The sequence below is a fragment of the Eptatretus burgeri genome, chromosome 14 (genome assembly GCF_056783735.1).
Source record: "Eptatretus burgeri isolate ZD-2024b chromosome 14, Ebu_testis_v1, whole genome shotgun sequence".
In the NCBI taxonomy this organism is placed as follows: Eukaryota; Metazoa; Chordata; class Myxini; order Myxiniformes; family Myxinidae; genus Eptatretus; species Eptatretus burgeri.
In genome coordinates, this window is record NC_140974.1 from 37,335,625 (window position 1) to 37,479,803 (window position 144,179).

The window sequence follows — 144,179 nt, forward strand, 5'->3', positions numbered from 1 at the left end:
CAACGTTTGGCAGCCATAGTGGATTGAAGGAAAAATATTAATTAATGTTTACTCTGGAACAACTGCATCAATCAACGTGAAACATCACCTTTATGGTGGAACAGTCATGCGGAATGAGGGTTTGAAATTTCAACGGGATCGGGCCCAGGGTTTGGCAGCCATGTTGGTTTTAAGAAAAATATTAAATAATGTTTTCTCTGGAACTGCTTAACCAAGCGAAGCGAAAATTTGCACTTATCGTCTCCGATCATGTTTGCACATGTGGTGAAAATTATGACGTCACAAGTCACATCGTTTGGCCGCCATCTTGGATTGAAGGATAAATATTAATTAATGTTTACTCTGGAACCGCTGCTTCTATATATATGAAACTCCACATTTGTAATTCAGCCGACATGCGAAACAAAAGTTTAAAATTTCAACCTGATCGGTCACGCGGTTTGGCAGCCAGAATTATTTAATTATTTGAATCTGTTCGCCAGTAATAAGGAAATTGAACGCTTTGTGCTGCCCGGTTCGTAGCTCTTCAGTCCCACGCCATATCGAAGCAGGCCTCTGTTTGTATCACTCTTCAATAATGTTTTTCTCTGGAACCACTTTCCCGATGAATGCGAAACTTTGCGACTGTCATCTGCACAAAGTCCCATGTTGTATCAAAGGCGGACGGACTGGGTACCCGGTCATCACTGCCAGCAGTTATAAAGTGGCAGTTCTAGTTAATTATAAAATCGGAAACGACACACGGACAAGCAGTTAATGGACGACTTATTGTGGGCCGTTCAAAAAGTTATGGGAACGAGGACGATCCAAGGATCACGTTGTTATTCGTCAATCCAGGAAGGTTCACATCATCAGGAGGAAGAAAATAATCCAAACTAAAATGACATTGGAAAACACCCTTGGTATGGATTGTCACTTGTTCCGGGAACATTATGAACGCGCGAAGAGACCAACCGCCAAAAAACAACAACAGGACGACCTCTCAAATGGTCCACCATCTTCTGTGGACATCACCACGGCACATCTTGTCTCTACGATACTACAACAACAACAGGACGACCTCTCAAATGGTCCACCATCTTCTGTGGACATCACCGCGGCACACCTTGTCTCTACGATACTACAACAACAACAGGACGACCTCTCAAATGGTCCACCATCTTCTGTGGACATCACCGCGGCACACCTTGTCTCTACGATAATCCAACAACAACAGGACGACCTCTCAAATGGTCCACCATCTTCTGTGGACATCACCGCGGCACACCTTGTCTCTACGATACTACAACAACAGGACAACCTCTCAAATGGTCCACCATCTTCTGTGGACATCACCGCGGCACACCTTGTCTCTACGATACTACAACAACAACAGGACGACCTTTCAAATGGTCCACCATCTTCTGTGGACATCACCGCGGTACACCTTATCTCTACGATACTACAACAACAACAGGACAACCTCTCAAATGGTCCACCATCTTCTGTGGACATCACCGCGGCACACCTTGTCTCTATGATAGTCCAACAACAACAGGACGACCTCTCAAATGGTCCACCATCTTCTGTGGACATCACCGCGGCACACCTTGTCTCTACGATACTACAACAACAACAACAACAACAGGACGACCTTTCAAATGGTCCACCATCTTCTGTGGACATCACCGCGGCACACCTTGTCTCTACGATACTACAACAACAACAACAACAACAGGACGACCTCTCAAATGGTCCACCATCTTCTGTGGACATCACCGCGGCACACCTTGTCTCTACGATACTACAACAACAGGACGACCTCTCAAATGGTCCACCATCTTCTGTGGACATCACCGCGGCACACCTTGTCTCTACGATACTACAACAACAACAACAACAACAACAGGACGACCTTTCAAATGGTCCACCATCTTCTGTGGACATCACCGCCACACACCTCGTCTCTACGATACTCCAACAGGACGACCTCTCAAATGGTCCATCATCTTCTGTGGACATCACCGCCACACACCTTGTCTCTACGATACAACAACAACAACAACAGGACGACCTCTCAAATGGTCCACTATCTTCTGTGGACATCACCGCCACACACCTCATCTCTACGATACTCCAACAACAGGACGACCTCTCAAATGGTCCATCATCTTCTGTGGACATCACCGCCGCACACCTTGTCTCTACGATACTACAACAACAACAGGACGACCTCTCAAATGGTCCACCATCTTCTGTGGACATCACCGCCACACACCTCGTCTCTACGATACTCCAACAACAGGACGACCTCTCAAATGGTCCATCATCTTCTGTGGACATCACCGCCGCACACCTTGTATCTACAATACTACTACAACAACAACAACAACAACAACAACAACAACAACAGGACGACCTCTCAAATGGTCCATCATCTTCTGTGGACATTACCGCCACACACCTCATCTCTACGATACTCCAACAACAGGACGACCTCTCAAATGGTCCATCATCTTCTGTGGACATCACCGCCGCACACCTTGTCTCTACGATACTACAACAACAACAACAGGCCGACCTCTCAAATGGTCCACCATCTTCTGTGGACATCACCGCCACACACCTCGTCTCTACGATACTCCAACAACAGGACGACCTCTCAAATGGTCCATCATCTTCTGTGGACATCACCGCCGCACACCTTGTCTCTACGATACTACTACTACTACAACAACAACAACAGGACGACCTCTCAAATGGTCCACTATCTTCTGTGGACATCACCGCCACACACCTCGTCTCTACGATACTCCAACAACAGGACGACCTCTCAAATGGTCCATCATCTTCTGTGGACATCACCGCCGCACACCTTGTCTCTACGATACTCCAACAACAACAGGATGACCTCTCAAATGGTCCACCATCTTCTGTGGACATCACCGCCGCACACCTTTTCTCTACGATACTACAACAACAACAACAGGATGACCTCTCAAATGGTCCACCATCTTCTGTGGACATCACCGCCGCACACGTTGTCTCTACAATACTCCAACAACAACTACAACAACAACATTAACATTTAAAATGTACATTTCACAAATCTCGAGAAAGGACACAGAAAGGTCGAATAACATCTTCAAATAGTGAGAGAAGCGTCTGATGGAGAAACTTCCCTGCAAGTCAAAGTGGTTTCATTAATGTAACAAAAGCATCCAATTCACTGTCAGTAGCTTGTACAACTACAACTACAACCAAAACACACACCTGTACAACTACAACCCAAACACACACACACACCCCGTACAACTACAACACACACCCGTACAACTACAACACACATGCTGCACACACCAGTACAACTACAACCCACACACACCTGTACAACTACAACCCACACACAGCTGTACAACTACAACCCAAACACATATACGCACCCATACAACTACAACTACAACCCAATCACACGCTGTACACAGCTCATACAACTACAACCCAATCACACGCTGTACACAGCTCTTACAACTACAACCCAATCACACGCTGTACACAGCCCATACAACTACAACCCAATCACACGCTGTACACAGCCCATACAACTACAACCCAAACACACGCCGTACACAGCTCATACAACTACAACCCAAACACACGCCGTACACAGCTCATACAACTACAACCCAAACACACGCTGTACACAGCTCATACAACTACAACCCAATCACACGCTGTACACAGCTCGTACAACTACAACCCAATCACACGCTGTACACAGCTCATACAACTACAACCCAAACACACGCTGTACACAGCTCATACAACTACAACCCAAACACACGCTGTACACAGCTCATAGAACTACAACCCAATCACACGCTGTACACAGCCCATACAACTACAACCCAAACACACGCCGTACACAGCTCATACAACTACAACCCAAACACACGCTGTACACAGCTCATAAAACTACAACCCAATCACACGCTGTACACAGCTCGTACAACTACAACCCAATCACACGCTGTACACAGCTCATACAACTACAACCCAAACACACGCTGTACACAGCTCATACAACTACAACCCAAACACACGCTGTACACAGCTCATAGAACTACAATCCAATTACACGCTGTACACAGCTCGTACAACTTCAATACATGCGCGTGCACGCACACGCACACACACACACACACACACACACACACAAACACACACACACACACACACACACACCTCATAAACTACACCCCAATCGCATGCCTTATACAGCTCGTACAACTACACCCCAAACACACCCTGCACACAGCTCGTACAGGTCAGGTCAGGTATGGGAGCATGTGCCAGAACAGTGCGTCACTGCGTCCACTTTCCGCCAGTACTCCAGGGGCCTTCGTCTGACCTTCCCCCAGGCAGATGCCAGGCCCATCCCCATCTTCTTGAGATGCTGGTCAACCTGCTGCAACCATGAGGCACGTGGTCAGCCCACTGGCCTCCTCCACTCACGACACTCCCTCGCTGAGAGAATCTGGTGAGCAGGATCAGATCAGAAAACGAGCCACATGTCCATACAGCCGCAACTGACGCTCACGGACCATGCAGGTAACAAATCTCATCCGAGTCTCTCTCAGCAACCGCTCGTTGGACACAAAATCTGACCAGCAGTAGCCAAGGATTCTCCGAAGAGACCGGGTACCAAAGGAATTAAGTCTCCATCTCAGATCCTTAGTCAGAGTCCAAGTCTCGCATCCATAGAGCAAGACTGGAAGCACCAAGGACCTGAAGACTCGGACTTTCGTCCTCCCGCACAGGTACCGGCAGCGCCACACCCCATGATCCAGTGAATCCATGACTCCCCAGGCCTGACACAGACGTCTATTGACCTCTGGCTCACAGCCAGCAGAGACATGAATATCACTGCCAAGGTAAGTGAATCTCTCCACGACCTCAACATCCTCACCACAAACAGACAGGACAGCAGCATCCAAGATGTCACTGAAAGCCTGGATCTTAGTTTTGACCCAAGAAACCCGTAATCCCAGCGGCTCCGACTCCTCATTCAACACCTCGAGGGCCCCCAAAAGGATATCTAAAGTCTCCGCAAAGATGACTGCATCATCTGCGAAATTAAGGTCCGAGATCTTGACATTCCCAAACGATGCACCGCAGCTTGATCTCTCCGACATCCTCCCGAAAATCCAGTCCATACAAGTGCTGAAAAGTGTGGGGGCCAGTACACACCCCTGACGAACTCCAGTAACAACTGGAAATAAGTCAGAGATGGTACCACCACATCTCACAGCACTCTCAGTACCAGAGTGGAGTTCAGACATCAGATCGATCAGTTTTGGTGGCACCCCACGAAGACCAAGAATCCTCCAGAGGACATCCCGATTCACTGAATCGAATGCTTTACAGAGATCAACATGGGCTGCAAGCAGCCCCTGCCGAAACTCTCGTCTGCGTTCAGTGAGGATACGAAGTGCAAGGATACGGTCAATCGTTGACCTCTTTGGTGTAAAGCCTGACTGCTCTGGACGCTGGTGCTCAAGCAGATGGTGGCGAACCCTATCAAGAATTATCCGAGCAAAGACCTTGCCCGGCACTGAGAGCAGCGTCACCCCTCGGTAGTTGTTGCAGTCTTGGCGATCACCCTTCCCTTTCCAGAGAGGAACAACAAGGCCCCTCTTCCAGTCAGTTGGGATGATGCCTGTGTTCCAGGCAGAGCACAAAACTGCATGCAACGACACGAGTGCAGCATTTCCACCAGCCTCGAGAAGTTCAGCATGGATGCCACAGATCCCTGGAGCTTTACCGTTTCACCTGGTTCACCGCAGCCCGTGTTTCCACAAGCGAAAGTGGACCACAAGTGATTGGAGGGTCAGCAACAGGGATTGTAACACCATTGACGTCCAACTCGACAGCTGGTGGATCAGCCTGGTACAACCGCTCAAAGTAACCGGCCCAGCGAGCCTTCACTTCAGACTCCTCTGTTAAGAGCCTACCACTCTCTGCTCCAACTGCAGTGCTCCGAGGGATGGGCTTGGATGAACGCAATGCGCGAATTCCCCTGTAAGCGGGACGAGAATCACCTGTCCACAGGTGATGCTCTACCCTCTCACAGATTCCTCGCACATAGGCCTCCTTGTCCACCCTCAGTGCACGTACAGTTTTACACCTCAGCTGCCTGAACAGGTCAGCTCTGCCATTCAGCCTGGCCCTGTGACTCTGATCAATGGTATCCAGTGTCCCTTGAGAGACAAAATTCTTCTTTGCCCCGCGGTGAGTTCCAAGACATCCACCGGCAACATCAAGGACGGTGGTATTGAAGGTAATCCATAACTCTTCAGGACCCCCCAAAGCACCCAGACCCCCCAAGTGTCCACTCAGCCTGTTCGCAAACTCCTCAGCTACTCTCTCATCCCTGAGCTTGCCAACATCCAGCCTCGGCTGGGATGGTACCATTCTCCAGGATTTAAGGTGCAGTTTTAGAGTTGCAACAACAAGCCGGTGGTCAGTATTGAGGAACTGAGCACTCCGGTAGACCCTGCAGTTCTGGATCATCCTCCAGCGACCGTCAATGAGGACATGGTCAATCTCCTTTGCCACACCGCCAGCCTTGGAATATCAAGTCCAGCGATGAGCTTGTGGGCGCTGAAACCATGAACCAGCCACCCTCAGTCCATGACTTCTTGCAAAGTCAAGGAACTTAGTGCTATTCTGGTTCATAGTTCCTGACCCATGGGGACGAACACACGTCTCATAACCATCCCTATCAGTTCCAGTCGATGCATTGAAATCCCCCAAGACTAGAAGTGTATCTCGTCTGGGGCACTGATCAACCACAGACTCGAGTGTGGCGTAGCATGCATCCTTCACGGTGAGATCACTCGCCTCAGTCGGAGCATAAACAGAGACCAGGGAAATGACACCTAAGGAGTGACGAATCCTTAATCTCATAATACGCTCGTTGACCGGTGTTACCTCAATTATCATTGGGGTCAGCTTATTGGACACAGCTACAGCAACTCCTTGGGTATGGTAACCATCAGAGCGACCAGACCAATAGTAGGTGTAACCACCCACCATTATCTCGCCGCAATCCGGTCTCCGAACCTCAGAGAGAGCTGCAATCCCGATGTCCAAACGCTTGAGCTCAGATGATAACAGAGACAGGTGATCATCCTCTCTTAGAGATAGGACATTCCAGGCACCCACCCGAAGGGACCGCCTCAGGTTAACCCAAGGAGACCGCCGTCTGGTGGACGACACCTGAGCACCACTCCGACACACTCTCCCGCAATCTGACCCAGGGATGTTACCCCGTGGTTTCCCTCCTATCATCAAAGATTGGGGGTCCCGAAGGCTTTGCCCCAATCCCGTCATCCGGTGAGCTGCCCTGCGAAAGGAGGCTGCACAGGAGGTACTCCCACGGAGTGGGTTTTCAGATTTTTTTGCGTTTTTGTGTTTTGCGGAATGAAGGGTTTTACGGTGGCCGGAGTGCAAATCCTGCCACCAACCTCCTAATAAAAAGTAACCAAACTGCAGGAGGACGTCTGCAGGCACAGTTGGGCACTAGATATGGATGGCCGTTGGCTCACAAGGAGCTCCTCCGCCCTTTGACTCTACAACCCTTTGACTCTACGTACACAGTTCATAAAACTCCACCCCAATCATACGCTGAACACAGCTCGTACAACTACAACCCACTCACATGCTGTACACAGCTCGTACAACGACAACCCACTCACACGCTGTACACAGCAAGTACAACTTCACCCCACTCACACGCTGTACACAGCAAGTACAACTACACCCCACTCACACGCTGTACACAGCCTGTACAACTACACCCCACTCACACGCTGTACACAGCTCATGAAACTTCACCCCAATCACACGCTGCACACAGCTCATAAAACTACAACCCAAACACACGCTGTACACATCTCATACAACTACAACCCAAACACACGCTGTACACAGCAAGTACAACTACAACCCACTCACATGCTGTACACAGCAAGTACAACTACACCCCACTCACACGCTGTACACAGCTTGTACAACTACACCCCAATCACACGCTGTACACAGCTCATAAAACTACAACCCAAACAAACACACGCTGTACACATCTCATACAACTACAACCCAAACACACGCTGTACACATCTCATAAAACTACAACCCACTCACATGCTGTACACAGCTTGTACAACTACACCCCAATCACACGCTGTACACAGCTCATAAAACTACAACCCAAACACACGCTGCACACAGTTTGTACAACTACACCCCAATCACACGCTGTACACAGCTCATAAAACTACAACCCAAACACACGCTGTACACAGCTCATACAACTACACCCCAATCACACGCTGTACACAGCTCATAAAACTACAACCCAAACACACGCTGTACACAGCTTGTACAACTACAACCCAATCACACGCTGTACACAGCTCATAAAACTACAACCCAAACACACGCTGTACACATCTCATAAAACTACAACCCACTCGCATGCTGTACACAGCTTGTACAACTACACCCCAATCACACGCTGTACACAGCTTGTACAACTACACCCCAATCACACGCTGTACACAGCTCATACAACTACACCCCAATCACACGCTGTACACAGCTTGTACAACTACACCCCAATCACACGCTGTACACAGCTCATAAAACTACAACCCAAACACACGCTGTACACAGCTTGTACAACTACACCCCAATCACACGCTGTACACAGCTCATACAACTACACCCCAATCACACGCTGTACACAGCTCATAAAACTACAACCCAAACACACGCTGTACACATCTCGTACAACTACACCCCAATCACACGCTGTACACAGCTCATAAAACTACAACCCAAACACACGCTGTACACAGCTTGTACAACTACACCCCAATCACACGCTGTACACAGCTCATAAAACTACAACCCAAACACACGCTGTACACATCTCATACAACTACAACCCAAACACACGCTGTACACATCTCATACAACTACAACCCAAACACACGCTGTACACATCTCATACAACTACAACCCAAACACACGCTGTACACATCTCATACAACTACAACCCAAACACACGCTGTACACAGCTCATAAAACTACAACCCACTCGCATGCTGTACACAGCTTGTACAACTACACCCCAATCACACGCTGTACACAGCTTGTACAACTACACCCCAATCACACGCTGTACACAGCTCATAAAACTACAACCCAAACACACGCTGTACACAGCTTGTACAACTACACCCCAATCACACGCTGTACACAGCTCATACAACTACACCCCAATCACACGCTGTACACAGCTCATACAACTACAACCCACTCACCTGCTGTACACAGCTCGTACAACTACACCCCTCACACAGCTCGTACAACACCCCACTCACACGCTGTAAACAGCTCATAAAACTACAACCCACTCACATGCTGCACACAGCTCATAAAACTTCACCTCAATCATACGCTGTACACAGCTCGTACAACTACACCCCACTCACACACTGTACACAGCTCGTACAACTACACCCCACTCACACGCTGTACACAGCTCGTACAACTACACCCCACTCACACACTGTACACAGCTCGTACAACAACACCCCACTCACATGCTGTACACAGCTCGTACAACTACACCCCACTCACACGCTGTACACAGCTCATAAAACTACAACCCACTCACATGCTGTACACAGCTCGTACAACTACACCCCACTCACATGCTGTAAACAGCTCATAAAACTACAATCCACTCACATGCTGTACACAGCTCATAAAACTACAACCCACTCACATGCTGTACACAGCTCGTACAACTACACCCCTCACACAGCTGGTACAACACCCCACTCACACGCTGTAAACAGCTCATAAAACTACAACCCACTCACACGCTGTACACAGCTCGTACAACTACACCCCACTCACACACTGTACACAGCTCGTACAACAACACCCCACTCACATGCTGTACACAGCTCGTACAACTACACCCCACTCACACGCTGTACACAGCTCGTACAACTACACCCCACTCACACGCTGTACACAGCTCATAAAACTTCACCTCAATCATACGCTGTACACAGCTCGTACAACAACACCCCACTCACACGCTGTACACAGCTCGTACAACTACACCCCACTCACACGCTGTACACAGCTCGTACAACAACACCCCACTCACACGCTGTACACAGCTCGTACAACTACACCCCACTCACATCCTGTACATAGCTCGTACAACTACACCCCACTCAAATGCTGTACACAGCTCGTACAACTACACCCCACTCACATGCTGTACACAGTTCATAAAACTACAACCCACTCACATGCTGTACACAGCTCATAAAACTACAACCCACTCACATCCTGTACATAGCTCGTACAACTACACCCTACTCACATCCTGTACATAACTCGTACAACTACACCCCACTCAAATGCTGTACACAGTTCATAAAACTACACCCCACTCACATCCTGTACATAGCTCGTACAACTACACCCCACTCACATGCTGTACACAGTTCATAAAACTACAACCCACTCACATGCTGTACACAGCTCATAAAACTACAACCCACTCACATGTTGTACACAGTTCATAAAACTACAACCCACTCACATGCTGTACACAGTTCATAAAACTACAACCCACTCACATGTTGTACACAGCTCATAAAACTACAACCCACTCACATGTTGTACACAGTTCATAAAACTACAACCCACTCACATGCTGTACACAGCTCATAAAACTACAACCCACTCACATGCTGTACACAGCTCATAAAACTACACCCCACTCACATGCTGTACACAGCTCATAAAACTACACCCCTCACAAGAACGCTGTCCATAGCTCATACAAATACAACCCACACACCTTTTACACAGCTCGTACAAATACAACCCACACACCTTGTATACAGCTCGTGCAACTACAACTCACTCATCCCCTGTACACAGCAAGACCAAACTACTCGCATGCTGCACACAGCTCGTACAACTTCAACACACACACACACACACACACACACACACACACACACACACACACACACACACCGTAGCTTGTACAACTTCAATCCACACACACACACACACACACACACACACACACACACACACACACACACACACACACACACACACACACACACACACACGCTGTGCACAGCTTGTGCAACTGCAAATCCTTCACTCACTATCTGTCTGTAGCCTGTACAACTCCATCTTGCTTGCTTGCTCTAACTCATGCAATTACAACCCACTTATTCGCTGTCCAATGCTCATACAACCACAACTTCCTTGATAGCTGTCCATCGCTTGTACAACTTCCTTCCGTGCTGTCCATAGCTTGTACAACTCCCTTGCTAACAGCTCCAATGACAACTTGCTCACTGTCCTAGCTCATGCAACTACACATCCCTGCTCTACTAAACTGCAAGGGAAACCGACATCTGCAGGAAAAGGCCATGGGGGACATCGTGAAACTCACACCGTTCACCCTTCACACACAGAACAGACATCTCTCCCTGCCGCCGGCGCCGCCAACACCCCACATCTTCCCAAGACCAGCTTTTGGGGGTCATGTTGAGGACTGATTTTTGCCGTGAGCTGGACCCATTTTCACAGCTTCAGGAAAACACGGTTTAACACGCAAAACAAATTTGGAGAGAAAAGGTTGCGAATTCATTCATTTTGTATGCAGCCTGTGGCTGTGGGTTGCATCATTGCTGGGAGCACATTGTGTCGCTGATGCAGTGGCCCTGTAGATTAGAGCAGGATTTTGTATTTTGTTTAGGGTGCCGGTGATGGCTCACCTACTCTTCGCAAAGGACACCCCGGCCATCTTTAACGTTCACCAATTAATGCCGGCACACAGGATGCCCGGTTTAACATTCACCTGAGGGATGGTGAACTCACTGATGTACCTGTAAAACAACAGGGTGACAGTTTGTAGCTGGGTCGAGCTTCGGACCCAGGCTCGGCAGCACAGAGGCGAGTTTGCATACCTCTAAAGTCTTGGCCCTAAGGTATCCTGCCAGCAAAATGCTGTGAAAGAAAGAATCTCAAATAATACATTGCCCCTTTTAAATGTTGACAAAAGCTTCATGGAAGACCTTGCACATGTATAACATGATTGAAATGATCATTAGTAGATATCAATGTACTTTCACTCGGATGACCATTGGTAGACAATGGGCAAACAATATCTGGGATTTGAACCTGTGAATGCAGCATCCTGTGGCAAGGGCTCGGATAAGAGTGCTAAACAGGCCAACATTTCTAATAGCCCCTGGAGCGCCGCATGATGCATCCTGTCCAAGTCAACGTTCTCATCGGCTGGAGAAAATTGGTCGATGGAAAATGGCCTGAATGTGTTGTTGCCATTTATCCTCACAAAAACTGGAAAATGAACAAAAATCGTTTAATATCACAAGTTTTAATCATGTGGTAACCCCAAGGCAGAACAAGTCGATCTCAGATCTTTAGATAGTTCTTGCGTCAAGGCCAAAGACCTGCAAAGGAGGTCACGAAGTACAAAAGGCTCTGAATCTTGCACGGGGTAGAACCTGCGGCTCTGAAACTGAACACCGTGGTGTTATTACCAAAGTTATGATCGGGCTAGAAAAAAGAAAAGGAAAAAAAAAAAGCCAAACGACATTAACTTAAAGCCATCGACATGAAAGCCATCCTTATTAGGGGGTCTGAAAGTGTCTTTCTCCAGAGATAAAAGTTGCCAGAATATGTATCCGGTGAAGTTTTTTTGTTTTCAAGCCATCAAAATCTTTGCAGAGTTAATAGATTCGCTTGTGAACAACAGCAACAAAGAACGATGAAAACCTGCATATGTGCTAACTCGTGCCGTCACGAGCATTTTTAAGAAAGAAAAAAAAAAAAACAGGAAAGCTTTGCTTCCTCCTGAGTTTTGGTTGGAAAGAACTGCATTGTTTGGATGGACATGTCCCATCAAATGTGGTCCGGTGAGAATCCAGGCTTCCCGATCTACAGCACCCGGACGATGGTGGTATGAAGCACCGCGACTGACTCGTCCTCCCTCATGGTGCGGTGTCAGCGCGTGGGATGCTGGGAGCGAGGACGGCTCCCCAGCGAGCGGCGGAGGCTCGGCTCAAGACGGACATAATGCTCGTTGAAGTCGAGTCGGAAGCTGAGGAAGCGGAGGCTTTCGTCGGTGCTGGACGCCAGCATTACCAAGAACTTCTGCACAATGGCCTGGGATGGGAGAGTGGGGAGGGCACGGTTGTTCCTCAATCACTGGGACCAGTGCAGCGTTAATCATCTGCCATTTTCAATTATCGGACAGTGCATGGACGACGATGGATCAAGGCCTACTTCCTTGTTATGTGCCAGAAGCTGAGGAGGATGAGAATGCCGGTGAGGGTGAGGGGCGATTGCAATTCGTACCTGAAATGCCTGTTTGAGGACGCGGAGTTTAGAACGGTTCTTTGGAACAAAGTTCTTCTGAAAATCCTGAACTTTTTCCATTTCTTGACGTTCTTCCTCAGCAGTGACACCCCACTCACCCTGCACAAAGAGAGTGAAGAAAACATTTAAATACGTGGCTGCAACCACTCTGACCCAAGTCAACCAAGTTATCACTGAAGTTCCTTACATTCAGCACCATGAGGTTGTGGAAGAGTGCATGCAAGGTCCACTAACCAATTAACCGCACCCCATCCCCCAACCCCACAGCTCGGAGTAAAATTCATAAGGTACACATATGCAGAAATATGGGTGCAACAACCAAGTCACAGGTTGTTTAAAATATATACACTGTAAATTTTTCAAAGCCAATGAGGATTACATTAAATCCCACCATCTTAGCATTTCGGCGGGGAAGCAAATAAAAAACAATTAACTTTTTGGACTTACTTTGACACACATTGTGGAATCCGCTACAGCACGCAAGGCTCTTGGTAAATGGGCGGCCTAACAAAATCTGGGACTGGAATCCGGTCGAGCTAGTTGTGGGGTCCAAGCCAAGCGTAAAAAAAGGCTTTCAGCGAGGCAGCCGAGGTGTGGGGAGAGGGGAGAGGCAAAGAGGGGCAGAGAGGTAGGCAGCAAGTAAGGGCAAAAAAAAAAGACTGAAAATTAAAGAGGGAGGGAGACTGTGGGGGGGGAGGTGAAGGGAACAAAGACAATGCTGGCATTGCATTTGGTCACTCCATAGGAAGGTTTTGGAGGACATGGAGAAGTCACAGAGAGTCAGAGACAAGGGGACATGCTAATGCAGAGACCGACAGAGTGATGTTGCCGCAGCATTTGCGCTGACCCGTCGCCGGCACGCTTCGCTGCACACACACGCACGGGCAGCTCCGCTTTACTGAAAGCCACACACACGCAAGTCGGCCACCACCACGCAAACACGGGGCACCCACGGCGAGGAAGCAAAACGTTATCACAAAGGAGGAAGCCAAGATACCTTACCCTGGACATCCTCTTCCAGTGAAGTGGCATCGTGACTTCCCAATTACCAACTACACAACCGCACTGTTTGCAGTTACTATCGCGGATAACAAAACATTCACCGAGAATGTTCCCGAGTGAAAGAGCGTGGGGCGAAACAAAACAAAGAAGACAAAACAAGAACCATTCGCTTAGCTCTCAATGATGTTTTCACAATGGAAGAGCAGGTCCTCAAAGTGGCCAAAAATAATTTTTAAAAATGTTCTGTGTGCATCAATAATGTTCAAAAAAGGGAAAACATTTAATTAATGACGTGGTGGCACCGACATACTGAGCAGCTTAATGAAATATCAGACTGCAGAAATTCTGATTGGAAAGAAAGAATAGCTTACAATTATATAATGAACAGATTAATGAGCAAGGAACAGAACAAAGTACAAAAAAGGGACCAGGGACACGTGAGGACGTGATGCTACCGTCAGCATCGGGGACACAGCATTCCAGGACTGCTTATGCGCATTGCACCTGCACGCAGGTAGATGTTACTGGTGCCTCATGCATCACATGAACTCTCCCTCGTTTGCCATCCATTCAGAAAAATGCCTCATCATGGGAATCCGTGTTAACAGAGCCTTCACTCCTTTAAAATTTACAAGATTAGGCTCAGATATAACCAGGCTGTAGGTGAAAACAACAAAACAACAACAACGAGGGAACTACAAAAGTTGCAAGAACTCAAAAGCAGAACTCGGTGTTAACGTTTTTAGGTTTTTTTTTAAAATACGAACTGATGGTTTGTCAAGTTAATTTGTCTAACTTTACGAACAGTGGTTCGGATCCAAGTTGCAAATAGCATGAGCGCCCGAGCCATCTCTCACCTCCTACACCAATGGCCTTTCCGACCCATCTTTAAAACACTATCTGAGCCTTCAGTGATCGCAGAAGCGTTTAATGCGCCAGTCTGGGGCCACTCACAATGCGTTGCCAACCACTCGTGCATGTTTGATGCGCAGACTCTAAGGTTTGGTCTCATTGGGGACCTTTAATTCACAAAAAGGCCACGAGCGGTTCTAAGCATCCAAATGGCTGGAGAGACTTATTATCCACACTCAAATCCAAACCACAGCCACAGTACTACTTCAAATAGAATTATATTTAAAAAGTCACCGCTTCAACGATGCAATTGAAAAATTACCGTTTGGTAAAAACAAAATTATCTGATCAGAAACAAAACTCAATGTGCTCAGATTAGTTCCGCTTTATTGGTGTTTCTACCTGAGTACTTGGCTCATGATGCTGCACAATATTTATCCCAAGTGGATTTGTCTGTCATCTCTCAACATCAATGTAATGCTTGTTATTGTAGTCTGGGATAGTTCTTCGTTTAGTTCAGAGGAAAAAAAATTTTTAAATAAATAAATAAAGGTTTTCCCAAAAGAAAAAGTTAACTTGCAACTCACGCGTTTCCATAGAAAGAACATGCAGGCATTGAAGCCGATTATAGTTCAAAACACAGCAATACGAGCCAATAGACATTCAAACAATTGCCATCAAAAACAAAAATAAACATATCCACACACACCGACAATACAATGACATCACCAAAACCAGGTGACGAAGTGAAACATTCATAAACATTTAAAAGGTGATAAAAGAAAGCAAAGTAAACATTGCTCTTTACGAAAGACCAAGGCGATAAAAATAGAGATCACCAAACAGGATGTGTGTTCATATGGAGGCGTGGGATGGAGCGGCATCGTCACCTGCTGGTCAGTATGGACTAGGGCTTTGGATTCGCGGCACACCTGAGGAGTTGAACAGGGCGCCGGTCACGCACCTGTCTCAACAAGGAACGTTTGCGCGGCGCAAACACGGTGTGCCGAGAAGGAGCGCCGGGGTTACGGACGAATGGACAAGCCCAAAGGTGACAGGCGTTAGTGATGCGAAGGTTACGGCGGAACAGAGAAAGAGGTTCAAAAATTAAACTAAAGAAATAAATAAAAAGGTTTTTGCAGTGGCTTCGCATGGTTGGGATAAGCAGGGCGATGATGCACGGAGTCGAGAAGACGCTGGCCAAAAAAAGGTAACCCCCCTTGTCGGGAAACAGTCATCCATACTGGGATATTGTTCTTTTTAACATCAGGCAAGTGTCAACACATAACTCCAGACATTTGTTTTTTGCATCGAGTCTTTTCCGTCGACAAATCAGCAACATCATGCCCTCCATTGTGACAGTCACAAAACCTTCGTTGAAAAACAAATTAATTCAAACAGAATTTCAAACATTCGCTTATTTTTGAAAATGCTATCAGAACGATCTTTCATCACCATGGAAATCCTCACGAAAATGAAGGTGCCTGAGTGTGTGTGTGTGTGTGTGTGTGTGTGTGTGTGTGTGTGTGTGTGTGTGTGTGTGTGTGTGTGTGTGTGTGTGTGTGTGTGTGTGTGTGTGTGTGTGTGTGTGTGTGTGTGTGTCATTTGTTGCTATGGTAACAAAAACCACCACGATCAGGAACAAACAATTCAAGCGCACTCAAAAACGGGTGAAATAACACCAAAATGTTTAACAAAATGTAACAGTGCATACCGGTCACTGACCAACCGATCGTTAAATGGCCATCGACGTGACGTCCAGTCGCAGGAAACTCGGTGCGGATCATAGGGGCACTGCATCGAGATCAAAATAACCCGAAGACTGCACAACAAATGCGTCACCCTCATCGCTAAGGAATTAATTGGCAACATCATCGAAATTGAACATCACCCACTTAATAATTAATTAAAATAATAAATAAAAGCAAATCCATTAACCTATTTTGGATCACAGGAAAAAAAAAAATCAAACACCCCACGCCCAGTGGTGGTTCCGAGCAAGCACCAACAACACGTGATTAATGGATGAGCGGGGCGACGAGATTGGCATCTCCGTCAGAACGTAAGAGTGAGGCGACTGGAGATAGGCTTTGCAAATTTGTCCAAGTAATGAATGATAATACATTATACACCGGACTGTAAAATGCTCCAAAAAAAAATAAAACCCCGCGTTCAACATCCCTGCAATTGGGTCGAGTGAGAAGAGCAATTACACGCACACGTGTGCACCGCACACGTGAGTGGTGTCGTAATGACAGAATAAGCAAGTGGAATTCAACAAATTCGAAGTTCCCTCAGTTGGTCGAGATGTTTTCAGAAATGATTAAAACAAACCTTACAACAGCAGTACAATTACCGGATGCAACAAATTGCTTAAAATAAACAAATAACGAATTCGGTTCAAATCCTCAGCCGAGATTCGGGACAATGTCCACCATTCCTCGGCAGACGAGTCTCCAAACGTTTGGAGACTCGTTTAACTTGTGAAGGGCCAAAAGTGCATGATCACTCGCCTCTGAGCCGTCTTCACTGGGTTTGAATCCCGATCCAGCTACAAACCGTCATCCCGGTGTTTCGCAAGCGGGGAATTGCATCAATGTGTGCACCATCCCTCAAATGGACATCAAGCCAGGTTGTTCAGATCCCGCATGTCCTTTGCCAAAATTAGGTGAGCTATCGCTGGGCACCCTGAACAAATTTCAAATTTCTGCTCACTCGGTTGAGTATCCTGCGTCAAGAATGGCGACCCATCCAGGATTTTAACCCAAGCCAAGAAACTGCTTCGATAGCCACTCAATGGAGGGCATGGATGACGATGACAACGACGATGAATGAAACACGACGGATATTTCTGGTATGCAGACAGTGGATCGAAAGTTATAGTACTGAATGAAAAGTAACTTTAGGAGATATTAATTTAATTCGCTTAAGATCGGCTCTGTCATTGAAACAAACAAGGTAATGACAACACAGGCATTAATCAGCCATTTTTGTGACACCAATGACTTTCTCACAACTTGTCACCTGATGGTGTTGAGTCCAACAAAGGCGATTATGCAAATGACAAGTGAGGCTTAGCCAGTGGGCACATGCTTTAATGAATGAAAAAAAAAAAAAAAAAAAGATTGAATGATCGGTTCGATGTTTCATTGGATTACACACTCCACAGCGATGGAAAATACCAAAATTCATTGATGTTGCCATCTCAATGAGGAACGCAGACCTCATGATTGCGATACTTTGTTTGAAAGATGATGGATTTGTCGTATTTTAAATGGCAGTGCATAGAGTTAACACGGAGAGGAGCTGGTGTAGCTGGGAGTTTTGTCCCAAAACTTAAGAAATGGATACACACAGTACTACGTTGAGACGGATAGAAACACATGGGACGGACGCCAGGACAAATCTTCAGCAAGCTCGCTTTCATCTCCAGTTTCATCTGCTCGAGGTGGTGCAGTCATTATGGCCTCAACGGCAAGACAAGCCTTCTCACTCGACTCGACTTGAGGTACCGGGACATGATCGATAGAGATGAAAGGAGATTCGACACCTGCCAGTGATAGCCTTCTCGTACTGCGACTTCGATTTTAGAGAATGTAAATGTTGTCTTTCTTCACCGTTCGAGACTGTGCATCAAATTTGTTTTGGAGTAACAGTTAATAACAAAAAATTACAGAAAACAATATAGTTGAGAGAATCGACGTCGTAACAAGCATCCTCAAGTGTCCTGCCAAGCTGGCATGTGACATGTGCCACCTAGTGGTTGACCGCCGAGGTCAACCTAAGAAATTGTACTTCATAATGTTTTTTTCTTTTTCACAAAATAAATGGCTGCAGAAACTTTCTTCCTTGAAGATTAGACCATTCAAATAAAGCAAGATCAGCACTGTCGTTCCTCAAAAGGTGAGTAACTTGTGTGGAGGTAGAATTGATGAGTTGAACATCATTGCATGACCTTGACGTTGTGCTTGTTCAGGATCTTCCCGAACAAATCCTTCGAGAACCAACAATGTCGAATTTGCTGCCGTTTGAAGGGCCAATCGGCATCACTTGACAAAATGGTGTCTCGTATTACGCACGTAACTCAAACACCTGGACAAGACACAGTCAAGTAAATAACACAATCAACACAAACCGTTTTTGATGCAAAAAGTAAACAATAATGCCCAGAGATAAAACTTCGCCATGATGTTTGCCGCAAAGTAACATAATCAGACTTTGCATTAAGGATACAAAATGGCCTCGCCATCACTAACCCAGTGTACCCAACGAAGAACGAGCCCTGTCTACACAAAGAAGAATGAACCCAGTGTCCACAACAAAAAAAAAAACTAACCCAGTGCACACAAAAAAGAACTAACACAATGTACACAATGAAGAAAGAACCCAGTGTACACAATGAAGAACTAACCCAGTGTCCACAAAGAAGAACGAACCCAGTGTCCACAACAAAAAACTAACCCAATGTACACAATGAAGAACTAACCCAGTGTACACAACGAAGAACTAACCCAGTGTCCACAACGAAGAACTAACCCAGTGTCCACAACGAAGAACTAACCCAGTGTCCACAACAAAAAACTAACCCAATGTACACAAAGAAGAACAAACCCAGTGTCCACAACAAAAAACTAACCCAATGTACACAATGAAGAACTAACCCAGTGTACACAACGAAGAACTAACCCAGTGTCCACAACGAAGAACTAACCCAGTGTCCACAACGAAGAACTAACCCAGTGTCCACAACGAAGAGCTAACCCAGTGTCCACAATGAAGAACTAACCCAGTGTCCACAACGAAGAACTTACCCAGTGTACACAATGAAGAACTAACCCAGTGTACACAACGAAGAACTAACCCAGTGTCCACAATGAAGAACTAACCCAGTGTACACAATGAAGAACTAACCCAGTGTACACAACGAAGAACTAACCCAGTGTCCACAATGAAGAACTAAACCAGTGTCCACAACGAAGAACTAACCCAGTGTCCACAACGAAGAACTTACCCAGTGTACACAACGAAGAACTAACCCAGTATACACAATGAAGACTAACCCAATGTACACAATGAAGAACTAACCCAATGTACACAATGAAGAACAAACCCAGTGTCCACAACGAAAAACTAACCCAATGTACACAATGAAGAACTAACCCAATGTACACAATGAAGAACTAACCCAATGTACACAATGAAGAACTAACCCAGTGTCCACAACAAAAAACTAACCCAATGTACACAAAGAAGAACAAACCCAGTGTCCACAACGAAAAACTAACCCAATGTACACAATGAAGAACGAACCCAATGTACACAACGAAGAACTAACCCAGTGTACACAATGAAGAACTAACCCAGTGTCTACAACGAAGAACTAACCCAGTGTACACAACGAAGAACTAACCCAGTGTCCACAACGAAGAACTAACCCAGTGTCCACAACGAAGAACTAACCCAGTGTCCACAACAAAAAACTAACCCAATGTACACAAAGAAGAACAAACCCAGTGTCCACAACAAAAAACTAACCCAATGTACACAATGAAGAACTAACCCAGTGTACACAACGAAGAACTAACCCAGTGTCCACAACGAAGAACTAACCCAGTGTCCACAACGAAGAACTAACCCAGTGTCCACAACGAAGAGCTAACCCAGTGTCCACAATGAAGAACTAACCCAGTGTCCACAACGAAGAACTTACCCAGTGTACACAATGAAGAACTAACCCAGTGTACACAACGAAGAACTAACCCAGTGTCCACAATGAAGAACTAACCCAGTGTCCACAATGAAGAACTAAACCAGTGTCCACAACGAAGAACTAACCCAGTGTCCACAACGAAGAACTTACCCAGTGTACACAACGAAGAACTAACCCAGTATACACAATGAAGACTAACCCAATGTACACAATGAAGAACTAACCCAATGTACACAATGAAGAACAAACCCAGTGTCCACAACGAAAAACTAACCCAATGTACACAATGAAGAACTAACCCAATGTACACAATGAAGAACTAACCCAATGTACACAATGAAGAACTAACCCAGTGTCCACAACAAAAAACTAACCCAATGTACACAAAGAAGAACAAACCCAGTGTCCACAACGAAAAACTAACCCAATGTACACAATGAAGAACGAACCCAATGTACACAACGAAGAACTAACCCAGTGTACACAATGAAGAACTAACCCAGTGTCTACAACGAAGAACTAACCCAGTGTCCACAACGAATAACTAACCCAGTGTCCACAATGAAGAACTAACCCAGTGTCCACAACGAAGAACTAACCCAGTGTCCACAACGAAGAACTAACCCAGTGTCCACAACGAAGAACTAACCCAGTGTCCACAATGAAGAACTAACCCAGTGTCCACAACGAAGAACTAACCCAATGTACACAATGAAGAACTAACCCAGTGTCCACAACGAAGAACTAACCCAGTGTCCACAACAAAAAAACTAACCCAATGTACACAATGAAGAACGAACCCAATGTACACAATGAAGAACTAACCCAATGTACACAATGAAGAACTCACCCAGTGTCCACAACAAAAAACTAACCCAGTGTCCACAACGAAGAACTAACCCAGTATACACAATGAAGACTAACCCAATGTACACAATGAAGAACAAACCCAGTGTCCACAACGAAAAACTAACCCAATGTACACAATGAAGAACTAACCCAATGTACACAATGAAGAACTAACCCAATGTACACAATGAAGAACTAACCCAGTGTCCACAACAAAAAACTAACCCAATGTACACAAAGAAGAACAAACCCAGTGTCCACAACGAAAAACTAACCCAATGTACACAATGAAGAACGAACCCAATGTACACAACGAAGAACTAACCCAGTGTACACAACGAAGAACTAACCCAGTGTCCACAATGAAGAACTAACCCAATGTACACAATGAAGAACTAACCCAGTGTACACAATGAAGAACTAACCCAATGTACACAATGAAGAACTAACCCAGTGTACACAACGAAGAACTAACCCAGTGTACACAATGAAGAACTAACCCAGTGTACACAACGAAGAACTAACCCAGTGTCCACAATGAAGAACTAACCCAGTGTACACAATGAAGAACTAACCCAGTGTCCACAATGAAGAACTCACCCAGTGTCCACAACGAAGAACTAACCCAGTGTCCACAATGAAGAACTTACCCAGTGTACACAATGAAGAACTCACCCAGTGTCCACAACGAAGAACTAACCCAGTGTACACAACGAAGAACTAACCCAGTGTCCACAATGAAGAACTAACCCAGTGTCCACAACGAAGAACTAACCCAGTGTCCACAACGAAGAACTAACCCAGTGTCCACAACGAATAACTAACCCAGTGTCCACAATGAAGAACTAACCCAGTGTCCACAACGAAGAACTAACCCAGTGTCCACAACGAAGAACTAACCCAGTGTCCACAACGAAGAACTAACCCAGTGTCCACAATGAAGAACTAACCCAGTGTCCACAACGAAGAACTAACCCTGTGTACACAATGAAGAACTAACCCAGTGTCCACAACGAAGAACTAACCCAGTGTCCACAACGAAGAACTAACCCAATGTACACAATGAAGAACTAACCCAGTGTCCACAACGAAGAACTAACCCAGTGTCCACAACAAAAAACTAACCCAATGTACACAATGAAGAACGAACCCAGTGTCCACAACAAAAAACTAACCCAGTGTCCACAACGAAGAACTAACCCAGTATACACAATGAAGAACTAACCCAATGTACACAATGAAGAACTAACCCAATGTACACAATGAAGAACAAACCCAGTGTCCACAACGAAAAACTAACCCAATGTACACAATGAAGAACTAACCCAATGTACACAATGAAGAACTAACCCAATGTACACAATGAAGAACTAACCCAGTGTCCACAACAAAAAACTAACCCAATGTACACAAAGAAGAACAAACCCAGTGTCCACAACGAAAAACTAACCCAATGTACACAATGAAGAACGAACCCAATGTACACAATGAAGAACTAACCCAGTGTACACAACGAAGAACTAACCCAGTGTCCACAATGAAGAACTAACCCAGTGTACACAATGAAGAACTAACCCAGTGTACACAACGAAGAACTAACCCAGTGTCCACAATGAAGAACTCACCCAGTGTCCACAACGAAGAACTAACCCAGTGTCCACAACGAAGAACTAACCCAGTGTCCACAACGAAGAACTAACCCAGTGTCCACAACAAAGAACTATCCCAGTGTACACAACGAAGAACTAACCCAGTGTCCACAACAAAGAACTATCCCAGTGTACACAACGAAGAACTAACCCAGTGTCCACAACGAAGAACTAACCCAGTGTCCACAACGAATAACTAACCCAGTGTCCACAACGAATAACTAACCCAGTGTCCACAATGAAGAACTAACCCAGTGTCCACAACGAAGAACTAACCCAGTGTCCACAATGAAGAACTAACCCAGTGTCCACAACGAAGAACTAACCCAGTGTCCACAACGAAGAACTAACTCTGTGTACACAACGAAGAACTAACCCAGTGTCCACAATGAAGAACTTACCCAGTGTACACAATGAAGAACTAACCCAGTGTCCACAACGAAGAACTCACCCAGTGTACACAACGAAGAACTAACCCAGTGTACACAACGAAGAACTAACCCAGTGTCCACAACGAAGAACTAACCCAGTGTACACAATGAAGAACTAACCCAGTGTCCACAACGAAGAACTAACCCAGTGTCCACAATGAAGAACTTACCCAGTGTACACAATGAAGAACTAACCCAGTGTACACAATGAAGAACTAACCCAGTGTCCACAATGAAGAACTTACCCAATGTACACAACGAAGAACTAACCCAGTGTCCACAACGAAGAACTAACCCAGTGTCCACAACGAAGAACTAACCCAGTGTCCACAACGAAGAACTAACCCAGTGTACACAATGAAGAACTAACCCAGTGTACACAATGAAGAACTCACCCAGTGTACACAACGAAGAACTAACCCAGTGTACACAATGAAGAACTCACCCAGTGTACACAACGAAGAACTAACCCAGTCTCCACAATGAAGAACTCACCCAGTGTACACAACGAAGAACTAACCCAATGTACACAATGAAGAACTAACCCAGTGTACACAATGAAGAACTTACCCAGTGTACACAACGAAGAACTAACCCAGTGTCCACAATGAAGAACTTACCCAGTGTACACAATGAAGAACTAACCCAGTGTCCACAAGGAAGAACTAACCCAGTGTCCACAACGAAGAACTAACCCAGTGTCCACAACGAAGAACTAACCCAGTGTACACAATGAAGAACTAACCCAGTGTACACAATGAAGAACTCACCCAGTGTACACAACGAAGAACTAACCCAGTCTCCACAATGAAGAACTCACCCAGTGTACACAACGAAGAACTAACCCAGTGTACACAATGAAGAACTAACCCAGTGTACACAACGAAGAACTAACCCAGTGTCCACAATGAAGAACTCACCCAGTGTACACAACGAAGAACTAACCCAGTGTACACAATGAAGAACTAACCCAGTGTCCACAATGAAGAACTAACCCAGTGTCCACAATGAAGAACTAAACCAGTGTCCACAACGAAGAACTAACCCAGTGTCCACAACGAAGAACTTACCCAGTGTACACAACGAAGAACTAACCCAGTATACACAATGAAGACTAACCCAATGTACACAATGAAGAACTAACCCAATGTACACAATGAAGAACAAACCCAGTGTCCACAACGAAAAACTAACCCAATGTACACAATGAAGAACTAACCCAATGTACACAATGAAGAACTAACCCAATGTACACAATGAAGAACTAACCCAGTGTCCACAACAAAAAACTAACCCAATGTACACAAAGAAGAACAAACCCAGTGTCCACAACGAAAAACTAACCCAATGTACACAATGAAGAACGAACCCAATGTACACAACGAAGAACTAACCCAGTGTACACAATGAAGAACTAACCCAGTGTCCACAACGAAGAACTAACCCAGTGTCCACAACGAATAACTAACCCAGTGTCCACAATGAAGAACTAACCCAGTGTCCACAACGAAGAACTAACCCAGTGTCCACAACGAAGAACTAACCCAGTGTCCACAATGAAGAACTAACCCAGTGTCCACAACGAAGAACTAACCCAATGTACACAATGAAGAACTAACCCAGTGTCCACAACGAAGAACTAACCCAGTGTCCACAACAAAAAAACTAACCCAATGTACACAATGAAGAACGAACCCAATGTACACAATGAAGAACTAACCCAATGTACACAATGAAGAACGAACCCAGTGTCCACAACAAAAAACTAACCCAGTGTCCACAACGAAGAACTAACCCAATGTACACAATGAAGAACTAACCCAATGTACACAATGAAGAACAAACCCAGTGTCCACAACGAAAAACTAACCCAATGTACACAATGAAGAACTAACCCAATGTACACAATGAAGAACTAACCCAAGGTACACAATGAAGAACTAACCCAGTGTCCACAACAAAAAACTAACCCAATGTACACAAAGAAGAACAAACCCAGTGTCCACAACGAAAAACTAACCCAATGTACACAATGAAGAACGAACCCAATGTACACAATGAAGAACTAACCCAGTGTACACAACAAAGAACTAACCCAGTGTCCACAATGAAGAACTAACCCAATGTACACAATGAAGAACTAACCCAGTGTACACAATGAAGAACTAACCCAATGTACACAATGAAGAACTAACCCAGTGTACACAACGAAGAACTAACCCAATGTACACAATGAAGAACTAACCCAATGTACACAATGAAGAACTAACCCAGTGTCCACAATGAAGAACTAACCCAATGTACACAATGAAGAACTAACCCAGTGTACACAATGAAGAACTAACCCAGTGTACACAATGAAGAACTAACCCAGTGTACACAATGAAGAACTAACCCAGTGTACACAACGAAGAACTAACCCAGTGTCCACAACGAAGAACTAACCCAGTGTCCACAATGAAGAACTAACCCAGTGTCCACAACGAAGAACTAACCCAGTGTCCACAACGAAGAACTAACCCAGTGTCCACAACGAAGAACTAACCCAGTGTACACAATGAAGAACTAACCCAGTGTACACAACGAAGAACTAACCCAGTCTCCACAATGAAGAACTCACCCAGTGTACACAACGAAGAACTAACCCAATGTACACAATGAAGAACTTACCCAGTGTACACAACGAAGAACTAACCCAGTCTCCACAATGAAGAACTAACCCAGTGTACACAACAAAGAACTAACCCAGTGTCCACAATGAAGAACTAACCCAATGTACACAATGAAGAACTAACCCAGTGTACACAATGAAGAACTAACCCAGTGTACACAATGAAGAACTAACCCAGTGTCCACAATGAAGAACTAACCCAGTGTACACAATGAAGAACTAACCCAGTGTACACAATGAAGAACTAACCCAGTGTCCACAATGAAGAACTAACCCAGTGTACACAATGAAGAACTAACCCAGTGTCCACAATGAAGAACTAACCCAATGTTCACAATGAAGAACTAACCCAATGTACACAATGAAGAACTAACCCAGTGTACACAATGAAGAACTAACCCAGTGTACACAATGAAGAACTAACCCAATGTACACAATGAAGAACTAACCCAGTGTACACAACGAAGAACTAACCCAGTGTACACAACGAAGAACTAACCCAGTGTACACAACGAAGAACTAACCCAGTGTACACAACGAAGAACTAACCCAGTGTACACAACGAAGAACTAACCCAGTGTACACAACGAAGAACTAACCCAGTGTCCACAACGAAGAACTAACCCAGTGTCCACAACGAAGAACTAACCCAGTGTCCACAACGAAGAACTAACCCAGTGTCCACAACGAAGAACTAACCCAGTGTCCACAATGAAGAACTAACCCAATGTACACAATGAAGAACTAACCCAGTGTACACAACGAAGAACTAACCCAGTGTACACAACGAATAACTAACCCAATGTACACAATGAAGAATGAACCCAGTGTCCACAACGAAGAACTAACCCAGTGTCCACAACGAAGAACTAATCCAGTGTCCACAACGAAGAACTAACCCAATGTACACAATGAAGAACTAACCCAGTGTCCACAATGAAGAACTAACCCAATGTACACAATGAAGAACTAACCCAATGTACACAATGAAGAACTAACCCAGTGTACACAATGAAGAACTAACCCAGTGTCCACAACAAAGAACTAACCCAGTGTACACAACGAATAACTAACCCAATGTACACAACGAATAACTAACCCAATGTACACAATGAAGAACTAACCCAGTGTACACAATGAAGAACTTACCCAGTGTACACAACGAAGAACTAACCCAGTGTCCACAATGAAGAACTTACCCAGTGTACACAATGAAGAACTAACCCAGTGTACACAATGAAGAACTAACCCAGTGTCCACAATGAAGAACTAACCCAATGTACACAATGAAGAACTAACCCAGTGTACACAATGAAGAACTAACCCAATGTACACAATGAAGAACTAACCCAGTGTACACAACGAAGAACTAACCCAGTGTCCACAACGAAGAACTAACCCAGTGTACACAACGAAGAACTAACCCAGTGTACACAACGAAGAACTAACCCAGTGTACACAACGAAGAACTAACCCAGTGTACACAACGAAGAACTAACCCAGTGTCCACAACGAAGAACTAACCCAGTGTCCACAACGAAGAACTAACCCAGTGTCCACAATGAAGAACTAACCCAATGTACACAATGAAGAACTAACCCAGTGTACACAATGAAGAACTAACCCAGTGTACACAACGAATAACTAACCCAATGTACACAACGAATAACTAACCCAATGTACACAATGAAGAATGAACCCAGTGTCCACAACGAAGAACTAACCCAGTGTCCACAACGAAGAACTAATCCAGTGTCCACAACGAAGAACTAACCCAGTGTCCACAATGAAGAACTAACCCAATGTACACAATGAAGAACTAACCCAATGTACACAATGAAGAACTAACCCAGTGTACACAATGAAGAACTAACCCAATGTACACAATGAAGAACTAACCCAGTGTACACAACGAAGAACTAACCCAATGTACACAATGAAGAACTAACCCAGTGTACACAATGAAGAACTAACCCAATGTACACAATGAAGAACTAACCCAGTGTACACAACGAAGAACTAACCCAGTGTCCACAACGAAGAACTAACCCAGTGTACACAACGAAGAACTAACCCAGTGTACACAACGAAGAACTAACCCAGTGTACACAACGAAGAACTAACCCAGTGTACACAACGAAGAACTAACCCAGTGTACACAACGAAGAACTAACCCAGTGTCCACAACGAAGAACTAACCCAGTGTCCACAACGAAGAACTAACCCAGTGTCCACAACGAAGAACTAACCCAGTGTCCACAATGAAGAACTAACCCAATGTACACAATGAAGAACTAACCCAGTGTACACAACGAAGAACTAACCCAGTGTACACAACGAATAACTAACCCAATGTACACAACGAATAACTAACCCAATGTACACAATGAAGAATGAACCCAGTGTCCACAACGAAGAACTAACCCAGTGTCCACAACGAAGAACTAATCCAGTGTCCACAACGAAGAACTAACCCAGTGTCCACAATGAAGAACTAACCCAATGTACACAATGAAGAACTAACCCAATGTACACAATGAAGAACTAACCCAGTGTACACAATGAAGAACTAACCCAGTGTCCACAACAAAGAACTAACCCAGTGTACACAATGAAGAACTAACCCAGTGTACACAACGAATAACTAACCCAATGTACACAACGAATAACTAACCCAATGTACACAATGAAGAATGAACCCAGTGTCCACAACGAAGAACTAACCCAGTGTCCACAACAAAGAACTAACCCAGTGTACACAATGAAGAACTAACCCAGTGTACACAACGAATAACTAACCCAATGTACACAACGAATAACTAACCCAATGTACACAATGAAGAATGAACCCAGTGTCCACAACGAAGAACTAACCCAGTGTCCACAACAAAGAACTAACCCAGTGTACACAATGAAGAACTAACCCAGTGTCCACAATTAAGTCCGTTGGGAGGGTAATTGTGCAATTGGTTCGTCCTTCAAATGTAAAGGGATCTTGGGGACCCGACACAGGATGAAGTCTTGCCGAATCGACCCATTTCCAGACTTCGTGAGCAGATTTTTCAGGTGGTCACCAAAGCCGAACTCGAAACGTTAATTGAAGGATACATTTTCACTTCTTACGTTGACCTGAAGCTGGCCCTGACGCAGCGGACATATGGCCATGAAGGATGACCTTACACACCCAAATAGGGACGGGGTAATTATTCGAGGTGCAACAGACCTCAAATGGGATACTTCGGAAAGGAGGAATACAAATCTTGAGAAGGCAAAGTCTCTTTCCCGCTTTCCTCTGTTTGAATGAAAGGAGGAGCCTTCATGGATATGACAAATCACAACAAAGTCTATAAAATTGGCTTTTGCCTTCTTAATTTCCAGAAAGATATTGTCAGAGGAATACCGTACTTGAATGGGTATCAGAAGGCAAAGATTGTCAGGACGGAAAATATTGGGATCGTGGGTGAAGTTGCCCAGAAGGGGAGAAAGGGGGGGGGGGAGTCCCCCTTGGTTCAAATGAGATTTGCGAGGAACAATACATTCCGAGTGTCCATCAAACGCCCCGTTTATTCAACATCGAATGTGTATAGCGCTCAGGTCACGACGATGAGAGCACGTGCACAGTACAGAACCAAAGTACATAGACAAACCGGAGTAATCACATTGTAGGACAAGAACGTGCTGCATACACATCACAAAAGTAAAGAGGTTCACACCGTTTTACACCGAACAAGAGCGCTTTGGCCTCAAGCCTTTTTGACTCGTTGCTATTACGGTTGTCCGATTCCCTTTGCTTCTCTCTGTGCATTGTTGACGCAGTCACCAAACTTGCTGAAAATACAACCAATCCGAATGATAGGTGGTGCCTTAGTGTGGCCAAGATCCGAGCTGTGGGAGAGGGACCAAACAGCAGAGACGAGCATACTCTCGTGATCATTTGGCTCAGTACTCATATGTGCCGATCAATTCATCCTGTTGAGCACCATACCTTGCCCCCCCCCAATCCCTCCACCCACAATTCCTTCAGCAGCACTCTTCACACCTTGAAAAGTACACAATGGGGAATGTATAGGTATTTGTGGGTCATGAGCCCAGAGAGGAAGTGAATTGACTGACGGAAGCGGCTTAGTTTTTGGGGGTGGGGGGGAAGGGCGGTGGAGCATAACAGAGGAAGTGTCCCACAATACGTTTGACGAGCAGATGATAAAACACACAAAAAGAAAATAACAGAAAGGTAAAACAATTACAAATACCCACAGTTCACACATTCGCTTGAATGTAAAATGACAACATCACATTACAAACAAGAAAAAGAACAATCAGAGATTGCAGGCACTCACTAGGACTTCTTCTGCATGGTGTATTTTGTGTGGCATTTGTGTGCTGGTGTCATGTCAGGTCAGGTCAGGTCAGGTCAGGTGTGGGAGCATGCGCCGGAGCAGTGCATCGCTGCATTCACTTTCCACTGGTACTCCAGGGCCTCCATCGGGCCCATCCCCCCTGGCAGATGCCTGGCCCATCCCCCATCTCCTTGAAATGCTGATCAACCTGCTGCAACCATGAGGAACGTGATCGACCCATTGGCCTCCTCCACTCACGAGGCTCCCTCACTGATAGAATCTGGTGAGCAGAATCAGCATCAGGAAAACGAGCCTCAGGAAAACCCTCAGGACCCAGGAAAGCATCAGGAAAACGAGCCACATGTCCACACAGCTGCAGCTGAAGCTCACGGACTATGCAGGTAACAAATCTCATTTGAAATTTGAAATCTCATTTGAAAACAGCAACTGCTCGTTGGACACAAAGTCCGACCAGTGATAGCCAAGGATTCTCCAAAGAGACCTAGTACCAAAGGAATTAAGTCTCCATTTCAGATCCCTAGTCAGAGTCCAAGTCTCACATCCATAGAGCAAGACTGGAAGCACGAAGGACCTGAAGACTCGGACTTTCATCCTCCCGCACAGGTACCGGCAGCGCTACACCCCATGATCCACTGAATCCATGCCTCCCCAGGCCTGGCCCAGACATCTGTTGGGCTCTGGTTCAAGCCAGCAAAGACATGAATATCACTGCTAAAGGGGCTGTCACACCTTGACGTTTTAGCCAGCGTATGGCAAGGTCTCAAAATGTATGTAAAACGCTGGCGTACGCTGAACTATCGATGGTTTTTTTAAGTTTTGGGCGTATAATAACGTGTTGGACGTATGCATAACGTATTAGTAACGTACACAGAACGTTTTAATCACATATAGATAACTTATACCAACGAATGCTGAGCGTGTTGTCGGCCTTCACAACCTATGCCCAACGATAGTCTAACTTATGCATAGCGCGGCAGCGTATCTCCGACAATCACATGGCGTAGGCTATTCATAGGCTGTGGCTCGACGATTCAAATCATAACCGAACTAGACATCGAAGTGTGAAGCAGCTGTCACACCTTGATGTTTTAGCCAGCGTATGCCGACGTATAAAAAATTTGCCGAACCAAGCTGGCACATGTCGAATAAGTTATGGGTAAGTTTTGTACATGTTAAGAGCACGCTGGCATACGTCGAAGTACGCTGGCATACGTCGTTTTCTGGCAGACGTCATCATATGCAGAGTACGTAGAGAAATTTTCAGCATGTTGAAAATTTCTTGACGTACTCGACATATGACACAAGTTCCGCATACGCTGGCATAAGTTGTAGGCACGCTACGCGATCGTTGACACACGTTACTTGTAAGTTACTCATAAGTCGAAACACGTCAAGGTAATGGTTAGCGTCAGTGTTCCAGACTCCCTGGTTTTTGTTTTTTTTTTTCTTCGGTATGACGGTGATGTTGACACTTCGATTTCTAGTGTGGTTATGATTTAAATCGTTGAGCGGCAGCCTACTCATTATATTATATTATATTATAACCGCACTAGAAATCGAAGTGTCAACATCACCATCATACCGAAGAAAAAAAAAAACAAAACTAGGGAGTCTGGAACACTGACGCTAACCATTACCTTGACATGTTTCGACTTGTGAGTAACTTACAAGTAACGTGTGTCGACGCGTGTCAACGATCGCGTAACGTGCCAACAACACGTTACTCATAGGTTAGAAATAAGTTTCGGGTACGCTAAACATTACCTCGACGTGTTTCAACTTATGAGTAACTTACAAGTAACGTGTCGACGATCACGTAACGTGCCTACAACTTATGGCCAGCGTTATGCGGAACGTGTGAGTCATACGCTTGCATACGTCGAAAAATTTCAAGCATGGAAAATTTGTCTAACACCACGGCGTACAATGACGTATGCCAGCGTACCACGAAAAAAAAGCCAGCGTACTACGACGTATGCCAGCGTGCTCTTAACGTATACAAACTTACCCATAACGTATTCGACGTGTGCCAGCGTTTTAGCCAAATTTTGCATACGTCAGGCATACGCTGGCTAAATCGTCAAGGTGTGACAGGTAAGTGAATCTCTCCGTGACCTCAACATCCTCACCACAAACAGGTACAGACAAGATAGCAGAATCCAAGATGTTATTGAAAGCCTGGATCTCAGTTTTGACCCACGAAACCCGTAATCTCAACTGCTCAGACTCCTCCCTCATTCAGCAGCTCGAGGGCCCCCAAAAAGATATCCAAAATCTCTGCAAAGATAATGGCATCATCTGCAAAATCAAGGTCCGAGATCTTGACATTCGCAAACGATGCACCACAGCTTGATCTCTCCGACATCCTCCCTGGAATCCAGTCCATTCAAGCGCTGAAAAGTGTGGGGGCCAGTACACACCCCGAACGAACTCCAGTAACAAATGGAAATAAGTCGGAGATGGTACCACCACAATTCACAGCATGCTCAGTACCAAAGTATAGTTCAGACATCAGATTGACCAGTTTTGGTGGCACCCCAGGAAGACCAAGAATTCTCCAGAGGACATCCCGATTCACTGAATCGAATGCTTTGTATAGATCAACATATGCTGCAAGCAGCCCCTGCCAAAACTCTCATCTGCATTCGGTGAGGACCCGAAGTGGAAGGATACGGTCAATCGTTGACCTCTTTGGTGTAGAGCCTGGTTTCTCTGGGTGCTGGTGCTCAAGCAGATGGTGGCGAACCCTATCAAGACTTACCAAGCTTGGGGAACATTTGTGTGAAGTTTACTCTCGATTTGTCCAGCTGTTCTGAGAAGAACATTTTTATAGGTTTTAGGGTAAAACCAATATGGCTGCGAAACCATGTGACCTATGATGTCATATGTGTGAACCTTTTGTTCCTCATAAATAGGCGGTCATACGTGTAAAGTTTTGCCTCGATCTGTTCAGCCACTTTAGATAAGAAGATTTTTGAATGTTTTTTTCTTTTTTTTTTAAAAACAATATGGCTGCCGAATCACATGCAGGATGACATCATCAAAAAAATTTTCTGTGGACCATTTTATCTCGAGATGACCCTCAACGATGTTCATACTGATCAGATGTAGTGTTCTAACATATGCAATTACGATGTCATAACGAAGGCACCTATGACATCATTTTTAAAATAAAAAAACAAAATCACACTTTTTCCCCATGAGGAGTACTTGCCGTTTGCCAAGTTTCAATTTTTTCCTTCGTGCTATTTCAGACACGCAGAGGTCCAAAGGTTTTCCGTTTTTCCCAACATGGCTGCCACATCACGAGACCTATGACGTCATAATTATGCTTCAAACATTTTGCATGAGTAGTCGCATCCATGGTGAATATTTTGTTTCAATCCAACAAGCGGTGGCGGAGAAAATCACAAAAGTTCTGTACAGACAAACAAACAAACAAACAAATGAAAAAAAAAAATCACTCAGAGTGACACTTGGCGAAACGGAACGGCACTCAGTAGAGCACATGCCTTCACCAGGGTGAACTGTGAACAGATTAAATTTTGTATCCCACTGATAAGTCAGATCTGAATCCGGACCTCAACCAAAATCGAATCGGCTTGTTCTTATCACCTAACCAACTCTTCCACCTCGCTTTCTCACAAGTTGTCCACAACTTTTAGACATATCATGCTACACATAGTTTTTGCCCCCATCTCTCAATGGGTGAAGAATCACTTGAAAAATTCTCGAATCTGGATCCGGAATCGGATCTTCACCAAAACTCAAACAATTAGTCCTTTTCACACACCCAACATGTCCACCAATTTCATCCGAATCCGTCCATAACATTTTTTGAGATATCATGCAATACGTTTTTTTAGCCCCATCTCTCGATGGTGAAGAATCAGTTAAAAATTAAATAATTCTCGTATCGAGATCCGGATTCGGATCTTCACCAAAATTAAGCGTTGCTGTCCTTGGCCGGTCACCCACACACCAAACATTTCAGAACCATTCCTTGAAAACTGGAGCCAAAAATCATGTGAGACAGACAGACAGACAGAGACGCTACAGACCAACATCCTTGGCAAAAAAACAAAAAATTTCGCCAAGAAACAAACCAGAAAAACGGACCCAAATGCAATTCCCTCTCTCCTTCGGGGAGGGTAACGAAACAATAATAATTCACGATAACTTTAGCTGCTCCAAATCTAATAGTCAATTTCAAAAAAGGGGATTTTAATCGGTTTATCAATAAATTACGGATACATCTCAAGAGCCTTGTCTTGTAGTCTCTCGAGATATTTAATAAATGGTCCTGATGGCGGATGACGACACACTTTCTCATTTGTTCTTTTCAAGTTTATAATTTAGTGAACGAGCTTCCGCTTAAACCCCGCTTGGCTTGCTTAATTTCACTGTCTTTCCAAACTCAGAGCGAGTACGAATCACTGTCTTTCCAAACAGCTCGGCAAAAAGAGCATGTGTGCGTGCACAGTACACGTACACAAGCACGTACACGCTGCAAGAGCCTCACGAGCAGGTGAGGCTAAACAGATGAATTTTGATGGGATAAGCAACAACAAAGACCCAACAACTTCGATGTGAGGGATCTCCGAGTCGCTCCAGGAGATTAATCGGCCATCTCCATGCCATGGGCTTGATTGAGCAGAACTCACCAGGGCTAATCAACAACAACACCAAAGGCCAGACTTACACCATTGTTTATCACTTTTTTTTTTTTCCAAACAAAAGGTAAAATTGCTTCTTTTCTCCCCCCCCCCGCCCCCCAACCCCCCCTTTTAACGTCAACAATAGACAGCAGTGTGCTGTTCAGTAGGTGTACATAAACAACTGGCTTTTACAGAGAACGTCAACTTAGGTCATGACAAGTCAACAACAAATTGTTGCACGAGATAAACCCAACACGCATGTAACTCGCATGACAGAATCCACAATTACTTTGGTATGAACAAAACAAACAAAAAAAAAAAACCACAAAGAACACGTTTTTCTTTTTCTTAAATTTAAATTTTGAGCAAAAACAACAACACCAACAACCATCAAATTGCAAAACACCACAGTCCGATCAAAACAGCTTGAAAATTTACATCGGAACGAAAGAAACATGTTCAACTTGATTGGATCCATAAATGGACCGACACAAGATCACTTGGCCCAAAAATGACAAGTCGCTCAGATTTACCTGTTCCGGGCGCAGTTCGACGAGCCGATGGTATTCTAATCTACGGTGCAGCTCGGAGAGTGCCGTTTGATGCAAGGCCTTCTGGGTACCTTGAAATGCAACGATCTGGTCAAAGATCGTGCGCAGTTGAGTGAGCATAGCCTGAGAACACGGATCAAACAACCAACTTGCCTTTGAATCACAGGGCCGTTTCTCGTCACAGTGAGGCTAACTTTTGTGATGCTCAAGGTGCAGGTGCAATACCAAGATCAATTACATCACACATCGAGATGATATCTGCAATCATAATGCTTCGGACTTCTAATGCCACAAAAGCAAATTGCCCGCATTGTTCAATCCAGCAACGGTGGTTTTGTTTGTACGAGACTTCAGCCATCCTGAAGCATCCTATTCAAAAGTGGGACATTGTGATAACACCCACCCATGACTCTTTCTCAAGCAGACATCGTGAAATAACTGCATCCAAAAAATCATGGTGTGCTGCCAAGATGTGGTCCAGGTCACCAGCTTGGTGCACGGCATGTAGCAGGCTCGCCCATGAGCACTCCAGCACCTGCACGTACCGGAAAGCATGCGGCAAATACATTTTCACTCTCATCAGACTTCCACCGATACAAGTAAAAACTTCAAAATCTAAATCGCCGATTCACTTTTCGGAGACAAAAAGAGAAATAGGTCCAAATACAGACCGTACCTCAAAGGTAATATAATACTGCATCTGATGTACAAAGTGGATCATTTCAGCAGCAAGGATGTTACACTGATGGAGAACGCCGAAGAGCTCTAAAAACAAAACAAGAAAACAATTAAACTGCAACTTTGATCCAAGGTATCACTAATATAAAGATATGGTCACTAAACCATTTTTTTATGAGCTTCTACGGCTTATTTATGTACATCACATGTAGAGAAGGATATTATGAGATATCAGTACACTTTCACATGGAATTACAAGGACATTAAGAGATGAAGGAAAATGAACATGGTAATGGCATTCGAACTTGGCATCATTACATGATCATACCAAACATCCGTCCATCCATCGGGACCATACTCTGTGCAGAGCGTTGGTGCTGCCAAAGCAGTCTCCTTGGCTATTGGGTACAATCCTGGACGGGTCGCCACTCCGACAGTATACCAGCATGTAAGTACTCATTTTACCGACCTCGGAAGGATGACAGGCCGAGCTAACCCCACCTGGTATTAATTCAACAGCTGAGCGGGATTTGAACTCGGGACCCTCGGATCCCAAGCCTACCGCCCTAACCATTAAGCCAACACCAGGCATATACCAAACATGCCAAAGCAATTCTTGATCAGAGAGGATTTCCATTGATGGAACCTGCAACAAAGTAAAAACCTCAAACATGGTACACATGCGGCACTGGTAAAAAGGTATCAAGAGTACCTGCTCCAGGACTTCTTTAAAGTGGCAACTCATCACTCCCAAAATCTCATCACTGCATTAATTTTGTGATCACCTATCCTCTACTGTTCCCTGTTAATCTACGTGTGGAAAGTCGACCCACTCCATGGTCATCTCACTGCTTGTATGCAAACCTTCTTTTATCGCCGAGATCTTCCAAGACCGACAGAGTTGATTACTTGGTAGTTATGAGGTCATTTAGGAAATGTCTGGTTCTGGTTTCCTACCATGATGGGATCCGATTTATTTGAGAAAATTGCGATTCTGGTGCATAATTGCCAACAGGAGGTCCTGCATGTCAAAAGCATATCATTCTTGGATGGGGATGTAAAACTGGCATTCTGATCGAAAACAGACATAAAATGTCGTAGCCCCTGTGGTTTTCGTCGATTTTCAGTATGGAGTTGAAGGGCTAGCCATAATTTAATTACAACTAAAATGGTCACCATTTTTGATCAAACCGCGAAATACAATTATGTGCTTATGTATACCATCATATGCTGTCTTTGTGCCAAATTTGAACAAAATGGGTCCGTACATGACCGAGATATGGCTGTGAACGGACGGACGGACGAGACCCAATCCAATCCATAAGCCCCCGTTTTGGATGAAGTCCAACGAGGGCCAGAAAATATACATTTAAAGATGTGGTCATCAAAACAAAATCCACAATATCTTTTGGAAATCGGAAGCAATGTATATAGGTACGTACTCCAATTTATTCTTAAGCTTTGGGTTAGCACATTTGCATGCATGCAATCGGAAGGGATACCAAGGATGTGGATACGCCACAGTCGTGATGGAACAAATGACCTTCGCCTCAATTAGGTAATGCAAAGTGCCTCATCGTAATTAAACATATTATAAAAATTCATTCTCAAGAGTTTAATGCAGATCAATCTGTATTTCCCCGTACCCAAGGATTAAATCAGTATTCCTAGACCCCAAAGGTCAAGACAAGACAATTCCCAACACAGGACGAGAAGGAAAATTAGCACGAGTCACAGTAAACCTTCAGGGATTTACACCTGCAAGGGAATGGCTGGGTGGTGGAGTGGTTAAAGTCTTGTCGTTATACCCTCGCCCAGTTGGGTTCGATTCCAATGGCTGATCTGGCGGGAAAATTCCACACCGTGCAATTGAGTGGCGACCTGATCACGATTGGTTCTTAACCACAGAAACGTTCACAACTCGTCGTTAGCACCCTGATGCTGTCAATGGTATGGGCCTCTACCACCACCAACACAACCACCACTACACCTGCAAGGTGTGAGCTATTGTCAGTCAACTTGACATGTTGGGATGAAAGGTTTCTTTGATGTGGGCCTCACGGGCGAATATGCAACTTGACACAGACGCGTCCAACCAGCTTCCATCAGTCACAGCTCATTGGTCACAACATTAGCAGGTGGCAGCCAATCAGCCGTAATAACACAAGGTGTGCACACTGCACGTGAACAGGTTACCATTTGCCTTGAAGGTAAGTATTTAAAATGGTATGAAAGTCTTTCCCAGAATGAAAAAAAAGAATTGCTTAAGCAACCACACGATAATAAATATAAATAATAGTCCGTGAACACAGCCTCTGACTCACAAACTTGCTCAGGTTGAAGCATTAATCATATATCACTTGTTGGTAACTGGTCAATCGATGATAAATGGCAAGTTAAACGGAATACTAAACTTGGTATTTTCAATGACAATGCACCGGCCAAGAAATGTCACAAAAAAATATCAACACCTTTTGAGATTACTATTTTCCTGGAACATGTGCAAAACAAGCTTGGAGGTTACGTTTTCAACACTGTCCGTCTGTCTGTGTGTTTGTTTGTTTGTGAGCAGGATATCTCAAAAAAGTTGTGGACGGATTCAGACGAAATCCGGCGGACAGGTTTGGGTGTCGATTCGATTTAAAGGACGAATTGATTCGATCTTGGGCCAAAAACGAAACATAGCATATTCCAAAAAGGTTGTGCATGAGTTGATAGGTGACGAGAACAAGCAAATTCGATTTTGGTTCAGCTTCGGATGCAGATGTGGCCTATAAGTGGGATACAAAATGTAAACTGTTCAGCCTGGCGGGGGGATGCGTGCTACCGAGTGGCATTCTAGTCGAAGCTGCACAAGTGACGCGAACAAGTTATCAACATCCAAGCACGGAAATATATTTATCTTTCTTTGCAGGTGGTGATGTTGGCATATGAAAGGCTCTTCGGTCCTGTGATGATCTCCAAATGGCCCGTGCACAAAGAAGATGATGATAATAAGAGAGGCGTTCAAAAAGTTCTCCGAATGAGCTGTTCCTCAACATTCGAGCACCACGGTTTTATTCCTGTTATAGACTTAAATTTATGTTTGTTACATGCCAGTGGTTTCATCAGTTCCAAGTCGCTGGCTGTTCCAGAGTAGCATCGAGAGGTTTGCTGCATCAAACTATTATGGATCTTGCTTTAAGTGAGCATCGAGGTGTACGGTAATCACATTTTCATGCAAAGAATGTGCCAGCTCAAATGAAATCCAGGAAAGGATGGTGGTCATGTATATTCCGCAGTAGCCAAATGGGCGGCTGACTTCAAGCGTGTACACGAGTCCCTTGAAGGTGACCCCGGGTCAGGACGGCCAGAATGTGCGACTGCCCCCACAAACTTGCTCAGGTTGAAGCATTAATCATGGATGATCTCTACGTTAAGATCACCGAAATGTCCACAGAACATGGAATTCCTCAATACTTAGTCATGTCCACATTGCTCAACACTTCGGAAAGGCAGTGTTTTCCCTTCCACAGACACTTTGGTGTGTCTAAGGTCTCAGCAAGGTAAGTCTCCCAAAACCTGAGCACACACGATTGACAACATAAAGCTGGCACCATGTCGCAAGCTTCTCATACTGATAAACACAGACATGGCCGACTTTATCGCTTGTTGGTAACTGGTGAGGCAGTGTGGCTCCACTACTGGGATCCCCAACTCAAATTGTAATCCACGCAATGGAAGCACAAGGGATCACCACCACCAAAGAAACTCCACACCAAACCCTCAGCCGGCAACATCATGGTCTCAATTTTTTCGATGTCAAGGGATTCCTGCTGGTTCAAAATGCTTCACAAAATAACAACCACACGAGACTATTAGGCCAGTATCATACAATAACTGTAACAGGCTGTCAAGGATAAATGCCGAGAGATGTTGGCCAAAGGTGTGATTACTCCATCACGCCTCATGCCGGTGCACAAGGTGTATATCACCCGTGAATGTATCACCCTCATCCAGCTCCAGAGAATGCCCCGAGCAACCATTATCAATTCCAACACTTGAAGTTCCACCTGTGAGTCTATTGATGAGGAAAAACTGACTGAAGCAACAGAGGCAAAGCTGAAGGAGCAATCTGAAAACGACTTGTTACCTCTGCCATCAAAGGTGGACGGAAGTTATGTTTTCACCACTGTCTGTCTGTCTGTCTGTCTGTCTGTGAGCAGGATATCTCAAGTTGTGGACCAATTCGGCCAAAACTCGGTGGACAGCTTGGGTGCATGACAATGAAGAATTGATTTGATTTCCGTGAAGATCTGGATCCGGATCAGAGAATTTTTTTTAAGTGATTCTTCACCATTGAGAGATAGGACCAAAACGAGAAACAGTGCAGCACGATAACTCAAAACGTTGTGGACGAGTTATGAGAAAAGTAGGTGGATGAGTTGGTTAGGCGACAAGAACATGCCGATTAGATTTTGGTTCAGGTCTGGATCCAGATCCAGCCTATCGGTGAGATACAAAACGTAAACTGTTCAGCCTGGGGAAGCTATGTGCTCGACTGAATGCCGTTCTTGTATTTATGTGGGCAAAGACAGTTTGAAAGGCAAATGGAGCGAGTGTAATCAAGTCGAGGGACATTATATTGAGAAATTAAAAGAAAACGTCACTGTGTCTTGGACGAATGCGTGTATCCAAATCCAAAAATGTTTTGAATTGTTGAGCAAAACCTTCCTTACTGACAAGACTGTATCAGATTGGTCAAAATAAATAAGCAGTCATAACATTCCCTCTCTGGTTGTAATTTGCACTTTTTAACCCTCAGATCAAAATAATGTCACAAGTGGAAATTGTCAAATTAATTCTGTGACAGTAAAATACGTGCATAATTAAATATATAGCATGACGTAATATCCTTCTGACATATTTAGAATGCTCATCAAAATATGTATGTTTGTTTATGCTCCACTGTCTGATGGGGGTAAGGGATGCAGGTGTGGTACTGATGAAGGTGTAACTGATGCTCAACCTGTCAATTCTTCCTGTAAAAGGCATGCTGTATTGTGCAGCTAACATAAAGTGAATGCATTGTGCAAGAAATAAATTCAACAATTCTTTAACCATGTTTAATTACCTCCACCACCGAAAGGTGGACAGAGGCTATGTATCCACCCCCGTTTGCCTGCCTGTCTGTCTGTCTGTCTGTCTGTCTGCGAGCAGGATATCTCAAAAGGTCGTGGACGGATTCGGACAAAACTTGGTAGACAAGTTGGATGTGTGACAAGGACGGATTTATTAGATGTTGGTGAAGATTTGGATCTCGATACTATAATTTTTTAAAATGATTCTTCACTATTGAAAGATAGAGCTAACACTACATGCAGCACGATATCTCAAAAAGTTATGGACGGGTGATGACAATACTTGGAGAATGAGTTGGGTAGGTGACAAAAACAAGCCAATTAGATTCTGGTTCATGTCCGGATCAAGATCTGGCCCGTCAGTGGGATACAAAACGTAAGCTGTTCAGTCTGGCAGAGGTATGCGCTCTAATGAGTGCCATTCTAGTTCAACAGCTACATTCATGTTACAGTACTTGGAAAAAAAAATTTAATGTAGTGATTTTGGAACTCTTACTGTAACAAGCTTTCGATCCGTTTTGCTTCCGGCCACAAAAGCTAACACTTTTCCAACATGCAACCACTGACGGTGAGCATAACAGGATCCCCAAAATAGAATAACGTGACAAAATTTGCTGGGATAAGATAACGAATAAAACCATGAAATCCCATGTGCCATTGTGTGAGTTGCAGACCGGGCAGGGAGTGTAGCAGGCGCCCGTTGCACATCTGGTTCGTCCAGATGTCTGTGAGCGCGTGTTCTGTTCGCTTGGCATGCCACAGGAAGTGAAATGCACGCCGGTACAGCTTCATGCTCTCCTCCGTGAACACCTGGGGACAAGAGTGGAAGTGGAAGCTATGAAGGAAAGATTTACTGGGTTCCTTCAATTTCCAGGTCATGCATGGGTCAGAGATATCTGAGACACCAGCCAGGTCTTCACGGTTGCCCGAGATTACCTGAAAAGCTACCAGTGACAATGAAAGGAAATGCAAGTTAATCCTTTATTGACAATCAAAGCCACAATGAGCAAATACGAAGTGCAAGCAAAGTTTCCAGGGCTTTGCAAAAGTATGGATAAGTAACATTATCCTCTTCTGTACAAAATCTGTCATCCAGGTAAAACCACCCTCTCCACCCAAGAAAATAAAGTTTCCAATTTCAAAGTGGAAAATGCTTAGGTCGTGAGGAATTACTTTGGAAAAATTAATCTTGAGAAATAAAATTCACTTAACACGCCTCTCTATCCCGAGTTAACTCTTCCATTTTAATCTACATGTGTCGACACGAGTTTTCACATGTATATATTTTATAATTATAATCCACACCAGTTATCCCCACACTTTTGGAAAAAAAAAAAAAAACGGGGAGATATTGTAATCGCTCCCTCCGTCTGTCTGTCAAGCTATCTCCTGGTTGTGCAGGAATTCTGATCACCAATGCATAATTAGGTCTTTGTATTCCTCGTCGAGCACGAGAGGAGGAGGAGGAGGAGGAGGAGGAGGAGGAGGAGGAGGAGGAGGAGGAGATTGGGGCCATAAGCTGTGCAGAGCGTCGGTGCTGCCTAAGCAGTCTCCTTGGCTATTGGGCACAATCCTGGACAGGTCGCCGCTCCGGCACAGGATACCAGCATGCTGGTACTCATTCAGAAAATGTATGACAAGACAGAGAAAATAACAATGCAGAGCTTCTCTGGGATATATAGATTACAGTGGATCTGAGAACCAGTGTGAACTCATTGACACACTGCACTATTACGATAGCATCTCCCCAGACATATCCAAATTTAAGGAATAAAATCTATTTACTGTTAAATTAGAGAAAAATGTTATGCTTCAATGAGAAAACTTTGGAGAACTATGTCTGAGGCTGCCCAGGCGAGATATTCGAGCCCATTGGCCTTGCAGCTTAGGTCGGACCACAGACTTAATCAGCCAGCTCAAAATATGACTGAGACCGCCCGGGTTAGCTCGTCGAGTACGAGAGAAATACTGAGAATGTTATCGAGAAACATCTTTCTGCAGCTGCAGATGCTGCACAGTATATGTGCATTCCTCACTTGGTATGGTTACATTAAATGTCTTTGTTCCATTTTCATTATAAAAATAAAAAAATAGAAATGGCCAGGATTTATAAGTTCTGTTATGAACAATCGATATTATAGTTGCACATGGAATCTCTGTCTTTCTATGTGTCTGTCTGTCTCTCTTCTCACACAAACACACACACACACACACCAATTACAATAGTCTCCCTTCGAGTGAAGCCAATTTGGGTTGATGAACTTTGGGAATAATGCTTTATATCGAGTGGCCTGCAAATGTATTCACCCTCTACCAATAATGCCACATTTAAATGAATTATGTGGAAACAATTTTTCCAAATAAACTTTTTTATTCATAACTGAAGAGATCAAACTAAAAAACTTATAGTTAAAGGTGGTTACATGTCAGGAATACCTGCAAAAATACATGTACAAATCAGAATTCACTGGTTGTAAAATGACTGTAATGAGTCTTTTTGGGTAGGTCTCCACCAGCTTTGCACAGTGAGATGGTGAAATCTATGCCCATTCTTCACGTGAAAATTGCTCTAGTTCTGCCAAGTTTGATGGGGATCATCGATGAACTGCATTCTTCAAGTCTCGCCATAAATATTCAATTGGGTTCAAGTCAGGACTGACTAGGTCACTCAAGAACATTTATTTTCTTCGTTTCCAGCCACTCCAGTGTGGCTTTGGCTTTGTGCTTCGGATCATTGTCCTGCTGAAATGTGAATCTCATACTCGGTTTCAAATTCATGGCTGGCTCATGCAGGTTTTCATCAAGGATTCTCCTGTATTTTGCACCACCCATTGTCCCTCCTCTCCTGATAAGCTTGCCAGTCCCTGCTGATGAAAAGCAGCCCCGCAACATGATGCTGCAGTCAACATGCTTGACAGTAGGGATGGTGTTCACTGGGTGGTGTGCAACGTTTGGCTTGCGCCAAATGTAAAACTTTGAATTTAGACGAAAAAGTTCAATTTTTGTCTTGTTTGACCATAAAACTTTTCCTCATCATTAAGATGCTTTTTCACAAACTCCATATGAACTTTTAGATGCATCTTTTTGAGTAATGGCTTCTTTCTTGCCACCTGTCCATAGAGGCCAGCTTTGTGAAGGGAATGGGATATTGTTGACTGATGAATTCTGACCCCATCTCAGACATTGAGCCTTACAGATCTTTCAGTTATTGTTGGATGTACAGTGACATCCCAAACCAGTTTCCTGTTTGCCCAGCGACCGAGTTTGAATGGGCGACCTGATCTGGGTTGAGTCTGGGTGGTATCATAAGTCTTCCACTTGTTAATGATGGATTTCAGACTCGAAGAGATAATGAGTGACTGAAATCTTCTTATAACCCTCTCCTAAACGGAGCTTCTCCACCACTTTATGTCTGACTTCTTTGGAAAGCTCTTTGATCTTCATGTTTGCCTTGTTGGTTGATCAAGTGAGTTGCACCATAAACTCTTTCAATAACTGGTGGAACTTAATTAAGTTAAATCACTGATTACATGCAGGTGAAACCGATTACACTTATTTTGTAACATTTCAAACAAATAATTTGCTCCTGAAGTGATTTACGGTTAATTAGACAAAGAGGTTGAATACTTATGCAACTGAGAATCATCGGATTTTGTCTGTTAATCCACCGTATTCACAATTTATCAGCATTTTTAAAAGTTTTATCACTTTGGAATCGTTTGTGAGGACTCCATATATTAAGTTTTATTTGAAAGCATTATGAAATAAGCTCAGGTGCATCAAAATGTGAAAACTTTCGAGGGAGGTGAATACTTTTGCAGGCCACTGTAGTTAACAGAAAATAGAGATCAATCCACAAGTTACATGCTAGAATAAATTTGAATGTTCATCATCTCCTATTGTTCACTGTTTTTCATTCTGATGCCAAAAGTTAGATTAGCAAAAGAGCATTAACCCAGTGGGGAAACATTCATAATTTCTTATCTAACTTGCATTTAAAAAAAAGAAACAGTCACCTTCGAGGGATTACAAAAGCAATTCGTTGCATGCACCGATACGACACATACCGTCGCAATTGGTCCATTCACGTGGTACTCCAATGAAAAGACATCCCAGCCGGTATCCCCCTCAGATACCTTCAAATGGAAAATGAAACGGATTGTTTAAGGAAAATAAAAATTAGAAAATGAAATTAGACTTAACTGCTGATCTTCACAATCCCAACGGCTCACATTTTAGATAGGCTAACATTGAGGGTAGGTCTTGGACATTTGAATCAGCTCATGTGTTGGTGGCAGCGGATGGTCAGGGGTTGGAGGTGCAGTAGTAGATTGGAAAAAAAAACAGAATTAAATGAAAGGGGATTATGAGATGGGTTAGATTGTTAGAACATGTATGGAGAGGATAAGATTAAGCAGAAAGACAAATGTATTAGAAGGGGAGGGAGGGGAAGCATGGGAGGGGGTAGAGGGGGATTTTGGTTACATAAATTATGTGTTTCAGACTGATCCATAATACAGTGATTCTTAACCTTTAGTGATGCCCTCAGCCCTTTGGTTCTCAGAATATTTTCTCACACCCCTTATCAAGAATCAATGACTTATGACAGCTCTTAGAATTAAAGACTTCATATTACATTCTTAGCACTCTTTTAGCAACTCTGTAATTGAATTGGCTGGCATGTTTCACACCCCCCAGAAATGACATTTCACACCCCCAGGGGGGTTAGGAACCACTGACATGATAAACAAATATAATTAAATTGCATTGAAGCAGACTTTTTCCACCTTTATTGACACATCGTAATCTACAACTTCCACGTGGAAAAACAAATTCTACAAATTTGAGAAAATTTATTAAAAATACAAAACTAGAATATCTTGGTTAGATAAGTGTCCACTCCCCTGAATTAATACTTGGTGTTAGCACCTTTGTGAGCAGTAATCTACAACTTCTACGTGAAAAACAAATTCTACAAATTTCAGAAAATTTATAAAAAAATACAAAACTAGAATATCTTGGTTAGATAAGTGTCCACTCCCCTGGATTAATACTTGGTGTTAGCACCTTTGAGAGCAATTACAGCTGTGAGTCTGTTGGGATAGATCTCTACCAACTTTGCACACCTTGATTGGGCAATATTTTCACATTCGTCTGTACAAAACTGTTCAAACTCAGTCAAGTTGCGTGGGGAGTGTTGATGGACAGCAATCTTCAAGTCATGCCACAGATGTTCGATTGGATTTAGGTTGGGGCTCTGACTGGGCCACTCAAGGACATTAATTTTGTTGTTTGTTCCTTAACCACTCCAGTGAAGATTTGAGTGTGTGCTTCGGGTCGTTGTCATGCCGAAAGGTGAACTTCCGTCCCAATTTCAGCTTTCTTCCAGAGGGCAGCAGATTTTCCTCTGTAATTTTTCTGTATTTTGCTCCATCCATTTTCCCATCTATCCTGACAAGTGCCCCAGTCCCTGCTAATGAGAAACATCCCTATAACATGATGCTGTCACCACCATGCTTCACAGTGGGGATGTGGTGTTCTGTGGGTGATGTGCTGTGTTGAGTTTGCACCAAACGTAATATTTTGCATTTAGGCCAAAAATCCCATCCTGGTTTCATCATACCATACCACTTTTTCCCACATGGCTTCAGAATCTCGAGAGTGTTTTTTTACATTCCTCTAACGGGAGTCAAGGTGGGGTTTTTGGAGTAATGGCTTCCTTCTTGCCACCCTACCATACAGGCCAGACTTGTGGAGTGCTTGGGATATTGTTGTCACGTGCACACAGTGACCAGTTTTTGCCATAAAGGCATGTAGCTCTTTCAAAGTTGCCATTGGCCCCTTGGTGGCCCCTCTGATCAATCTCCTTGCTTGGTCATCCAGTTTGGAGGGACGGCCTGATCTAGACAGGGTCTTGGTGGTACCATACGCCTTGCACTTCTTAATGCTTAGTCTTGACTGTGCTCCAAGGGATATTCAAGGCCTTTGAAATATTTGTACACCCATCCCCTGATCAGTACCTTCCGACAAATCTTTATCCCAGAGGTCTTTTGAAAGCTCCTTGGTACTCATGGTTGAGTCTTTGCTGTGAAATAGACTACACAGCAGAGGAAACCGACAGCTGATTTTATTCTGAAATAATGTTACTACAATTAAACACAGGTGGAGGCAAATTAATTTGGTGTGTGATTTTGAGAGGTCATTGGTTACACCTGAGCGAATTTACAACTGTTATTATAAGGGGGGTGGAAACTTATGTAACCAAGATATTCTAGTTTGGTATTTTAATTAATTTTCTGAAATTTGTCGAATTTGTTTTTCACTTGGAAGTTGTGGGTTACCATGTGTAAATAAAGGTGGAATAAGTTTGATTTCATGTAATTTAATTCCAAGCTACACAGCAGCAAAAGGTGAAAATTTTGAAAGGGGGTGTAGATTTTCTATAGACACTGTACATACTGTGTGGATATATATATATATATATATATATATATATATATATATATATATATATATATATATATATATATATATATATATATACATATATATACATATATACACACAGTAGACTAGGCGTAAGTCGTCACCATCGGGACCGAGAAAAAGCGACGACTTAGAAATGTGACGACTTGCGCGTATGCGAACATTCATGATGACTGTGGGGTGAAGGATGAAGTCATGCACGGCCTGGACACGTATGTGTGAGAGCCGGCTATTGTACCAAAAGGAAAACACAATCCTTGGCGCATAGGTGGGGGTTCATTGGTGAGTTGGAAAGTGATCAAGCAAAGATGGAATTCATGAATCAGTTTATCAAAAGTAAAGATAATGAACAACTGTAAGACAACTTCGCCTGCTTATCACCATGATGGGATTGACCAATGAACCCCAGAGACTTTTCTGGCAGAATCTGCCAGAAAAGCCCAGCCACATCGGTATTGTACACGTCCCAAGGCTGATACCTTTCCAAGATGTCTTTCAATTTGCCATCCTTCGAGTCGTGCACCACTGCCGAATCCACGCTGCCTGATTCGCCGCACTTCTTGACCTTGCCGATTCCCCACCTCACTTTGAATCTGTCTATCCAGTGCATCGGCAAGTTCTCGGCATCATCATGCCCGAGGTCCGCAGCGAATTTACGTGCCTTCAGCAGCAACATTTCACCGTCCAACCGAATATTTGGCCGAGCCGACATTTGCCGAAACCAGATGATGAGCGCGTCATCGACATCTTCAAAGGACACACATTTCACGTGTTTCACACTTACCACCGGCCTCGCGATCTTCTCCACTTGTCCAAATATCTTGCCCTTATTCTTCAAGATATCGTTCAATGTCTGCCGTTTGATGTCCAACTTCTCAGCTGTGGCTTTTTTTCTTCATCAGTGGGTTTGCCTCGCAAAACTGGATAATGTCGTATTTTTCTTGGTAGGTTTTAGTTGTAAGCTTACGCTTAGTCGCCATTGTCCTGCCTGCAGTGCGATCAACGTGTGTACGCAGTTATAAATAGCCTATCACTGGCGTGTAAACCAATGAGCGAGCATCACGATTCCATGAAATCGGGCTTCTCACGAGGCAGCAGTTCCGTGTGATGAGTTAGGAGTGGTAATTTACTTGAGTTTCCATTACGCGAGAACGGACAACATCTGACGACTTAGACAAAGTGACGACTTAGAGATGACGACTTACAGAGGGATGACCCTTTATTCAAAGGGATTTAACATGAGATAAATTCAGGACTTTTTGACGCTGCCGACTTAGGCGAAGTGACGAGTTACACGCTGCCGACTTACGCCTAGTCTACTGTATGTATATATATATATATATATATATATATATATATATATATATATATATATATATATATATATATATATATATATATAAAAACTGTTAAACGTGTACAACCACAAGAGATGTATAATGCCAGCATTGTGTAGATTTTGTTGCATGAGATGCAGCATATAATGCCCTGTGTACAGACAAGATCCAATTAGTTTGAAAAACAGTGCAATGCTTAGAACAGTAATCATACTATATGTATATATATTATATATATATATATATATATATATATATATATATATATATATATATATATATATATATATATATATATATATATATATATATATATATATATATATATATATATATATAATTTGGCATGTGTGTGTGTCGTTGGTTGTGATCTCCATAATTTGGGTTTCAAAAGATGGAACGGAGTCCTCCCAAGACTCAAAGCATCCACCTTCGTTTCGGTGAAGGATCATGATTCATGGGCAAAGTTGTAAAGTTGTGTTGTTCTCAGAGTTTTGTTCCGAAGGCTCTTTTCAAGATAATCACCGAGCACCGGACAACCTCCAACTGTAGTTTATTTGTGGTAATGTTCCCAGGCATGGTTTTTAGTATATCTGTGAGGTTCTTCTTTATCATTCCTGTTTTTCCAATTATCACTGGGTACAATTAAGGTGCTCTTCAGCTTCCAAGATCTTTTCACTTCATTCTTAACATCCTGATGTTTCATCATTTTTTTTGATCTCTGCATTATTTAGACCAAAATCACTGGGTATGGAAGCCTCAATTAGCAATTCCTTCTTTTCCTTTTTGTGTCTGAGTAGTATGTTCAGTCGATGTGCTTTGTTACCCCACGCACGCAAAGTGAAAAGTGTAGTTCATGTCTGTCCAATTGGTTCATGTCTGTCAGTCCATCTGTCTGTCTTTACGATTTACGATGTCTGTCATCAGTTTACGATAGAGGAACAACTTATTTAAATTTAATGTTATATTTTCAGCAAAAATCAGAACATGATTAGGAAGACAAGTTTGTCGGTTTACCGTACTTTTTCTCTGAATTCATCCTGATTGCACATGCGCAGCGAGGAGCGAGAAAATTTTTTACTATGTCTGGCAGTCAAGCAAAAGTGAAAATAATTTCAAATCGGATGCTTACTGTTTTTAAGGACGTCATAATGTACACATACAGCAAGCACAAATAAATAATGTAATGTGTTCGATAAGGTGATGTAACAGACACAGCGAAAAATGATGGTAAAACCCAGATTTTTGGTTAAAAATCATTATTTTATGAAAATTGAATGGGATCATTAGGTCATACATTAGCATTGTGTCATTGTTTTCAATGATTGCATTTGGTTCATGTTTCAATGGAGTTTTCTGGGACTGGGATATTGACATTTCAGCAGGTGTGCCAGTGGATTACTCTACATACCTTGTTGTGCCTTTGTGTGTACAGCTGTTCTGACATGCGTTTTATACATCATGATAGGAGGAGATTGATGCTTTCTGTTTCTGCCTTGCAAAATCTACACTTGTACAATTGACTCAGTCTTGCCATCTTTTCAAAGTCATTGGTGAAGTGTCCTTTTGTCTTGGGCATTTAAAATGATCCGTTCTCTATCCCAATTGAGCTGACCTCTTCTTAGTCATTCCAGTGATCCTTCTTTGTTGATCCCAAATCTGTCCAACTCATTTTTTTTATATTTCCCTGCTCTTTTGTCTTTCTTGCAGTTGTCACTATATATCTGTTGGTATTTCATATTTTTTTTTATCTGTTTTTCAATTGTTGGGGCTGTTTGTGTTGCCATTTCGGTTTGATGCATGACATCTTTTATTAACCTCCGCCATCGAAGATCGGAGGTTACTGTTTTCACCCCTTTCTGTTTGTTTGTTTGTTTGTTTGTGAACAGTATTACGGAAAAACTCCTCGACGAATTACGACGAAACTTGGTGGGGGTATTAGGTATGGTCCAAGGATCATGCCATTAGATTTTGGACTTGGTCCAAAATCCAATATGGCCGCTATGGCGGCCATTTTGAAAAAATATTTTAATTTTTTTTTTTTGCATTTTTACACGTTATAAGTGATTTCTAACCCCCCGCCCCCCAAAAAAAATTGTTAGAGAAAAAAAAATTTTGAAACTATTTTTTCAATAAAATTTCGATTTTTTGTTTTTTGCATTTCTACATGTTACAAGTGATTTCCAACAAAAAACATGCCAAAATTTTAATTGCGGCTGATTTTGGAACTTCAGGTGGATATACCCACGTAAAATCAATTTCTGTCTAAAGGAATCTAGTTATGACGAATGAATTGAGTATGTAAAAGTTAAAAGTAAAAGGGAAAGTTGCAAACTATAACTCTGTGAGCACTGTTGTCGAATTGAATGAATAGGATATCAGGTTCACTTGAGTGACCTAGCAGTATTGGCGGCGGAGGTTTTGCACTCTACCGAGTGCTCCCCCTCTAGTTCGCGTCTGTTTTTGGAAGTTTTTTTTGCAAAGTGAGTGAGAGATACTTCTTCTGGTTTGCTGTGTTCATGCTTGTGTACAAATTGTATTCGGAAGTTTGTGAAACTTTCACACTCTGCCAATCCTATAATCGTCACTCTGTGCACTTGATTGAGTTCCATCAGGCCGTGACCACCTCCTTTCCTCGGCAGGTACATTATTGGGATGCACTGATTTTTATACAGCATTTTGAGGATAGTGAGGAGTTTCCTTGTTTTGATGTCTCATTTTTTTCCGCTTGTGGCCAGTTTACTATTCTGCAGCTGTACTAGAACACTGGTATCGCGAGTTGGTTAATGGCTTTGATTTTGTTCCTTTGGGAGAGGTACATTTTCAGGATCATCCTCATTCTATGCAGGTATTCTTTGGTAATTGTTTTGTGCATTTTTGTGACATATTTGGTGGCCTTCTTCTACTCCAAAATATTTGTGAGATGCTTAATTGTGAAAAATATTTGTGAAAAAAATCTAGCTCCTGTATAGTTGTATTTAGGTCGATTTTTATGTTGTCCATTTTTGTTGTTCTTCCTTGCATTACTGTGCACTTCGCACAATTATCTCGGCCAAATTCCATTTGGATGTTGGCGGAGTAATGTTTGACGATTATTTTTCTTGTATATATAGTCTCGGCTTGTGGAAAGAGCTAGTACTAGATCAGGAAACTGAACGGATCAGGAAGGAAAAGGATAAAAAGGAACAGCAGAGAGAGGGTGAAAACACCAACAGCAGAGCCAAAGGTCAACACAGAGGGAGGCAGACAAACAATGGGTGTGGGGAGGAATGGAGGCAGGAGAGAATGCATGGGGTGGACAAGATGGGTAGAGAAGGGAACTCTCAAGAGGGTAAACTGGAAATTTGGAAGAAGGGATTTGGGTAGGTGGATTAATGAAGGAAAAAGGATCATGGTTTTGGATTGGGGATCATCTGAGATGATGGTTCACAGCTGTCTTGAAGACCTGGAGGGAATAATGAGAATGAAGAGGATGTGGAAGTAGGTTCCACAGGCAGGAAAAAAGAGGAACAAATGAGTGGAGGTGAGCAGTGAACCTGGATTTAGGTAGTTTCACCAGAAGGGTGTTGATGGTTGACCATGCAAGCCCTGCAGAAACCGGAGTGGGGGGGGCACGGAAAGATCAGAGGGTGCAAGACCAGAAAGGAGGTGGGTGGTAGAATACAGAGACCACCGACCTGTCTGTGATGGCAAAGAGATAGGCCCATATATTGAGCTTCATCATGGGAGATTCCCAAAATCTTAAAGGCCTTGGTTTCCACGGTGTTCAGGTGAGTAAGATGTGAGGCAGGGGAGCCAGCAGTACTCCATCAAGCTACAGATGAAAGCCTTGTAGATGGATAGGAGTTCAGGTGTGTCAAGGAAGGACGCCTTGGAGGCAAACATAATTTCAGTTGTTCTGCCAATTTTTCGTCATTCAGTGCAAGTTCGCATGAGGTTCTAGTTAGCCCGTCCCTCACTCAGCCAGAGACGGGGTTTTGCAAGTGTGTGTGTGTGTGTGTGTGTGTGTGTGTGTGTGTGTGTTTTTTTTTTTTTTTGCAATACTTTTATGCACTCCTAAACCACTGAATGGAATGAGCTGAAACTTGGTGGTTATACTTGGGATGTTCCCAGGTTTGCAGCATAAAACAAAATTCAAAGTTGCAGGGGTTCGGGAGAGGGGCAGGCAGGGGGGGGAGATAGCATTCTCTTTGCAAATGAATATCGTGTAGCACTGCTCCTGGTGGGAGAGTGTATTACAAGTCCCAGTGGTTTACAGTATTACTCGCCATGCCGACCCATCGCTTTGCTGATGGATTTAATCTAAATACTGAATGTTGCACTTTAAACATATTGCATGTCTATCTGTTTGTTTTTAATAATCCAATAATGAGGATGAAAAATGAAGTGAAACAAATAAAATCATATTTTTCACAACACATAGTTGGTGTTGCTGCTGCTGTCACCATGGATGTGGTTGTTGTTGTTGTTTGTGTGCTCCTTCCATGAAATATTATATCTTTTATATTGCTTCAAGAAGTATTACTATACGAGGTTTGTTCAAAAAGTATCCAACCTTAATTTTTTGTGCGTAAACAAATGAAGCTAGGGAGGCGTGGTTTGGTGCACGTATGTAGGCGATCCTAATCCGTATGCGTGAATATTTTCCTGCCTGCAGAAGCTGTCAGTCGCCGACAGACCGCCAATGAGTGAGGAAGTGGAAGTGAGCACCGTCGGATTTTCGTTTTTGACAAAATGACGGATCACTGTGGTCTCATCGCCAGTGATCACTGTGTTGAAGAAGTTGGGATTGCTGTTCGTAGTCTCCAGCATGTCCTGTGCGATCGTTAGCAGATTTGGCACGAACTTCGCTGAGATTCTCCTTAAGCCCAAATCCTCAGTCACAATGGAATGAACGGATCCAATGCTGACGCCCGCCTCGTCTGCAAGTTCTCTGATCGTGATTCGATGATCCTGCATCAGCAGGGTCCTCACTTGGTCAATGACGATTTCATTTCAGGATGTTGAGGGCCTACCAGAACGTGCTTCACTTTCCACTGATGTGCGACCATCTTTGAAGCGGTTGTACCAGTCTTTTATCTGTGTGGTGCCCATTGCTTCGTTCCCGAAGGCCTGTTGAATCTTGTGGATAGTTTCCACTTGGGAATCGCCAAGCTTTACACAAAATTTGATGCAGTAGCGTTGTTCAAGTTTTTCCGTCATTTTGTCAAAAACGAAAATCCGACGGCGCTCACTTACACTTCCTCACTCATCGGCGGTCTGTCGGCGACTGACAGCTTCTGCAGGCAGGGAAATATTCACGCATACGGATTAGGATCGCCTACATACGTGCACCAAACCACGCCTCCCTAGCTTCATTTGTTTACGCACGAAAAATTAAGGTTGGATACTTTTTGAACACACCTCGTATATAATTGTGTGCTCATTCTGCGTATGTGATGCTTTATTCGAAAGGGTTCCTGATGGTGTACTGTTGGAACCACAACATTAAAAGCCCCAAGTCCTGCTTATTCTTCTCGTGTCAGGGAAAGACGGCCTTTTAAAATGGGTATTCTGGTGGTAAAGCGGACACAAAGTTTTGTTTCCAATTGAAGCAATTATTAGCTTTCCAACATTCTACAAAGTTGGGATGGCCACCTCTCATTCATATTCTTTACTTTTAGGTGCAAGTCGGGAATTATCACGAGTGGGTGAATTGTCATATGTGGCAATGCGTTGCTGCACCACGAAACAGAATAACTTGAACCTGGATGCTATTGCTAAAAAAAAAATACTCAAATGCCCTGAAGTTGTACAAATCATTCTAAAATATGCCATTCCTTGTATTATCAAATAATGAAAACTATAGTCATCATCGATTTTGGGGAATGCATTGAAATATATGTGTCTGTTTGTTTGTATGTTTGTGGGAAGAAATGCATTGAAACTTGTTAGTTTTACTTGGGGTGTGCATGGGAATGTTCTCCAAAGTTGGGATAACCATCTCCAACTTAAAGTTTCCCTCCCTTACTGTTCCCAGTGGGAGCAGGTGTTTCTATTTGAAAACAATGAGGCAGCTTTTATGGAACTGTGATTGTCACCTCAAAGAGTCTCACATCCACCCTGCGGAGAATGTCTGTGCTGTCGAACTGTGCATTGGTGGCACGCACAGCAGTCTCCAAAATGCCCGTAAGGTCGTGTTGGTACAGGGAGGTCGCAGGACGCAGCAGCTCAGGCCTAGATAGGACAAACAAAAGCAGTGGGATAAGAGACTAAAAGGGACCAGTGATGATTATGCCAGCATCTAATGTGCAATAAAATACAAGTCTGAATAGTAACTTTATTTCGGATACACAGATAAATTGTGTTTCACCTGTAGGGATCCAGAAATTCATTGGTCCAGGATTTTCGCTCAGCCCCACCCCTTCTCATTTCCAACGACGACGGCTGCCTACAGTTTGAAGATAGCTAGCTTGTCCAAAATGTCTGAGAAAGTTCCACACAACTTCTTGAAAGTCATGACAGATGATGCAGGACAATGAACCTCTATCAACAAATTTTCTCTTTTTCTCATTTTTGGACCTCTGAGTTGTCTAACCTTGGTTTGAATCTCGACCCAGCTATAAACTGTCATCCTGGTGTTTGGCAGGCAGGATGGGGCATCAGTGTGTATACTGTCCATTGGAGGGAGGAGAAATCGGACGCCCCATCTGCAAGCATGAGTCAGTTAAAGATCACATGGTGTCCTACGTGAAGAGTACGCGAGTTTTTTTTTGTATACACTGTCGAGGCTCGTATGAGAGCTAACACACAGAATGTACAACAAGGGGAGCAGGAGACAAGAGGAGCAGGAGAGAGAATTAAAAAAACAGTGTGGAACAGAGACATGAGGAGATCTGTGGAAGGGAGAGGGATGGGGCGCAGTACACAGGGTAAACAAGATGGACACTTCAGGGACTTTCAGGTCCTTACACAACAGGGACTTTCAGGAAGGAAAGCAGGGTATTTGAAGGGGTTTCGTTTGGGGTGGATTAGCGGGGGTAGAAAAGATCATGGTTTTAGATGGGGGAAGATAAGAGATGGTGGTGTATAGCTGTTTTGAAGATCTGGAGGGAAGAGTGGGATTTTGTTCCAAAGACAGGAAAAAAAGAGGAATGAAAGAGTGAAGGTGAGCAGTGATTCTTGATTTTAGTTTTACCATAAGGGGGTTGCTGGCAGACACTGAGCACCCTACGGAAATATGGGGACATATCTCAAACAGAGCGGGGGGGAGGGGGCGAGGCCGGAGAGGAGACGGAAGAAGACAGAAAGACCACCGACCTGCCTGCGGTAAGTAAGTGAGAGACCCAAAGACTCAGCTTCATCGTGGGAGATACCAATGATCCTAAATGCCTTGGTTTCCACAGTGTGAAGCTGAGAAAGGTGAGAGGCAGTAGCACCAGCCCAGAGTGGAGAGCCGTACTCCATCAGGATGCGGACGAAAGCTTTGTATGTGGTCAGGAGCTCAGGTGTGCCAAGGAAGGACTTTGCACAACAGAGGATGCCCAGTTGGCAACTGGCTTTGGAGGCCAGCTTGGAAATGTGGCTTTCCCAGGAAAGATCATGGCAGATAGTGAGACCCAGAAGCTTGAATGAAAGGAATTCTTCAAGAGTGTTAAAAGTCGATGGGGAGTTTTCCAGACGGTCCTTTTGGAGAAACATGGTGAGATTGTGAGAAACACATGTTCCACATGTTGGACCTGTTTGTGATTTTATCCAAATTTGCAGAGTGAAGAGGCTACTGCTTGCCAATCTGAGGGATGGCAGATGGTACGGCAGAGGGTGGTCATCAGCAAAGAGATAAAGATGATTTTCCATAGTGACTTTCAGGAAGGAAAGCAGGGAATTTGAAGGTGAGTTTGGGGTGGATTAGCGGGGGTAGAAAAGATCGTGGTTTTGGATGGGGGAAAGATAAGAGGTGGTGGTGAACAACTGTTTTGAAGACCTGGAGGGAAGAATGGGATTGAAGAGAGTGTGGGAGTTTGTTCCAAAGGTGGGAAAAAAGGAATTAAAGACTGAAGATGAGCAGTGATTCTTGATTTTGGTAGGTTGATCAGAAGGGGATTGCTGGCTATCGCCTGCATCCTGAATAAATTACGAATTCCTGATAAAACCTTCACAGGACACTGCATCAGTAGCATTGCTGCACACCTGCGGAGAACTGATGCTAACCCACAGTCACGTGGTGCATATGAACTAAGACAATGGGCTCTGAGCTGCAACCTTATCTTTCTGCACACATGTTAACTGGGTTGTACTTTGGATCAGGTCTGTTAAAGTATGTAATAGCTCTTGTTTTTTTTATCCCCCACCAACCAACGAAGTTTGGCGGGGGTTATAGAAATGGGTTCCGTCTGTCACATTTCGTTTCCGGAGCTTAACTACAAATCCCCTCAAGATATATTTACGAAATTTGGTACACATATCAAGCAAGTGGTGATCTGGTGCCTTTTGATATTTTCTAATTGATAAGTCACATGGTTTGGCAGCCATGTTGGATTCAAGAAAAATATTAAATAATGTTTTCTCTGGAATCACATAACCTAACGAAGCAAAAATTTGCAAGTATCATCTTCCATCATGTCTGCATACATAGTAAAAATTATGACATCACAAGTCACATGGCTTGGCGGCCATCTTGGATAGAAAAACATACCTCATCCGATTAATACAAAACTTCACAGACGTATTCCACTGGAGGATTGAAGGCAGAATGTAAATTTATGATGTCATAGGTCACATGGTTCGTCAGCCATCTTGGATTGGAAATTAATAAATTTTAAAAATCTTCTTCTCCAGAACGGCTGGACAGATTGAGGCAAAATTTCACATACACTTTCCCCAAGACATCCTTTCAGAAGTTTGTTAATTTCTAATTGATAGGTCACATGGTTTGGCGGCCATATTGAATTTACCCTAAAACCCTCAAACATCCTCTTCTCCAGAACGGCTGGTCAGATCAAGGGGAAACTTCACATACATATTGCACACGCTTAGGGAATATAAGTTTGTTAATCCTCATTTACTATGGCGGGGGATATCGAAGACTTTGTCTTCAACGGATGCAAGTTGTCCTTCGAATGCATAATTGACAGTCTGCATGGCACAAAGTGTCTCCGACATAAGCTGGAATGATTTTGAGTCAATAGTTTCTCCCATGATGTTGAATGATGATTCAACCAGTGGTCCATAGAACACATAGAGTGTTACTACAGCTTGCTTGCTCAAAACAAGTTACATTCTTGAATGAGTTACACTGGCCCACCCGTTGACAATAACGTAAAGCGATGAGTCCACCTGGAACTTCAAGATTTCAAGTGGGATATGGTCTCACACCTCTTCATTTAGCAAATGCATCAGATAGGCTAACAGTTGTTTTTCCAAGCTATTCCCACTCAAAGTGCAACCTCGAGTTGTACGGTCAAAAATGCATATGGCGTGGAGCAAGCTGCTGTTTCTTTTTTTTTTTTTTGCATATCGAGTCCAGAATTCACAGAGGCAGCAGAAACCTGATTCCTTGACAAAGCTGCCTTCTTTCTTGACCTCTTTCAAAAAGAAATTTCACGTCCACTACCCACACACACACACACGTTCATTAATTTTCATAGACGACGTTCAAGAGTCCTCAGCTGCCTGGCTGATCTGCCATGAAGAATCTCTGCCTTCAAGCAGCAAGCCAGGAAATTATTGAAGGTTTCAACCTGAGTGCAATAAAGCCAATGAATCTTTGCATCCTTGGCCTGAATGACCATAATGCACCTCCTGAAAAGGCACAGGGCTAGTATATAATAATTAAGCTGAAGTTCAGTTTCACTTTGTCAAAAAAGACTGATCCTACTCTTCTGCTTCCTACCATCCTTCGTCATAACCTTTTGCTTCTGGGCATATTCAGTTTCGATTTCTCAGATTATCATGTGCTTCTTTGCTCACACTTCTGGCTTTGTGAATTTCAACGATTACTGAAAGTTAACACGTTTTCAGTTCTTTTGATGAGAAAGCAAAGTATAAAATTCTGAACAGATCCCAATTTTTTGTTGCAGATTCCAAAAATGAACACATTTTATTGCCATATCGTATGGCCTTATCACAGGTAACACAAAGTGCCAGTCATGGTTTGTCCAATTTCTGGGAAAAAACAAACTCTCAGGAGAAACTGTACATAATTTGCATTCTTTCAATGTAACTGATTGTTCCCCAGTCAAGGCGAACAAAACTTTTTTTTCCGGCTGGCATCAATTCCTCACACTTTATCATCTACCAATTTCTCAATGACCCCCATCACCGTGAACGGACATGTGCATGCGACCTTCGCAAAGGTTCCTATCCAGCTTCAACATCACCTTATCAAAAAGGTGCGTGCTCGAACATTTTCCTTTGAAAATTAATTTCATTTTCTTCAATCCCATTTGGAAGATCCTCATGCAATATCCACCTGTGAGTCTACCTTTGGAGATGGAGAACACGAACTAACTGTAAATCACACTCCTGTGATTGGCTCCTGTTTATTCCAGTAAAGTCATGCTGAGAATGTTTGGCAAAAATGGAAAGTCCAGGTTGTTGTTTAACAGAGCATGTCACTTATTACACAACATCAGTGAATTATCCAGAAATATATTGTTGACACTAGGCCTGGGCAGCATTGATTTTTTTTGCATGTCAACTATCGTCCCTCCAAGTAGCAACGATACAACAATATCAACATTGTGTAATATCACTTAGCTAATGTCGAGTGACCACCCGACGGCACTAGTTGGTGCTTGAGGAGAGGAGGGGGTACACAATCATCCAGTACTTATCTCTTTCTTTAAAGCTTTTTCTTTGTTTACGATGGGTGCATGGCAGGATGAAATGTGCACCGACCGTGATGGTGGAGTGGGCGGGGGAGGGGGGTTGAGTGTTGTGTTTGACTATAGTGTTTAGCGCTTTGGGGGTAGCGACTTTTATGTGCATGCTTCGCCATCTTGATAAAAGCTCTCCTGCACTGGGTCCGAGTCGGAGTTCAGCTGCGGTGATTGTACCGGTCTAAATGCCAAATAGTCCCCCTCCTCCTCAGGATCCTCAACGGAAGACCCTGATGATGAGGCAGAACTAGCAATTGAGATAGGACAAAGTTTTCTTACCATTCACATGAAAGGCGAGAGAAAATGGTGTTGTGTATATCTTGTATTTTTTTTTTACTGGGACTATCGTGGTATGATAAAAGGAGTCCTTCATGTCGATATTCTTATTAAATCTATGAAAATAGATCTCAAAATCTTCGGTTTACAATACCGCACACCACTTTTTCCATTATCGAAGTTGAGCTCGAGTTGACAAGCAAAACAGACAAGTTCGGAAGACAGAGTTAGAGAGTCAGAAATAAAGTTACGAGATCAGTATAACATCTAACCACCAATTACCCCCTTTAAAATATTTTTTTCAACCTTGCATCGATTTCGTGAATCACCAAATTTCTGAAAAAACAAAACGCTGAAATCTGAGGAACCATCGAAAACTGACAGCTATTACTTCAATAGCATCTATTTGTGGATATTGACCACTATAGTTTGTTTTTCAGAGAAATGTTGTTTCTTTTCATGCAAGCATTTGACATCACGCGCATTTTTACACTTGACATGATGATTGGTAGTTTCGGATTGTGTCGGATCTACGAATTATGCAAACTAACATGCTGATTAATCCAAGGGGAAAGATTGAAGCAAGATATAAACCAGGAGGTTCATCGCTATTACTTCAGCAGGTCCATCAGGTGTCTGATGAAGTCCCCTTGTCCCAGCAGCAAGTAACGTCGAAGTGCGCCAAGGTGCTCCAAAATCTGATAACGTGATGAAAGTATGTGCAGCAGGTGCTTTGCCGTACACTCGTACGTGGACCTCACCCGCTCAGCACTCAGCAGCCAATCACCATCTGCAGACAGTGTAGGCGAATGCAGGATAAATTGTAATCACAGTGGGAATGAACCTATGTGGTAGAAAAATAAAAGCCCAAACAGCATCAGATATATATTGTTGCGGTTCTCGGAACCGCATGCATACAACAGATAGGTGTCCCAAGACAATTATTCCATTATTATACGTGTACAATAGTCCCCTTCCTTTTGTTTAGTGGGACAACAAGAGAGTGAGTTGTGATGATCTAATAGCAAGGGTTGCTTAAATCATTTTCTCCTTCATTTCATCCCTACTCTTCTTCTTTTCTGATAATTATCCCTGAAGTAAATCAGCCACGTGCGCCTTCGCTGTAAGGTGGGGCCTCGTAGAGATCAGCGCGTGTGGCGCCGTGGTGAGGGCGTGTTCACCGGTAATTAAATCATGTGATCAATTAGGTAACACGATTAACCCATAGACGGGAGGATCCTAGGTCACGCGGTTGAGTTATTGGCGTCCAGTCAGTTAAGCGACCCGCCGCGTCACGGAATTATCTGTGTGCGACGGCTTACAATTCCGGGGAGTGTGATGGGAACCGACATAGCTGGGTCAAGGCCCACACCTATTGGTCTTCTCACCCAACCCCCCGGCCCACAACAATATATACATATACATATATATATATATATGAAAGATCCAACCACATGTCTCACCTGTGAATGGAGGGAATAGCTAATCAGCTCTCACCTAATCAACTAAACCCAGGTGGCTGGGATTCTATAAACAATTGACCCAACCCACACTCCTCCAGCCGAAGAAGCTGCATATAGCAACCCAAAACGACGTACACAAGGTAAGTGCGATGCTGTTTTGAACCCTTCCCAGAGTTCTTCAACAACTATAAAGACGTTCACACATCGTGCACACATGAGAATCCTAATGCTACACACACCCTCAGCTATCAGACCGGTTTCATCACTTATCCGTGAATCATCAGCGAAAGCGCAGACAGCAATACATACCAATGAGGATCCCAAGCATGTACCATGTCCAAACGTCAAAAGCAATCAATATATAAATAAAGAAAGACCCACCCACATCTCTTTATAGTTGTTGAGGAACTCTGGGAAAGGTTCAAAGCAGCATAGTGCTTACCTTGTGGAGGTCTTTTTGGGTTGCTTTATGCAGCTTCTTCAGCGAGAGGAGTGTGGGAGGGGTCAAGAGTGTGTGTGTGTGTGTGTGTGTGTGTGTGTGTGTGTGTGTGTGTGTGTGTGTGTGTGTGTGTGTGTGTGTGTGTGTGTGTGTGTGTGTGTGTGTGTGTGTGTGTGTGTGTACATACGAGGTCCGTCTAAAAAGTAACGGGACTGAGCCTGCTGTGTGCTCCACTTACACAACTTGAATGAACGGGTTGCGTCACAGTCTTTCACATCATTCCAGCGATATATATATATATATATATATATATATATATATATATATATATATATATATATATATATATATATATATATATATATATATATATATTATTGGTGATGGTTGACTGCGCTCATTGTGTGATTTCTTTTACAGGTCGTGCTTTACACGTTGTCTCAGCTGAGTCGTCGCGCTATGAGTCGTGAGCAGAAAGTCAATCTGATGTTTCTTGCCAAGCTTGGCAAAACACATTCCGAATCCTTCGCAATGCTGCAGCAAGTCTACAGGGAAGAAACGTTGTCACATACACATGCATTTGAATGGCACAAGAGGTTCAATGAGGGACGGGAGAAGGTTGAAGCCGATCCAAGGTCTGGAAGACCTTCAACGAGCAGAACGGCGGACAAAATTGAGCGTGTGAAGCAGATGGTGCATGCAATTCGTCGACTCACGGTGCGGATGATTGCTGAGGAACTTTCCATCAACAAGGACACTGTCTGGAGTATCATCACTGAAAATCTCGAAATGCGCAAGGTGTGCACAAAGATGGTCCCCAACCTGTTGTCCAAGGACCAGAAACAGCAAAGAGTCACTGTCTGTCAAGATATTATCGAGCACCTCAGGGACGATCCAGACCTGCTTGGGAGAGTCATTAACTGGCGAAAAATCGAGGATATTCGAATACGATCCCAAGATCAAACGGCAGAGTCGTCAGTGGTAAAGTCCAGCATTACCAAGACCAAAGAAAACAGTCGAAGGTCAAGGTGATGCTCATCATGTTTTTTTGACATCAAGGGCATCGTCCACTTTGAGTTTCTACCACAGGGTCAAACAGTGAATCAATACGTGTACAAGAAGATCCTCCGGCACCTCATGAGATCAGTCCGGGACAAGAGGGATCTGTGGAAGAACAACGCCTGGTTGCTCCACCATGACAACGCCCCTGCTCACAGTGCCCTGAGCATATGACAGTTTCTGGCAGAGGAACATGCCAACTCTGGAGCAACCCCCGTATTTGCCAGACTTGGCCCCTTGTGATTTTTTTTCTATTCCCCAAGCTCAAGGGGGTGATCAAGGGGACCCGATTTCCTGATGTGGAGGCTATCAAAAGGGTCGTGACGACGGAGTTCCGGAGGATTCCAGAATAAGCCTTCCAGGGGGTGCATCGAAGCGTAGAAGAAGAGGATGGACAAGTGTGTGAGACTGGAGGGAAACTATTTTGAAGGGGACAAGCTGTGATTTCAATATATTTTTTGGAATAAAATTTCTGTGAAGTCAGTCCCGTTACTTTTTAGACGGACCTCGTGTATATATATATATATATATATATATATATATATATATATATATATATATATATATATATATATATATATATATATATATATTTTCTTAATGTGTGAAACTGTGATCAAAGGTGACAATCTGTGTCCTGTTGTTAGCGGTGATTTCTACCATTACTGGAGCTTATGCCCACTTCCTCGAGCATATTCTTTGACTTGGTCTCCAGTGTCCGGTCCCCACAAACATGATGAAGGAAATTGATGGATTTTCCAATGGACAACACCTGCAGAGGAGACAGTTTGCAATCAATCATCATTACATTGTTGAGCAAGGAAACAATCACAAAATTCTCAATTTTGCGGTCACAATACCGATTTAAGCCCAACGAAGCACTCTGTTCCAAAAGCGCAACTTGGCATGCCATTAACAAAATAAGTTCTGACAATATACTTGTGCAAGACGAATTAAGGAATTTGTTTGCAGGCTGTAAAACAGGCTTTATACAAAATTTAATCCTCAATTTTTTAAGCAGTGAAGCCACTTCAGTGTTTGGCTATGTCCTTCCTTCCATCTATCTGTCCATTAAAAATGAAGAAGAACCTTTGTAACCCACCGGGTTTAATTTTAAATGGTTCTAAAGTGTAATTCTAGAGGGTTCCAAAGGGTTATTCTAATGGGTTCTCAAAGGTAATTCTAACGAGTTTTAAAGGGTAATTCAAGAGGGTTCTGAAGGGTAATTCTACAGGGTTCTAAAGGATAATTGCAAAGGGTTAGTCTAATGGGTTCTAAAGGGAAATTCTAAATGGTTCTAAAGGGTAATTATAAAGGGCAATTTTAAAAGGTTCTAAAGGGAAATTCTAAATGGTTCTAAAGGGTAATTCTGAAGGGAAATTCTAAATGGTTCCAAAGGGTAATTCTGAAGGGAAATTCTAAAGGCTTCAAAAGGGTAATTCTAAAAGGCTTCAAAAGGGTAATTCTAAAGGCTTCAAAAGGGTAATTCTAAAGGCTTCAAAAAGGGTAATTTTAAAAGGTTCAAAAGGGTAATTTTAAAAGGTTCAAAAGGGTAACTCTAAAGAGTACTAAAGGGTAATTCTAAAGGGTTTCATTAGTTTCTAGGCTTTGCCTATTTCATATTAAAATGCCAAACCGAACTACTTCCCTTGGACACGGGTGCAATATTTTTTTTAAAGCAGCAAGCACTTCGAGCACGTAACAAGCATAACTAGAGCTAGTCGATGGTTTACCATCGCAAATCCTCACACTTCTCAGATAAACCAAGGTTGAAAGATGGCAAATAGTTCCAGCAGGAATGACACTATCAAATTTGGAGTTGTTTTTTTTCCTTCCTTTTTTGACCCCTTTGACAATAATCCCCACCCCCTAGGGCATGAAACATAGGGTAGCTTTAAAAGGTTCAAAAGGGTAACTCTAAAGGGTACTAAAGGGTAATTCCAAAGGGTTTCATTCGGTCAAATCCAAAGAATCATTAAATATTTCAAGTGTCTCCCAATGATGATTCCATATCAAAGTTTCACTAAAAAAATGTTTTAAAATGTGCCTGTATTTGCATTTTTTGGTATTTGACCCTGCCCCAGGGGGTGGGGCCAAAAATTATACTGCTCTTGCACCTCTGTCCCATGTGCTGATCATAAATACCAAGTTTGGTGAGTTTCCACACAACCATGTAGGAGATAGCATGACAGATGGACGGAGCCAATTACAACACACCCCTGCATTTTTGTTTAAGTGTGGGGATAATGAATCAACTTGTACTGAGATTTCTTGGGCAAAACAAACCACACAAGCATGAAATACTTTTCCGTACCTGACGGGCCTGCTCTGTCGAGATGAATGAAGGAATCATGGGCTTGCGCAACGAGTACTTGTCATGCCAAAGTCGCTCGGGCCGCACAGCTGGGTTGGCTGCCACGAAGAACTGCAGACAGAGAATGATGGCAGCTTGCAATGAAACAAGTGGAGACACAATTCAATAATACTTCAGACTAATAGTAATACGGTGTGTATTACAAAGAATGAGTGAAGGGAAAACATAGGGAATAGTTCAAGGCAGCAGAGAAGAATGAGTGCAGGTTCTAATCGTCCACCTCCTGGCAAGGATCATCCAACTCCCCCTCGGTAATCCAATGTACGAGCAGCGCATGGAGTGGGGACGCCACATGGGAAAGTATGCGGCAGGAAAGGCGCTTCATCAAGGGATCACCGGTCAACGTGTATGCGTGAATCGCAGTTGCCAGCGCTCCTCCCTTACAGCCTGTTCAAAGCACCGTTTTGTATGGATAATCAGGTAGATTACAGTGTTTGAGGATAGAATAAAGGAATACGAGGTGTGAGTGACTGGTGCAGCGTGTGCTACATCCTACCCTGGCAGTGATCCACAAGTGCCGCAAGCGTTTTGAGGCGTAGACGCGGTTCATAGGTCCACACGAGGAGGCGCCTCATGCTTAGCTGCTCCTCGTGTCCTACTGTGATGCCCTGGTCTTCTTCAACTTGAAGCTGGAAAGACACAGGCAGTAAAAGAACATGTTAAGTTGAAAAATGACAACTCAAAAAAGATAAATTATAACATTTTCTGATAATTTGTCCCAAAACAAGTTAGGCCAAAGCACCTGGGCAACGTGCAGGACCCAATCCCTGGAAGAGGTGCAAGTTCTTAAACCTCTTAGGCATGTCTATTTGATGGAATGTGTCTTGAGCAGACAATATCTAGGAAAAGATCTTGAAGGATGGCTGATATCATCATATTTTCTGCAGAACCAAGTCCATTGTGAGCCACACATAGCTCATTATGGAGTACACGGTGTACATTCAAAGTATCATAGAGTATGGCTACCCACTCTAGGCGGATGTACTTGCTTTCCATATTGCTCCTCTAGAGACAGTCGTGTACAAGGCTTTTCTGATTGTTAGAATCTCTTGGAAAGAGGTCTAATCTTAGGGTCCGCTTCTTGCTCACTGCAGTTAGGTTTGTGGACTCGGTTTTCTATCACCTCAATTCTGGCGTCGATCCACCCACCATATCTCCCCTCTGTCCTCTCCCATCCATCCATCCATCCATCCATCCATTCATTCATTGGGACCATACTCTGGCAGAGTGTTGGTGCTGCCTCAGCAGTCTCCTTGGCTGTTGGGTACAATCCTGGATGGGTCGCCACTCCAACACAGGATACCAGCAATCTGGCACCCATTTTGCCGACCTCGGAAGGATGACAGGCAGAGTCAAACCCACCTGGTATTAATTCAACAGCTGAGGGGGATTTGAACTCAGGATCCTAGGATCCCAAGCCCACCACCCAAACCCAGAATCCCACATCTGATTATATTTCCCAAGTCCAAGCTGAGCATTCACCCTCCATTCCTTCACCCCTCTAATCTTTCATCCATGCAAAGGACTTCCCATTTATTTTCTCATGCACTTTCCCCTATAGTCATTCAAGAGTACAACCCATATTCACCTCATGCTTCCCTCCCTCCCCTCCACACACACTACACTCTTACTGACCTCCTCAATCACCTTTTATATTTTTCTTTCCCTCCCTTTTTACCAATCAACTATTCTTCTACAATGTGTCTTGGTGTTTCTTTGTCTACCTGTTCCACTTTGACCCTCTGTCAGTCTGCAAAACATGCTGCCCTCTGTAGCTTTGCTCCTCCATGAGCCTAGACTTCTATGCAGAAAAAAAAAGGTTGGTACTTGAGAACGTAGCACCGACAGCAGCCGATAATATTCCTTCAGCTCTTGATGCAGCGCCACACAGAAGCTCTGCAAGGGTACAAAAATAAGAAGTAGAATTTCACAATAATTAAAGGTTCATTAACAAACTCCACAATTTGAACAGTTATACAGCCAGACACTTTTCTCATGTGTGACTGTCAATCGTGTACTTGTCTGAAGCATGATGTGAGGAGAACCTGACACATAAGTCCTGTACTGGAATCAAGACGACGGTGCTCGGTGAACTTGCGCAAACGGTTGTGAAGCCAGCCGAGCTCGGACAGCCGCGCCACAGCTCCTCGTAATGGGGATGGAACAATGGTCTGATTTTGAGAAATGTTGAAAGAGGGGACGGAGAAGGGTTGCATGTTTTGGAAAAAAAAAGATAAAGTTAGTTTAAGGCATGTAGAATTACAAGACCATAGCTGCATTTTTCTTGATACCGGGCGCAGTGGCGTGCGCCTGTAATCCGGCTACTCGGAGGCTTAGGTTGGAGGATCGCTTGAGGATGGGAGCTCTGCACTGGGCCACGCTATGAGAGGGTGTAGGGCAGCCCGGAATCATGGCGAAACCCAATCCTTATCCCTGTGTCGTAAGAGGCGACCAGGGTTGCGTCAGGAAGGGCATCCGGCGTAAAACCTATGCCAAATCAGTATGTGGATCATAACGGATGATCCGCTGTGGCGACCCCTAACGGGAGCAGCTGAAAGACGAACAACAACAGCTGCATTTTTCTTGATAATGTTGTCCAAATGAAACAACTGGTTTATACTCTTAAAACAGAAGCTAGATCTCCACTCAACCAAGAAGGCTGCAAGCAGTTTAACCATCATGCATCATCAGCAACTACCATTGTTTGCGTGAAATCTAATTAAGTTCCAATATCATGAGATGCAGAAAAACGGATTTGCTACACTTGGTCCAGTTAAGAATTGCACCGGTGAATCGGCCAAGATCGACGTTTGGTGCCTGGTGACACCTGGTAGTGGAACGCATGCCCAAATGTCTGATGCACAGGTACTTTTAAAAGTGTGGAGAACTCTGCTTAACTGTAAGAGATATAGGCACCCAGTCACCTTACTGTTGGATCACAGCAAGACGAACATAAGGACCATCCAGGGCTGCATCACGCCTTTGTCTAGCAACAATATGCCCCGATACAGAATTCCTCTCTCAAAAATATTTAATTTTTTTTGACATTAGCAAATTACTCAGACATTCAAAAAAATATATAAAAAACATATCCAAGGAACCATGTTATTTCTCACACCTGAGTTTTCAAATGAGAATGTAAAGATAAAGACGAACAGAACGAAGCACACCTTGCTGTTCACACAGTAGGTCTTTCCTGCAGAATCGAGATGCACACAGCGTCCATCAATGCCTTGGAAGACAAAGATAAGGTCTCGAACCAGCGCAAACTCTGACACTTCACCTAAGAGCGGATCCAACCAGAACGAAATGAACATCACAAAATGATTGTACTTCCTTTAACAAGTAAAATGATGAGTTGATATGTTTTATGAAGAGGCGATTGCACATGACATTTCTCACCATCACCAGTAATGCCGTCGTGATGAACAACATTTTGGTTGCTGTTTTGACGATGACTGCAGGAGGTGGAAGAAGTTGTTTTGATGAGACCCTGGCTCCAGAGTGATCCATAACGAGGTAGACCATGAGAAGCATCTGTTGGAGTGGGGTGTATCTGTCTGAAGAAAAAGAATTGCACTGGTTAATAGGACTGCACTAAGATTTTAGACCCTAAAACAAGCAGTATGTACATATCCCACCCTGGGTATATGGACTCGGGTGTTGGGGTTGGGCCTTGTGAAGGTTGCGGAGTGATGCTATGAAACCCACTCCTGCCACAGCTGGAACCAGAATGAGGTAGGTTAGATGGAGGGGCTAGAGGCAAGCTTGAAGGACGAGATGTTGAAGTGGCGGTAGAAGTGGGCTCCAATGGTGTTGAATGGGGAAGTGCTGCCAAGGCTTGAGTAAACAAAGTGCTGGATGAAAAGCCCTGAAGATAGAAAATTCAAACAGGGATCTTTCACTAACTTGACCAAATCAAAGTTCATTCCACAAAGCATACAAGTTTTTTTTCTTTTCAGAACGTGAAAAGATAGATTAGTGAGTGAAAAGACAAAGTATTAAGTGAAAGGATAGAGCTGCACAATTGTATACAATTTCTATAACAGAGCAACATGAAGCAATGCACTTCACTATCGTGGCAGAACAAGTGCTCAACTTGTCATATTGTGCAATCATTCACTTCACAAACTCCAACAAGCATTGGAACAAAGCCAAGGTTAGCAGTCACAGCAATGAGGATCATTTCATCACAGTTTGAACACTTCCAACATTGCCCCACCTTGTCCGTGGGTCTACGTGGGTTTTCCGCAAGGCCAAGCAGCAGATAGAGGATAGCCCATCGCTGGTGTAAAATACCCTGCCAAATAGATGTGGAAATGACATCTGCATATGAGAACCTTCATGCAAAGACCCAAGCTGTGAAGGAAAGTGAGAAGGTGTTACTGACCTGCGACTGCAGTTTCCGGTGCAGCTCTGCAAACAAAGCTGCATCCCGTTCCCTTTCCTGCCTCACCACTGTCGTGAGGACAAGAAACATCCAAATTACCAAGTGATATATTTTCATGCTCATTTAGTAAGAAATTAAAGTCACAAGCAAAAAAAATACAGAGCGGCGAGGGAAGGGGCGCAGCGGCGAGGGAAAGGGGCCAGCGGCGAGGGAAAGGGGCCAGCGGCGAGGGAAAGGGGCCAGCGGCGAGGGAAAGGGGCCAGCGGCGAGGGAAAGGGGCCAGCGGCGAGGGAAAGGGGCCAGCGGCGAGGGAAAGGGGCCAGCGGCGAGGGAAAGGGGCCAGCGGCGAGGGAAAGGGGCCAGCGGCGAGGGAAAGGGGCCAGCGGCGAGGGAAAGGGGCCAGCGGCGAGGGAAAGGGGACAGCGGCGAGGGAAAGGGGACAGCGGCGAGGGAAAGGGGACAGCGGCGAGGGAAAGGGGACAGCGGCGAGGGAAAGGGGACAGCGGCGAGGGAAAGGGGACAGCGGCGAGGGAAAGGGGACAGCGGCGAGGGAAAGGGGACAGCGGCGAGGGAAAGGGGACAGCGGCGAGGGAAAGGGGACAGCGGCGAGGGAAAGGGGACAGCGGCGAGGGAAAGGGGACAGCGGCGAGGGAAAGGGGACAGCGGCGAGAGAAAGGGGACAGCGGCGAGAGAAAGGGGACAGCGGCGAGAGAAAGGGGACAGCGGCGAGAGAAAGGGGACAGCGGCGAGAGAAAGGGGACAGCGGCGAGAGAAAGGGGACAGCGGCGAGAGAAAGGGGACAGCGGCGAGAGAAAGGGGACAGCCGCGAGAGAAAGGGGACAGCCGCGAGAGAAAGGGGACAGCCGCGAGAGAAAGGGGACAGCCGCGAGAGAAAGGGGACAGCCGCGAGAGAAAGGGGACAGCCGCGAGAGAAAGGGGACAGCCGCGAGAGAAAGGGGACAGCCGCGAGAGAAAGGGGACAGCCGCGAGAGAAAGGGGACAGCCGCGAGAGAAAGGGGACAGCCGCGAGAGAAAGGGGACAGCCGCGAGAGAAAGGGGACAGCCGCGAGAGAAAGGGGACAGCCGCGAGAGAAAGGGGACAGCCGCGAGAGAAAGGGGACAGCCGCGAGAGAAAGGGGACAGCCGCGAGAGAAAGGGGACAGCCGCGAGAGAAAGGGGACAGCCGCGAGAGAAAGGGGACAGTGGAAAGTGAACGGGTAGCCTGGTAGATGAAGACTACTTTATGTCCATATACTTATATTACCATGGAAGGAGCCATGGCATTCACAATCGGAAATGAAAATTTCAAACTCACATTCCTTCTTTATCTTCTCAGCAACAAGGAATTCATCCCGTTCCACTGTTGGAGCAAAGTTGCTGCCAACAACACGAATGGCATACTGGAACTGGGGAAACACTTCAGCTGCTGGCAACACACAAAATGATAAGCGATTATCAAACACTCGGTAAACAGCAACTGGCTACATGATTTCAGCCGCACAACAACAAATGCAAATTTACCGATTCATTGCTACCAATATTATAAGCTTGCCCAGCACCTCAGTCATCTTTCATTTCAGTCATGTTCAACTATTAACTTAATGATGGAGTAAATATCATGTTCTTAGGCTATGTCTCAAAAGCATCGCCTGACAAATGAGCTCATGTTCTGCATCAAACCAAAGCTTCTGCCAAGTCAGAGTACTTGCAACTTCTCAGTGACATCATAACAGCACAATAATTAATCATACAAGGTCATAAAAGATTGGGGAGTGGAGAGGAAATTCTGGAAAATTCAACTCTACGTACTTTTCAAACAATAAAGAAGTGAAACAAATAAATCAATACTTACATTAGCCCACAAATGAGAATCAAAATTAAAATTCAACTGTGATGTCATCTAGTTACCCTCGCCGAAGGAAAGGGTATGGGGTTTGGGTCCCTTTGTCTGTCTGTGTCTGTCTGTCTGTCTGCCCGCACAGAACTTTCATGTTTTTCTCCGCAAACGATAGTCTGAGACGAAATTTTCACCATAGGTGTGACTACTCATGAATGTTTCAATCATAAGTATGTTGTCATCGCTCACGTGGTATGGCAGCCATGTTGGACCAACAGAAAAACTTTGGATCTCTATCTCTGAAAGCGTACCAAAAAAAATAAGTTGAAACAGCACACGGCAAGTACTCCTCATGGGGAATAAATGATTTTTTTGATGACGTAATGGGAGCCTTCGTTATGATGTCAAAATGGCAAATGTAGATCACTACATCTGATCAGAATGAAAATTTTTGATGGTCATCTAGGGACAAAATGGTCCACAGAAAAAAAAAAAATTGATGACGCCATCTGTCACACAATTAGGCAGCCATATTGTTTTTAAAAAAACAAACCTTCAAAAATCTTCTTCTCTGAAGTGGCTGAACAGATAGAGGCGAAACTTTACACGTATGACCACCTATCCATGAGGAACAAAAGTTTCATACATGACATCTGACGACGCAAGTCACATGGTTTGGCAGCCATGTTGGATTAACTCTAAAACCTTCTTCTCCAGAACGGCTGGACAGATCGAGGGGAAACATCATACAAATGTTCCACAAGCCATGGGTGTACAATTGTGTTAAGGAATAATTGATAGATCACATGGTTTAGCAGCCATATTGGATTGAAGAAAAATATTAAATGATGTTTTCTCTGGAAACACTTAATTAGCCGATGTGGAACTTCACATTTATGATGTAGTAGTGATGGGGAATGTATTAAATTTCAACTTGATCGGATGCATGGTCTGGAGGCCAGAATTTTTTTTTTTAATGGGTTCTTCTTGGGTTTTTTTTGTTTATTTTTTAATCAGGAAAACTTGGCTGTGCCTGGATGAGTTTGAGGGTAGAGAAGTAGCAGCTGAAATGTGAATCCTATCCAGGTTCCTCCTGATGACTTCATCTTTGCTTTTTGCTTGTTCGGGTTCCTTCTGATGACTCCAATGCAGGACTGTACCTACTTGGTCTTCCATTTGATTTGAATTCAATTTATTTTTAATCCCATTCTAAATTCAATTGAATAATGAATAATTTTTTTTTTTAAATGACATGGGTCAGGGTCAGGTGTCCAATCAAAGCGGGGTTGCATCAAAGCGGGACGTCTTGGTACCCGGTCACCACTGCCAGTTCTAATTATTACAAGGAAATCTAACAGGTGGAGACCATTCAGCCCATTATGCCTGGGTGAACACCATACTAATTTAGCTACACAAGATCCAAGGAAGAAAAGGCAAAAAAAGTTTTTAATTAATGAAATAATTTTCTTGTTTGTTGTTTTATTTGTTTATTTGTTTTGTTGTTGTTTTTGTCTATTATTTTTGTATTTTTTTTTCTTCTCCTCAGGGGAGGGGGCATGGGCTTGGTTAAAAACACACAGCATCAACCACACAACCCCCCCTTGACGAGACCCCCACGAACAGCACTCCGTACACATGCACACAATCACCCATCAATGCTCAAGCTACCTAAAAGTCCGATCAACATCGCCATACCCCTCTATCTCCATAACTTCCAGGTACCTATCCAATTGCAATTTAAACTTATCTACTGTTTCTGCTGCCACTACCTTTCCAGGGAGCCCATTCCATGCATTAACTACTCTCTGAGTAAAAGACTCCGACCTTACTACCGTCTTAACACTCCTCTTCTTTACTCTCAGGCTATGGCCCCTGGTCCCATCACTGTCTACTCTGTTGAAAACTTCATCTGCACTTATTTTATCAATACCTTTCATTATCGTAAACATCTCTATCATATCTCCTCATAACCGCCTCCTTTCTAGTGAATAAAGCCCTGTCTCCTTCAGCCGATCCTCATAGCTGAGTCTATCTCGGCCCGGAATCAACCTCGTAGCCCGAAATTATGGCTCTTATTAATTACCTAACATACCAGTACACAAACGCCACACAAAATAAGCCCTGGTGAGGGTCTGCAATCTCCGATTGCTCTTTTTCTTTTTGTTATTGCAAAGTAACAAATATGCATAACCTCAGCAACCAATAGGAACTGCAGTGATGCAATTCATTTATAATTTACAGGATAAGAGTCAGAATACAACTTACAATACAAACAAAGCCCGTGATTATAAATTTTAAAAATCTGCATCAATAATTAATGCAAACAACACTTTGTGAACACAATCTTAAAGGGATACTGAGAGACAACTGCACAGAGCACAGGCTACAAATTTCATCTTTCATTGAGCGCTTGCTCCAGTTCAGCCAGAAAAACATCCTGGCTTCAGCTACAATAGCTAAGCACAAATATTTAGGCCCACCTGATACCCTTTCATAACTTGTTCACCCACATTATTTATTTCAGCAAACAAATCCCCCCAAAAAATTATATGCTCATCTACAGTCTCATGACCTAGGTCTATCAGCTATCATGACTCATCTTCAACAGACTCCAAGCTGCCGTCCAAATCTGGCTACCATCTCAAATTCTACGCAGTGCCACATCCTGACTCCACTGTCCTTAGCTCACAACAATATACAAGTGTTGCCTCTTCCAATCGCCCTCTGACACTGTGTAATACAAGGCCCTCCGGCTCATTGGAATCCATGTCACGAAGCTGAGTCTAAGGTTTTTTGTTTTTATTAACCCACTCTATTCTGGTCTTGCTCTTCCTGCCCTGTCACCTCTCCACTCCACGTGACATATCATCTCTTCCATATATAATGAGCATTGCTACACCAACTGAGACCCTGTCCTCACCGTTGGCATACAATTTCCTCTCTTTGTGTTGTGTGCACCTGTTAGACGTCGTCCCACCATGTTCCCTTTGCAACATTTTGTCTGTTGATCCTGTGGTTCTGCTCTTCCACGAGTCTCGATTACGATACGCCTATTTAAAAAAAAAGAGGTTAGAAGTGTGGCAGGCACATGTCAGATCCACTATCATCTCAGTCAGAATGCAACAGCAATAAAAATATGAGGTTCTACGAACAAGACATAGACCAACACATGAAAACTCACTCTACATATTGGCAGGTTGGTGATTCTTAAAACTAGAAGAACACTCGATAGAGTACATACCTCCACCAGGCTGAACAGTTTACGTTTTGTATCCACTGATAGGCCAGATCTACATCAAAATCGAATCGGCTTGTTCTCGTCACCTCACCAACTCATCCACATAATTTTGTCATAACCCGTCCACAACTTTTTGAGATATCATGACATATATTGTTTTTAGCCTGATCTGATCACTCAATGGTGAAGAATCACTTTTAAAATTATCGGATCCAGATATTCACCAAAATTGAATCAATTCATCCTGGTCAAACACCCAACCTGTCCACCAAATTTCATCCAAACTTTTTGAGATATCGTGCCATATATCGTTTATTTTTTTTGCCCTATTACTCAATGGTGAAAAATCACGTAAAATATTAGATGGTATTCACAGAATACTTTTCTCGTGCAGCCTTGAGAAGGATTTTGGGAGAGCCAACTCTTCTGGTGGAAAATTTGTATTTTCATCTCCACTTCTGAAGTGCATGTGTGCAAATTATACTTTGAAAAGTGTGCTATGGAGTACATTCATTCAGAAGCCTTCACAAAGTAGCTTTAGTTCTCGTTTGAGTGCTTCCATAACTATCAAGGCTGATAAAGACGCCAGAATAGATCGATAAAGTATAAATCGGGAGATCATTAAAACGCCATATTGTTATTCTTATTCTTCTTCTTCTTCACTTTTTTCACCAGCTGAGCACAATAAAGGCTGAAGCGATTACAAGGACTCTAATTTCGAATGCGAGGAAGTGACTGTCTCTGGGCATTAGGCTTTGTTTAATTCACCATGTAAGTTCTGAGGGGGTGTGTATCATCAAAGTCATATGTGCTATACCAAATGGTCATGTAACATGTGGGGATGTTTCAATTTCCTCCGTTGAACTATTTACGATGTACACTCAATATGTGCTATACCAAATGGTCATGTAACATGTAATGTTTCAATTTCCTCCGTTGAATGGTTTACGATGTACACTCAATATGTGCTATATTAAATAGTTATGTAACATGTGGTAAAGTTTCAATTTCCTCCATTGAACAGTTTTCAATGTTCGCTCCAATTAACACTAGAACTGCCACTTTATAACTGCTGGCAGTGTTGACCGGGTACTAAGACATCCCGCTTTGATGTAACCCTGCCTTGATCAGACACCTAGCCCATTACGTCCTCTTTATGCAATTGAATTCAGAATGTGGTTTAAAAAGTTAAATTCAAATCAAATGGAAGACCAAATAAAATAGGTACTGCATTGGAGTTATCAGAAGGAACCTGAACAAGCAAAAACAAAGATGGAATCATCAGGAGGAACCGAGATAAGACTCTGGCTTTAGCTGCAACTCCTCCACCCTCAAATGCATCCAGGCACAGCCAAGTGAGCATTATTCAAAAAAAAAAAATCAAAAAGAACCCAGATTCAAAAACTTAAATAATTCTGGCTGCCAGCCCATGCATCTGATCAGGTTCAAATTTAAAACATATATTCCCCAACACTGCAAGATGATAATTTTGAAGTTTCACATCGATTGATGCAGTGGTTCAAGGGGGAATTAAAAAAAATATTTTCCTTCAATCCAACATGGCTGCCAAATCATGTGACCAATCAATTATTTGTGAACACCCTGGTATCCCCAAGACTTTGGGAACACGTGTGTGAAGTTTCCCCTCGATACGTGCAGCTGCTCTGGAGAAGAAATTTTTTTGGGGTTTTAAGGACAATCCATAGGGCTGCCAAACCACGCATCTATGATGTCATAGGTGAGGAACTTTTGTTCCTCATGGATAGGTCGTCATACCTGTGAAGTTTCACCTTGATCTGTCCAGCCGTTTCAGAGAAGAAAATGTTTGAATTTTTTTTTTTTCTTATGTGGCTGCTGAACCACGTAACTGATGATGTCATCAATCTTTTTCTGTTGACCAATTTATCCTTAGATGACCCTCAATTTTTCATACTGATCGGATGTATGCAATTATGATGTCACAACAAAGGTGCCTATGACATAAACAAAAAAAACAAATCACACTTACTCCCCATGAGGACAGGAGCCAAGTTTCAATCTAAGGTGAAAATTTTGTGTCAATCAGACAAGCGGATGCTGAGAAAAGGGAATAACAAAACTGAGACACGTACGTAGTTCAACGTACATGGCCGATTGCTTAACCCCAAAAGCGTGGGCTAATTATTGGATCCTGACCAAAAATGTGTGTTGCTGTCCTTGGCCAGTCACTTAAGTACACAAAAAAATTTCAGAACGATTGCTTCAAAAATGTGGACAAAATCATGTGACAGACAAACAAACAAACAAACAGCCAAACAGCCAAACAGCCAAACGGACCCACAGACCAACATACTTGGCAAAATACTTTCGCAAAGTAACAAACAAATACAGCCAAACAGTGGTGAAAACACAACCTTGGTCCACCTTTTGTGGAAAAGGTAATTAGGGATCCTTTGAAATAAATTCTTTCATTGTGGCTCTTTTTTAAACCTGGGGTATTTGTAAACTCGGGGATGAAATTTGCAGCAGCAAACTTGACACTGACATGACGTTCTACTCGAGAAAATTCAACGAAGACACTTGAACATAGAGAGTAAAGCAATGAAGTTCCAGGACTGCATTTCGTTATGTTTTCACCACTGTTTGGCTGTATTTGTGGTCTCGTGTAGCAATTGTGATGTCTGTAAGAGGGTTTCATCGAAAGGCCAATGTGCTGTTAAATTCCTCACCCTACAAAAGCATCATCATCATCATACACACACACACACACACACACACACACATGATCATTCACACAGTGTACGTGGCATAAGATACATATTATATATGCCATATCATACATATTAAATACATTACATATTATATACACATATTACACATGCCATATCATACATATTGAATACACATTATTCATCACATATTAAACATATTAAATACACACATATTACACATCACTAATTATACATATTAAATACACACATATTATTCTACTCGAGAAAATATAACACATATTAAATATTGTATTAAAATAAAAAATATTATACATCACATATTAAATACACACTCATGACACATCACTAATTATACATATTAAATACACACATATTATTAATCACAAATTGTACATGTTAAACACACACATATGACACATCACATTGTGTGTATATATATATATATATATATATATATATATATATATATATATATATATATATATATATATATATATATATATATATATATATATATATATATATATATATATATATATATATATATATATTTTGTTGTGGTTGACCAAATTCGCAAACCACCATTCAGGTCCCTTAGGTGAGATATCTCTGTAAGTATATGTGTAGTTAGGCCCAAACCCGTTGTTTAGAGGGAATAAATGTCATTCACTCGGGCTGCGACCCCTCTAGATAGCCATTTTTCTTTTACTATCTTTATTTTGGACCAGCCGCCATTACTACCACCACCAACCACGTCTCAACAGCCATCACACAGCAACCACCAACCACAACGCCGCTTCACAACAACAGCCACGACCTTTACCGTCACAACTCACCACCATCGCATCACCACCATTCTTGCGCCACTTGTGGGCACCGATACTGGACTCGTGCAGGGCGCGCACCGAGCAGCGTGTTCAGAAACATCACAGACTTTCCGAGAAAAACGGATCAAAAACGACTCACGCCCACTTCTGTTCCGTCCTATCGGAGAGCGTGGGGCGATTTGGCCCCGCCTCCAGGGCGTTGGAGTGAGGTCGCTATATGCAAATTCATGGATCAAAAAGCATTCACGCCCACTTTTCCTCGGTCCAATGGGGAGCCAATTAGAGGTGAAGGGTCGGAGGTAAAGGGTCAAAGGTGGGGGGGCGAAGCCACGGGGGATATAAACGGCCGCGCTCACCAAACAGTTCAGTTCGGAGGGGAGAAGTAAGAGTTCGAGTTGGCGGTTGGGAGTTGTCCGTGGAGCTGGGAAGAAGAGGACGGAGCTGTGGAGAGGTGGCGGCGGCGAAGGCGATCGAGGGGGTGCTCGCGTCGGAGTCGGGGAGCGGCGGAGGGAGAGGCCGGCGGCGCGACCGAGGTCGAGGTGGAGACGCTCGTCGCGGGACCCGAGACAGGGTGATATCCTCCTCCCCCCCGAGCATCAACAACCCCCTCCTGTTTCCCCCCGCGCTGAGATAGTGCGACAAGGGGGCCCCTTTCCCACCCCCTACCAGACACTGTCCGCGGAGTTGGGGCGCCACCGCCACTCTGCGTCTCATCATCAGACGGGTAGGCCCGACACGGTCTCGGCCCCAGGCCCGTCTACCCCCCTCATCCTGGAGGGTGGTTCTTTTTCTTTTGCTTTGGATATCTGTGTTGTCGGCGCCGTCTGTGAAGTAAAATTGTATAAGTGTTGCCGTGTGCTCGGTAGTCGGATAGCTCTGCATTGTGTTTCTCTTTTATATTTGCTTTTTGTGTAATATTGTGTTTCTTCTCCTTTTACATGTGCTTTTGGTGTAATTGTATATGTGTGCTTCCCGTTCATCGCGAAATAAATGTGAGTTATGTTGAACTGTTTTCCCGCCTCGCTTCGTCTTTTCTTTCATTGAATCTCCATCTTGCTTCACGTAAAGGGTTGGTCGTGGGCTAAAACGCCCGATAATTAATCGAACCGTCGAGGCCGACGAATAACACCGCTCGGTTATCCCGATAGTACGGAACGGGTCACTTAAAGTGGCCCGTGTCCGAAGTCGACCTGCGGCGAGGTGCGATCGCCCGGTCTACCCTCCGTGTGGGTACTTAGGTAGGTCGAATTTGGCGAGCAACCCTATCCCACGCGGGGGCCGATTGGCACGATCGTGGTGAGACCGAAAGGTCCACCCGTGACTAGTTCCCGGCGTTAGTCCGAGAGGGTCACGACTGGATTGTCCGTCCGGTGGGCGACGTGCCGCGATTCGAGTTACGTGGCCGTCCGCACGCCGGCGGGCGCGAATCCGCAACAATATATATTAAATACACACATATTACACATCACATATTATACATGTTAAATACACATTATTCATTACATATTATACATATTAAATACACACACATTACACATCACATATTATACATATTAAATACACACATATTACACATGTTAAATACACATTATTCATCACATATTATAAATGTTAAATACACACATATTACACATGTTAAATACACATTATTCATCACATATTATACATGTTAAATACACACATATTACACATCACATATTAAATACACACATATTACACATCACATATTAAACATGTTAAATACACACATATTATACATATTAAATACAGATATTACACATCGCATATTAAATACACACATATTACACATCACATATTATACATATTGCTACGTCTGAGGGGGGGGGTATGCATTCAAAGGGTAATTATGATATTTAATTAGGTATGCCATGCTGTTCGAGTTGTACCAGGATCTCGATGTAATAAGTAGCAATTCAGTGGTGATAAATTGTCTTGTAAATGTCCTTTTCTTTAAGGGGGAAATGATAATCGTCACGTAATTAGATAGGGAGACAGGTTAGGGTAAGTGTTTATGCGTATTCCCTTTTAGTATTCCCTGTAGGCTTGCCATGACGTGTCAGAAGTTGCTGAGGATGCCTCCGCCTCCTGGATGATGAATGGCGGAAGGCGACAGGCAGAGGGCCAATAAAAGGGCTCCATTGGAAGTGACGAGGACTTGAGTATAAAAACGTTCTGATTGGAATAGGAAGGGGGAGAGTCATAAAAAGGAGGAGGAGTAAGAAAGAAAAGCTCTCGTCGAGGCGGCACCACAGAGCTCTCTCGGGCTGCGCTTGCTCGTTCCTGGATTCCTCGTGTCTCGTGGCCTTGCTGTGCCTCACCTCGGTTGGCTCTCGAGTTCTACTGGCTCTGAGTACGGGACCGAACGGTGGGCAGACCTGCCTCCCTCTCCTGCTCGCATATTGGCGCTAGAACTGGCTACCTGATGGCTGTGAGCGGTCTTGTTCCTACACCAGGAGGTCGACACCACCAGGAACAACACCGCGGTGGCTGGTTGGAGCTCACAGGCCGGGAACCGCGGTTCTGCACGGAAGGTTTGACGGAACGTCTGCACCACCGTGTCTCCTGCCCCTGACGGGCACAACGCCAGCTCGTCCGGCACCAACCCAGTGACTTTTGCGTCGACACCATGGGCAAGCCTGACCACGAGCTACGTTTTGTGTGTGCGTGTGTGTGTGCGTGTGTGTGTGCGTACCTGGCGCCTTAGAGGGTTTGAGATTCGTATATCCATTGGAATTGTTTGCGTTTTCCCTCACGCCCGAATCCACCACACCTTTCGTCGAATTGCCCACGGATCCCTCCTCTTGCCGAGTCTTATTATCGTTCTTGTTAAAAAAATTAACATTATTAACTCAGTGAAAAGCGACTCGTGCCACCTTCCTCATCCCGTTTGCCGGAGAGCGATCAGGACCGCCATCGTTGGGTTATAAAAAATAAACCACCTCCATCGTTTCGGCGCATCTTCGTTGGCGGGACCGTTCAAGTCCCGTGGACGTCACAATATTAAATACACACATACTATACATATTACATACACACATATTATATACACATATTATACACCACATACTATACATATTAAATACACACATATTACACATTAAATACACACATATTAAATAAACACATATTATACATCACATATTATACATATTGTTACGGCTGTGGAAATTCGTAATACACCTTAAAGGGTCCTTAGATCAGTGATGATGCTAAGTTTATGTGCAGATAGTTCCCCACCGTTGTTTAAAGGGAATTCATGTGATTCACCGGGCTGCGACTCTGAGATAGCAGTTTTTCTGTTCTATCCTTATTTTGGACCGTCGGAACACTTCAAACGAAGGCCCCGTGAAAGGCCTACAACGGCGCGCGAGTTTTCCCGCCTTTTTTGCGGCGCCGGGGCTGACGGGAGAGACTGTGAGAGCTCGCTGGCGATTGGTGGATACGGGGTGTGAGGCGGCCGTGAGGAGGAAACACCCCTTTTCGAGGAGCTTCTCGAAAGGGCGAGAGGAGAGGCGGAGCCAAAAAGGGGGTGTAGCCAACGGGTGGAGCAGTGCGCTATCTTGGGCGGACCGCGCGTGGGCTCGCTCTCTTGGTGGACGTCGTGTTTGAGCTCTCTCTCTCTCCTGCCTGGATCATCGTGTTGGATTCTTCCTCTCTCTCTGTCGGGGTCGAGTGCTTCTCTCTCTTGGTGGACGTCGTGTTTGAGCTCTCCTCTTCTTCGCCCTGGATCGTCGTGTTTGGATTCTTCGGGCTCTGGATAGTCGTGTTTGGATTTGTCGGGCTCTGGATCGTCGAAGTGGGCTCTGGATCGGTGAAGGCTCGTCTCTCCCTCTGGGCACCAAGTCGTGAGGGTTGCAGGCAGTGGTGCCGGGTTGAGGCGCGCACGAGAGGAGAGTGTCGGAGAGGGCTCGCCGACCGTTGCCTCTCGAGGGGGCAGGTAACCAGCACAGTCTCGCGGGCCTATTCGGTCATCCACGGCCCACGGCAATAAAGGTCTACAGACCCCGTTTACCCCCCTTGCCTGTGAGGAGGGTTTTTCCTTTGGTTTTTTGTGTGCAACTGGTGGCGCCGTCTGTTAAGTAAACCTGTGCAAGTGACTGTACATCATCGTAGTCGGTAGTAGTACTTTCTTTGTCGCTTGTATATTGCATGATTCCTTGCTTGTGTTGTGTGTGCAATATGTGCTTGCTATAATAAATGTTCTTGTGTGAAATGTATCCCGTTCATCGTCTCTTTCCCCATTGAAAGTGCCATCTTGAATTGCAGAATAAATTAGTAGTGGGTTTTGAACACCCAGGGTAAAGAAGAGAATCTAATCTGTCGAGGTCGGCGATAACACCGCTCGGTTATCACTGTAGCACGGAACGGACCGCTTAAGCGGTTCGTGTCCTCGGCCGACCTGCGGCGAGATACGATCGCCCGGTCGACTACTCGCGCAGATACTGAGGTAGGTCGAATTTGGCGAGCAACCCTATCCTGCACGGGTGGGCAATTGGCACGATCGTGGTGAGGTTAAACCCCCACCCGTGACTGGCTCCTGGAGGTAGTTCCAGGAGGGTCATGACTGAATTGTCCGTCCGGTGGGCGACGCGGCTGCAATTGGAGTTACGCAATCGCTCGCACGCCTGGCGGGCCAGAATTCGTAACAACATTAAATACACACATATTACACATCACATATTATACATATTGTTGCTGATTCGCGCCCGCCGGCGTGCGGACGGCCACGTAACTCGAATCGCGGCACGTCGCCCACCGGACGGACAATCCAGTCGTGACCCTCTCGGACTAACGCCGGGAACCAGTCACGGGTGGACCTTTCGGTCTCACCGCGATCGAACCAATCGGCCCCCGCGTGGGATAGGGTTGCTCGCCAAATTCGACCTACCTAAGTACCCACACGGAGGGTAGACCGGGCGATCGCACCTCGCCGCAGGTCGACTTCGGACACGGGCCACTTAAGCGACCCGTTCCGTACTATCGGGATAACCGAGCGGTGTTATTCGTCGGCCTCGACGGTTCGATTAATTATCGGGCGTCTTAGCCCACGACCAACCCTTTACGTGAAGCAAGATGGGGATTCAATGAAAGAAATGACGAAGCGAAGCGGGAAAACAGTTCAATAATAAGCACATTTATTTCGCGATGAACGGAAAGCACACATATACAATTCCACCAAAAGCACATGGAAAAGAAGAAGACAAAAAGCAAATGCGACAATGCAGATCTATCCGACTACCGGGCACTCGGCAAGACTTATACAATTTTACTTCACAGACGGCGCCGACAACACACATTCCCAAAGCAAAAGAAAAGAGAACCACCCTCCAGGATGAGGGGGTAGGCGGGCCTGGGGCCGAGACCGTGTCGGGCCTACCCGTCTGATGAGACGCGGAGCGGCGGTGGTGCCTCAACTCCGCGGGCCTCGCGGACAGTGTCTGGTAGGGGGTGGGAAGGGGGCCCCCTTTTGTCGCGCTATCTCAGCGCGGGGGGAAACAGGAGGGGGTTGCTGATGCTCGGGGAAAGGAGGATTTCACAAAATCGCGGGTCCCGCGACGAGCATCTCCACCACGACCTCGGTCGCGCCGCCGGCCTTTCTCTCCGCAGTTCCCCGAATCCGACGCGAGCACCCCCTCGTCCGCCTTCGCCGCCGCCGCCTCTCCACAGCTCCGTCCTCTTCACTCCGACTCCGCGAACTCCCAAACTCTTCCTTCTGCGAACTGAACTGCCTCGACTGACGAACGCGGCCCCTTATATCCCCCGTGGCCTCGCTCCTTCATCTTTGACCCTCTGCCTCCGACCTTTCACCTCTCTTGCTCGCTCCACATTGGCCCGAGGAAAAGTGGGCGTGAATGCTTTTTGATCCATGAATTTGGATATAGCGACCGCCCTCCAACGCCCTGGAGGCGGGGCCAAACCGCCCCTCGCTCACCGATTGGACGGAACAAAAGTGGGCGTGAGTCGTTTTTGATCCGTTTTTCTGCGGAAAGTCCGCGATGCTTTTGAACACGCTGCTCGGTGCGCGCTCTACACGAGTCCAGCATCGGTGCCCACGAGTGGCGCGAGATGACGTTGATGCGATGGTGGCGAGTTGTGACGGTAAAGGTAGTGGCGGTTGTGGTGAAGCGGCGTTGTGGTTGGTGGTTGTTGTTGTGATGGCTGTTGAGACGTGGTTGGTGGTGGTAATAATGGCGGCTGGTCCAAAATAAAGATGGTAAAAGAAAAACGGCTATCCTGAAGAGTCGCAGCCCTCATGAATGACATTTATTCCCTCTAGACAACGGGTTTGGGCCTAACTACACATATACTTACCGAGATATCTCACCTAAGGGACCTGAATGGTGGTTTGCGAATTTGGTCAACCACAACACTACCCCCTCCCCTTTTTACAGACTCGTCCCGAGTCGTCAAATTTTCGTGTGCCATCATGTGTAGTTTTCCCCTAGTACATTTTACCTACGGATCCCTGAGTGCGACATTCATGGTATTCGTGTCCCCAAAATAAATAACCTAAGGGCTGAGTAACTACCTAAACAAACTCACTCACACGGACGACTTAAATAAAATTGCCGGCGCTAAGACAAACATGCCGGGGGCGCACTCATATTTACAGTACATCTTAACCTTAACTTACAAATTTTACACTAAACCATGGCCCAGGATCAATGAACTCTGCAAAAGAAAAGCAGTTAGCAGGGAGCCAGGCTGCTCGCATGCAGTCTCTGGCTCAAAACAATGCAGGTGACAGGGAACGTGGCTGGCTGCTCACACGCAGTCCAAGGCCTTCCCTTTTGAACTGAACGCAGTGAACCACAACGGTGCATGGGCTGCACAAATGCAGTCTCCGTGCCAGCTCAAGTGGCACACGCAATGAACACAACGAATGGATGGATGACTGGATGGACGCAAACACGGTGCACGGGCCGCCACTGCAGGCCCGTGTTGTAGCTGCCAACAGGGCAGTTCTTGCAGCTTGCAAACTGTTGCCTTGATCCTGGCGCACATGGCAATGAACAGGGGGGGCAAAGCAAAAATTGAACGGGGCTGGTGAACGCGGGCAGTGGGCATGGCATGGCAAACACAGCCGGCAGATGAACTGGCCGGCACAGGCCTTGAAGAAAAACAGCCAGCAGATGAACTGGCCAGCACAGGCCTTGCAGCACAGCAGCTGCAGACGATCCAGCCGGCACAGGCCTTGCAGCACAGCAGCTGCAGATGAAGTTGGCCAGCCTTTGCCGTTCTGTGGAGGTTGGTGGAGGGAGTGCGGCGGTGCTGGCCACTTGGAAGGCGGGCTCGGACCTACCTACCTGTCTCCCTCCCACCTATCGCCTTTGCCTGTCACTGTACATACCCACTCCCTTAATTTGTCAAACCCCAATTTAGCCCCAACTTATTTTTTTGTTGTTTTTATTTTTACTTCCCCACTATAAATCGTCCCCTAACCCCCTTTATCGTCTTTGTTCGGCTAACCTATCCTGTCACCTAGCCTACTCCCAACCCCTACGTTCCCTTCCCGGAGGGGAATAAGGGAGAGCTAGCGTCCTGTGTCGAAGCCCAACGAAGCCTCAGAATGGCCTCCCCAGAGTTCGGCGATCTATAACCAAAGTGGGTCCAGCGGCCCACAACGACAGCGAGGGGATGGATGGTGCGGAGGGGTACATCTCCTAATCTACCCTAACCATTTAACTGTTAAACTACCCCGGGGCTTTCAACAAGCGCCTCTCGCTTAAACTATTGGTTCTAACAACCCAGATTCCTGTCGCCTGTGTTGGTGTCCTTACAATTTCGGGCCTCGCCCCCCAATTTTCTCTCCGTGCCCTCACACGGTCTCATGGCTGGGACACGTGGCTCCCTTTGGCAGGCACGACCCTCTGCCGAATCTCCCGCTATGGCACCCCCGGGCACTACACTGCCTCCGAGCCTACCAGCTCCCTAACACCGGGGAGTGCCCCCCATGGCACCTCCCCTGAAACGCACACTTGGCAGGCTGGCTTCCCAGGCCCCTTTCCGAGGGTCACCCGTGCCCACAACACTGCCCACGCGGCTAATGGCGCCCCAGGCCCCCGCACCAAGCAGGCGCACCCGTGCCCACTACGCTATCCCGGCCCCCCATGGGCCCTTGGCCTACCACGGCCGACTAGCCCGGTGCCCGGGGTACCCACTCAGCGATACTCACTTTTCGCAGCCACGCTCCCAGCCCGTCAACAGGGCTCCTGCACCCCTCCAAACGGGTTTCGAGCCTACACTCCCACCAACAACAAAACGACCTCCATTTTTCAATTTGACTAACCCAGCTAACTCACTTTACTCTGACCCCGGGGTCCCTTGGGCGGGAGTCACTCCTCCCCCCAATCACTCATCGCACCATGCATTCCCCATTCGCTCCACACACACAGACCCGCTGGCCTCACTCACTCACCAAGCACATGCTTCCACTTCACTCACCAACACACTCACCGCTGAACTCTGCCATCCTTCTATCTGCATCGCCTAACTAACTCGTGCTCCCACGTCGTCCCTTAAACTATAGCACGTTCCTTTTAACACTACGTAGCTAAACTACGTCCCCTCTACACATTCACAAGTCTGTCACTGTCTCCAAAATAACTTTTATTTCCCAACCTAAATCTGGCTACAATCCCTCTAACTAATCCATTCCACGGACTCCATGAGGACTTACCCCTGCCCCATGAAGTCAGTCTAACTCAGCTAACCCTTCCCCCTAACTAGTTTCCATCCTGTGCCCCGGTAAGGGGGTCTTCCACCCCTTGCCCAGGAATCCTGTGCACGCGAAAGTGAGGCCTGCTGTTTTTTATTTTTTTTTTTTCCTTACATGCACAGCACCAGCGCGGAAACTCAGAGCTCGCGCACTTTACACCTGCCCGTGACGTCATGCAGCTGCACGTGTTCCTCGTCCCTCCTTGGACGGTACCCCCCTGCCGGATTCCAACAGGGATACCCCTCCTGCCGGATTCCAACCCCACGTGCAGCCATGGCGTCACCGTGCGCATAAAAAAAAACACAAGCCCCACGTCTCGAGGGGTTCCCCACGCGAACACATGTGCTTTGCCCGTTGGAGCTTAACACACACGATCGCGTGGAGAACCCGTCCGGTCCAAATCCGAAATCCTGCCTAAACTTTGTCCGTCCGCGGGATCGGCAAATCCACCGCGTACGTTTCCGGACCGGGCCTTCACTCTCGCAAGCGAGCACGTGGTGGCCTCGTGCGTTGCACAGCACGGACCTCGTGCTCACTGCTGGGTGAACCCGGCACGGTCCCCGAAACAGCTACAGCCGCTACTCGGCTTTCTTTCTTCACATGTCTCCGTCGTCGCCTCCATTCCACCCACGCACACCTGCGTGTTACGACGCTCACAGTCCTTTCCATCACATTCACCCCGGGAGACGCGGCTGCGTGCTCCCGCATGCCCACCGACATCTCCCTTACATACCGCTCTCTCACACACACGGTCTCCCTTGCACTCGGCCGTTCACTCACGCGTGCTACCTCCCTCGCACACGTGGCTCCACGCACTCGCGGCCTTCCACTCACTCGTGCCTCACCACTCACACTGGCCGTTTCATCCACACACGGTGCCTCATCCACACACGGCGTGCTGGGAAGCACGTACTCTGGCACCATCGCCACCACACCACTCACACACGGGGTCGCTTCCACACACGGGGACGCACTCACACCTTGCACCACAGACACAGGAACAACCACACTGGGGATTCGTGTCCCCACAAGGGTCTCCGGGGCCTCTATACCCCCCAAGCTCTCCGAGCACCTGTCCACAGCACTCGTCCCCTCAACCTCGCAAAGCACGACCGAACCCACCTGGTCGTGACTCGCCTCAAGGGGGCATACTCCCTCCCCTCGTTCCTGGAGGAGGCTATCCCGCTGCTCGCACCGGGTCCCTGCACGGTCCGCCAGCTCAACCTCATCATCCTCCACTACCTCTGTGTGTGTGTGTGTTCGTCTCTAACCTTGTCTAATTCATGCAGTCTCTCCTCTTTTTTCTGTCTCCCGTGTCTCTATACATTTATAAGTTTCTGTTGTCCCCTCCTGTCTATTAGTCTCCGCTTCTTTCTGGCGTCTTTCCCTTATCTTTATGTAGGTCAACCTTGCTTTCTCTTTAAGTCGCTCCCGTCCTTCCCTGTTTTTCACTCCTTGCTCTTTCACGATCTCCGCGTACCTCATCCTTGCTTTCCGTATTAATTGTTCTTTTCTCTCCCTCGCAATTACTTTCACCTCGTCTCTTGTCTCCCGAATTACTTTTTCCTTACCCGCCTCCACGGCGGGCCCGACAGCCGTTGCACCCCCTTCCAGCTCGTTCGTTCCTACACGTGGAGTCGCCATTTTAAACTCCCTGCTAACGGCCTTCATGCCCGCCTGCAGGCATCGGCCCATGTTCTGCGTCTCACCCCGGAGCTCTTTCATTTCTTTTTTCATTTAGTTTTTCATTTCATTTGTATTTGTATCCATCTTTTTGTTCATGCCTTTCATTTCGTTTTTCATATCCGCATTCATCTTTGCCAGCATGATGATTAGCTGGGCCATGTCGGGTGCGCTTGAGTGAGCCGTTTCGGCAGGGGTTGGGGAAGGGTTTTGGTGGAGAGGGGGAGGGGAGGTGTCATACACCGCGGCCGCTGCCGCACCCATTTCGGGCTCTGGGTTCAGTTGGGCGAGTTCGTTTTCCTGCACAACCAACATTTCCTGCACGGGGATTTCATCCTGGACCATGGATCCTACATTACTACACATATACATTTCTAATACCCCCGGCTCCCGCTCGCCTTGAGACGCCATCTTGCTTCTCTTAAAGGGTTAATTTAGCTCGCTCGTAATTTGGAGGGAATCGGGGGTCGCTCCTCTCACCCCTGGACCGATTCCCGTGAATTTAATTGGAGACAGGACAGCCCGTTTTCCCGTTCTCCGTTACTAGTGCTGCGAGGAAGGCGATGAGTTTATATCGCACGACCTGACACCAGTGTTGCTGATTCGCGCCCGCCGGCGTGCGGACGGCCACGTAACTCGAATCGCGGCACGTCGCCCACCGGACGGACAATCCAGTCGTGACCCTCTCGGACTAACGCCGGGAACCAGTCACGGGTGGACCTTTCGGTCTCACCGCGATCGAGCCAATCGGCCCCCGCGTGGGATAGGGTTGCTCGCCAAATTCGACCTACCTAAGTACCCACACGGAGGGTAGACCGGGCGATCGCACCTCGCCGCAGGTCGACTTCGGACACGGGCCACTTAAGCGACCCGTTCCGTACTATCGGGATAACCGAGCGGTGTTATTCGTCGGCCTCGACGGTTCGATTAATTATCGGGCGTCTTAGCCCACGACCAACCCTTTACGTGAAGCAAGATGGGGATTCAATGAAAGAAATGACGAAGCGAAGCGGGAAAACAGTTCAATAATAAGCACATTTATTTCGCGATGAACGGAAAGCACACATATACAATTCCACCAAAAGCACATGGAAAAGAAGAAGACAAAAAGCAAATGCGACAATGCAGATCTATCCGACTACCGGGCACTCGGCAACACTTATACAATTTTACTTCACAGACGGCGCCGACAACACACATTCCCAAAGCAAAAGAAAAGAGAACCACCCTCCAGGATGAGGGGGTAGGCGGGCCTGGGGCCGAGACCGTGTCGGGCCTACCCGTCTGATGATGAGACGCGGAGCGGCGGTGGTGCCTCAACTCCGCGGGCCTCGCGGACAGTGTCTGGTAGGGGGTGGGAAGGGGGCCCCCTTTTGTCGCACTATCTCAGTGCGGGGGGAAACAGGAGGGGGTTGCTGATGCTCGGGGAAAGGAGGATTTCACAAAATCGCGGGTCCCGCGACGAGCGTCTCCACCACGACCTCGGTCACGCCGCCGGCCTTTCTCTCCGCAGTTCCCCGAATCCGACGCGAGCACCCCCTTGTCCGCCTTCGCCGCCGCCGCCTCTCCACAGCTCCGTCCTCTTCACTCCGACTCCGCGAACTCCCAACTGCACTCTTCTCCGAACTCCAAAACTCTTCCTCCTGCGAACTGAACTGCCTCAACTGACGAACGCGGCCCCTTATATCCCCCGTGGCCTCGCTCCTTCATCTTTGACCCTCTGCCTCCGACCTTTCACCTCTCTTGCTCTCTCCCCATTGGCCCGAGGAAAAGTGGGCGTGAATGCTTTTTGATCCATGAATTTGCATATAGCGACCGCCCTCCAACGCCCTGGAGGCGGGGCCAAACCGCCCCTCGCTTACCGATTGGACGGAACAAAAGTGGGCGTGAGTCGTTTTTGATCCGTTTTTCTGCGGAAAGTCCGCGATGCTTTTGAACACGCTGCTCGGTGCGCGCTCTACACGAGTCCAGCATCGGTGCCCACGAGTGGCGCGAGATGACGGTGATGAGATGGTGGCGAGTTGTGACGGTAAAGGTCGTGGCGGTTGTGGTGAAGCGGCGTTGTGGTTGGTGGTTGTTGTTGTGATGGCTGTTGAGACGTGGTTGGTGGTGGTAATAATGGCGGCTGGTCCAAAATAAAGATAGTAAAAGAAAAACGGCTATCCTGAAGAGTCGCAGCCCTCATGAATGACATTTATTCCCTCTAGACAACGGGTTTGGGCCTAACTACACATATACTTACCGAGATATCTCACCTAAGGGACCTGAATGGTGGTTTGCGAATTTGGTCAACCACAACAATATTATACATGTTAAATACACACATATTATACACCACATACTATACATATTAAATACACACATATTACAAGTGACATTATGTACAGACACATTACACATGACATTATAGACACATATTACACACACACATTACACGTGACAATTATATACACACATATTCAGGGGTTTCCTTAGAAGCCGGTTACCGGCGACCCGCAGCCGTCTACTCAGAGAAAAAATGTCAAAGGTCGCCGCCTACTTCAGTGCCGATTTTTCGAATTTTTTTTTTTTTTTTGTCACCACGAAATCTCTACATCCCGTTTTGAAATCCGAGACGAAAACACATTAGTATTTCGATAAAAGCGGGCTTACTTTTACTGTTAGTACTCTCGCCAGGTCAAGCACAACACTGACCTAAAAATAACACAAGCAGCTAAAACACACCTCCTGTAATAGAGAGTTCTCTGCTTTATCCTTGTTTTGGACTGTTGGCCTGATACCCTGATACCATACAGCAATGACCTCAAGAAAATAAACTTTGTAGGCCTCGCAGTTTCGGTGCCGAAACGATGGTATCGAAACGAAAATCCCTGTTTGACTTTGGATTTTCAAAGAAGTCCAAAGACATGGGAGGTAAGCTTCTGGCCATCAGTAATTGGTCTAAACTTGCACTCTCGCGAGTGCGACGTTGTTGTTGTTTCACGAAACGTGTGTTTCACCTCGTCCATTTTGAGCTTTTGTCAAGTGATGCGGCTCCAAAATACACGGTCACCCGTTGTGCCTTTTTAATTTATAAAGTAATTAGCCTATAAGCTTAAAGCAGCTTTTGTACATGTTATTATTCGTGATTATTTGCACTGAAAATCGCCGTTTATTCATTGAAGTGAAGGCCAAGTATGAGCAGCTGTGAACTGGCCAACTGAATACTGGTACCACAGGTACATGCATGTACCATAGACTTGGACCAACTATACAGTATAGCTGAATTTCAGTCAACCAGTCAGTCAGTATGTTAATGCAACTACATCCAGAATAGGCCAAACCACCTGTTTTTGTGGTTTTCCACCCCAACAGCATGATAATGAGAACTATTTAATGTCAGAAATCATGCTAGAATGCATCTCCAGCCATCTAGGATCCTCCGGCTTCTAGGGCCCTGGACCCCTGCCATACAGCTTCGCTCGCGGTGATGGTAACCTGCTACGCCAAAAAAGAAGGAAACCCCTGCATATTACACATGACATTAATTATATACACACATATTACACGTGACATATTGCATACACATATTATACTTCATTACACTTGATACCACCCGTTGATTCACTGACGGGAACACTACTAAAGGGGGGGGGGGAGAAAAAGAGGGAAAAAAAGAGAGAGATGGGTGGGAGAGAGAGGGGGTGGAGGGAGAGAGGTGGGGGGGAGAGTGTAGAGGTGAAGGGAAAGAGAGAGGAAGGAGGGGAGCGAAGAGGGGTATGGAAGCAAGGAGGGTGGGGGAGCAAGGAGGGTGGGGGAAGGGAAGACTGTGTGAAGTGAGAGGAAGGGAAGTCAGACGTGCGGTGGAGCATTAATTACGATTCATACTGTCTCATCAAAATGATTCTGCATAGAATAACAGAGAAGATGGAAACAAAATAATGTTTGAAATCCATTTTCTACCGGTCATACGATAAACACGACTCGGAGACAAACAGCACCCGGACACATCTGGAGACAAAACCCGCCGGACGCATGCGGAGCAAAGCTGTTCAAAAACAAACACCGCCCGTATACATCCAGAGACAAACACCGCCCGGACACGTCCAGAGGCAAACTCCCGCCCGGGCATAAATACCGCTCGGACACATTCAGATTCAAACACCGCCCGGATGCATCCGGAGCAAACCTGTCCAGAGATAAACACTGCTCGGACACGTCCAGAGAGAAACTCCCGTCTGGACATATCTAGTGTTTACATGGCCATAGAATAGACAGGTTAACTTATCCAGTGTGTATACAGCTGTGGTGTAGACAGGTTAACATATCCAGTGTGTACATGGCCATAGTATAGACAGGTTAACACATCCAGTGTGTACATGGTATGGACAGGTTAACATATCCAGTGTGGACAGGTTAACATATCCAGTGTGTACAGGTTAACATATCCAGTGTGTACACGGCCATGGTATAGACAGGTTAACCTATCCAGTGTGTACACGGTCATGGTTTCTCCAGGTTAACCTATCCTGTGTATACAGGTTAACATATCCAGTGTGTACACGGTCATGGTATAGACGGGTTAGCCTATCCAGTGTGTACACGGTCATGATATATACAGGTTAACCTATCCAGTGTGGACACGGCCATAGTATAGACAGGTTAAAATATCCAGTGTGTACACGGTCATGGTATAGACAGGTTAACATATCCAGTGTGTACACAGTCATAGTATGGACAGGTTAACCTATCCAGTGTGTACACGGTCATGGTATAGACAGTTTAACCTATCCAGTGTGTACAGGTTAACATATCCAATGTGTACACGGTCATGGTCTATACAGGTTAACCTATCCAGTGTATACACGGACATGGTATATACAGGTTAACATATCCATTGTATACAGGTTAACATATCCAGTGTGTACACGGTCATGGTATATACAGGTTAACCTATCCAGTGTGTACACGGCCATGGTATATACAGGTTAACCTATCCAGTGTGTACACGGTCATGGTTTCTCCTGGTTAACCTATCCTGTGTATACAGGTTAACATATCCAGTGTGTACACTGTCATGGTATAGACGGGTTAGCCTATCCAGTGTGTACACGGTCATGATATATACAGGTTAACCTATCCAGTGTGGACACGGCCATAGTATAGACAGGTTAAAATATCCAGTGTGTACACGGTCATGGTATAGACAGGTTAACATATCCAGTGTGTACACAGTCATAGTATGGACAGGTTAACCTATCCAGTGTGTACACGGTCATGGTATAGACAGTTTAACCTATCCAGTGTGTACAGGTTAACATATCCAATGTGTACACGGTCATGGTCTATACAGGTTAACCTATCCAGTGTATACACGGACATGGTATATACAGGTTAACATATCCATTGTATACAGGTTAACATATCCAGTGTGTACACGGTCATGGTATATACAGGTTAACCTATCCAGTGTGTACACGGCCATGGTATATACAGGTTAACCTATCCAGTGTGTACACGGTCATGGTTTCTCCAGGTTAACCTATCCAGTGTGTACACGGTCATGGTATAGACAGGTTAACCTATCCAGTGTGTACACGGTCATGGTGTAGACAGGTTAACATATCCAATGTGTACACGGTCATGGTATATACAGGTTAACCTATCCAGTGTATACACGGTCATGGTATATACAGGTTAACATATCCAGTGTGTACACGGTCATGGTATATACAGGTTAACATATCCAGTGTGTACACGGTCATGGTATATACAGGTTAACCTATCCAGTGTGTACACGGTCATGGTTTCTCCAGGTTAACCTATCCAGTGTGTACACGGTCATGGTATATACAGGTTAACCTATCCAGTGTATACACAGTCATGGTATATACAGGTTAACATATCCAGTGTGTACACGGTCATGGTATATACAGGTTAACATATCCAGTGTGTACACGGTCATGGTATATACAGGTTAACCTATCCAGTGTGTACACGGTCATGGTATAGACAGGTTAACCTATCCAGTGTGTACACGGTCATGGTATATACAGGTTAACCTATCCAGTGTGTACACGGTCATGGTTTCTCCAGGTTAACCTATCCAGTGTGTACACGGTCATGGTATAGACAGGTTAACATATCCAGTGTGTATACGGTCATGGTATCGAACACACGTGCCTCGTTTGCTCAGTTCGTTTTGAAAGGAACGGCGGTTCGTTCCAAGTAAATACACTTGACCACGCAGCCCCCCATATTGACAGCACGTCGGGATATTACACTGAAACGAGGCAACTACTCAGGACACCGAGCTCCACTCCCCTTCCCCGAAACAACAATGACGTGCACCTTCACTCTTCTGCAGGATGCGACAACATAAGCTGTGCAGAAGCACGTTTGGGGATTTTCTCTCGTACGTCGCCATCACGGAGGACCAGTCCAACGAGTCCAAGCTTCAGCGGGTCTTCATAGGACGCGGGTTTGCTCAGTCAGCGAGTCACGGCCCGTTACTCTCCGTCTCCCGCGATTTGGTTGTGCGACCCGCCCCGTCCGGTTTCGTGGAGCGGGGAATGCTGGGTAATACACATCCTTCGGAACAATTATTCATTCAAATCGGCGAGTCGTTCGTTTTATTTGAAGTATAATTTTATATAATCCGCTGTGTAATTCTGAGATGTTTAATTTCATCCGGTAATATTTAAATCACTTTTCCAACAAAGATCTTTTTTTATATAAAACTTTATTCTTGTTACTCTTTCAGCGATAAACGAGCTGGTGGACTTGATTACAATTTTCTCTTTGAACTGCGGTCAAAGCTTCACGGGGATTCATCTCAAAATAGATATAATTCATTTTCCGGAAGTGACGATTTCATAACGGAAGTTGTTTTCTAAATTGCAATGTTGTTGTTGTTGTTTGTGCGTCGCATTATGCAATGATTTTGTTTTTTGTTTTATTTTCTTTAAAAAAAATTTTTTTAACTCCGAGCACGCGAAGCGATAAGTGGAGTTAACCGATTTAATAGTTGCCAACTCTACCTATTTTGGCGGTCGTCGACCGCTTTTTGTGTACTTGAACAGCCTCCCGATTTAATTGCCCAAAATAGCGAAAAATACCGTTTTCACAAAATAATCTCCTCAAACAGTGGTGAGGATGCAGCAGAGATTGATGCAGACGATGGTGCAGGTGCAGCGAGTAAAGCCTGTATCTCGCTGGGCTGCGACAGGTCGCGACAAAATGCGAACGGGATTCTCCAAAATGTCTGGAAACGTTCGCGGTGGTTCTCAATTTCCTCGCGTGAGTCGCAGGACGTCGCTCTGGTGTCGGTCTAATTTTGAACATGTTCAAAAAATTCGTGCGACAAATTTTATCTCAAAATAGTCACAGAGTCGTCGCGGTTGTCTCGAACCCTTCTCAATTTCGTTTTCGTGAGTCAGAAGGTGCGACAAATGTGACATGCAATGTAATGGAGATAGATTCACAATAGTTCAATCCAGATATGACAAAAAAAAAAACAGTCCATATTGTAAAACCAGCATTGTCTGTCCTCTTTCTCTCCTGTTCTGAGTAATGGACTTCAATGCAAACTTTTCACCTTCCCATCATTCCTAAATCACGTCACACATTTTTACATAAATTAGGTCACACACAAAATATGGTCACACCCACAAGCCCCTATCAAGGCAGATGAACAATTGGTCACACACAATGTTTGTGGGTGCAATGTTGACAAGTAACAGAACACTTTGAACAATCAGGCTTGGTCAGCATTCTCCTGTAATCCCACCATCCTGTTCTGCCAGGGCACAGCTCCCACACCATTGTAGTACTCAGTCAGGTACTCTCTCACTTGTTTCCCAACTGACAATATGATTGCTGGAAGGGAGAGGCCATATATATATATATATATATATATATATATATATATATATATATATATATATATATATACATATATATATATATATATATATCAATATTAGAAGGTTACAAGGTGTATCGGAGTGATAGGAAGGATAGAATAGGAGGAGTAGCAACCTGGGTAAAGGACAGCATTGCATCAAAAGAAAAGGGTATCATTAAGGAAGGAATAAATGCAGAGGATTCTGTGTGGGTAGAGATTAGAGATTGTGAAAACAGTAAGATACTGGAAGGATGTTTTTATGGGGCTCCAAGTGTGAAGGAAGAGGAGGAAGGAGGAGTACATGAAGAATTCAAAAGGGCATGTGGAAAGGGAAGAGTATTGATTATAAATGAGGGATTTTCACTTGCCAGGGATAGATTGGGTCCAGGAACAGGGAAAGCGCAGAGAATATGAGGATTTCCTAGTTTTAGTCCAGGATTGCTTTTTAACCCAGTTTGTAGATAAGCCCACTAGGGGGAGTGCAGTGTTAGATCTCCTTTTAAGTAACGATCCCAATATGGTGGAGTAGGTGGACGTAAGTGGTGTATTTCGGAGCAAGTGACCTTAACATTATGTATGAGAAGATTGTGTTAAGGTTGGAGTTCAGGAGAGTAGAGTAGGGCTATTAGATTTCAGGAAGGAAAACTTTGAGGGCATGAGGAGAGAGCTGGGTGATGTAGATTGGGAGAAGTTAACAACAGGACAATCAGCATCAGAGAAATGGGAAACCTTCAAGGAGCAAATTTTAAGACTGCAGAGTAAGTACATTCCAATGAGGTGTAAAACTAGAAGTAGAAAGAGACCAGGGTGGTTGAGTAGTGAGACAAGGAATACTATTAAGGAGAAGCAGAAGGCTTTTATTAGGTTTAAAATAACAGGACTGGAGTTACATTTATATCACGATCGAAGTAAACAGAGCAAGGTTAAGAAAATAACTCGGCAAGCCAAAACAGAGTACAAGAAGGACATGGCTAAGAATATTAAATGTAATAGCAAGGCTTTCTTTAAGTATATCAGGGGAAAAGAACAGGTTAGGTAGGACCAGTGTGGGCCCATTGAGGAATAACACCGGGTGAGTGGTTAGTGATGAAAGTGAGATGGCAGGCTCATTAAACAGGTATTTTTCGTCAACATTTATACAAGAACACTCAGGAGAATTACCAATAGCTGAGAGTATCTATCGAGGAGGTGAGGAAGGGCTTTTAAAGAAGATCCAGGTTGAACTGGAGGAAGTAAAGGAATAGCTCGGAAATATAAGAGTAAATAAGGCGTCGTGTTTGAGTCCAGATAATACGCACCCAAGAGTGTTGATGGAGGTGGCTGAGCAGATAAGCGAGATATTAACGGATATTTTCAACAGCTCACTGGAGTCAGGACAGGTACCGGAGGATTGGAGAGTAGCAAATGTAACACCGTTATTTAAGAAAGAATCCAGAGAAGTATTGGGAAACTATAGACCAGTTCGTTTGCCTTCAGTTGTGGGAAAGGTTTTGGAGACATTAATCAGGGACCAGATGGGGAACCATTTAAACAAATACAAACTAATTAAAGATAGTCAACATGGGTTTACCAAAGGTAGTTCCTGTTTAACAAATCTTTTACAGTTCTATGAAGCAATATGATTGGGTGGATGAGGGAAAGGCAGTGAACATAGTTTATCCAGACTTTAAGAAGGCAGTTGATAAGGTACCACATTGGAGATTGTTAGCCAAAGTAAGGGCTTGTGGAGTGGCTAGTCAGGTGGCTAATTGGATTGCAAGCTGGTTTAGTGATAGGAAGTAGAGTGGCTGTGAGTGGGAGGATGTCATGCTGGAAGGATGCAAGTAATGAGGTACCTCGGGGATCAGTACTTGGACCATTACTATTCATTATTTACATCAATGATTTGGATAGTGGAGTGAAGAGTTGGCTTTCCAAATTTGCAGAAGACACAAAGCTTGGAGATAAGGTGGATAGCAGAGGGGGTGGTGAGCACATTCAGGAAAGTATTAATACTTGCATAGATTAGGCAAAAGATTGGCAGATGGACTCATGGTGCGGATGATTGCTGAGGAACTTTCCATCAACAAGGACACTGTCTGGAACATCATCACTGAAAATCTCGAAATGCGCAACGTGTGTTTATAGATGGTCCCCAAGCTGTTGTCTGAGGACCAAAAACAGCAAAGATTCATTGTCTGTCAAGACATTATCAAGCGCCTCGAGGACGATCCAGACCTGCTCGGGAGAGTCATGACTGGTGATGAATCGTGGATATTCAAATACGATCCCGAGACCAAACGGAAGAGTCGTCAGTGGAAAAGTCCAGCATCACCAAGACGAAACAAAGCAAGGATGTCGAAGTCGAAGGTCAAGGTGAAGCTCATCGGGTTTTTTGACATCAAGGGTATCGTCCACTTCGAGTTTCTACCACAGGGTCAAACAGTGAATCAATACGTGTACAAGAAGATCCTCGGGCGCCTCATGAGATCAGTCCAGGACAAGAGGAGGGATCTGTGGGAGAACAACGCCTGGGTGCTCCACCATGACAACGCTCCTGTTCACAGTACCCTGAGCATCCGACAGTTTCTGGCGGCGAGGAATGTGCCAACTCTGGAGCAACCCCCGTATTCGCCAGACTTGGTCCCTTGTGATTTTTTTTTCCTATTCCCCAAGCTCAAGAGGGTGATCAAGGGGACCCGATTTCCTGATGTGGAAGCCATTAAAAAGGGCCGTGACGACGGAGCTCCGGAGGATTCCAGAAGAAGCCTTCCGGGGGTACATCGAAGTGTAGAAGAAGAGGATGGACAAGTGTGTGAGATTGGAGGGAAACTATGTTTGAAGGGGACAAGCTCTGATTTCAATATATTTTTTGGAATAAAATTTCTGTGAAGTCAGTCCAATTACTTTTTAGATGGACCTCGTATTTATGAAATTATTTATTAAAATACTAAACTAAGTGAATCTTGTATTTTTACATTATTATAAATTCAATTAATAATTCAGTTTCCATAGGACCAACACAAGTCTCAAAACCATCCCTATCAGTTCCAGTCGATGCATTGAAATCCCCCAAGACTTGAAGAGTATCTCGCCTGGGACACCAATCAACCACAGACTCAAGTGTGGAGTAGAATGCGTCCTTCACGGTGAGATCACTCGCCTCAGCCGAAGCACATACAGAGACCAGGGAAACGACACCCAAAGAGTGACGAGTCCTGAGTCTCATAATACGCTCGTTGACCGGTGTTACCTCAATTATCATTGGAGTCAGCATATTGGACACAGCAACAGCAACTCCTTGGGCATGGTAACCATCATAGTGACCAGACTAATAGTAGGTGTAACCACCCACCATGATCTCGCCACTATCTGGTCTCCGAACCTCAGAGTGCTGCAATCCCGATGTTCAAGCACTTGAGCTCAGATGATAACAGAAACAGGTGATCATCATCTCTGAGGAATAGGACATTCTAGGCACCCACCCAAAGGGACCACCTCAGGTTAACGCAAGGAGACCGCCGTCTGGTGGACGACACCTCAGCACCACTCCGACACACACTACCGCAATCTGACCCGGGAAGGTTACCCCGTGGTTTCCCTCCTGTCATCAAAGATTGGGGGTCCGAAAGGCTTTGCCCCAATCCTGTCATCCGGTGAGCTGCCCTGCGAGATGAAGGAAGATACGGGATGAAAGTTTGCCCCCACGGCACCGATCCAAATCTACCCATATGTACCACATCCGTGTGTGCTGTATACGCACCTCTACCTTGTAGTAACTGTCGACTGTACATCCCAATCAGGACATGAACTGTACTGTACAGCTTGGTATGTAGCTTAAGCACTCAAGCAAATCAAGCCACGAAACGCCGACATCTCCGGGCGTTTATAAACATTGCAATATACCCAGCAATTTGTAGCTATGATGAACAGGCATTCGATATATAATATGAGTGAGGAAAGTGAAAAAAAAAAAAAAAATCTTTATCGTTAAGAAATCGTTGCGGCCTGTTCCAAGTCAAAGCATGTTTGAGCAGGCCAAAAAAAACATGGCGGTTTCAGACCTCAGCGAGGTTACCAAGGAAACGCCTTCAGACCCCAGACAGCGAGGTGGCCGAGGATGTGCCTGATGGAGGATATAATAAAATAAGGCTGTTAATTATATCTTCAAAAGGGGTGTTTTAATTAACCCAAACTCCCAATCTTCATAAACATTGCGATATACCCAGCGATTCGTAGCTATGATGAACAGGCATTCGATAATATGAGTGAGGAAAGTGAAAAAAAAGAAAGAAAAAAACTATCGTAAAGAAATTGTTGCAGCCTGTTCCAAGTCAAGGCATGTTTGAGCAGGCCAAAAAAACATGGCGGCTTCAGACCTCAGCGAGGTTACCAGGGAAACCCCTTAAGACCCCAGACAGAGAGGTGGCCGAGGATGTGCCTGATGGAGGATAAAATTAAATAAGGCTGTTAATTATCTTCAAAAGGGATGTTTTAATTAACCCAAAGACCCAATTTTCACTGTAGCGCCTCCTTGGAGTTTTCTTCGTATGCATGCAAAGTTTCAGGCTGCTCGGTTTTAGAGTTTTGGAGTTATGGAGGACACACACACACACACACACACACACACACACACACACACACACACACACACACACACACACACACACACACACACACACACACACACACACACACACACACACACTTCTGGGCTGTATTCATCCATTCAATGATTCTATGTTTCGGTATTCCTAGCAGTTTCACCTCAAAATGGATACACGATGACACGTAGCGAATGATAACGACACAAAGAAGAAATAAATAACTTCACAACCAGGAAGGCAGTAATCGTGTCGCATTGGAGCATCAGAAACACAGATTTACTGTAAACACGGGAAAGTTGTTCACTCGGGACAAACTTTCCCCCAGGAGACGGACGAGCAAGCACACGGGCCAGAGTGAGGCGTCTGCGAGACACCGACATGGCGGCGAGATCTAGCACAACGGGCCTTTTGGACAAGGTGAGGCTCAAACGTCCTTCAGCGAGAACCCCACTCGCGCTGGGTGTACGTGACAGACCGACGAATTTGTTTTTTTGGTATCAAAACGGAAATAATCCGTGTACCGAGTGATAAAAGCTTTAATTTTAATCACCAAAAATGCCCATCATGTTTTGCGGCCTTGCAGTATAGGCCGCAGATTTGGATTACATTCAACGGGAAACGGTTTGGGTTTAAAATATTTATTTTAGTTTTCTGCGATTTCTCCGCGTGATAATTTCGATTGTGAACCCCACGATCGGCCAAACAACCACGACCCTCGTCGCGGTGTCCGCATTGTGGTTGTTGGCGGCCGCCGTACGCGACTGGTGCACGTGTCCTTTGGCTTCGACCGCTGCACCATGACGGTGAGGCTCGTCCTTATCGTTCTTTGCGCCCATTCACGTCTCACCGTCTGTCTATCTCTCTCTCTGATGGCCTGCTTGTACATTAAAAGCTTTAGCTGTTGGAAACGCTCGTGTGTGCTGGTGCAGCTCGGTCCTATGCTCTCTCTCTAACAGCTACAGGCCTCCAGTTGGTTCGGATGCCTTTTCCTCGTTCGACTGTACGAGTGTGAGACCTAGGATGATGATGATGATATTGATGATTGGTTGTATTCTGCTTGCAGTGGAAGATCGACGAGAAGCCGGTGAAGGTGGACAAGTGGGATGGATCGGCGGTAAAGAACGCTTTGGATGATGCTGCGAAGAAGGTGCGACGTGTTGTAATCCTTCATACCTGGAGTGCAGAATACCTGTGGTCCCTTTTTCTTTGGGGTTTCAAACAGCCCTGAAACGGCGCACTAAGTATTAAGTGTTTAATTGTTTTATTTTCCTATCAGGAGGAAGCTTTCCACGTAATTCCGATGACATAATCATCGTACTAATTAATTCGCTCATGTTCTGGTTTGCATCGCTGCTGGGAGCATGGCTGTGCCGCTGAAAAAGTGCCCCTTGTAGATTTGAGTAAGCTTTGTAATTTGTTCAGAGTGCTGGGGATAATTCTCCTACTCTTTGTGAAGAACACCGTGGAACTCGAACCTATAATGCATGAACTGATGGCGGCATACCGGTACTTCGACTTAACGTCTATTCGAGGGACTGCCTGCGCACTGACTGCTGTGCCTCAGAAACACCAGGGTGGGAGTTCATAGCTGGATCGAGAAACACCAGGGTGGGAGTTTATAACTGGATAGAGAAACACCAGTGTGGGAGTTTATAGCTGGGTCGAGAAACACCAGGGTGGGAGTTTATAGCTGGATCGAGAAACACCAGGGTGGGAGTTTATACCTGGGTAGAGAAACACCAGGGTGGGGGTTTATATCTGGGTCGAGAAACACCAAGGTGGGAGTTTATAGCTGGATCGAGAAACACCAGGGTGGGAGTTTATACCTGGGTAGAGAAACACCAGGGTGGGGGTTTATATCTGGGTCGAGAAACACCAAGGTGGGAGTTTATAGCTGGATCGAGAAACACCAGGGTGGGAGTTTATAGCTGGATCGAGAAACACCAGGGTGGGAGTTTATAGCTGGATAGAGAAACACCAGGGTGGGAGTTTATACCTGGGTAGAGAAACACCAGGGTGGGGGTTTATAGCTGGATAGAGAAACACCAGGGTGGGAGTTTATACCAGGGTGGGACTTTATAGCTGGGTAGAGAAACACCATGGTGGGAGTTTATAGCTGGATAGAGAAACACCAGGGTGGGCGTTTACACCAGGGTGGGACTTTATAGCTGGATCGAGAAACACCAGGGTGGGAGTTTATAGCTGGATCGAGAAACACCAGGGTGGGAGTTTATACCTGGATAAAGAAACACCAGGGTGGGAGTTTATAGCTGGGTCGAGAAACACCACGATGGAAGTTTATAGCTGGATCGAGAAACACCAGGCTGGGAGTTTATAGCTGGATAGAGAAACACCAGGGTGGGAGTTTATAGCTGGATCGAGAAACACCAGGGTGGGAGTTTATAGCTGGATCGAGAAACACCAGGGTGGGAGTTTATACCTGGGTAGAGAAACACCAGGGTGGGGGTTTATACCTGGGTCGAGAAACACCAAGGTGGGAGTTTATAGCTGGGTAGAGAAACACCAGGGTGGGAGTTTATATCTTGGTTGAGAAACACCAGGGTGGGAGTTTATAGCTGGATCGAGAAACACCAGGGTGGGAGTTTATACCTGGGTAGAGAAACACCAGGGTGGGGGTTTATACCTGGGTCGAGAAACACCAAGGTGGGAGTTTATACCTGGGTAGAGAAACACCAGGGTGGGAGTTTATAGCTGGATAGAGAAACACCAGGGTGGGAGTTTATACCAGGGTGGGAGTTTATACCTGGGTAGAGAAACACCAGGGTGGGGGTTTCTATCTGGGTCGAGAAACGCCAGGGTGGGAGTTTACATCTTGGTTGAGAAACACCAGGGTGGGAGTTTATACCTGGGTCGAGAAACACCAGGGTAAGAGTTTATACCTGGGTAGACAAACACCAGGTGGGGGGTTTATATCTGGGTCGAGAAACACCAGGGTGGGAGTTTATACCTGGGTCGAGAATCACCAGGGTGGGGGTTTATATCTGGGTCGAGAAACATCAGGGTGGGGGTTTATACCTGGGTCGAGAAACACCAGGGTGGGAGTTTATACCTGGGTAGAGAAACACCAGGGTGGGAGTTTATATCTTGGTTGAGAAACACCAGGGTTTGAGTTTATACCTGGGTAGAGAAACACCAGGGTGAGTTTATACCTGGGTAGACAAACACCAGGGTGGGGGTTTATATCTGGGTAGAGAAACATCAGGGTGGGAGTTTATACCTGGGTAGAGAAACACCAGGGTGGGACTTTATAGCTGGATCGAGAAACACCAGGGTGGGAGTTTATAGCTGGGTCGAGAAACACCACGATGGAAGTTTATAGCTGGATCGAGAAACACCAGGGTGGGAGTTTATAGCTGGATAGAGAAACACCAGGGTGGGAGTTTATAGCTGGATCGAGAAACACCAGGGTGGGAGTTTATAGCTGGATCGAGAAACACCAGGGTGGGAGTTTATACCTGGGTCGAGAAACACCAGGGTGGGAGTTTATACCTGGGTCGAGAAACACCAAGGTGGGAGTTTATAGCTGGATAGAGAAACACAAGGGTGGGAGTTTATAGCTGGATAGTAAAACACCAGGATCGGAGTTTATAGCTGGATAGAGAAACACCAGGGTGGGAGTTTATAGCTGGGTCGAGAAACACCAGGGTGGGAGTTTATAACTGGGTCGAGAAACACCAGTGTGGGAATTTATAGCTGGATAGAGAAACACCAGGGTGGGAGTTTATATCTTGGTTGAGAAACACCAGGGTGGGGGTTTATATCTTGGTTGAGAAGCACCAGGGTGGGGGTTTATATCTGGGTCGAGAAACACCAGGGTGGGGGTTTATACCTGGGTCGAGAAACACCAGGGTGGGAGTTTATAACTGGGTCGAGAAACACCAGTGTGGGAATTTATAGCTGGATAGAGAAACACCAGGGTGGGAGTTTATATCTTGGTTGAGAAACACCAGGGTGGGGGTTTATATCTTGGTTGAGAAGCACCAGGGTGGGGGTTTATATCTGGGTCGAGAAACACCAGGGTGGGGGTTTATACCTGGGTGGAGAAACACCAGGGTGGGGGTTTATACCTGGGTGGAGAAACACCAGGGTGGGGGTTTATATCTGGGTCGAGAAACACCAGGGTGGGGGTTTATATCTGGGTCGAGAAACACCAGGGTGGGAGTTTATATCTGGGTCGAGAAACATCAGGGTGGGAGTTTATATCTGCGTCGAGAAACACCAGGGTGGGAGTTTATATCTTGGTTGAGAAACACCAGGGTGGGAGTTTATACCTGGGTAGAGAAACACCAGGGTGGGAGTTTATACCTGGGTGGAGAAACACCAGGGTGGGGGTTTCTATCTGGGTCGAGAAACACCAGGGTGGGAGTTTATATCTTGGTTGAGAAACACCAGGGTGGGAATTTATACCTGGGTCGAGAAACACCAGGGTGGGAGTTTATACCTGGGTAGAGAAACACCAGGGTGGGAGTTTATACCTGGGTAGAGAAACACCAGGGTGGGGGTTTCTATCTGGGTCGAGAAACACCAGGGTGGGAGTTTATATCTTGGTTGAGAAACACCAGGGTGGGAATTTATACCTGGGTCGAGAAACACCAGGGTGGGAGTTTATACCTGGGTCGAGAAACACCAGGGTGGGAGTTTATATCTGGGTCGAGAAACACCAGGGTGGGAGTTTATACCTGGGTCGAGAAACACCACGGTGGGGGTTTATATCTGGGTCGAGAAACATCAGGGTGGGGGTTTATACCTGGGTCGAGAAACACCAGGGTGGGAGTTTATACCTGGGTAGAGAAACACCAGGGTGGGAGTTTATATCTTGGTTGAGAAACACCAGGGTTTGAGTTTATACCTGGGTAGAGAAACACCAGGGTGAGCTTATACCTGGGTAGACAAACACCAGGGTGGGGGTTTATATCTGGGTCGAGAAACACCAAGGTGGGAGTTTATAGCTGGGTCGAGAAACACCAGGGTGGGAGTTTATAGCTGGATAGAGAAACACTAGGGTGGGAGTTTATAGCTGGATAGTAAAACACCAGGATCGGAGTTTATAGCTGGGTCGAGAAACACCAGGGTGGGAGTTTATAACTGGGTCGAGAAACACCAGTGTGGGAATTTATAGCTGGATAGAGAAACACCAGGGTGGGAGTTTATATCTTGGTTGAGAAACACCAGGGTGGGGGTTTATATCTTGGTTGAGAAGCACCAGGGTGGGGGTTTATATCTGGGTCGAGAAACACCAGGGTGGGGGTTTATACCTGGGTCGAGAAACACCAGGGTGGGAGTTTATAACTGGGTCGAGAAACACCAGTGTGGGAATTTATAGCTGGATAGAGAAACACCAGGGTGGGAGTTTATATCTTGGTTGAGAAACACCAGGGTGGGGGTTTATATCTTGGTTGAGAAGCACCAGGGTGGGGGTTTATATCTGGGTCGAGAAACACCAGGGTGGGGGTTTATACCTGGGTGGAGAAACACCAGGGTGGGGGTTTATACCTGGGTGGAGAAACACCACGGTGGGGGTTTATATCTGGGTCGAGAAACATCAGGGTGGGGGTTTATACCTGGGTCGAGAAACACCAGGGTGGGAGTTTATAACTGGGTCGAGAAACACCAGTGTGGGAATTTATATCTTGGTTGAGAAACACCAGGGTGGGAGTTTATACCTGGGTAGAGAAACACCAGGGTGGGAGTTTATACCTGGGTAGAGAAACACCAGGGTGGGAGTTTATACCTGGGTAGAGAAACACCAGGGTGGGGGTTTCTATCTGGGTCGAGAAACACCAGGGTGGGAGTTTATATCTTGGTTGAGAAACACCAGGGTGGGAATTTATACCTGGGTCGAGAAACACCAGGGTGGGAGTTTATACCTGGGTAGAGAAACACCAGGGTGGGAGTTTATACCTGGGTAGAGAAACACCAGGGTGGGGGTTTCTATCTGGGTCGAGAAACACCAGGGTGGGAGTTTATATCTTGGTTGAGAAACACCAGGGTGGGAATTTATACCTGGGTCGAGAAACACCAGGGTGGGAGTTTATATCTGGGTCGAGAAACACCAGGGTGGGAGTTTATACCTGGGTCGAGAAACACCACGGTGGGGGTTTATATCTGGGTCGAGAAACATCAGGGTGGGGGTTTATACCTGGGTCGAGAAACACCAGGGTGGGAGTTTATACCTGGGTAGAGAAACACCAGGGTGGGAGTTTATACCTGGGTAGAGAAACACCAGGGTGGGAGTTTATACCTGGGTAGAGAAACACCAGGGTGGGGGTTTCTATCTGGGTCGAGAAACACCAGGGTGGGGGTTTATATCTTGGTTGAGAAACACCAGGGTGGGAATTTATACCTGGGTCGAGAAACACCAGGGTGGGAGTTTATATCTGGGTCGAGAAACACCAGGGTGGGAGTTTATATCTGGGTCGAGAAACACCAGGGTGGGAGTTTATACCTGGGTCGAGAAACACCACGGTGGGGGTTTATACCTGGGTCGAGAAACATCAGGGTGGGGGTTTATACCTGGGTCGAGAAACACCAGGGTGGGAGTTTATACCTGGGTAGAGAAACACCAGGGTGGGAGTTTATATTTTGGTTGAGAAACACCAGGGTTTGAGTTTATACCTGGGTAGAGAAACACCAGGGTGAGCTTATACCTGGGTAGACAAACACCAGGGTGGGGGTTTATATCTGGGTCGAGAAACACCAAGGTGGGAGTTTATAGCTGGGTCGAGAAACACCAGGGTGGGAGTTTATAGCTGGATCGAGAAACACCAGGGTGGGAGTTTATAGCTGGATAGAGAAACACTAGGGTGGGAGTTTATAGCTGGATAGTAAAACACCAGGATCGGAGTTTATAGCTGGGTCGAGAAACACCAGGGTGGGAGTTTATAACTGGGTCGAGAAACACCAGGGTGGGGGTTTATACCTGGGTGGAGAAACACCAGGGTGGGGGTTTATATCTGGGTCGGGAAACACCAGGGTGGGAGTTTATATCTGGGTCGAGAAACACCAGGGTGGGAGTTTATATCTGGGTCGAGAAACACCAGGGTGGGAGTTTATATCTTGGTGGAGAAACACCAGGGTGGGAGTTTATACCTGGGTAGAGAAACACCAGGGTGGGGGTTTCTATCTGGGTCAAGAAACACCAGGGTGGGAGTTTATATCTTGGTTGAGAAACACCAGGGTGGGAATTTATACCTGGGTCGAGAAACACCAGGGTGGGAGTTTATACCTGGGTCGAGAAACACCAGGGTGGGAGTTTATACCTGGGTCGAGAAACACCAGGATGAGAGTTTATACCTGGGTAGACAAACACCAGGTGGGGGGTTTATATCTGGGTCGAGAAACACCAGGGTGGGGGTTTATATCTGGGTCGAGAAACATCAGGGTGGGGGTTTATACCTGGGTCGAGAAACACCAGGGTGGGAGTTTATACCTGGGTAGAGAAACACCAGGGTGGGAGTTTATATCTTGGTTGAGAAACACCAGGGTTTGAGTTTATACCTGGGTAGAGAAACACCAGGGTGAGCTTATACCTGGGTAGACAAACACCAGGGTGGGGGTTTATATCTGGGTAGAGAAACATCAGGGTGGGAGTTTATATCTGGGTCGAGAAACATCAGGGTGGGAGTTTATACCTGGGTCGAGAAACATCAGGGTGGGAGTTTATACCTGGGTCGAGAAACACCAGGGTGGGAGTTTATACCTGGGTCGAGAAACACCAGGGTGGGAGTTTATACCTGGGTCGAGAAACACCAGGGTGGGGGTTTATACCTGGGTCGAGAAACACCAGGGTGGGGGTTTATACCTGGGTTGAGAAACACCAGGGTGGGGGTTTATACCTGGGTCGAGAAACATCAGGGTGGGGGTTTATACCTGGGTAGAGAAACACCAGGGTGGGAGTTTATATCTTGGTTGAGAAACACCAGGGTGAGAGTTTATATCTGGGTAGAGAAACACCAGGGTGAGTTTATACCTGGGTCGACAAACACCAGGGTGGGGGTTTATATCTGGGTCGAGAAACATCAGGGTAGGAGTTTATATCTGGGTAGAGTAACACCAGGGTGGGAGTTTATACCTGGGTAGAGAAACACCAGGGTGGGAGTTTATATCTTGGTTGAGAAACACCAGGGTTTGAGTTTATACCTGGGTAGAGAAACACCAGGGTGGAGGTTTATATCTGGGTTGAGAAACTTCAGGGTGGGGGTTTATACCTGGGTAGAGAAACACCAGGGTGGGGGTTTATATCTTGGTCGAGAAACACCAGGGTGGGGGTTTATACCTGGGTCGAGAAACACCAGGGTGGGAGTTTATATCTTGGTTGAGAAACACCAGGATGGGAGTACGTGCAGGCGTATCCTCGTTGGAGGTGTTGAGATTAACTACTTGTCAAGTACAGTATTTGCTGTAGTTTACAGTAGTACTTCTTGTGTCTTGTTAGGTCATCTCTACCGAGATGACCTAATAAAGCCGGACCAAATGTCTGACCGTACGTCCGTCAACAATTTTTCTTTCCGATCTTGATGAAACTTAGTATGTGGGTCGAGATCGATGAGTGTTGCACAACGATATAACTTTTGTCCGGGTTCAAGGTCAGGGTCAAGGTCACGAGGTCACGTAAGTTATAAAAATCGCCATTTTCAAAATCTATCTCGTCTGCCATTCTACAAGATATTCGGCAACGGTTTATTGATTATGATAGTAAAAAATATCTTGTATCAAACCGGACAGATTTTTGAATTTCCTTACCGTTTGATCATCACGTGATCTGGAAGATGGCCAAAAACGCCGATGCGATTCGCAAAGAAGGAAGGAGAAATGAAATATAAAACACATTTTTAGCCTTTTTAGGTCATTTCTTCGAGCATGACCTAATAATATGGGTGTCGATGTCCTTCGATCCGTCCGTCCGTCTGTTCACAATGAAGTTGAAGCGGGAGATCTGGTCATTAGTGATCCTGATAGAGGTCGATGAGACGTACACGATGGTATGACTTTCAAGGTCACCGAAGGACAAGGTAAAGGTCACGAGGTTTTTGTAGTTGCCAAAATGACAATTTTCAAATTCTATCTCCTCCGCCATTTCTCAAGCGATCTTGAATTTGATTGTAGCATATGAATCTATAGGACAATATCTAAATTTGGTCGGGCCAGATTTTCGATATTCGCTTTCGTTTTCGTGTCACGTGACTTCAAAGTTGGCAAAAAATGCGAAAATGATGATTTTCAAAATCTATCTCCTCCTACATTTCTCAAGCGATCTTGAATTTGGTTGTGGCATATGAATGTATGGGACAATATCTAAATTTGGTCGGGACGGATTTTCGAATTTCGCTTTCGTTTTTGCGTCACGTGACCTCAAAGTTTGCAAAAACTGCCCTACCCTCAGGAGGCTATATATTCTCTACTGGGCATGGTAAAAGTTAGTGAATGGTGTCATTGCATTGCAGCTGACCTTGTCTTTCATGTCCATTCGAAAGAATACCGATATCTTCGAATACGTACACGTCACATGACTGAATTTTGCGAAAACTGCTTCATGTAGTTGCAAAATGACGATTTTCAAAATCTATCTCCTCCTACATTTCTTAAGTTATCTTGAATTTGATTGTGGCATACGAATCTATGGGACAATATCTAGATTTGGTCGGGCCGGATTTTCGATATTCGTTTTCACGTCACGTGACTTCAAAGTTGGCCAAAAATCCCTCCTTACCCGAGAACACTACACCCTAGTAACAGGAACTCATGCTTGTATATTGATACATTTTCCGCCGAAGGTGCAAAAGTTTCAAAACCCGAAATGTAAACGTCAGCATTTATTTTCAAAATACAATTTCGTGTGCGTGCGCCAAAATGCCGTGTCATCTTTAACCAAACTGCACAGTTCGAGCTGCGCAGTGGAACTGTGCAGTAGTCTTCGGTCATAACTGAACATTGAGAACTTGTGGTGTTATACAGATGACCGTCACCCCCACACGGGGGTAATTTTATATATTTATACATTTTCCACCAAAGGTGAAAAAGTTTCAAAACCCAAAATGTAAACGTCGGCATTTATTTTCAAAATATAATTTCGTGCGCGCGCGCCAAAATGCCGAGTCATCTTTAACCAAACTGCGCAGTAGTCTTCGGTCATAACTGAACATTGAGAACTTGTGGTGTTATACAGATGACCGTCACCCCCACACGGGGGTAATTTTATATATTTATACATTTTCCACCAAAGGTGCAAAAGTTTCAAAACCCGAAATCTAAACGTCAGCATTTATTTTCAAAATACAATTTCGTGCGCGTGCGCCAAAATGCCGTGTCATCTTTAACCAAACTGCGCAGTTCGAGCTGCGCAGTGGAACTGTGCAGTAGTCTTCGGTCATAACTGAACATTGAGAACTTGTGGTGTTATAGAGATGACCGTCACCCCCACACGGGGGTAATTTTATATATTTATACATTTTCCACCAAAGGTGAAAAAGTTTCAAAACCCAAAATGTAAACGTCGGCATTTATTTTCAAAATTTAATTTCGTGCGCGCGCGCCAAAATGCCGAGTCATCTTTAACCAAACTGCGCAGTAGTCTTCGGTCATAACTGAACATTGAGAACTTGTGGTGTTATACAGATGACCGTCACCCCCACACGGGGGTAATTTTATATATTTATACATTTTCCACCAAAGGTGCAAAAGTTTCAAAACCCAAAATGTAAACGTCGGCATTTATTTTCAAAATATAATTTTGTGCGCGTGCGCCAAAATGCCGAGTCATCTTTAACCAAACTGCGCAGTTCGAGCTGCATAGTAGTCATCGGTCATAACTGAACATTGAGAACTTGTGGTATTATAGAGATGACCGTCACCCCCACACGGGGGTAATTTTTTTATTTTTCATGTTTGTCAACACAAGAAACCATTACAGCAAATTTAGTTTTGCTCTCTTTTAAGTATTTGTGTATGTGATGCCAGGTTCTGCTGGAGAAGTATGGGTTTGTGGAAAGTTTTCGTCTCATCGACTGCCGCCTTCTAATTTGCACCGTCTCCTGCCTCTTCGCACTCTTTGCCCTCGTCTGGGACTACGTGCAGCCTTTCCCAGCCTCCAGACCTGTGCTCATCATGTGTGTCGTCTCATATCCTTTTATAAGACGTTTTGTGCAATCCCTCTCTAATTTGCCAAAATATGTTTGAGCTTGCTTGTTATAGTTGCAGTAGAAGTACTTGGACATTTGACCATCCATGAATTAGCTCAATCTGTTGTTTCTATTACTACCATGTTACTGGCAACAGTTGTTCCCACCTTCTGGTGGGGTTGGCTGGAGAAAGTTTTTGCCTCGTGTCTTTCACAAAATGGCTGGCCAGGACCAACATTCACTTGAAGGTGGCAGAAATTTGGAATTAGCCGCAGTGCCTGTGATAACTCGCCTACCTTTCGCGAAAGACACTGTGACATCTTTAACATCCACCAACTAATGCTATCAGGTGGGACATCCGGTTTGACGTCCATCCAAGTGACTGCACTTTGTAATACAACACCCTGCCTCCAGTTTATCGTGGAGTCGGGAATCAAACTCAGAATGGACAGCTGACTTGGGAGATTTTTTGGCACTGGTTTAAAATGATGGAATGACGTGCTCAAGGTGACCTCCACGGCATTCCAGGTAAGGGTGGGTTCACTCTGACAGTGAAGTTCTTTGTGTCACCTTCTTGCATATCAGAGGTGAGATGGATCTTGCACACCTCACTGGCTCTCTTGAGCTGCTGGATGTTATGAGGGTTGTCTTTGTAAACATTGTCCTTCATGTAGCCTCACAGAAAGAAGTCCAGCGATTTGAAGTCTGGGGAATGCAGGTCAGGTCAGGTATGGGAGCATGTGCCGGAGAGACCAGATGTGCTCTCTTGAAGGAGATTATGCTGTCACTGAACATCTCTGCTTTGCCAGTGTCGGTGAGAGTGTTTGATCTGCACATTGTGTGGATAAAGTTGAATGTCCTGCTTCTGGACCTTAAAGACAGTAGTGTGCAAAAGAACAAGCTCTTGTGACCAGCGGCTTGAGGATCTCCTTGAACTTTGAGTGACAGATTGTCTCACCGCCTCAATGTTGTCTTCTGAACAGCCAGTCTTCTTCCTCCCTGATTTCTTAAAATTGTGAACAGTGCTTTCTTTCTGGAATCTCGAGACATTGTGAAGAAAACAGTTCTTAGTCTTGATCACAGATTTTGTCTCAATGTACCTTCTACCATTTTACATTGTTGTTGTGCTCTGTACGACATATTTACTCCAGACGAATGACACTTGGTGTAAAAAAAATTTCCCAGCTTCCTCGAACATAAAAAAAATTGCAATCAATAATGTTCAATGGAGACACAATCCAAATAGTACCAAGACCTTTGAAACACCCTGGTAAGTGTGCTACCTCTGTACCACCCTGCCAGAGAACCCTGTTCTCCATTTGTGGAATTGAGACTTGTTCTACTTCTACCTTGGCATCCTTCAGTGATAGCTTACATACTATGCTGCATCATGATGGAAATTACACAGACACAGGCTTTTAAAGAGCTATCTGAAGGCGCTGTCACACCTTGACGATTTAGCCAGCAATGGCAATGTATAAAAATGTATGTAAAACGTTGGCGTACGCTGAAATTTTGATGTTTTTTTTTTAAGTTTTGGTCGTATTCATAACGTGTTGGTCATATGCATAACATATTAGTAGCGAGCACAGAACGTTTCGTTGTCTTATAGATAACTTATACCAACGAATGCTTAGCCTGTTGTCGGCGTTCACAACCTATGCCCAACGACAGTTTAACTTCGGCATAACGCGCTGCACGTATCACCGACGAACTCGTGGCGTAGCCTGTTAAAAACCAGCCGCACGCCGATTTAAACCATAACCGCCTTAGAATTGGAAGTCTCAACCACGCAGTCACACCTTGACGATTTAGCCAGCCTATGCCGACCTATGAAAAATGTGTCTAAAATGCTGGCACACGTCGAATACGGTATGGGTAAGTTGTATATACGTTAAGAGCACGTTCAAAAAAGATGAAGTACGCTGTCATATTTCGTTGTACGTTTAGTACGTCGTGAAATTTTAAGCATGCTGAAAATTTTACGACATACTCACCGTATGGCTCACACGTTCCGCTACGCTGGGAATAAGTTGTAGGCACGATATGCGATCGTTGACACACGTCGACACAAGTTCCTTGTAAGTTACTCATAAGTCGAAACACGTCGAGGTAATGTTTAGCATACCCGAAACTTATTTTCTTTTTTTCTCCTTGGCTCCGTGAAGGCACCTGACGAAATATCTGAAGTTGTTGTGGTTGTTTTTTATTATAATTTTTATCTTGCCAAAACGAAGTTTTTGCAAGATATGTTAGTCAGCTTGTATGTGTTTTTTTTTGTTTGTCTGTAATCACGTATAAAAAATTCTGCAGAGCACAGTTATCATTGGAAATTTTTGTAACTTCGCATATCAGAGGCCTCTAGAGGTCCCTTTCAGTGCACAAAATTTTGAAGGTCAAAGGTCAAGGTCACTTTGTCGCAAATCAGGGGAGTCGACGAAACCCTTATTTTTTGAGTAATTTTGATCGGATCGTCTTCAAACTTCATGGGAATATAGTTCATGGTCTGGCGCTCAGCTGATTAATTTTTGGTGGCGATTGGCCTTGGCCTACATGGTTAGCGCCTAAGGTCAAACATATTTGACCCCAAGGTCAAATTTTCAAGTTTTAGGAACCATATTGTGTAGTACCTCAAATTGAACACCTCGATGAGTGCTTTCTAGATATGTCAACCTTGAGACATTATGATGTCATTTGGTGACGTTATGAGGCAAACGCATATTTTTCATGGTTACTCTGTAGAACGATTCTCATCGGAATCTCTCATAGGCAGATATTCCTCAAGGAGTCGCTCCTGGTGGATAGCAGCTCTGTTCACCTCAGTGTGACCTTAAAGAAGTCACACATGGTTACCTTTTGGCAAGATACGGGTCACCCTGCGGGTGACATTGCTTTATTTTATTTTTTTTAGTCTATCATGAATTTTAAAATATATTCGGACATTTGCTTTTAAGTTTCGACGTTGACGTGACAATATTCTCAAACAGAAAATATTCACAGAGGAGGAACTAAGAATAAGACATGAGCAAACTGAAGAGGCAATCAGACGTGACGTAACGGCACGTGACGAAATATCGGAAGTTATTGTTGTTTTTTTTTTTTTTCTTCTTAAACGCTGCCAATACGCCATTATACGGTAGCTGTAAATTAGAAACACGTTCAGTAAGTTCTGTGGTCGTCCGGAAGACGTCAATCAAATACGTCAATATGCGTTGGAGGTACGTTACACATAGGTTCAAAGCATGTTACTCATAGGTTAGAAATACGTTTTGGGTACGCAAAGCATTACCTCGACGTGCCTCGACGTGTGTCAACGATCGCGTAACGTGCCTCGACGTGTGTGCAACGATCGTGTAACGTGCCTCGACGTGTGTGCAACGATTGTGTAACGTGCCTACAACACGTTATAAATAAGTTTCGGGTACGCTAATAATTACCTCGACGTGTTTCGACTTATGAGTAACTTACAAGTAACGTGTGTCGACGTGTGTCAACGATCGCATAATGTGCCTACAACTTATGGCCAGCGTAGCGGAACGTGTGAGTCATACGCTGGCATACATCGTAAAATTTCAAGCATCGAAAATTTGAGGACAACCGCAAAGTACAATGATGAAAGCGAGCATACTACGACGTGTTTTTCAGCGTGCTCTTAACGTATACAAACTTACCCATAACGTATTCGACGAGTGCCGGCGTTTTAGCCCAATTTTGCATACGTCAGGCATACGTTGGTTAAATCGTCAAGGTGTGACAGGGCCTTGATTGATGTGCAATCAGTGATGTAACAACATTAACTGTAAGTAAGCAAGCAGCATCGTATGCACATTTGATAACTTCATGCAATTCGTTCACAGTCCAAGTAAAATGACCAATGTTCCAGATAAATGGAGAGAGTTTCTGCTTACAAGTTTTTGTTATTGTTTTAAAAAAGTACTTAAGCTTTGTTTTCTGAAGTATCTATCCTTGACACCCTTGCACTTACTTTGTCATGATGGGGATCCTGACACTGTACACGTCGTACAAAGAGCAGAACATCTTCTTGATGTCAAAAGAAAAAGATCCCACTGGACTCGCCCCTGATAACATCTGGTACCTAGCCTCTGGTATTAAACGGTAAGTGCTTCAAGGACTTTCCAGGCACATTGTTTCACCATGTTTACAGTTTCGGTAACACCAATTCTCTTCACCTTGGATACTTGTTGCTTTGATATCAAAAAACATTGTGTGTGATTCTTTTGAAAGGCAATGGGCAGAGTCAGACTCAGGATTCCTCAATTACCAAATCGTGTTTACAATCTCATAAGACACCCCCCCTCCCCCACCTCCCTCTCATGTGGGTCATTCCATGTCAAATCATCAAAGAATCTGCCGTCATCTCTCAGATTTTTGTAAAACTTTGGGAACCAATTGGGACCCATGAAAAACGGCAAGAACTCAAATATTTTTGCTAACAGCTTCTTAATTGGTGAGATACAGACTAACGAACTTTGGACTAATTAGCACGACGTCGCGAATTAAAATGGCCATATCTCAAAGTATAACACCTCGAGAGCTGGTTTTGGTGTAATTTTAAAGGTATTTTCATGCCTTATGAATTTGTTTGGGCAACATTTTCCTACCTCCAACCACAAAAAAGTTATCACAAAATATAAACTTCAATCGTGAATCCCCAAAAAATGTATCCTTCAAATTTCCTCAAATTCATCCCAGAGGTACCTAATGATTTCAAGAAGCTTCCACATAAGTTTTGTGATGGGCACTCCAATAGTTTCTGAGATATGAGCAATAATGTACATGTACGTATGGCATATAGGTTCGAAAATCAGCATTTGTAATGTATTATACAATCATTCTAACCTAGCCATAACAGGGAACACAGGGAACAACCATCAATTGCTTTGAAGTATCATATACTTTCATTTTCAACTGGGCCTGAGGGGAAGAAACAAGTGCTGCTGTTGCTGCATTGAAGAGGAAATTGAAAGCCTAAGTCAGGTTAGTGGACACTATGTACTTGAACTCACTTATTGATTGTATAATACATTACAAATGCTGATTTTAAATCATACAAAATTAAAATCGAAGTTAAAACGAACTCGTAACGTCGAGCGAAGCAAAAATACTCCATTTCTCCACATGAATTTACGGAATTATGTTTGACCTCACTGTGACCTTGACCTTTGACCGATTTTAACCAAAATCTAATTAGCACCAGCCATCACCTTCCTGAATCACGTGGTGTAATTTGACATTGGTAGCTTCTTCCGTTCTCGAGTTATTGTGCCTACAAACAAACAAACAAACAGAAATGGAAGGCATCAATATACTAACGAAATCTTTTGATTTCTTCAGTAACAAGCAGTCATAGACTGGTACTTACGAAATCGTCAACTTGGCCTCTGACCTTGTCTAATAAAAGCTGTCTCGAGAGAAGGTAGCGACGCAAACCAGAAGTTTCTACGATGATTCTGTACCAAACCATCAAAAATCGAATGTTTGACCTCACTGTGACCTTGACCGTTGACCAATTTTGACCAAAATCTAATCAGCACTAGCCATCACCCTCCTGAATCACGTGGTGTAATTTGACATTGGTAGCTTCTTCCATTCGAGTTATCGTGCCTACAAACAAACAAACAAACAAGCAGTCATAAACTGGTACTTACGAAATCGTCAACTTGACCTCTGACCTTGTCAAATAAAAGCTGTCTCTCGAGAAGGTAGCGACGCAAACCAGAAGTTTCTACAATGACTCTGTACCAAACCATCAAAAATCGAATGTTTTGGATGTTTGACCTCACTGTGACCTTGACCTTTGACCGATTGTGACCAAAATCTAATCAGCGCTAGTCACCGCCCTCCTGAATAATGTGGTGTAATTTGACATTGGTAGCTTCTTCCGTTCTCGAGTTATCATTTTTTGGATGTTTGACCTCACTGTGACCTTGACCTTTGACCGATTTTGACCAAAATCTAATCAGCACTAGCCATCACCCTCCTGAATCACGTGGTGTAATTTGACATTGGTAGCTTCTTCCGTTCGAGTTATCGTGCCTACAAACAAACAAACAAACAGAAACGGAAGGCATCAATATACTTGCGAAATATTTTGATTTCGTAAGTAACAAACAGAAAGGGGTGAAAACAGTAACCTCCATCCATCTTCGATGGCGGAGGTTAATGAAATACCTAACTGAGGGTTATTTGTGTGTTGAGTGGGTCACCCCGGTGTCCTTTTCCCATAACCACGACAATGCCAAGGTATTCTAAATAGTGATCTTCTGCACCATCTTGCTGAGAAGGGCAGCATTTGGACTATCCATTTACGTTTGCCTGAAATTTGTCTCCGCTCCACCCCATCTTGGAGAGGAGAGGGCTGGAGTTTGCAACAAGAAAGAGAGGAAGCAAACTCTATTCTCTATACACATACACCTTGAATACGATTAAATGAAGGTATTTGTTGTTTTGAAATTTTGCCATCACTTGAAAGTTGAGTGTAGCTGTTATACATGCAGGCACTGAATGAATGATTCATGTGTCTGGGGAATCTTCTATTTGACTACAAAAATACAAAATCTACATAACAACCACCTACTCTACTTTTTTGGGAGCCACATAACATGGACCCCACTTTTATTTGGCAGGGGGCGGGTTGCGGGGGGGAGGGGGGTGATCAGTTTAACAGCAATTACACCTTTCTAAAAAGAGTCTAACAAACTGGTCCTTGTTTTTATTTATTTATTTGCTGTGTGACTTCCTCTTGCAATTAATGTTTCATCCTTCCCCACCTCCTCCCTCCCACTCCATGCAGTTTTGATGACAAGTATACTCTGAAAGTGATATTTTCCAACGGCAGGACTGGCTTAAACTACGACAAGGAATTCACGAAGTCCGTGTCCTACTTTCTGGATGAGAATGGTGTGGTTTTGTTTGACCTTTTCGAGCCAGACGTATCGAGCCTTTGTAACAATCTGTCGCTTCATAAGAAGGAGCAGTAATAAACGGATTTTAGTTTTACTGTTTGTAAACCAAAAAAGAAAGAGAAGGAAGAGACGTTGGTGTTGTTGTTGTTTTTGGTTTGTTTTCACCACCATTGGGACCTTATTTCCTGAAATTCAGTTCATTCCTTAAAACTTGTGTGTGTGTGTGTGTGTGTGTGTGTGTGTGTGTGTGTGTGTGTGTGTGTGTGTGTGTGTGTGTGTGTGTGTGTGTGTGTGTGTGTGTGTGTGTGTTTTGTTTTGGCCAATGGCCACCTTTCTCTTTTTGCTTTGAATTGTAGGCATCGACGTCACCGAAGTGGCATACTATACATTTCTACCTTGAATGCTTTTATTTAATTTACAGACCAACACGTTTTTCCCCGTTCTTATGCCGTTCAGGACTACTTAAAAGGCTGCAGTTCTCATCAGCTTGCCTTGTAACATTGCAGATGTATTAAGCGGAATGCTGCAAAGAAACAAACAAATTTGGAAAATGATTCGGATTTCTTTCTTCAAACCTATTTCACAGCTTTTCATCATTTATACATAAGGGAAAGATAACATTTTAGGTTTGTTTGTTTTGTTTTTACCCACGCCCCCCCCCTCCAAGACCACCGCTTTTCCATCTGTTGTTGCTTTTGCACTCATTGTCGAGTTTGCCAGATTCCTTTGGATTTACAAGGAAAATTTGATTTTGCCCAATTTTGATAACTGTTGATGTTGCTTAACTCAAAGTATACTTTCTCTTGTGCTGTCTTTTGTTATATGCAAAGAAGAAAAAGATGCGAAAGGTTTCTTTAATTTTATTTTTATCTTTCCAGGTGCAAAATGACTTCCTATTATTTTGGATGATTGGAATGTTCCAGATATGTCGAGCATGCTATTTATGACAATTGGTTGACGGCACCCAAATGTAAGCCCTCAAATTTTTCCATAACTCTGTTAGCTATATTAAACATAGTTGTGTAAAACATTACATAATGATCAAACTAAACAGTTGTTTGTATTTCATTAAAATTGGAAGTGAAATATTGAAGCTTATAAACAATGGAAATAGAGTGACTTCAGTTCCAAGAAAAAGAAAAAGTTGAAAAAATTTTGGGTTTAATTATTAGCCAGTATTGGCTTACGTGATGCTCCTGGTTTGCTGATCACCCTCCTTGTATCGTATCAGGATATGGGATGGAAAGAAAGGCATGTTGACCGGAGAACGTTGTCCCCGTATTAAAAATGACCCCATTCTCTCCCTTAAAACAGCCCTTTTCTTCATGTGGCCCCCTTTGAGGCTTAGCTTCCTCATATTTACATTCAGTGAAAGCTCATATAAGAGCTGGTGCAAGACAAACATCGTCGTGGATGAACAAATCAACACAGGATCTCAACTTGGCTTTCCACCGTTATGAACTGAGTTTGTATGGGAACACTAAACATGCCAAAAGCAAATAAAGTCACTTTTTCAGGTACTGTGTCTGAAACAGGACACACTAAAACATACACTTGGAAGAGTACATACCTCCGGTCAGGCTGAGCAGTTAACTCTTTGTATCCCACTGATTGGCTGGATCTGCATCCAGACCTTAATCAAAATCAAATCGGCTTGTTCTTGTCACTTATCCAAATCATCGTTAATTATGCAACACCATTACACAAACGCCACACAAAAGCAGTCCTGGCCAGGGTCTGCAATCTCTGATTACTCTTTTTCTTGTTATTATTTTATTAATCTCATTTAATATCACATGAATTGTAAGACTTTTCATCCTCCAGCTCTCTCAACACAATACGAGTACTATTATGTAAATACTGAGACACGTGCCCTTTGTTTATCCCAGCGGTCCAAACGTGTAACCACCTTCCGCCTGTTTTGCTTCACATGGCAGCAAATCATGGAAACGTGGAAACAACATGAGAGAAAAAAGGCAATGTGGACTCTTAAAATACAATAAAACATGCAACATTCAGGAAACAGCTGGAAACCAAATAAGATCACTATAAACAAAAATATAGGGGTGTTGGGGCAAAGGACAGCCTGAAGCTCGATGGATTGTGTTAAAGGTTCTCGCTGTGTGTCCCCTTTGTGTTTATAACTTTTTTTCCTCCCCACATCATCTCGAGTCCATTATTGTGAATACGAGCAATAGCTATTTTTCTGGGAATTTGAACAATTAAAAAAAAAGGGATTCGGGTTTTACAGATCTTTAAAACGTTATTACTTCTGCACACAGGTGGGATTTCGTTCACTCCTACCCCGAGTACATCTCCGATTTGTCTTCCCTTAATTCACCTTTGTCATATCTTTAATTGTATCTCCTCCCAACCTCATTTCCTTTCTCTTCCTATTCCTTGCACATTTCCTTCACCTATTGTTGTCATCTCTTTCCTCCCATTCCCACTATTTATTTCTCTTTTACTTATGTCACCCTCCCTTGTTCATACTTTACATGTCAGTACCATCAGTGTGTAGCAGTAATTAACCTCTGCCATCGAAGATGGACGGAGGTTACCGTTTTCACCACTGTCTGTTTGTTTGTTTGTGAACAGTATTACGGAAAAACTCCTGGACGGATTTCGACGAAACTTGGTGGGGGGATTAGGTATGGTCCAAGGATCATGCCATTACATTTTGAACTTGGTCCAAAGTCCAATATGGCCACCATTTTGAAAAAATATTTGAATTTTTGTTTTTGCATTTCTACATGTTTTAAGTGATTTCCAACCAAAAAAATAATAATTTGTTCAAGAAAAAAAAAAAAAATTTTGCAACTTTTTTTCAAAAAAATTTCGATTTTATTTGAAAAATATTTGAATATTTTTTTTGCATTTCTACATGTTTTAAGGGATTTCCAACCCCCCCCCCCCAAAAAAAAAAATTGTTAGAGAAAAAAAAACACATTTTGCACCTTTTTTTTCAAAAAAAATTCAAATTTTTTTTGGCATTTCTACATGCGCGTCGATCTAGTTTAGTTTATTCAATCGTGGTTCAGTAGAGTCTGATCCGTTTTGACCTACAATGAATAGGATATCAGCTTCACTTAAGTGACCCAGCAGTATTGGCGGCGGAGGTTTTGCACTCTACCGAGTGCTCCCCCTCTCGTTGAATAATTAAAATCCCTTGAGATGTTCAAGGAGGATATCAAATCATATCAAATCAAGTGTATTTTATTTTTATTTTTCTTGGAAAAGGATATGTCGTTGGGAGATCCAAGATGTCTGGGCCATCCCACGCTCTCCCCTCCCCCCCCCCCCTACCTTCCCCACTCCCAAACTTCTGCCCTTTCCTGATATGTACTACTTGAGGTCTCAAATCCAGCTTGCACTCATATTCATTTTTCTTTTAGACTTGTCAACATGTTGCCCAGATCTGATCCTGACCACAACTCCGACGGGTGCAATGGATGACCCCAGTCATGTGCGCCTCTGAACTCAAACTTCTAAAATATGGGACCTCAAGAGCTGAGACCAGAGTCGCAGAACAGTCAGAATGTATGCTGAAACGAAAGCCTGCATCTTCTCCAGTCAGGAATAAAATAACCTTAGTACAAGACAGAGCAAATCAACCTCCAGAAGTGCTGCGTCAACACCACAAACTATACTCGTATAGAGTATACATTAAAGGTTTGCAAAGACAAGCTGAGCACTCATCCAAAATGAAATCGACTTTGTGCGTTTTGGTGCAGAAATATATCTGATACAGTATGCACTCAAGAGAAAAAGTAAAACAACAATCCACTTGAACAAGGCCTTGTCTTCCACACATAATTCAAACAGCCTGAGACTTGAAAGTCAAAGAATAAATGAGGAAGAAAACAGGATAAATAGTACAATATTCGGGAAGGATGATAGAAGCTCTGAATAAAGGGAAATCCCCCCCCCCCACTCCCTCCACTCAATAAATTAATTAAAAGTAGAAAACATATTAGAATAAACTTGAGTTGGCGCTACAAACACTCAAATAAATGCCCTTTGGCGAAAAACTGGCTTGGTTGTCATTTAGCTGCCCTTCCACTTTTTGCACTACTCTAACCATTATCATCCACTCATATGGTTGGTAGGGTGAACGAAGTCAGGATATTGGCCATATAACTTTTTGTAGCGTTGGGGTGGATGGTGTTTTGGGTAGTGCAGCTACTTTGCTTGTCTCTACAGCCTGGGCAGCAGAGTCTTCATGCAAGAGTAGAAAAAGTCAAGCAGCCCACTTCTGTACTTTTGTCCCAAAGTGTAATAATAGTTCATTAAATATACTATTGAGTCCAGCTGCCTTTACAAGTTTCAGGGTTTCCATGGCTGTCTGCACCCCTCAATGATGAGCCGTTCATTGTGGACTTTGTGGTATCTGAGTGAGCAAAACATACTGCTTGACCCATTTCATTTTGTGCTAAACTTTGTGGGCTTGCTTGCCATTTAGAATGGGTTGATGTCTGTCTTTGGGGAAAATTGCAGCGATGTGCTTTATTGTTGTCGATCGATGTTCAACTTCCCAATAGTGGCCCATGTCCGTTTACTCTTGTGATACATTTGTTGTTTCAATCAGTTCCTTCCAGCCATCTTGCCGCTCCTTTCCAATCCCTCTCACAAACATTTCCCCGAGCCGAATGATTTATTCACCAAAGGGATCCAAGTCAAAGAGTTCGGAATATCACTTATGTTATTTGTTTGTTTTGAAAGCCCATGTACATACTTTGTTCAACATCCCCTGTGGACGTGCTTTTGGGAAGTCTTCCATAAAAGAGATAAATTGTCCGCCGTGCTCACATGCCAACGTAATACAGTATGACACATTATTTCATCCAATTCAGAGATAAAACCTTCCCACTCAGCGTTTGTGGAAGTTGAATCATGGCAGGTACTTAATTTCACTGGGTCAAACTGCATTTGCATGGGTCTGTGCTGCGATCTTGGGATCACTGCCATGGCCTCCCTTCTGAAGTTGTTTGTGTTATCAGAGGTGACAAAGGCTAGGTCACTATTGTACCCCTTGTTCCATCATGTTCTTTGGAAGGTACATTCATCCTTGGGATCATAGAACATGCAAGCATAACAACTTAAACTGGTAAAAACAATACTGCTATGATATTGAAATGGAATTTGGGCTTGACAAATGTGCTAAGTGTACACTGATCATTGGAAAGACAAAATAAAATATAACATCAAAATGTACTTCGCAACAATACGAGAAATCAAAGAATAGGGGCAATACCCCTGGGTGCTCACCTGGTAGAATAATGATACTGAGGAGGAAGTCAACGTGGGATGGAATCAGCAAAATGTACCAATGATCCAATGTTATAGCAAATACCTATTTTGGGGAGAAACTTCCCCTCCCCCTTAAATCCCGTTCGACCCCAACTTTTTAAAATAGCATGAACAAACTTTGGTACATCACAAACGGGTGATGAAGTTTGTGGTTATTTCATCAGAATTGTTTGTGTAGTTTCTGAGAAGAAAGCAAATGCATATTTTAGGGGGCAACCCCCCCCACCCCCCAATAGATCCCTTTAGACCCTGATTTCTTTTTTATGTTGTGAACAAATTTTAGTACATCACAGGTGCTGAAGGTGGGGGGTCAAGTTTCATCGGAATTGTTTGTGTAGTTTCTGAGAAGAAGTTGCAAGTATTTGTGGACAGAACTACGTTCCAGGTGAGCTAAAAATGAAACGTCTTTCAAAATACCTAGGGGAAGAAGAGTGCCAGCAAATCTTCCCCAAAGCAAATGCACAGGGCAATATTGTGAAGGAACATTTGCCAGAACTCGACTAATCCTGAAAAATATCTCTCCACAATAAACAAAACCAAAGCTAGAAACCTGCTTGCAATGACAATGCAGTTGTGGTATCGGAAGGAAAACAGCTACAAGAAGGTATTATCAAACTGGATACCAAAGCAAGGAAACTGCAGGCTATTCACAAAATCTGCAACATCAAGTGCTTTGTAAGACTACATGATACCTCCCAAGATGGGAAGGAGGTGGTGATTCACTAAAATGTAATCAGGTTCATTTTGCAAATGTAGGATAAGCAAGAATATGAATTGCCATGACAAACACTCAATTCATTTTTAAAAAAAGTTCACAAAAAGAAACAAACCAACCAACTAAATAAACAAACAATCCACAAACAAACCAAGCAATAAATCCACAAACATACAAACCATCCCACAAACAAACTAGGACACCACTCGGTAGAGCGCATACCTCTGACAGGCTGAACAGTTTACGTTTTTGTATTCACTGATAGGCCGGATCTGGATCCGGACCTGAACCAAAATTTAATTGGCTTATTCTCGTCACCTAACCAACTCATCCACCAAGTTTTTTTTTTTTCATAACTCCCTTCTGTTGTTGTGCTTCCCTGTCTAGCCCCTTCCTTTTGTTGTGCTTCCCTAACCAGTCCACCAACTTTCGTCCGAATCCATCCACAACTTTTTGAGATATACTGCTCACAGAAAAACAGAGACAGACAGAGGTGAAAGGAAACGTAACCTTCATCCCCCTTCGGTACGGAGGTACAAACTAAACTTTTTTCCAAAGGTGGCAAATAGTGACAATTGTATGAAGATGTCTATATTAGAGGTAGTTGTAGATTTGTAGTGTTAGCTGGTGTAATTGTGTATTTTTATCACGTGCACACAAAGCCAAAAGTGGGGGTTAAGCAATTGATAGTTATGTCCGTCTGTTCATCTGTCTATCTTAATCAGTTTGTGATCGAGGAAAAAGTTGTTTAAATCGAATGTTACATTTTGAACATGAATCAGAACATGACGAGGAAGACAATTCTTTTGTTTTACAATACAGCGTGTTCCAAAAAGACCCGGACAAACTTGGTTGCTAATACATTTAGAACCACGAGTGATACAACGATACCCTTTGGTTTATATCATAAAGAAACTCATATAGTTTTGTGCACACCATTAACACACTTCAATGTGAGCTCCGTCTGTCGTGTGCAGGACATCAAGTTGGTACACGAGTTCTTGCCATGTTCGGCTCAGCATGTTTGCGTCCACCAGTGTGCATGCAGCTGTGATCCGACAATGAAGATTCTGCACGTTTGCCACCTTGGTGTTGTGGACAACATCTTTGACAAACCCCACAGAAAAAAAATCAAGGGGGGGTATGTCTGGTAATCGTGGGGGCCAGGTGGTTGTTCTGTCTTGGCCAATCCAGCGACCTGGAATTTTTGCATTCAGGATGGCTTGAATGACTCAGGCCCAATGAGGGGGAGCGCCGTCCTGTTGAAAAATGATATCGGGTTGCAGGTCTTCAATCTGTGGGAATAGAAGGCAAATCCTTCCAACATATTCATGTAAATTGGTGAGGTCACTGTATCCTCCGCAAATGAAATTGGACCCACCAAGCGGTTGTGGAGAAGGCCACATCACACATTGACGTTTGGACTGTCACGTATGTGCTCAATGACCACGTGGGGATTTTCAGAGCCCCAGATCCTCACATTGTGCCAGTTGACCTTCCCCGATACATGAAAGCAAGCTTCCTCTGTGAACATGACCTTTTTCAGGTAATCTTTGTCATCCTCAATGCGACAGCATTTCCAAGGCAAACGACTTGCGTTTGGTCCATCATTTGGTTTTAGTTCCTGGAGAATCTGCACCTTATGGGCAAAAGCTTCAGTCTTTTATGCACAATCCTGTGTACATTGGCCCAGTTTTCTGGATGTGCATCAAATTGATTTTCTGGCACTTTGTTGAAATGATTCACGCACTCGTTCAACATCTGCTGCACTTGTGCTTGGTCGACCGATACTTTTCTGTTTCTGACAACTTCTGGTTTCCTTAAACCACCTGTACTACTCTCTGATACGAGTCCATGATGGCGGATTCCTTCCATACCTTGTACGGAAATTACGCTGAACTTGCATGTCGGATCTCGTCTCGGTGAATCATTAAACGCACAGCTTTCTCCTGTGGAGTCACCATTTTCTTTTACACTGAACCACCAGACCTGAAACAGAAAGAAAACTTTATGAGTTTCTGTATCATACAAAACAAAATCATCATTGTATCATTTACGGGACTAAATACATTGTTGCGGGCTGGGTTCCGGTGGCAAGAACGACCGCTAGGTGGGGGAAGTTATGTAGCCTCCCACCAGACTCCCGGAAATGTAGGCCGTCGCTCCGGATAATTCCGTGACGCGGCGGGTCGCTCAGCTGACCGTGGACGCCAATACCTCCACCGCGTAGCGTAGGGTCCTCTTGTCTAGAACCAAGTTACCTAATTAACTATGCAATTTCAACTACCGGGGAACCACGCCCTCGATGTGCCTTGCCCGATCCAGATCACTCTACCAACTACCAACTCTACCAACCAACTTTCCGGATCGGATGCAGCCGAGCAGAACCACCAAGGACGCACCGGCTGGAATGAACAGATTATCAGGAATAAGACCCGACTAGAACTCAGATCAGAAACATGCTGGCCCAATGAAGGAAGAGACAAAAACGAACTGGGAACATTTCTACAATAATTTATTTACAATCAACTTACAAAAGAAGGACACAGAGCAGACTTACACGGGAATAAAACAGGCAAGATTTACAATGATAAAATAAAAACACTTATGCAATTCTACTTAAAGACGGCGCCACACACTCAGACGAAAATAAACCCAGATGTATGGCCAAGGACCTTTTGCAGCCAGAGAGGGAGGTGAGTTGAGATCGCAGTTCTTTCGGGTACCTGAACGTTGGAGGGAAGGGATGCTCCGTGGTGCGGCACCTGTCAATGGTCGTGCTGCTCGGTCCACGGCCACACGTGTGGAGACCGTGTCTGCGAAGGAGCCCTGGTCGAGTAGAGCGGAGTCCGAGGTGGGGATCAGGGCTGCAGACAGGACCCTACGAGAGACCCGGTCAAGGTCAGGTCGAGGTCTTCCCAGCTCTCTCACACTCGAAACTAACGACCCCCAAAGAGCGCAACCACTCCATGCCCTTCCTCCTTTTTTTCGCTATCAGTCGACGAACTATCTCACTCCAATGCTCCGGTCAAGACGACTCACTTTCCAGCTCACCCTCAAGACGACTCACTTTCCAGCTCACCCGACTACTCTGAACGAATGGTGTCGTAATTTATAGATCTCCCTCAGCAGGGAGGGGCCTTGGTGAAGCCGACATCACTGTTTGCCCTGATTGGACGGGGCTTCCATGGGGCCGCCCTTTCTGGGCAGGGTTTCAGCCATACCGGGAAGCCCGCCCACTCCACGTGTCCGGACTCGCCAAAAAAGGTACTACACAAAGATTCTGCCTCGGGGAGCGAGTCGCCGGTTGGGCAAGTAGGCGAACATGCGCTTGTTCAGCCCATGCGAGAGCAGCAAGCGAGATGAAGGTGCGAGCAGGCAGAGGGTACCATGGGTCGTCATGGATGGGATATAATGATTTATTAATCTAACTAAAAAAACCGCAACGCACCCCAGTGTCTTCCCACTACACACAAGGAGGGGTTCTATCTGCACATATACTTAATGGAATAACTGACTTGGGGACACCTGTATGTTTGTATGCATATGGTTCCTAGAACCATAACAATATTAACAACCAAAGTTGTCCAGGTCTTTTTGGAACACCCTGTGTTTTGAATTTGAATTCATCCCAATCGCGCATGCGCAGAGTGAAGCAAGATAATTTTTTTACTCTATCTGCCTGCCTGGATGTCATACAAAAAAATCATACATACCTCGGCCTTTACTTTTGGAGTCATATATTTATTTTGTATGCCACATGGCAGAATTTTTCTTAACCCTCTCTCCTTTCTCTTCTTCTTCCCTTCTATTCTATCCCCAATCTTCTTTCCCTTCTCTTCCAAACTCTGCTTACCCCCTTTCCTGCTCTGACTGTCCTACATTCTCTTATTTTCCTAAATTTTAATTTCCTCAATTTACTCCCGACTTATATGTACACAACAAAGAGACCTCCATTCCTGTCCCTTCCATACTGTTCTTTTTGTCAATGTTGGCATTTCCGATTTACTCCCTCCCGAACCCTGTACAGTGTACGTGAAAATAAATGGATGCCTTATACAGGGGTCACATATATTTAGGAGGTACTGCACGACTTGCTCGAACAATAGTACGCATACGGTATATGGAAAGGTGAATTTAGAATGTTCTTTTCAATAACCCGTGTGACTCCTGATGAACCCCAATTAAAGCATCAGCAGACCGTTCTGGACCTTTTCCTTCGTAAATTATGCATTTTGTCATACCTTACAACCCACGACGCCTTGCAATCCATGACAGACAGTGAGTTTTACAGGAGAGTGTATCACTGCACATGCGTAAACGGCGTTCAACAGATTATGGTGTATTGTGGTTTTATTTTTTAAATCCGACGAAAAAATTATACATTTTGTTATGATACGAGTGCAACACCCAAGAGAGAATGTTGCTTCCTTCCATTGGAATCGTTGTAATTACTGCAGCCATTATTGTGCTTGGCTGGGTGACATTTATCAACATTTCTGTGGATGAACAATTCGGTGATTTTGCGATCTCTCGATCTGGTATATTAACGATGTGTTCTGACTTATTTTTCATTCTTGCGAGTTATGAAGACATTCGAGAATAAGTGGTTTTGACTTCACTCCATCGTAGTTTTTAAGCATACCTTATTGTACACATTTGATGGGGCAGCCATTTTTTTTTCCTGTCCCATCCGTACATCTCTGGAGTACTACTGCACTCCATGATATATTACGTCATGACGCACGATACCAGTGACCGGACCCTCTTTACAGTAGCAGAGCGCCAAGTGATGAGTATTTGTGCACATGAACGTAATCATACTGAAAAACCCATGAACAATTTAACTGACAAATTTCAATCCATATTTCACAAGAACCCTCTCTCAGAAAAATATGTGAAAATAAATGTAAAACTAGATAAATAAGTCCATACAATTGTTTTATTCTGCTCACCCTATTATACAGGGTGAGTAAAAAGTGTGGAAACATGGAAAAGTTTGTTTTGTTTGTTTTTTCCTCTCCTTCCTATGTTTCCGTTTCTGGACTTTCGACACCCTGAGTTGTAGTAGGAAATGTTGCAGAGAGAGGTAAAGGGACTTATGAGATACCTTGTACGTATGTTAATTCATTCATTCATTGCCTTGCTTGTGTTCACCTGTGACCCCCACTATTCATTGCCTTTTTACCATCCGTCACCTCACTCCTTGCAAGATCCTAGGCTTTAGATGATGTACAAAAAAAATGTGTCGATCAACATTGTGGAATCGTTCACAGATGTTATAATAACAATGAGCCATGAATGGGTGCGATAATAACACTTCAGATCTTCACAAGAACTCTCAAAGCGTTTCACCGGCAAGTACATATAGCATCACAGGATCGCTCTTTTTTGTGGAATATTAAATGGACATCAAAGTATCGGGATCCCAAACACAAAGGATAACCTTCAGTTGTGATCTGTGCATGTTCCCTTCTTTTTTTTTCCACTGAGGACCCCCTTCCTCCCGAATATCTAATCACAAGTGCCGGCACACTGGCCTGCTTTCAGGAATTCTGGCGCATTCTCGAATCACATAAGTGTCTTGTACACCTTTTTCCATGCAACTGGTAGTGGGGAGATGTGTGGTTATTAAATCGTATGACAAAGCAAATGATTACCCCCACGTAGGTGAAGCGAAAAGCAGGATTAAGCAATCAGTCGCATGCGTACGTCCAGTACCTTCAGAAAGTATTCGCACCGCTCCACTTTTGGCACGTTTTGCTGTGTTGCAGCCTGAATTGAAAATGGATTAAATTAAAACTTTGTCACCGATCTACGCAAATTAACCCATAATGACAAAGTGAAAACATGTTTTTGTGAAATTTTTACAAATTCATGAAAAGCTGAAATGCCATGAGTCAATAAGTATTCAACCCCTTTTCTGTGACCCTCCAATTTGAGCTCAGGTGCATCCAATTTCCTTTGATCATCCTTGGGATGTCTCGGCAACTTGATTGGAGTCCACCTGTGGCCAATTCAATTGATTGGACATGATTTAGAAAGAAACACACCTATCTCTATCAGGTCCCATCGTTGACAGTACATGTCAGAGCAGAAACTCGACCATGAAGTCCAAGGAACTGTCTGTAGAATTCCGAGGTGGATTTGTGAGGAGGCATTGATCTGGGGAAGAGTATAAAACAATTTCTGGAGTGTTGAAAGTTCCCAAGAGCACAGTGAGCTCCATCATTAGGAAATGGAAAGAATATGGAACTACCAAGACTCTTCCTGCAACTGTTCATCTGATCAAACTGAACTGGGCAAGCAGGACCTTGGTCAGGGAAGTGACCAAGAACCCAATGATCACTCTAACAGAACAACAGAAGGGAGAACCTGCTGGAAGGACAACAATCTCTGCAGCACTTCACAAATCTCGGTTTTCTGGGAGAGTGGCCAGACAGAAGCCACTCCTGAGAAAAAGGCACATGACAGCACGCCTGGAGTTCACAAAAAGGCACGTGACAGACTCTGACAGCATGAGGCAAAAGATTCTTTAGAGTGACGAGTCGAAAATTGATCTCTTTGGCCTGAATGCAAAGCGCTACATCTGACAGAAACCGAGCACAGCTCATCACCCATTGAACACCATCCCTACCATGAAGCTTGGTGGTGGCAGGATCATACTATGGGGATGCTTTTCAGCACCAAAGAATGTAAAACTTGTAAGGATAGATGGAACAATGAATGGAGCCAAATATAGGCAAATCCTTGAGAACCTGCTTCAGCGTGCAAACGACCTTAGACTGTGGTGAAGATTTATGTTCCAACAGGACAATGACCCCAAGCATACAGCCAAAGCCACGCTGGAATGGCTTCAGAACAGGAAAGTGAAAATCCATGAGTGGCCCAGCCAAAGTGCAGACTTGAATCCCATTGAGAATCTGTGAAAATATTTTTCACCAATTTATGCTGATTGCTTTCACCAAGATTGCTGTTCACCAATGCTCCCATCCAACTTGACAGAGCTTGAGCAAATCTGCAAGGAAGAATGGGAGAAAATCCACAAATCCAGATGTGCAAAGCTGATACAGACGTACCCAAGAAGACTCGAAGCTGGAATCACTGCCAAAGTAGCTTTTACAAAGTACTGACTCAGAGGGTTGAATACTTATTGATGCAAGACATTTCAGCTTTTCATTTTTAATTCATTTGAAAGAATACATACAAAACATGTAAAAACATGTTTTCACTTTGTCATTATGGGTATTTTGTGCGGATCAGTAACATTTTTTTTTAAATTCCATCCATTTTAAATTCATGCTGTAACACAACAAAATGTGACAAAAGTCATGGGGGTGTGAATACTTTATGAAGTGGTCATGTGACAACAAAAAACATGGGGGTCCCAAGCTTGAACTTTCTGAAGGCACTCATTGTCAGGTCAAGCCAGATTAGATGTGGCTTGCTACAGGTAGCATGTAAACCTGTACTAACCTGTTTCATAGTCAGGTTATCGGCGACTAAACTGTCTCCCCCACCTGGATTTCTCGTGAGGAGGGTGTGTGGATATGCACACCCAGCAGGATTAAAAATAAAACCTGTCAAAGATGGAACTCCTTGTGAGCCAACGGCCATCCACTTCAAGTGCCCAACTGTGTCTGGGGATGTTCTCCCGCAGTTGGGTTACTCTTTTTTAGGAGGTTGGTGGCAGGATTTGCACTCCGGCCACCATAAAACCCTTCACTCCGCAAAACACAAAGAAAACTGAAAACCCACTCCGTGTGAGTGCCTCCTGTGCAGCTTCCCTTCGCAGAGCAACTCACGGGATGACGGGATTGGGGCAAAGCCTTCAGGACCCCCACTCTTTGATGATAGGAGGAAAAATACGGGGTAACCTTCCGGCGTTGGATTGCGGTAGTGTGTGTCAGGGTGGTGCTGCGATGTCGTCCACCAAACGGCAGTCTCCTTGGGTTAACCTGAGGTGGTCCCTGGAATATCCTATCCCTAAGAGAGGATGATCACCTGTCTCTGTTATCATCTGAGCTCAAGTGCTTGAACATCAGTATTGCAGCACTCTCTGAGGTTCAGAGAGCGGATTGTGGTGAAATCATGGAGGGTGATCACACCTACTATTGGTCTGGTCGCTCTAATGGTTACCATGCCCAAGGAGTTGCTGTCGCTGTGTCCAATAAGTTGACTCCAATGATAATTGAGGTAACACTGGTCAACGAGCATATTGAGACTAAAGATTCGTCACTCCTTGGATGTCATTTCCTTGGTCTCTGTAAATGCTCCGACTTCGGCGAGTGATCTCAATGTGAAGGACACATTCTGTGCCACGCTCGAGTCTGTGGTTGATCAGTGCCCCAGACGAGATACTCTTCTAGTCTTGGGGGATTTCAATGCATCAACTGGAACTGATAGGGATGGCGATGAGACATGTGTTGGTCTCCATGGGTCTGGAACTGTGAACCAGAATAGCACTAAGTTCCTTGACTTTGCAAGAAGTCATGGACTTCGCGTGGCTGGTTTATGGTTTCAGCACCAACTGGCTCATCGATGGACTTGGTATTCCAATGCTGGTGGTGTGGCAATGGAAATTGACCATGTCCTCATTGATGGTCGCAGGGGTATGATCCATTACTGCAGGTTCCACCGGAGTGCTCAGTTCCTCACTAACCGACCACAGGCTTGTCTCTCATAGCGTTTCACCGGCCAGTACATGTAGCATCACAGAATCGCTCTTTTTCGTGGAATACTAGATGGACAGTTCCTCAATACCGGTCACCAACTATGAAGTTGCAGTTTAAATCCAGGAGAATGGTACCATCCCAGCCTCGGCTGGATGTTTGCAAGCTCAAGGATGAGAGGGTAGCTGAGTTTTTGCGAACAGGCTGAGTGGGGAATTAGGGGGTCTGGGTGCTTTGGGGAATCCTGAAGAGTTGTGGAGTGCCATCAAGACCACCATCCTTGAATTTGCTGGTGGATGTCTTGGAACTCACCATCGGGTGAAGAAGAATTTTGTCTCCCAAGGGACACTGGATACCATTGACCAGTCGCAGGGCCAGGCTGAATGGCAGAGCTGAGCTGTTCAGGGAGCAGAGGTGTAAAACTGAATGTGCGCTGAAGGTTGATAAGGAGGCCTATGTGTGAGGAATCTGTGAGGGGGTAGAGCATTATCTGTGGTCAAGTGATTCTCGTCCCGCTTTCAGGGGAATTTGCGCATTGCGTTCCTCCAAGCCCGTCCCTCGGTGTCCTGCAGTTAGAGCAGATGGTGATGGGCTCCTGACAGAGGAGTCTGAAGTGAAGGCCCACTGGGCCAGGTACTTTGAGTGGCTGCACAAGACTGATCCACCAGCTGTTGAATTGGATGTCAGGGGTGTTACCATCTCTTTTGCTGACCTTCCACTCAACTGTGATCCACCTTTGTTTGTGGAAACAGAGGCTGCGCTGAACTGGTCGAAATGGGGGTAATGCTCCTGGGATCTGTGGCATCCATGCTGAACCTCTCAACGCTGGTGGAAATGCTGTACTCGTGTCATTGCATGCAGTTCTCTGCTCTGCCTGGAACACAGGCATCATTCCAATTGACTGGAAGACGGGCCTTGTTCTCCCTCTCTGGAAAGGGAAGCGTGATCGACAGGCCTGCAACAACTATTGAGGGGTTACACTGCTTTTGGTGCTGGACAAGGTCTTTGCTCGGATAAATCTTGATAGGATTTGCCATCATCTGCTTGAGCACCAGCGCCCAGAGCAACCAGGCTTTACACCAAAGAGGTCAACAATTGACCACATCCTTGCTCTTTGGGACCTCACCAAACGCAGATGAGTGTTTTGGCAGGGGCTGCTTGAAGCCTATGTTGATCTCTGTAAAGTATTTGATTCAGTGAATCGGGATGCCCTCTGGAGGATTATTGGTCTTCGTGGGGTGCCACCAAAACTGATCAATCTGATGTCTGAACTATACTCTGGTAATGAGAGTTATGTGAGATGTGGTGATACCATCTCTGACTTATTTCCAGTTGTTACTGGAGTCCATCAAGGGTGTGTGCTGGCCCCCACACTTTTCAGCACTTGTATGGACTGGATTCTGGGGAGGATGTCGGAGAGATCAAGATGCGGTGCATCATTTGGGAAAGTCAAGATCTCTGACCTTGATTTCGGTGATGATGCAGTTATCTTTGCGGAGATTCTGAATATCCTTTTGGGGGCCCTCGAGGTGCTGAATGAGGAGTCGGAGCCGCTGGGATTACGGGTTTCTTGGATAAAAACTAAGATCCAGGCTTTCAATGACATCTTGGATTCTGCTATCTTGTCTGTACCCGTTTGTGGTGAGGATGTTGAGGTCGTGGAGAGATTCACTTACCTTGACAGTGATATCCATGTCTCTGCTGGCTGTGAGCGAGAGGTCAATAGTCGTCTGACTCGGGCCTGGGGAATCATGGATTCACTGGATCATGGGGTGTGACGCTACCGGTACCTGTGCGGGAGGACGATAGTTCGAGTATTCAGGTCCTTCGTGTTTGCTCTACGGATGTGAGACTTCGAATCTGACCAAGGATATGAGAAGGAGACCTAATTCCTTTAGTACCAGGTCTCTTCGGAGAATCCTTGGCTGTCGCTGGTCGGTGTTTTTGTCCAATGAGCAGTTGCTGAGGGGGACTCAAATAAGATTTGTTACCTGCATGGTCCGTGAGCGTCAGCTGCGGCTGCATGAACATGTGGCTCATTTTCCTGACAGTGATCCTGCTCATCAGATTATCTCAGTGAGGAAACCTCGTGAGTGGAGGAGGCCAATGGGCCGACCAAGTGCCTCGTGGTTGCAGCAGGTTGATCAGCATCTGAAGGAGATGGGGATGGGCCAGGCATCTGCCTGGGAGATGGCCAGACGGAGGCCCCTTGAGTACCGGCGGGAAGTGGACGCAGCAACGCGCTGCTCTGGCGCATGCTTCAATACCTGACCTGACCCGTACGTGTCTGCATTTTTTTTAAGAGCATACATCGAAAACCGTTCAACGGAGGTAATTGAAACTTTACCACATGTTACATGACCATTTGATATAGCACATATTACTTTGATGACACCCACCCCTTCAGAACTTTCATAGTGAATTAAACAAAGCCTAATACCCAGAAACAATGTCACTTCCTCACATTGGAAATTAGAATCATTGTAATCGCTTCAGCCTTTAATGTGCTCGGATGGTATAAAAAGTGAAGAAGTAAAAGTACAATTTGGCGTTTTAATGATGTCCCAATTTATACTTTAGCGATATATTCTGGCATCTTTATCAGCCTTGGTAGTCATGAAAACACTGGAGAATACGAATAAAAGTTACTTTGTAAAGGTTTATGTGTTAATGTCCTCTTTTGCAGACTTATCAAACTATAATTTGGACACATTTGTCTCAGAAGTGTAGATAGATCATAAATGCAATTACTCATTTTCTGCTCGAAGAGTTGGCTTGCACCAAGTCCTTCTCAAGACCGTGCGGGTAAGTATTCGATGAATACCATCTAGTTAGGATTTAAAGTGGCAGGATGACTCAAGTTTTCAGTGAATCGTATCAGACTTCAAAAAAGACAAACTAGAAGGATACTCTCCCACGTTGTGATGTCGCCAGATATGCCTTCGCCCACATAAAAAATGTGGCTGCCGAACCAGGTGACCGGTGATGTCATCAGATATTTTTTTTACCCCATACAATTTAGCCCTCAATGACCCTAAAAAAATTTTCATACTTACAGGATAAAGCGTTCGACGTACACAATTATGATGTCATAATGAAGATACTGATGACATAAAAAATCATCCTTATTTACCATGGAGAGTATTTGACATGTGCGAAGTTTCATATTTTTTGCATGGAGCGATTTCAGAAATCCAGAGGTCCAAATTTTATCCTTTTTTCCAACATACCTGCCACACCACGTGATCTGTGACGTTCTACGCAAGTCGTCGCATGTATGGTGAAAAATTGTCAACCGGATAAGCGGTTGCAGAGACAACAGAAAATTAGCATGGACGGACGTATGTACAGACGGATGGACGGACAAAGTGAAAACATAATGCCACCAGCGACTTTGTCAGCGGAGGCATAACAATGAACAAAGAGACGCTACATTGTGGAATACGCTTGTGAAGCCGGTTGTCCATCGTAGAATGTGAATACTAAAGCAATTCCACCGTACATGTCAAATCTTGTGGCCTTCGAGGAAACTTCTGTTCCAGAAACTTTCAAAACACCTGTTCTGATTTTAAAATGCTGGACGTAGGCCGACGATATGTCGGATGAAATGAGACTATGAGCCCCCGTTGGACTTAGTCCAAAACAACGGGGGGCTTTTGGATTTGGACTCGATTTTTGTGTCTGTACATGTGTGCGTGCGTGCGTCCGAAACCATATCTCGGACATGTATGAACTGATTTTATTCGTACTTGGCACAAAGACAATACATCATGGTATATGTATGCACATCATTTTCTTTCACAAAGATGGCCAACTGGCGGCCATTTAGTAATAAAAAAAACCCCGATGTTGAACACATCCTCAACCGTTTCTCAGACATGCATTTACCGATGTTGTTCAAACTTGGCATACAGATAATGAGTGATGGCTTACATAAGCATATCAATTTTTTGAGATCAGATCCAAGATGGCCGACTGGTGGCCATTCTGTTACTTAAACATGTCCCCAACCATTTTTCGGACATGCATGGTCCGATTTTGTTCAAACTTGGCAAAAGCACAGTACACGATGGCATACACGTTGAACTCACTTTGTTTTGCAATCTGTTCAAAGATGGCTGACTGGTAGACCGGCGGCCATTTTAGTTGAAATCAATACGGGTTTATTGGAAGAACAAACCGGTCAATCTCATTTGCGGATGAACAAATACGTTTTCATTGTGAATGACGAAGAAGAACCGTTTGTGCCCTGCAGAAGAAACCTGGTGGGGACAAAGCACAGAAAGAGCGAAGGGTGTAAGACCAGAAATGAGACGGTATAAGACACAGAGACCACCGACCTGTCTGCGATGGATAAGTGATTGACTCAACTTCAGTGCGGGAGATTCCAATAATTTATTTACTTATTTGCACTAACCCCATTCTTGCCCGTTGTCTCACTTGATCTCAAGGCAGGGAGTTGCGGCACGGCACACATCGCGCAATGGCCTTTTCCTTTTAAGAACGCAGCGTGGACGTCCGCAGGACAGCCGGCTCTACCGCCTCGGGCTGAGACACAGCCTCCATTGCCAACACTTCACCAGGTTTGGAAGTTTTCATCCAAACAGAATGCAGAACCAGAGAGGATGTCATCCACCGGAATCGATACAAGACCCGGTTTTCCACGGGGTCCTTCGGATTCATGGAGCTTGTGAGGTCACCTTCGGGTACTGGATGAGCTTTTTATTGATAATATCATTCATACAGTACTTGTCCACAAAGGGATCATCATGTCAGAGCTATAAATCCGTAGGATTTTATCAAAGACATATAACGTGCGTCCACGTCCCATAATGAACGAGGCATTCAATCTGTGAAGAACGGGCAAATCAATGAATGATCTCTCGTGATTGGTAAACAATTACATGGACACAATCGGTTAATTGGAAGTCAAAGCAACACACGAGTCGAGACGAGTCGAGTCGAGCAACCGGTGCTTTGGAAATCTCAGCCAAAAGCGGTTCCAAGAGCTTCGCCAAAAAGGCAAAAGTCAAGGGTACGTGGAGCGTTAATCAAACGGTTCATTGGAAAGTGAACATTCCACAGTCTGCCCGTGTGAAGGTGGCCCAAGGCAGCAGAGTGTGAGTTAGATTCCCCGACAGTTGCTATCGTGCAGCGTGACGTGGAAATGGAACAAGTGTAGACTAAATAACACACCGAGATGTGAGTGTGATGTGAACGCACACACCGGCATCTCGAGAGTTCGTTGGCACCATTGTTGGAGATCGGATCAAACGTGCGCCCCGATTGTGTTCAATTGGTTATTATTACACTTGGGATTCTTGTTATCCCTTTCTAGTGTTCATTGGGGTTATTTTTTTGCTCGATATTGTACGTTTTATTTTCATCCACATGGACGAGACTTTCGTGCGCCCCAGGTTGGTCGTAATCGAGATGTAGACGCTTGATAGATGGACGTGAATCACGATTCTCTCCAAAGGGATTGATTTGCTATAGAAGGTATCCCTGTGTAATCAATCAATCCGGTGTAAAGACTTCAAGCTACCCCCCTTTCAAATTACCCCTGCACTTTGACATTACCCCCCCCCTCCCTGATTCAGCTGAAATGATAAATTCTTATTCCCACAACTCATGATACGTTTATTGAATAGAACACGTAAAACATACAAGATTGAAAGCTCTTCTCAAAGTTTGGAAACATAAAAAAGTAACAGAAATGTTAATTGTAATGGTGGTGGTGGTCGTATGGCAGCTTAGCTGCTGGGGAAGCTATCATTTCTTGAAGCGCGAATTGTGTCACTGATGCAGTGCCCCTCTACCAGTACACACACTGGAACTGGTACTCATTTCACCAACCTCGGAAGGATGACAGGCTGAGTCAACCCCCCTGATGCTAACTCAGCGGCCAGCGGGGATTGAGCTCAGGACCCTAGGATCCCAAGCCACCACCCTAACCACTGAGCCAACACCAGGCTTATTACAGCGCGTGCACTGTATACAATTGCACCGAGTTTGAAATGTCCACGGTGTCTACCACGTCTCCGGTGTCCCCCCCCCCCCGCCGCCCCCCACGTGCCTCAAGACAGCCAATGACGGCCGTCCGGTAGATGGCAGTGCGTAACCAAGACGGAAATGGCGACAATTGACGGAAATACCCGAGTATTTCAATGGAAATTTGTGAAACTAATGTGTTATAGATGTGAAAACCATTGAATTTATTGCTTGACGGAAAAAAATCAAGAAACGCTCCCCTCTCATGTACGAACGAACGAAAGACGTCATTTCCGCCCACCATGGCATTTCGCGCCGAAAGACGTCATTTCCACCCACCATCGCATTTCGCGTTGAACGCTGAAAGCCAAGTTCTTCTTATGCTATCATTCTTTTGCGGCCCCTGCCACGCTGTATCGAACGATTTCATTCCTTCTGTTATATAGAAAGGTGCTTATCACAATAATAACAAGATTTTTACATTTCAAATATTAAGTACGCTTTTTAATTGTTTTTCAACTGAAAAAGCATAAATTGCATATTTTAACATTAGTGTACTCATTTGCTTCACCACCCGCGCTGTATTGAAGGATTTCACTTGTTAATTGTATTAAAACCACTCATACACTTGTTCAAAGTGCATGGCATATTATATACAAACACAATATATACAAAGATTCAACCTAACAAGAGAAATTTAGAAGGAAAAAGTATAATAAGTACAAGAGTGAATATTCATTAGGGATCAGAATTACAACTAAATTAAGCCTGGTGTTGGTTCAGTGGTTAGGGTGGTGGCTTGGGATCCTAGGGTTCTGAGTTCAAACCCCGTCGGCCGCTGAATTAATACACCAGGGGGCTGACTCAGCCTGTCATCCTTCCGAGGTCGGCGAAATGAGTACCAGTTCCAGTGTGTGTATTGGTAGAGGGGCACTGCATCAGCGACAGTCACACTTCAAGAAATGATAGCTACCCCAGCAGCTAAGCTGCCATATGACCACCCCCACCACAACCAAATTGTGAATTAAAAAGAAAGATATCATAAAAATATGCCAAAAACTATAACTGTATGAAAAATACTGATTTCAATTAACAACAATATTAAAATAAAATCATTCATAATAAAATCAAAATTCATTGCAAACTCTTTAATAGTGCAGTAGATAGTAGAAAAATCGTGCAAATTATGATACAAGCATCAAATTTGGCATTTCTGTTCTGCAGGGCTTTCTGATCAAATCTGCCCGATTGGCCATTTGAAAATCCAAATGTTGAAATTTTTTTGTTTTTTAAACCACAAAAATTTGAAGTCACAGCTGGCTGAAATTCTTGAAGTGCAAGTGAACATCCCAGACAGAGAACCAAGGGGAGATGCAGTCATCATTGATGGCTCAGCACTTATGAATGCCCTACCTCCACGCACTTCAAAGATATTTGATGACTGCTAAAGAAGACACATCCCAAAGGTGGAATCCTATGGTGCTAGGTACGAGAGGGTGGACGTAGTGTTTGATGTGTACAAGAAGTCAAGTCTGAAGTCCGAGGCAGGGTCGAAAAGGGGGCAAGGAATCAGAAGAAGAGGGACAGGAACCAGTAAGACCCCAAGTAACTGGAGAAGCTTTCTTCGAGATGACAGCAACAAGACCGAGCTATTTCACTTCCTTGCAGAAAAGATGTGTGAAGCACAGATAACAAGCACAGTCATTGTCACAAAAGGAGAAGATGCCATAAGCAACACAAGGAAGTCACTGGATGCTGTGTCTCCACGTTGTCATGAAGAAGCTGACACTCAAATATTTGTACACGCCAGGGATGCAACGACGGATGGTAGCAAGTCCATTATCATTAAGGCTAATGACACGGACGTACTAGTCATAGCAATATCTGTACTGCCATCCTTACAGGAACTAGGTCTTGAGAACATGTGGATTGCCTTTGGCCAAGGAGTCAAGGCGCGATGGATTCCAGTCCATGAGGTAGTTTCTGCAATAGGGCCTGATAAAGCTTGAGGGATCCCATACTTCCATGCATTCACTGGATGTGACGTCGTGTCTGCCTTCCGCGGTAAATGGAAGAAAACTGCATGGCAGACTTGGAACGTCTTTGATGATGTTTCTGAAACATTCGCCAATCTCAGGCAGCATCCAACAATGATTCGTGATCTTGACTTTTTTTTTTTCTAATTTTTCAAAATTTGGATTTTCAAATGGCCAATCAGGCAGATTTGATTAGAATCCCCTGGAGAACAAATGTGCCAAATTTGATGCTTGCATCATCATTTGCACGATTCCTCTCAAAAATTGCTGTTATCTGCCCCACTATAAAGCCTGTCACGTGGTCAATGGTTTTTCCCAAATTAGTTTTCAATATCAATTAAATTACTATTTTTTGGAAATAAACAAACATAAATAAATGTTTTGAGGGGGGTAATCTGAAATCGTAGGGGAGAGGATGAAATTGATTTCACGCGATTTCAAGTTACCGGGGGCGGGGGGGTAACATGAAGGAGGGGGTAATTTGAAATCTCTACACCGTTTGTTTTGCTGAACAGGATCGTTATCGAATATCATTCAATGTGGGTCATCGTTACGAGTTATAAACGGACGTGAACATGAAGCAATGTGAACACCACCGTGAACCTGCTATCAACTTTCGGGGGAGTGTGTGTGTGTGTGTGTGTGTGTGTGTGTGTGTGTGTGTGTGTGTGTGTGTGTGTGTGTGTGTGTGTGTGTGTGTGTGTGTGTGTGTGTGTGTGTGTGTGTGTGTGTGTGTGTGTGTGTGTGTGTGTTGGGGTGTGTGTGTGTGTGTGTTGGGGTTTGTGTGTGTTGGGGTGTGTGTGAGTGTAGCCTTTTCTTTGATTTTTATACAATTCCACGCCCTAGGCCAATTGCCCCGAAAATTATTGGAGCTCACGATCGGTCTTGCAATTGTGTAACACAATAAAAACGAAAAGAGCAATCAGAGATTGCAGACCCTCGCCAGAACTTTTGTGTCGTGTTTGTTTGGTGTATTTTGTGTGGTGTTTGTGCACTGCTGTTACGTAATTACATTATGACTTAATTAGAACTACCACTTTATAAATGCTGGCAGTGATGACCTGGTAACAAGACGTCCCGTTTTGATGCGACGCCACTTTGATCGGACATCTAACCCTGACCCATGACGTTTTTCATTATTATTCAATTGAATTTAGAATGGGATTAAA

General features: G+C 44.6%; 2 protein-coding genes across 7 annotated transcripts; one reads left to right on the plus strand and one right to left on the minus strand.

Annotated features, from left to right (window-relative positions):
- Nucleotides 1-12,483: 12,483 nt before the first annotated feature.
- Nucleotides 12,484-96,307, minus strand: TUBGCP3 (tubulin gamma complex component 3). Of its 5 annotated transcripts, none has more exons than XM_085854386.1 (23): nucleotides 96,082-96,281; nucleotides 75,511-75,602; nucleotides 72,031-72,138; nucleotides 70,716-70,783; nucleotides 70,548-70,625; nucleotides 69,967-70,196; nucleotides 69,728-69,885; nucleotides 69,496-69,608; nucleotides 68,371-68,496; nucleotides 68,153-68,221; nucleotides 66,822-66,954; nucleotides 66,546-66,712; nucleotides 66,266-66,376; nucleotides 64,612-64,723; nucleotides 61,606-61,780; nucleotides 55,936-56,071; nucleotides 46,100-46,168; nucleotides 42,707-42,842; nucleotides 36,911-36,999; nucleotides 36,638-36,769; nucleotides 36,217-36,357; nucleotides 13,483-13,602; nucleotides 12,484-13,290 (listed from the first exon to the last, which is right to left on the minus strand). In XM_085854386.1, the coding sequence occupies exons 2-23, from the start codon at nucleotides 75,530-75,532 to the stop codon at nucleotides 13,129-13,131; spliced, it is 2,655 nt and encodes an 884-aa protein (XP_085710512.1). In that variant the 5' UTR covers nucleotides 75,533-75,602; nucleotides 96,082-96,281; the 3' UTR covers nucleotides 12,484-13,128. The 5 variants fall into 5 exon arrangements, 4 of the variants coding, with proteins under 4 accessions (XP_085710512.1, XP_085710511.1, XP_085710510.1 ...); XM_085854385.1 differs by having other exon boundaries at nucleotides 72,031-72,141; XR_015051138.1 differs by lacking the exon at nucleotides 75,511-75,602 and adding an exon at nucleotides 13,951-14,074 and having other exon boundaries at nucleotides 13,131-13,290; nucleotides 72,031-72,141; nucleotides 96,082-96,307.
- Nucleotides 96,308-102,298: 5,991 nt separating this feature from the next.
- Nucleotides 102,299-121,401, plus strand: SPCS2 (signal peptidase complex subunit 2). 2 transcript variants are annotated; one of them, XM_085854387.1, is made up of 5 exons: nucleotides 102,299-102,639; nucleotides 103,286-103,369; nucleotides 113,200-113,359; nucleotides 117,341-117,476; nucleotides 120,175-121,401. In XM_085854387.1, exons 1-5 carry the CDS (start codon nucleotides 102,601-102,603, stop codon nucleotides 120,359-120,361), a joined length of 606 nt encoding a protein of 201 aa, XP_085710513.1. In that variant the 5' UTR covers nucleotides 102,299-102,600; the 3' UTR covers nucleotides 120,362-121,401. The 2 variants fall into 2 exon arrangements, with proteins under 2 accessions (XP_085710513.1, XP_085710514.1); XM_085854388.1 differs by lacking the exon at nucleotides 102,299-102,639 and adding an exon at nucleotides 102,895-103,025.
- The last annotated feature ends 22,778 nt before the right edge of the window (nucleotides 121,402-144,179 follow it).

Excerpts from the sequence above, each read along its gene's own strand:
- TUBGCP3 (XM_085854383.1), bottom strand. The coding sequence starts at position 96,157 with ATGGCGACGTACGAGAGAAAATCCCCAAACGTGCTTCTGCACAGCTTA. Across the intron at positions 69,609-69,727 it reads CGACGGCATTACTGGTGATG|GTGAAGTGTCAGAGTTTGCG; the intron begins GTGAGAAATGTC and ends ATCCGCTCTTAG. Across the intron at positions 64,724-66,265 it reads CGACAGAGCAGGCCCGTCAG|GTGTTGTCCATTGGAAAATC; the intron begins GTACGGAAAAGT and ends TCTCCTCTGCAG.
- SPCS2 (XM_085854387.1), top strand. The coding sequence starts at position 102,601 with ATGGCGGCGAGATCTAGCACAACGGGCCTTTTGGACAAG. Across the intron at positions 102,640-103,285 it reads CAACGGGCCTTTTGGACAAG|TGGAAGATCGACGAGAAGCC; the intron begins GTGAGGCTCAAA and ends TTCTGCTTGCAG. Across the intron at positions 117,477-120,174 it reads CTAGCCTCTGGTATTAAACG|TTTTGATGACAAGTATACTC; the intron begins GTAAGTGCTTCA and ends CACTCCATGCAG.